Below are 138,058 nucleotides of genomic sequence, written 5' to 3'. Positions count from 1 at the left end.
TATCAGTTATATTTTTTAATTTAATAATAAATACTCCATCCAACATTATTATAGAGTGCATGTTATAAGTTTTGTAATTAGTAGTTATATGTTTAATAAAAAATTATTAGGTGTACAAAATTAACTACCTCAATAAAAATTTAATAAAAGTTATAATATCGCAAAAATAAAATATAATATTACGTGAAAAAACATAATAATAATAATAATATAGTAATATATAAAAAATTATAATAAAAAAATAAAATATCACAAAAAATATATAACATAAGGTAAAAAAACAATTAGTAAATATAAAATTATAAAATAAAAAACTGTTATAAAAGTATTACAAAATATATTACTATAATTTTAAAAATGTATTAAAAATATTATCAATAAGAAAATAAATAAATTTTTGTTTATTTTTATTTTACATTTGGTCCAAACATAAAATGAAAATGCATTTTCATTGGATATACCTACTAAAAGAACAGTGTTTTCATTGTGTATAACCATCACAAATAAATATATATATATATTCATTTTTTTTTTAGCAAAACGAAGGCAAAAAGTGGAAATTATGTTCAATTGCGTTTGAGGGAGGGTTAAGGATATAAAAAAGAAGTTCTTGGTTTTTAAAAGTATAGGCTGCCAAAAAGGAACAAAGGTTGCAAACAACAAAATACAAAGGTTGTTTCTTCCTGCACCCCAACATTCTTCTTCCTACATTCCATTATTTTTTGAAATCCTGAAATTGTTCTTCGGATTTTATTTCAAAACTCGATTTCCATGGCAGTTTGTGAGTTGCATGTGGGATCTTCAAGCTTGTTGCAATAAAGGTTGAGCTTGGTGAAGGTGTGATGGAGGTGTTGGTATGTTGAGAAAGCTTCATTGGTGGTTTGAGGTAAAAAAATTAGGTATGTTATACTATTTTGTGGTGGTTATGGTGGCATGGAGGTTTCTAGAAATTGGGTTATGGAAATAAATTCCAAAATTGGTATTCCAGAAAGGGTAAAATGAATTCCATAATTGGAAATCCATAAGTGAACAAAAGCATTTTGGAATGGGGTGCTTCGTAATGCAATTTTGTTTCCCATAATAGGCATTCCATAAGAGAAAAAAACTTATGGAAAGAGTATGTTTAGAATGTTTTTGTCTCATTTGAAATTCCTAATTCGAGAAAGAAGTTTTTAATATTTTGTTGGAATTTCCTGTTTGGTAACATGTTATTTTGCAGGAGTATGGAGAGTACTGTAGGGTTTTACCTTATGAGGTTGATGTGTTGGAGAGACTAGATGATGTTGATATTTAGCCGTCAATATCTTGTAAAACATTAGACATTGTATGTCAACCACATGAATGTAGTGATGTGTTTAAGAGGGGTTAAATGTGGAGGTTGAAAACTATGTTTAGATTGCGCATTATTCGGTAAATTAAATATGAAGTTGATAACTTTTTGTCGGGATTAGATTTTGAAGGGGGCTAGAAAAGTTGTGTTTGATTTGGCTATGTTATAGTTATATTGAGGTCAGATACTTCAAATAATACGTAATATTGGATTGTGAGAGATGAGGTCAATACAAACAATATAAGAAGGACTTACAAATGACTGAGAGTGGAAGTAAGAAATGTGACTGTCGTTTTAGATTACGAGGGAAACCTGTAAAAGGTGGTGAAGGATGGATGTTGAAATTAGTTTGTGGGTCCTATAATCATGATTTAACATATACGTTGGTTGGTCACCCATATGTTGGTAGATTAACATCTATTGAGAAGTCAATGATTATGGAAATGACAAATAGTGCAGTGAAGCCTAAAAATATTTTGCTAGCAATGAAGTAGCATAATGAGAAAAATGTCACCACCATAAAGCAAGTTTATAATGTCATGCACATGTATAGAAAATAAGAACGAGGTAATAGAATTGAAATACAACAATTGATGATGTTATTTGAGCAAGACATGTCCACTGGTGTAGGTTTGATGAAGGAAAAAATGTAGTGCAAAATTTATTTGAGTGCACCCTGATTCAATGAAGCTATTGAATACCTTTAACATCATGTTGTTGATGGACAATATGTACAAAACTAATAGGTACAGGATGTCATTGCTTAAAGTTGTTGGCATTACCTTAACGTGGTTGACCTTTAGTGTTGCATTTATGTTACCCACATTTGCACGTCAAACATAACTTTATATGGGCCCTTGAGAGACTTAAAGGGTTCATACCTTAAGGTCGTGGTTAGTGATAGAGATATTGTTATAATAAATGCAATAAATGTTATCTTTTTTGAAGCTTCTAATTTGTTATGTCGTTTCCACATGATAAAATTACCAAAACAAAATGTAAAATGATCGTTCATTCAAGAAAGGCATGAGAACAAGTGGTGGAATCTTGGGGAGTTGTTGTCGATTGTGATAATGTACAAGCCTACGAACATCGTGTGCATACATTTCAAGTTGTTCGTTCACTATGACCTATATTTATTGAATATGTGATTAGTACTTGGTTAAATCCACACAAAGAAAAGTTAGTTAAGGCATGGACGAATAGGGTCGTGCACTTATGTAATACCACAAGTAACAGGTATGCATATGTTTTACTTATGATCATATTTGCTTTGCTCTGTAGGGTTTAGGCTGCATATTTAATTTATTGACATAATATTCTTTGAGTCTGCACATTGGAGTCTAAAAAGGATGTTTCAGACGCCAATGAGAGACTTATGCTACTGTTGGGATTCCATGAACAAGATAATCATCTTGCAACATAATGCAATTAAATCTTCGTTTGAAAAGATTTTTCATGTGGTGGGTCATGTCTTTAATTTGACAAGATGCAATAAATTGCTTGACTTTGTATTGAAATATGCTTCACAAAATATTGGAAAAGAGATTGATCGAGTTGAATATGTTGGCTTAGATAAATCTCATTGTAGATGCACCCTTACATTTAGTAATGACATTCCTTGTTCTTGTGAATTGACTTCCTTTTGTGTAGGTAGCATACGATTGCAGTCAATGCATTTCATATGAACATGATTAAGCTTTTCATATATTTCAAGTTTTGATACTTCAACATAATTGTCAATCCAACAAGAGTTTGATGTGATCATGAATCAGTTCAAAGAGGTTGATATTGATGGTAAGGTTAACATCAACTCCAAGTTACATGAAATTGCTTATCTAGATAACACATCTTTGTGTCCACCAGTTGAGAGAGTCAAAACAAAAGGTGCAAAAAAGAGATGTGTCATTAAATTTGCTAGATCTACGAGACGAATATTTTCTTATTTTAAGCATGTCAATGCCCTACATTAAGTACATGGTAGTTCTTCTACTTTGAAAGCTCGCAAGGGATTCATTAAAGACAACCCTCCGACTCACTCAAACCTATTGCCAGAAGGATGACAACCATTATGTGATGGCATTCCTATGAGCTCTTGGATTTTTGTTGATGATGGTGCGGAAGCTTAGTGGATGAGAGTGGAACAAGGTCCTCCTAAGAGGTGTGGTGACCTTGAAGGTGCATGAGAGGTAGTGAGGGTTGGAGTGGTTTGGCCATCTCCATTTGGGGGTGAAGTTTGAAGACTAACCCCTGTTTGCTTCCATGGATGTACTGTTCAAGAGGAAGGATGTGAGTGGATATCCATGGTTTGGATCAAGGGATGTGCAGGGAAGTTAAAGAGAGGATATACCTGTGAACAGTAAATATCCTCTCCCCTCAAAATGAAGAGATGTAGAGGGAAAGCCATGTCAGCATCCCTTATTTCCAAATTTACCCTCATTTGAATGTATCACAATGCTTCATTTGAATGTATTAGTATTTTAAAAAAATTATTGTACAATGTTTAAAATATATATATATATATATAATATTTAAAATGAAGAAACAAATCACAATAAATTTTAAAGAAGTTTTAAGTTTGTTTATTATTTTATAAAATATTATAAATCAGTGTAAAAAAAATTTAGTTAAATAAAATCTTTCATTTATATATTAGTTATTAGAGTAGATCAGGTGATACCTATTTTCAAGTTCTAATCAGATATTTTATTAAATGTGGTTGAATTTAGTTTTTTTTAAAGAAAAGAATATACTATATCTAATTAAAATTTAAAATATTACCTGGGTTGGATCATGGTCATCACCAAAAGATTATACTAAACATTTTTCATTTTATTTTATACTAAATATTTAATTTATTTAATACAAAAAAAATCTGTAAAAATAATCCTATCACTTAAAATAATTTTATTCTAACTTAAATTATTCATTAGAAACTGAAAATATAATTAATATATTTTCACGTATTTTTACATAATTTATTAATAAAAACTACACTTTATTATAAATATTAGTTATTAAATAAATTTAACTAACACAAATATTTAATAAAACAAAATAATAATAATTAATTATTGAACTATATCGGATTATACTACTAATACGTTTTTATCCTTATTTTTTATTATAATTTTTTATGGAATCCTTTTCTATGATTAATTAAGTTATATTTTTGTTACTATTGTATTTTTTAGATTGTTTTATTGTGAGATTTTTTAATATTAAAAAATAGTAATTTTTTATTTATATAAGATGTGATTTATTTTTTAATTTTATAGTATATGTTTAATATTTAAATAAATTATTTGAAATTCTATTTTTTTTATGTTTATATTAATATATTTCTATATATAGTTATTATGTTTATGAGTTATAATTTATTTTATTATAATTTTTTATGAAATTTTTTTATTGTTAATTACGTTATATTTTTGTTGTTGTAGTCTTTTTTATTTTTCATTTCTAGAGGGTTTTTAATATTAAAAAATAATATTTTTTTATTTATATAAGATTTGATTTATTTTTCAATTTTATTACTTGAAGTTCTGTTTTTATTTAATTTGTTGAATACATATTTTTTTTAATTATAGTTTTTATATTATGCATATTTACATTTAACATATATTTTTTAGTTATAATTTTTAAATCTACGAAATGTGTGAAAGTTTTTCATTTTTAAGCAAAAACAACTCATTTTATTATTAATTTTTTTTAATAGGCAATGGTTAATCTGTAAAGTAACATTTCACATTTTTAAAAAAAATTAAAATTTCCTCATAACCATCACATCACTCACAAACTCCCATAAACTTTCCTCACACATCCACCCTAACAAACACCAATCCAAACACCTTCACTTTCTTCACACTTTCCTCACACATCCTCACACATCCACTCCCTCAAATCTTCACACATCCCCTCCCTAATCCAAACAGAGCCTAAAAACCTAATTCTAGAGAGACTTTGGCAAGGGAGTAATTTGAATGGCACTTGGGCAGCATTTCATTACTCAAAATAGTCTTCAAAATACATGAGCCAAGCCCTCTTATTTATAGTGTTTAGAGGGCTGGAAATTCAAAAGAAAGTGGAGGAAAATTCAAATGAGAAGAATTTGAATTTGGAGCCAATTCCTAGTCACAAGAAAAGTGTGACTTGGTTTCTTTTTTTTGGCACCTCCTAAATCTACACCTACACCTTCTTTTTATGTCACATGGAAGGTGTGGCTTAGCTTGATACATTTGCACCTCTTATATTTATATCTACACCTCCCTTTATGTTCTACTAAAAATACTCAAAAGTAATTACAAAAGAAAGACATCCAATGATGCTTAGTTGGCCCATATCTTCTATTTGTTGGGCTTGAGTTGAAGCTTGAACTTGTATTTGGGCTTGGGCTTGGGCTTTTTCTATCATGGGCTTGGGCCTCTTCCATCATCCTCTCCCTCTTGAAAAGGATTTGTCCTCAAATCCAATGCTTCTTCTTCATCATCATTATGTGGATGTATGTGGCTGGATGGTTTCCATCATCCCCTCCTTCTTGAGAGGATCTGTCCTCAGATCTACAAGTTTGATCTCGAACAACAGCCTTATTCTTATTTTGAAAACTAGGCTCGTCCTCCAGGATCAAATGTCCATCTCTATGAGTCATCAAACAAATCAAATGAGTTAGTTGGAGCAGTTGTATAAAAATCATCTTTAGGAAGTTGCCATTCCTTTTGTTTTTCTTTTGTTTTTGGCAACTTCTCATAATATTTCTCTATTTGTTGTTGTACTTGTTCTTGAATCCTCTCATGCATTTTTTTATCAAATTCTGCTTTTGTAACTCCTTCCTTATGCACAAAGGTATGTGTATTAGGAAGGGGCAATAAATCTAAAGGAATAAGAGGATCAAACCCATATACAACTTCAAATGAAGAAATGTTAGGAGTCTTGTGAACTACTTTATAATTATCCCTAGATTTGTGATTGTCTCTCATGATTACTCTAAGCATAGTAGAAAAAATGATATTTTCAACTTCATTTTGGCCATTTGTTTGAGGATGATAAGAAATTGAAAAGTTCAACTTAGTTCCAAGGTTTTCCAAAAGAATCCTCAAAAAATGGTTTTCACATTTTGGTTCTTTATCTAACACTATGCTTGGAGATAAACCATAAAGTCTTATCACTTCTCTAGAGAAGAGTTTATCCATAAAAATGGAATCAATACCTTTTGTGGTCCAAGGAAGCTCTAATATAAAATCTAGCTTTATATCTTCCCATGGATCATTTACAAAAGGTGAAGGAGTATAGAGTTCATGAGACATTGCCTTAGGTGTAGTTTTAAAACAAGAAATGTATCTAGGGTAATGTCTTTGAACCTCCTTTCTCATGGGTGACAAAAGTTTTCCTTTTAAAAGCTCTAGAGTTTTATCAACTCTAATTTGGCCCATGAGTTCTCCTTCATGAAGACTTTTTCTCTTATGTGTAAAGATAATCTCGTTGTTACAACCATTGTTTATGAGAATTTGTACACTTTGCAATGGTTGTCTCAATAAGACATGACAAGTTTCTTTAGGCACTACCTCACATAAAAATTTGTTTTTGTAGATGCTTAAAGATAACTTGACATTCACTTGGTGATATCCTAGCACATATGAGAAATAATCCACTTCATCTTTATCTATGCAAGCTTCTTTTAAAGACTCTTCTTTTTTTATTATGCTTGCAAGTGTTCCTTTACAAGAGGTAAGGCTAGGTTGTTCAACAAGAAACATGTTTTCAAAGGTATTTTTAATTTGATTGTCTTGTTGAATGACCTTGTGGGAAGGAACACTCTTCTCCCACGCCTTTTGTTTCCCAAGGGTTTTCTCTTGCTTTTCTATTTTTACATTTTCATCACTCTCACTAGCTTCTTTTTCTTGGCTACTATTCTCATCTTTGTCCCTTAAGATCATAGATCTTTCATTGAAACATTGAGATGCTAATTGATCATTGCCAAGGTATTCTAAACATGGAATTTCTCTAGCTTGAGTGTGAGAGATATGCTTGGTTAGGTTTTGGGAAAGTTCTAGAGATGTTTCTTGTATATGTTCTTCCCCTTTGTGGAACTCATCCTTGTCATAAGATACATTGTATGAACTTTGTTTTTGACTTGATTGTTTTCTCGAAATTTGTTTTTCAACTTTAATGCTAAGTTGAATCAAGTCATTTAAATCTCTATAAGATAAAAGTTCAACTTTGTTTCTTATCTCAAGTTTGAGACCACTTAGAAACCTAGCTATGGTGCTATGGTTGCCTTCGTTAATCCTTGCCCTCTCAATATATGATATCATCTTTTGCCAATATTCTTCTACACTCATATCTTTTTGATGAAGTCCTTGGAGCTTGTCCATCAACTTCCTATTGTAATGTGAGGGAATATGACGACATCTTAAGGCTCCCCTAAGGTCATTCCAAGATGTAATGGGAGGGTCCTTGTGGAGATGTCTCTCTCTTTTTAGGGCATTCCACCAATACATATCATCACATTGAAAACTTAAGGTAGCTAAGGGTACTTTCTTTTCTTCACTCACATGGTTGTAAGCAAACAATTGCTCTACCCTCATCTCCCAATATAGATATGTTTCTACATCTTCTTTTCCATAGAAATGAGGTAGCTCTACCTTAACCTCCTTTAGGTTTTCTTGTCTCTCTTTTCTAGCTCTCCTAGGGGGTGGTTGATGATATTCATTTATCCTAAGACTTTCTTCCCCAAAAGATTCATAAACTTGAGAGCTATATGCATGAGAAAGTAATTTTTTTGAAATTTGAGACTTCTCATCCTTTGCTTTAGTCAATTCATTAGTTTTGGCCTCATTCTCCAATTGTTTAGATGAAATTGATTGAATATCCTTGGAAAGTTGTTTCAAAAGGGATTTGATGGATTTCACATCACTTTCCATAGACTTTGAAGAATGGGAAGACATGACTAGAACTTTGTGTATGAAAATGTTTTACTTTGAGAAAAATGAGGGAAGTTAATGAAGGTAGTTTTCCAAGTAAGAGAGGTGAGTTACAGTGGACTACTTAAATACCAAGTCTTGCCTTAGCCAAAAACTATTCCTCAAGATCTTCACACAAATCTTTCTCTTGGTAAATCACTTAAAACACAATGTGGATGGAGAAATCAAATTTTTAATGCAAGAAACAATGCAAGATATCTAACAACCCAAGCAAAAAATATCAAAGCTTAAACAAGACAAAAACAAGCAAAATAAGCGTAGCTAACTAAGGCAATTGATGTAATTAAAACAATTAACAAGTGCTAAGCTAGATAGTTTTTAAGCTAATCGGCCCTAGGTGAGGCTTCTTGGACACTTGGAGCCCTTGAAGACACACTCACCGTCTAATTGCGTAATTAACAAGTAATTAACAAGAGTTAAGTTGCAAAGAAATTAGATGGAACTCCCTTTGTTGATTTTCTATTTGCACTTCCTTTGTTGTCTCTTCTTTGTTGGGCCTTCCAATGTATGTGGTGTATTTAGAAAGTGTTTGTTTCTGCCCCTTGCCTTTGTTCCTCTTGGAATTAGGTAATTAATTCTTCAATCCAGCACCTATTAAGCAAACTAGACTCCTCTCATGTCAATTTCCACTCAAACAAGTACCAATTGATAATTAATCCACCACCAAGCTTAGAGGTCAAAGAAATAAAGCAAGAAACAAATTAATTTGAAAAACAGTACCACACAAATGGACTTAAATGTGACAACTAGAAAGAGTTTCAAAGAAATATTAGACAAACAAATAAAAAGGTACTCAAAGAAAGGATGACACACAAAATGGAACCTATGGAATAGCACTAGATTTGATTTCAAAATCAAAAAACAGCACCACTGAAACAAATTGTTGTGGTCCAGAATGCGTGATTTTCACAGATTTATGCTGAGCTGGCCTTTTAATATTTGCTTCTGAAAACTTATATTCCAACATATCAAGATCTCAACAAATTTTTGGCGTTGGTTTCACTCCAATCGCATGCACCATTTTTTTTTAATAAATTTTCTAAAATCAGTGCTCAGATTCGCCAGTTGTAGCGTCAGGATTGCACACTGTTTTTGTAATATTTATCATTTTTTTTCTATTTATTTTTTTGAACTGATTCTTTTTTTGTCCTTTCTCTAACACCTCAATCTAGCAAAATCCAGAGGCTCAGAAATTTCTTATGTGTATTTTAATTTTCATAAGAAAAATCGGCCAAAACAGAATGGTGGAAAACAGAGGATTCTGAAAATCTGGAAATAAAAACAGAATGATATACCAAAGGAAACACAATGGAATTAGTGTAAGGAATTTGTGTGGATCTAACAAAAAAATATGAACTCAAACTAAAAAATAAAAAGCACCAAAGGATCAAAACACAACAGATTTCAGATCAAACATTTATACCAAAAACAAGAAACAAATAAGCCAAAAAAAGTACTACTAGAATTTGATGACAAATATGGAATCACAAGACTTGACAAAACTTATAGATTCAGAAAATAAAATGACTCAAGCATATTAATATGAACCGAATAAAATTTCAATCAAGAATCAAGCAACCTAAAAATAAAAACACGACACAAAATATCAAGAATCCTACACAAAATTGAAATGAAATGTTCAAGCACAAATTGAACAAAAACTACTGATTGAATTGAATAGAAAAGCATTCAAATCATATTAAAAACAGAAAAACAGCAAGACAACTTGGAATCAAGATGAACAACTAGGAAATAAGAAGAACTCAAAAAGAAAATTGCAAAGAGATACTCATCTTTGAAGAACCATAGCTCATGATACCAAATGATGGCATTCCTATGAGCTCTTCTTGGATTTTTGTTGATGATGGTGCGAAAGCTTAGTGGATGAGAGTGGAACAAGGTCCTCCTAAGAGGTGTGGTGACCTTGAAGGTGCATGAGAGGTAGTGAGGGTTGGAGTGGTTCGACCATCTCCATTTGGGGGTGAAGTTTGAAGACTAAAAACCTAATTCTAGAGAGAATTTGGCAAGGGAGTAATTTGAATGGCACTTGGGCAATATTTCATTACTCAAAATAGTCTTCAAAATACATGAGCCAAGCCCTCTTATTTATAGTGTTTAGAGGGATGGAAATTCAAAAGAAAGTGGAGGGAAATTCAAATGAGAAGCATTTGAATTTGGAGCCAATTCCTAGTCACAAGGAAAGTGTGACTTTGTTTCTCTTTTTTGGCACCTCCTAAATCTACACCTACACCTTCTTTTTATGTCACATGGAAGGTGTGGCTTAGCTTTATACATTTGCACCTCTTATATTTATATCTACACCTCCCTTTATGTTCTACTAAAAATACTCAAAAGTAATTACAAAAGAAAGACATCCAATGATGCTTAGTTGACCCATATCTTCGATTTGTTGGGCTTGAGTTGAAGCTTGAACTTGTATTTGGGCTTGGGCTTGGGTTTTTTTCTATCATGGGCTTGGACCTCTTCCATTGGGCTTTTTCTATCATGGGCTTAGGCCTCTTCCATCATTATGGGTATCGTGTTGTTGTTGTAATGTTGGGTATGGGAGAGACTCATGGGTTGTTGTGCGCATGAACTTGCATATAGAACTTAGTCAATGACGATAAGAATATATTTATTTGTTTGGAGGGGATGCATGATACGAATATCTGAAAAAACTCACTTCTTGTTGACCACATGGTAATTATAATGATTTCAACTCACGTTCTTTATTTATTAACACTTTGTCATATGAATTAAGTTAACTAATTTCCTTTGGTTTGCATGTTAGTAAAGATAAGTGGATGACAACTCCATATATGGGATATGTTATTGCTAATCAATGACTATTTTCCTATTATGGTTTCAACCACCAAGTAATTTTAATCATCATTGCATCATCTTAACTGGATACGTTTATGGAAATCATGTTGTACAGGTATAATCCACTTAACTTGTAATCCACTTATATTGCTTAGGAAAAGATGTTTACCTACATTTTTTAATGATTTTATTTAGATGCAGTTTTAAGGTTGTCTGATTCCACCAACAGATAAATTGTGGTCTATCAATTGTTATCCCATTGCCCAAACTTGGTCATCATATTATACTTAGGGATGGCAATGCGGGTTGGCCTGTCCTACAGAGGTTCGCCCCGCGTAGTGAACGCGGACTGACTTCTCTGCCCCACCCCACATAAGAGTGAGCTCGCATATAATTTTTTGTTTTTGTTTTTTTAAAGAAATTAAATAAAAATATTTGCTACTGAAAAATTGAATATAAAATAATTTAATCAAAATATTTGCCAATATTTGCATTGCTACTAAAAAATTGAATAATAAAATTGAATAATTATAAAAAAAAAATTGAATATAAATTGGTTATAATTGAATAAAAATTGAACCTATGTTTGCTACTGATATAAAATATCAAATATTAATATTCTTTTCTTCCATTTCAAACATAGTCAAACATCAATAATTCAATTAAGATAAAACATCAAACATCAAACATCAATATTCTTCAATTTCAAAACATACTCAAACATCAAACAACTACACCACTACATTAAACATAGCCAATTCAAAAACATTAATATTCTTCCATTTCAATAACATTATATGCATGTTAGTACATTCCTCATCCATTCAAATCCAATTTGCAAATTAAGATTCTGTTGAAAAATATAGAATAAAAAGAACAGTGAATTATCAAGTACAATAATCGCTAAATATAACAACAGAACAATAAAAAGAGTTTTGAATTGATTATGTTGACACTGATCAATAAGAAAACAAATAAAGAATTAGTTGCTTCAATTGGAAAAATAGGGATTGAGTTTCATCTCTCTCACCCTTGATTAGCATGTTAATATTAAGTTCTTTGATTGAAATTGATGCCCGTAGAAAATTCATATCCTTCGCATATAAAATTCTTAAGAATGTTTCCTAAATATCGATCTCTCGCATATTTATAAAAACATCTTAGAATCATACTCAGACGTTAATGACAATTAATATTTCAAGTCTATAACACTCAAATATGTTAAGTATTGTTGTTTAGGTTCGAACCCTATAAATACCTTTCGGTCAGATTTAAGATTCTCAATTTGTCACGGAAAGTTAAAAGTAAAACAACAATATCAATAATCTATCAAGAACTTAATATTAATACATAAGAGTTTGAGTAGATTATTCTCAATCCCAAAGGGTAGAATTAGCCACGCATACTTCTAACACTTTCAATTCTCCCAATTGGGTTACAATCCACTTTATGGTGTTTTCCTCTCAATATGGCACACTAGGGTTGAGCCTTTAGCCCCCTATTTAACATAATTTTCTAGGGTTAGATTGCGTTAATGGGCTAAGTGATAAAACATAAAAAAAGGACCAATCTTTTTTATGCATTCTCGCTCGAGCAACCTGTTGCGAATTGGCTTTATGACACTTTTCTTCATTCTGGGACCTTCCAGCTTTCTCTTTTTAGCTCAAATCATTCCTCTTTAATCCAAATCTCCAATCTTTAGAAATATGCAATTAACACCAAATTTGGGAATAAAATGCTCTTATTCAAATAAAGATCATAAAAAATGTAAAAGTAAAAAGGTATAAATTCATAAATTAGGGATTATTTTATATGTAAATTAACAATAAATCATCATAAGTGTCTATATTTTAATATGAAATATTACTAAAATTAAACCCTTATCAGTGAATTACATACGGAACTTACATACGGATTTTGTAAAATTTAAAAAAAATAAAAAATTTGAAATGGTAATGTATGGTTTTGTATGTGCGCCAGAATTCTCTATCAAAATCTTCTGCATCATAAGGGTCTATTCCAATCAGATTTTGTTTTGATAAGTAATGATTGCACAAGGTAAAGCTTTTAGTTGTTCAACTGTGTAAATTAAATTAATGGTTCAACAAATATGGTCAATGTACAAAATATATAGTCACCGTAGAAAATAAAATATCATCCTAGTCCCACAATAAACATGGATAAAGAAATGATGGTTCAACTAGTTCAATCCAATTCGAAAAAACATTATTGGCTTGTTTCTTTTTCTATATTTTGAATGTATTCAAACATAGGTGTTTGACATAAGTATTCCATAATTAATTTATTGTTAATCATTCAATATGTCCTACCAAAATCTTCTGCATCATAAGGGCTTATTCCAATTAAATTTTGTTTTGATAAGTAATGATAGCACAAGGTTATGTTTTCAGTTGTTCAACTGTGTAAATCCAAATTAATGGTTCAACCAATATGATCATTGCACAAAATAAAAGGTCTCCGTACAAAATAAAATATCATCGTATTCCCACAATAAACATGGATAAAGAAATGATGGTTCAACTAATTTAGTCCAATTCGAAAAAAACATTATTGATTTGTTTCTCTTTCTATATTTAGAATGTATTCAAACATAGGTGTTTGACACAAGTACACACTTTTGCCTTTTTTTTTTTTTGTGCGAGTCAGCCCCAATGCCTATATTAGAGGCATCACACTCAATCTCAAATGACTTAGTAAAGTTGAGGACGGTTAAGATGGGTGTCTTGGTTAATATTTCTTTCAAAGCTTGAAAAGCCTTAGCTTGTTCTTGGCTCCATTTTAAAACTATATCTATCTTTACTATTTCATAGAGAGGTGCAACAATAGTAGCTCTTCTTGATGTTGGGGCCTTCACAGGCTTTCAAATTCGTAAGTTGTTCTCTTTTCTTTTTTTCTTGTGGATTCAAGTTCTTCTTCCATGGTTTGTTTTTTGCGATATCTCTTGTTTGCTTCTAGAATTTATGGTTCAATTTCTCCTTTCACCGATTTCTTGTTGTGCACAAAGCTTGAAATCTTGCAAGGACTTGGTTATGGCATGAGGTAGTGAAGGAGAGACAAGGTATAATCACATAACTGGTTAGCATCTTTGCATATTCCTTCTTTTCCAACTACTGTATAATTATGAGAAATAAACTCTTCATAGGCATATGAGCAGAACAAAATGCATCCTGAAATGTTTACCGTGACTGTCTTTTAGTGTGATGCAACTTTCTTGATTATGCAAGAGTTCAGAAGGCTGGTGTTTGAAGGAAGGGATGGAAAGTATACATCTGAGGAATTTCCATATTACTTAAAATGATTTTGAGATTTCATTAGTATATAATAATGGTAAAATATGACTCAAACTTGGTGTTATTGATTTTTGTGTTATAGACTTCTCTGTTTCTTGTCTACTTAACATTCGTGGTTCCACTTTGCTTTAGAACATATAAAATGGTGATCACAATATATCTGCACACCCTAATTCAAATTATTAATACTACTTAACATTAAAAGATCAGTGATTCTTAGATAATACTTTTTGGTTAGGGAGCATAGTATTCAACCTGCACCTTGTTTTCTTTTTATTTTCAAGTTCTCTTATACACTTGCACCTAGTTTTAATTTAGGTTTTGTTTTGCACCTGCATTCTTTGTTTTAATTCATGCGGGTGTTTGATTTTGCTTGGGACTTGGTTGGTACTGCCTATAATTAAGTTTTGGACGAGTATGGGTACATTTTGTGCATGGAGATTATGCGTTTGGATCATCAGCTACGTTTTCTTACTTTGATCCATCATTTTTTATGTTTGTGAGACCACCGAAGATATTTCAATTAAATTTTAATTTGAAGAGGTGGTTGAATAATGAATATGAATTTGAAATGGGTAATAACCTATAGACTGTGGAGGATCTTGTTAATACTTTATGTTATTTTGTTTTATATTATTAGTTTTTGTTAAAGACTTAATAGTCATGTTGCTCCTTCTCCTTATACCCTAAGCTTTTGGGGGACTTAGTCTATAGCATGGTATCAAGGTCTCCATGATCATTTGGTGCTTGCAGCCTTTGAATGTTGATGAATATTTGTCTTTGAATAAATGCTATTGAAAACTGAAATGACTTTCGGTATATGCAGGTGTGAAACTGATTTCCAGTGCTTTCAAATATAAAAAAAAAATCAATTATAATTATATATGAATCCCAAATCCATAGGTGACAGTTACCTACGACAGTTTTATATATAGATTTTTATTAGTATGTAATCCATGTGTGACTATGTTTTACATCAAGATTTATTGTCTTACCTACGCATTTGTGTTGTATGTAATACCAAATTTTCTTGTAGTGGTAAATTAAAATGAATGGTTCAACCAATATGGTCATCGTACAAAATAAAATATGATTGTACTCCCACAATAAACGGGGAGAAAGAAATTATGGTTCAACTAGTTCAGTCCAATTCGAAAAAACATTATTGACCTGTTTCTCTTTCAACTAGTTCAGTCCAATTCGAAAAAACATTATTGACCTGTTTCTCTTTCTATATTTTGAATGTAATCAAACATAGGTGATTGACATAAGTACACAATTTTGCCTCTCTTTTGTGCGGGTCAGCCCCAATGCCTATATTAGAGATCACACTTAATCTCAAATGGCTTAGTAAAGTTGGGGAGTGTTAAGATGGGTGTCTTGTTTAATATTTCTTTCAAACCTTCAAAAGCCTTAGCTTGTTCTTGGCTTTATTTGAACACTACATCTTTATTTGCTATTTCATTGAGAGGAGCAACAATAGTAATGAAGTGTTTCATGAATCTTCTATAAAAACAAGCTAACCCATGAAAGCTTCATACTTCACTGATATTGGTGGGTGTAGGCCAATTCTTAATTGCTGCCACCTTTTGTTCATCTACTTGCATCCCTTGAGAGCTAACTACAAATGCTAAGAACTTAATATGGTATATTCCAGAGACACATTTTTTAGAATTAGCATACAAAACATATTTCCAAAGATGAGGATGAGGATAATAACATTCTAGTACCTTCCTAGAACTTGGTGGTCTTATATGTTCAAGTTGTAGATGAGGATGTCATCAAAGTAAACAACTACAAACTTGCCTATAAAAGGTTTAAGACATGATGCATAAGTCGTATGAAGGTACTCGAAGCATTGGTTAAGCTAAAGGGCATGACTAACCACTCACACAATCCAAACTTCCCCAACTTAAGCTTCAAATTTGTTTCCCTAACCTAAGGTAAGTTAACCTGAGGTGAGTTTGAATCTCCAATTCCGTAACACCGCCAATTTTCACAAACGACCACTTTTAAAGTTTGAATTTGGTAAGATTGTGCTTTGTTTCTATTTCCCTTTCTTAAATTTCGGTAACTCTTCTTTATGTTGGGGCCTTCATATGCTTTCAAATTCGTAAGTTGTTCTTTCTTCTTTTTGCTCATGGGTTCAAGTTCTTCTTCCGTGGTTGGTTTGTTGCTGTATTTTTTTGTTTCCTTCTAGTATTAACGGTTCAATTTCTCATTTCACCGGTTTCTTGTTGTGCACGAAGCTTGAAATCTTGCAAGGACTTGGTAATGGCATGAGGTAGTGAAGGGGAGACAAGGTATAATCACAAAACTGGTTAGCATCTTTGTCTATTCCTTTTTTTGCAACTATTGTATAGTTATGAGAAATAAGCTCCGCATAGGCACATGAGCACAATAAATGCATCCTGAAATGATTATTGTGATTGTCTTTTAGTGTGATGCAGATTGGTTGTACCGTTCGTTTTATTTATTAAGATTTTTGGGATTTTGGGAAAAAAATTAAACGAATCGCGATTTTTTTTGGGATTTTTTCAGATTCTGATTGAATCAGATTGAATAGAAAATATTGAGATAGAATTGTGAATCCCTTGATCAGGCGATTCATACCACGATTCACGCCCAAAATCGAGTCACTTCCTGATTTGAATCGGCAAGGTGAATTTTTGACTCAAATCGCGATTCGAATAGTACGATTCGAGCGATTCTAACTACCATGATCTGTATATAGTTATATATGGATCCGAAATCCATAGGTGACAATTACCAACGACAATTTTATATACGAATTTTTTTCCGTATCTAATCCATGTGTAACTATGTTTTACGTACAAATTTGTGTTGTAATACCAAATTTTCTTGTAGTGGTAAATTAAAAGTAATGATCCAAACAATATAGTCATCATACAAAATAAATTGTCACCGTACAAAATAAAATATGATCGTACACCCTCAGTAAACAGGAAGAAAGAAATGATGGTGTAACTAGTTCAATCCAATTTTAAGAAACATTATTGACGTTTTTGTTTTTTTTTCCTTCTATATTTTGACTGTATTCAAACATAGGTGTTTGACACAAGTATTCCACATTGTTAACCATTCAATATGTACTACCAAAACCTTTCTGCATCATAAGGGCCTATTCTAATTAGATTTTGTTTTGATAAGTAATGATAGCACAAGGTCATATTTTCAGTTGTTAAAGTGTGTAAATTCAAATTAATGGTTCAACCAATATGATTATTGTACAAAATAAATAGTTATTGTACAAAATAAAATATCATCATACTCCTACAATAAACATGGAGAAAGAAATGATGGTTCAACTAGTTCAATCTAATTCGAAAAAACATTATTTACCTGTTTCTCTTTCTATATTTTGAATCTATTCAAACATAGGTGTTTGACATTAGTACACAATTTTGCCTTTCTTTTGTGCGGGTCAGTCCCAATGCCTATATTAGAGGCATCACACTTAATCTCAAATGACTTAGGAAAGTTGGGGAGTGTTAAGATAGGTGTTTTGGTTAATATTTCTTTCAAACCTTCAAAAGCCTTAATGTTCTTGGCTCTATTTCAACACTACATCTTTCTTTGTTATTTCATTGAGAGGAGCAACAATAGTACTGAAGTGTTTCACGAATCTTTTATAAAAACAAGCTAACCCATGAAAGCTTCGTACATCACCGATATTGGTGGGTGTAGCAATGTAGTCAAAATCGTGAGTAAACTCGCAAAAACGTACAATTCAACGATCCTGGAGCCAAAATCGAGTTGACTCGCACGGTAGATCGGTGCCGGAGCGGATCGCACCGCGTCGTCGCAGAGCTCGCTGCCTCAGAGGCTGTCCCCGAGTCGCCTCGCACTGTGGCACGACACACCCTAACCCTAAAAAACCCTAATTTGTTGTAGTCTGGTGCGGCCCAATCCGACCAGTGCGGCCCAATGTGTGTTTTTTAGAGTGAAACCCTAAAAAAAATTAGAAACCCTAAAAAATTAGATACCCTAAACAACATAGAACAGAACCTACCGCACCCCAGAACTTCATTACCGCCGATTGCGCCGCCGCCGCCGCCTCTGCCCCTGCTCGTGACGCCGCCTTCGCGAACGTTCTCCTCATCTCTTCTCTCTCATTTTCCATCATAGCCCCGTGCTATTTTTTTATTCTACAAGACAGTGCCTTCTACTATGGATTCAGGAGGTGGGGACAGTACAAAAAAAGGAAGTGTCAAAAAAGACCCTGGATGGAATCACTGTATTTCTATTGATGGGATGGGAAATCAAGAAACGTGAAGTGTAAATATTGTGAGAAGATTGTAACTGGGGGTATCTATAGGCTAAAGCATCATCTTGCATGCACTTCAAAAGATGATAGAGCATGCTTTGCTATCCCAGAAGAAGTTAAAAATTTAATGTTGGGTACTGTTTCTATGCTGCAGCAAAATTTAATCAAAAAATCTATGTTCGGAGTAGACTTGGAAAACAATGTGAGTGATTGTGAAAATTTTAGAAAAAGACCTTCTCAAGAAGAGAGTGTGGGGGTTGAGTCATCAAGTATTTTCAAGAGAAAGGGAAGTCAAAGTACTATCAATTCCATCTTCAAGAAAAGTGAGAGGGAAGATACATGTCAACAAATTGCTTTATTTTTCTACAACAATGTTATTCCCTTTAATGTAGCAAGGAGTGAAGAGTTCACTAAAATGGTTGAAATGATTGCCAAACATGATCCTGGAATTAAGCCACCATCATACCATGAAATCAGGGTGAAATATTTGAAGCAACAGGTTGAAAAAACCAATCAAATATTGGAAGAACATAGATTATGTTGGAAAAAATATGGTTGCACAATAATGACAGATGGGTGGACTGACAGAAAGAGAAGAACCATACTTAATTTTCTTGTAAATAGTCCAAAGGGGATTGTTTTTTTGAAGTCAATTGATGCTTCTGACATATCTAAGACAGCTGACAAAATTTTCAAGATGATGGATGATGTTGTTGAAGAGGTTGGGGAAGATAATGTGATGCAGATTGTAACTGATAATGCAGCAAATTACAAAGCAGTTGGAGATCTCTTAATGCAAAAGAGAAACAAATTGTATTGGACACCATGCGCAACACATTGCATTGATTTAATGTTGGAAGATTTTGAGAAGAAAATACCACTCCATCAGAAGACTATATCCAATGGTAAGAAAATCACAGCTTACATCTATTCAAGAACTAGTCTTATTTGCTTGTTGCACAAACATACTGAAGGGATAGATTTAATAAGACAGGCTAATACTCGTTTTGCCACTTCTTATTTAACTTTGGGATGTTTAAATGAGAATAAGAAATCACTGATTAGGATGTTTACATCTAAGGAGTGGCAATCTAGTCGGTGTGTAAAGACTAGAGATGGAAGACTTGTTGAAAATTTGGTATTGAATAAGGGATTCTGGTCAAATATTTTGAATTGTTTGAGGGGTGCTCTTCCCCTAATTAAGGTATTGTGCATGGTGGATTCTGATGAAAAACCAGCCATGGGTTTTATTTATGAAGAGATGGACCTTGCTAAAGAGAAGATACAAAGTCTCTTCAATGGAGTTAGTAAAAGGTAAATAACTAATTACCTTTCACTTTTATTTCATTCCTAATCTCTTTTAGAAATATAAACTTTGTTTCTATATTTATTTACTTTTATCTTACTTAGTTACACTCCACTTTGGGAAATCATTGATCAAAGATGGGACAACCAATTGCATAGGCCATTACATGCTGCAGGCCATTATCTAAATCCCATATTGCATTATCATCCGGATTTTAAAGCTGATTATGAGGTGAAACGGGGAATGTATGAATGTTTAGAGAGGATGGGAGGAGACATTGATGAGATAACTAAGATTGATGCCCAAATTGAGGGTTTCAAGAGCAAATCTGGATTTTTGGGTAGTGAAATAGCTCAACGTGCACTCAAAACAAAAACTCCAGCACAGTGGTGGGAACAATATGGTGATGCACTTTCGGAACTACAAAGATTTGCAGTTAGAGTTTTGGGTTTGACTTGTAGTTCATCCGGGTGCGAGCGCAATTGGAGTGCATTTGAAAGGGTAAGTATTTAAATTTATGAGTTCATTTTATAATTAAAATTTATGAAGGGATAAATTTATGATGTTACAATTATTTAGGTCCACAGGAAAAAAAGAAACTGTTTACACCAGAAGACCATGAATGACGTAGTCTTTGTGATGGCTAATTCAAGATTGATGAAGAGGAAGGATGTTAGGAACACAAAAAGCTACAACATTGATGGACCTAACATCTTGCCTCTGATGAAGAATGGACAGTGGAAGATAATGAAGCAAATGATGTTGAACTTATGGATGATTTGGATGAAGTTGGAGAACTTGAACCTATGGATGATTTGGAGGTTCCTCCAATTGTTGCGGATGATGAAGGTCATGGCATAGATAGCATTAATGAAAATGAAGATCTTGTAGAAGAGAATGATGATTATCCTTCAATTAATATGAAGGATTTCCTTGGATAGTTTAATTGTATTAGATGTTTGTGAACTTAGTTGTTTTTTGTATGAACAATTTATGATTTATGAAATTGTTTCCAATTGTGTTATGTATTGAATGTTATTTTTCATATGTTAGTAACTCTTACGAGTCGAGTTACGATCCTCGAGTTACAATCTTTTAGCTCCTTCCCGATCCTCATACGAGTTAAGAGTTTGACTACATTGGGGTGTAGGCCAATTCTTAATTGTTGCCACCTTTTGTTCATCTACTTGCATCCCTTGAGAGATAACTACAAACCCTAAGAACTCAATATGGTATATGCCAAAGACACATTTTTCAGGATTAGCATGTAACACATCTTTCTTAAGGGTTTCTATTACCTTCCTAACGATCTAATACCTTCCTAGCACTTGATGGTCTGATATGTTCAAGTTGTAGATGAGGATGTCATCAAAGTAGCCTACAACAAACTTGCCTATAAAAGGTTTTAAGACATGATGTATAAGTCGTATGAAGGTGCTTGGAGCATTGGTTAAGCCAAAGGGCATGACTAACCAGTCATGCAATCCAAACTTCCCCAACCTAACCTTCAAATTTCATTTCCTTAACTTAGGGTAAGTTAACTTGAGCTGAGTTTGAATCTCCAATTCCACAACACTGCCAATTTTTGCAAACTACCACTTTTAAAAACCCTAAGTTGCTTAAGATGAGGCGAGTTGCAGTTTGAATGGTTTGAATTTGGTAAGATTGTGCTTTGTTTCTATTTCCTTTTCTTAAAATCCAGTAGCTCTTCTTTATGTTGGGGCCTTCACATGCTTTCAAATTTGTAACTTGTTCTTTCTTCATTTTGTTCATGCGTTCAAGTTCTTCTTTCGTGGTTGGTTTGCTGCTGTATTTCTTATTTCTTTCTAGCATTTACAGTTTAGTTTCTCCTTTCACCGATTTCTTGTTGTGCAAAAAGCTTGAAATATTGTAAGGACCTTGTAATGGCATGAGGTAGTGAAGGGGAGACAAGGTATAATCACATAATTGGTTAGCATATTTGTTTATTCCTTTTTTTCAACTACTGTATAATTATGAGAAATAAGCTCTGCATAGGCACATGAGCACAAGAAATGCATCCTAAAATGATTATTGTGACTCTCTTTTAGTGTGATGCATATTTCTTGATTATGCAGGAGCTTAGGAGGTTGGTGTTTAAAGAAAGGAATGGAAAGTATACATTTCAAGAGTTTCCTTATTACTTAAAATGATTTTCAGATTTCATTGGAATATAATAATGGTATATGACTCAAACTTGGTGTATTGATTTTTATGTTATAGACTTCTCTGTTTCTTGTCTACCTAACATTCGTGGTTCCACTCAACTTTAGAACATGTAAATGGTGATCACAATAAATCTGCACACCCTAATTCAAATTATTAATACTAGTTAACATTAAAAGATTAGTGATTCTTAGATAATGCTTTTTGGTTAGGGAGCATAGTATTGCACCTGCACCTAGTTTTTTTTTTTCAAGTTCTATTATACACCAGCACCTAGTTTTTATTTTAGATTTTGTTCTGCACTTGCATTATTTCTTTTAATTCATGTGGGTGTTTGATTTTGCTTGGTACTTGGTTGGTACTGCTTATCATTAAGTTTTGGACGAGTAGGGGTACATTTCTTGCTTGGAGATTATGCGTTTGGACCATTAGCTACGTTTTGTTACTTTGCTCCATCACTTTTTATGTTTGTGGGACCACCGTGTTTTTCTAGTTCATAAGGGTTTAAAGCTATATCAATTAAATTTTAATTAGAAGTGATGTCTGAATAGTGAATATGAATTGGAAGTTGGTTAAAACCTATAGGTTGTGGAGGATCTTATCAATAATTTGTGCTATTTTATATGATTAGCTTTTGTTAAAGACTTAATAGTCATGTTGCTCCTTCTCCTTATACCCTAAACTTTTGGGGGAGTTAGTCTATAGCATGTATCAAGGTCTCTATGATCATTCAGTTCTTGCAGCCTTTTAATGTTGATGAGTATTTGTCTTTGAATAAATTCTATTAAAAAAAGGAATGACTTTCGGTATATGCAAGTGTGGAACTGATTTCCAGTTCTTTCAATTATAAAAAAATGAATTATAATTACATACGAATATATTCGTATGTAAATGTGCACAAAGTTTTCTATGAATATATCTATATGTAAAATATCATCATACTCCCACAATAAACATGGAGAAAGAATTGATGGTTCAACTAGTTTAGTCCAATTCGAAAAGACATTATTGACCGGTTTCTCTTTCTATATTTTTAATGTATTCAAACATAGGTGTTTGACATAAGTACACAATTTTGCCTCTCTTTTGTGCGGGTCAGCCCCAATGCCTATATTAGAGGCATTACACTAAATCTTAAATGACTTAGTAAAGTCAGAGAGTGTTAAGATGGGTGTCTTGGTTAATATTTCTTTAAAAGCTTCAAAAGTCTTAGCTTGTTCGTGGCTTTATTTGAACACTACATCTTTCTTTGCTATTTCATTGAGAGGAGCAACAATAGTACTGAAGTGTTTAACTAATTTTCTATTTAAACAAGCTAACCCATGAAAGCTTCGTACTTCACTGATATTGGTGGGTGTAGGCCAATTCTTAATTGCTGCCACCTTTTGTTCATCTACTTGCATCCCTTGAGTGCTAACTACAAACCCTTAGAACTCAATATGGTAAATGCCAATGACACATTTTTCAGGATTAACATACAACAAATATTTCCTAAGGGTTTCTAGTACCTTCCTAATGTTCTAGTACCTTCCTAACACTTGGTGGTCTTATATGTTCAAGTTGTAGATGAGAATGTCATCAAAGTAGACTACTACAAACTTGCCTATAAAAGGTCTTAAGAAATGATGCATAAGTCGCATGAAGGTGCTTGGAGCATTTGTTAAGCCAAAGGGCATGACTAACTACTCATACAATCCAAACTTGGTCTTTTAAGCGATTTTCCATTCATCTCTCGGTTTATTCCATATTTAATTATACTCGCTTTTAAGATCAATTTTGGTGAAAACTTGAGACTCATGTAACTCATCTAACAAGTCATCTAGTCTAGCGATGTGATGCTTGTATTTGATGGTGATATTATTAATGGTGTGAAAATTTGTACACATACTCAAACTCCCATCCTTTTTAGGGACAAAAATGAAAAACATAGCAAAAGGACTCATGATGTGTTGGACCCAACTCTTATCTAATAAAGCCTCAACTTGATTTGAATTTCCTTGGTCTCGTCTAGATTTGTTATGTATATAGGTCTATTTGGCAAAGAAGCTTTAGGAATGAAATCAATTTGATGTTTAATACCTCTTAAAGGAGGTAATCCTTGGGGAGGCTCTTGGAACACATCCTGAAATTCCTTTAACAAAGGTTCCAAGCATTTATAACTATCTAGAGCTGAATTTATTTTTAAGAATTTCCTAGGATAAGCTATAAAAACTGCCTTGCGAGCTATTATTACCTTTTAGACCTTTTTGGAGGAGATGAGAAGGCTCGTTTTAAAATTTTAATTTTTTCTTTCTTTTCATTTTCTCTCTTCTCTTTCATTTTTAGTTGGTCTTCATTCACCTCTTTTGGAGTGAGAGATTGTAGACCTCATGCCCTTGGAATAAAAAGAGATTTTATTAGTAAGGCTGATGAGCATATATTTATTCACACTCACTAGCCTTATTCATAGATTATTGGACTATAATAATAAATAAATCCATTGTTTTAATTAATATTCTTATAATTGGGTTTATTTGGGCCTTAACTATTATTATTGTTAATTTTGTGTTTTTAGAGTAAATTATCCAGAGGAAGCATCTACCTTTGTGAATGGGCCAAATATGCAAAAGTCCAAGTTGCTTCTTGAACCAAAACAGAAAACAAATTTTGAGGAGAAGAAAGAGAAAATAAAATCTACAATATCTCAGAAACAGAATTGGAAGCAAATCTTCTGCAAAATACAAGAATTCTGGAAAGAAAGAAACTTGGAAATGGTTAACAAAATATAAACTACAATATTCTCTCAAGATCCTTGGAGCAGAAAAGCCTATAAAAGGAGACAAGCATAAAGGAGAAAAGGGAGAGCTTCATAGGGTTTTCTTAGTTTATTTTCTTCTTAGTAATTCTTTTGTTTTGCCTCCGCATGGAAGGCTAAACCTTTTTGGTTGATTCTTTTGTAATTCCCCATTGAGTTCTGAGGTTTTGTTCAATAAAAGTTTCGATTTTTAATTCTTTATAGCAATTGTTTTTATTGTCTAATCTCCTGGAAAACTAGTTTTTGTGAGAGGTTGTACTTGAACGCATGATTGAGAGTCTTCCTTATCTTAAACTTTGGTTTCTTAGTTAGTTCGCATTGTTCTAATTAATTTCTTGAACGCATGATTCAAGGGAGAGGAGGTAAGCATTCCCATGGAGTATACGCATGGAACAAAGTGGGTATTGATTAAACCAGTAGACGCATGTTTTACTTGTGAGTTTCAGTTGAATTAGATTGGCGCATGTTCAATCTGGTTTAGCTCTGTTGCAGGATTGAGAAAAGATTAATCTTTAGAGAACCTGTGAAGAATTCAATGGTGGAAGAACTTGGGATCAACCGCTTTTTATTTGCTATTTTAATCTTTTTTATATTTTCTGCACAACTATCTTAAATCCCATTTTTTTTATCTTTATTGTTATTGCTAACTTTTATTGTTTGCAGATAGATTTTAAACCCTGATCAACTGATTTTACTATTGGATTCGTTGGGAGACGACTTGGGGACATTTGTTCACAATTATACTATCATCTTTTTAGTGTTAGACAAGTCTACGCTAGAATCATATTAATTTGACAGCAAAACGACAGCTATCAAAGGCCATCATGTAAATTTTTTCTTATATATTGTCATGGCCTTCCTAATAGAATATAGGTTGCTTCCATAGGCACAACATCATACAAGACCTCATCCTTATATTTTCCAATGGATAAAGATATGAGGACTTGTTTATTAACAACCAATTCTCCCTCTTCACTAAGCCATTGTAGTTTATAGGGCTTTGTATGAGAGGGTGGGTAATCCAAGTTTCTCCACCATTCTTGTACTTTCCATATTTGCACAACTACCCCCATCTACTATCAAGGAACATAATATGTCTTTAATAAGACACCAGGTATGAAAAATATTTTTCCTTTGACTTTCATCATAAGGTTTTTGGAGTTGCCCCAACATGCGCCTTACTACTAACAAATCACCTTCACATGGTTTCTCATATTCTTCCTTACTTGGGCTTTTTGAAGAGGTAGGGGAGCTAGACCTAGAGGATTGGGAACTATGATCACTTACTACAACCCCCTTTGACCATCATGGTTCTTTTGGTAGGACAATTCATAACTATGTACCCAAAACCTAAACATTTGAAGCACTTTCTACTTGAGATTTTGGTGAGTGACTTAGGAGTAGAGGTGGAAGGGTGATTTTTAGAAACTCTATGTTGGGAAGTGGTTTCCTTTAAGAAATTGGAAGGAAAAGTTTTAGTTAAAATTTTGTTTTTGTCCTTTCAAGAAGAATTATAGAAGCCATCATTATGAGCATTTTTTAAAGAAGTTTTCTTCAAAACTTGTGATTCCACCTTGATGACTAGGTGAACCAATTTTTTAAAGGAGAATACTCATATAATTATACAATATCTTGAATTTCTCTCCTTAAACCACTCACAAACCTAGCCATCTTTAACTTATCATTATCATGCATATTAATTTTGGTCAAAGTAGTTTTTAAGTCTTTGAAATACTCATCTACTGTCCTAGGTCTTTGGTGAAGTCGTTGGAGCTTTAACAAGAGTTCCTTCCTATAATAAAGAGGAGCAAACTGTGCGCGCATACATTCCTTTAACTCACACCAAGAGACCATGATTGACCTCTTGTTCAAACCAATGTCCAGTATAGTTTGATATCACCACTGCATGACATAGTCTTGAAATTCTAGGGAAGCTAAACTTTTGGTCCTCTTCTACGTCATAGACATTAAAAATCTGATCTTCCTTAGTTTCCTATCCTAGATACAAGTTTGGGTCACTTTCCCCATTAAAACTAGGTAATTTAATAAAAAGAATGGCCTTCTTTGGTAGTTGAGGTTGACGTGATGACACCTAGCTTCAAAGTTTTGCACTCTCTAATCTTCTTCTTCTTCTTCTCCTTCTTCTCCTTCTTCTTGACTTCCATAGTGCATGTGGTACCTTGTAGCTCTTCTAGGCTCCCACCTCCTTTCCCTGGCTTGTCTTTCTTGGGTATCTTCTAGTCTTTGCATCCTTTCTACTAGTTGTCTCATGTCTTCTTCCTTTTGAGCCAAACTTCTCTTGGTCTTTTCAAATTCCACTAAAAGGTGTGCCTTTTGAGGCGAAGGTGGTTTGGAAGATTCTCCTAAAGATAAGAGAGCCATAATTTTGCACAAGAAAATTCAAACAATTAGTTTTAATAATAATTATTGCACTCACTCATGTGTATCACTCAACTTTAGAAAAATGATGAAAAAGGTGAAGTGCATTCAAAAAATGATTGTTCAATTTTGCCAAAGGGTCTACACTTGGGAGCAAGACTTCAAGTGAAAGAGATTAAAACTCTTATCACTCACTCAGACAAGGACTCCAACAAAACTTAAAGAAAATTTGAAAGAAAGAAAGCTAAACCAAAATGGAATTAAGATGATGACAAAACTTTAAACAAGACAACCAATAAAAGCACGTTTAAGACTCAAAGACACTTACTTAAACTTTTAACTATGAAGGTTTAATGTTCTTAGAAATTTTAAAAGCAAGAAGGATTAAATTCCAAAATATATGCAAATAATTTGCCACACAAAAATAATCCTCTTTTAACAATTTGAACTTTGAAATGTGAATTGCACTCAATTTGTTTTTGTCTTTGTTTTTGTTTTATGGATTAAAAATTTCTATATTTTTGGCATGCATATTTTTAATTCACTTTCAATTTTCGTAAATGGTTTGGGATTCAATTCATATGATCACTTGAATTCTTTGTTTGAAACTAAATCAACTACTAATCAAACAAATTCTAATTGTTTTTAGTTCTTCACTCTTAAAGTCAAAATAAGTAGAATGGGTGTAAGACTCCTAGAACACTAAGAAAAAAAAGACTCAAGCAAAATAGATAAGGTAAAAAAAATGACACAAATAATTCAAAAATAGAATTTAAATTGCTTAATGAATAAACACTAGAATTGTAAATGACAAGGACTTTAATGACTGAATTGAAAAGCGAAAATGAAATTGTTGGAAGATAAAGGCATAATTGAAATGTGATGGAGTTTTAAAGTAGAAAATCACTTAGAAACAATTAAGCACAAATAAACCATGCTTTAATTACCACATGATGTGAATTGATTTTAGATTTACGAATATTTTAGAAGTTTCACTTTGGATTATGATTTTGATTAGCGGAATATGGTGAAACTCAAAGAAGATTGCCACTGGACACAAACTTAACCAAGTGGTTAGGTAAGTGTGAGTATTTTCTTCTATAGAGCAAAGAGAAAAACACAAGATTAAGGTGAAGATGATGATTGTGAAATTTAAGGAACAAAAAGACAATAACGAATGAGCAATGACCGAAATAAAAAGAAAGGAAATGGAAAGGGTCGTAAGGAATAAAAGGGAAAGGATGAAAAGAAAGAAAGCTTATGAAGGAGATGGCAGTGGAGATAGCATCAAGCCACTTGGAATGGTGGGAGGTTCCAAGATGAGTGGTGAAGAGTCGCCACTTGGAGTATGCTCTCTCAAGATAAGACCCAAAACTTTAAGTTACTCACAAATCACTCAAGCAGAGTTTTCTTACTATAAATGTGTCAATACAAAAGGCAAGACACTCTATTTATAAGAGAGAGTGCCTTGGGAAACAAGAGGGAGAGAGGGGGAAGGGGGCGGCATTTCCAAGGCTTCTAGAAGCTAGGTTAAGCCTTGGAATGCCGCACCATTTATGAGTGCTTCCAAAAGGTAGGTTAACTTTAAAACCTAGGGAGACACATGGAGTGAAAGATGGGCTTGGCACAAGCCCAATTTATATTAAGTACACCCTAATCTACTGACATTAAAAATAATGAAACCAGTTGATGCTCAACTCCAATTATGTAGATTTGCTCCTAGTAATCCTCTAAGGAATAATAGGCTTTGAAGCACTAGCTATGTATTGATCCTGACCTAGCCTTGGGTCTTGTGTCATGCTCTTGGTCATCCTTCTGAAGGTTGGGCTAGCTCAGTGGTTGCTCTATCTCTCAAGGTTCCATCACATACCCAACTAGTTGCCTTGTATTTGCATAACTAGCATCTTCCAACTACTCTTACAAGTAGGTCAAAGTAGCTCCCGCCCATGAGTATCCCTAGTGTGCCTCAAATTTATGAAGAATCCCATGTAAGACACACTAACTGATGTAACACTCTTATCTGCAAAGATGGTGCAACCAAAGAGGTGGAACAAATATGCTCTAGCAACCACTGTCCATTGTCTATTGTTGTATGTATGCATCCTCATAGACCACCCTTGACCAACTTAAATGACGTGACCACCCCGACAATGCGTTGTCTCAACATCTACTGCTCCACGATAAACACTAAGTGGCTTTACCAGCAAATATGTTGCCACAACAACATCTAAGCTCAGGTAGGTGTAGAGTTTCTCGATAATCGGGAAATGCAACAAATTTTACACATCATCCAATGTGATGGTCAACTCCCTCCAGGATAATTCATCCTCCATATTGGGTTGGGCTTCACCTTCCACGTGGGGTTGGGCTTCTTCAGGTCCATGTTCAATATGTTGTCCATCTTCATCACCGCATATTCTTCTTCTAACCAATGTTGTTGATCGTACACGGTTTTCCTATATACCTCCTCCCTTAGTTCTCACCATGTTTATTTGCACATACATCATTCCAACTAACACAAAACACTTTATTACACAAAATCAGGCCCTCATTCAAAACAGTGTTTCTGGAATAGGATTTCCATAAATGCTTTCCAAAATGGCCTTTTCAGAATAGGATTATGGAATTCCAAATATGGAAGCCTATTCCAGAAAGTTCATTCTAAAAAGCAGTTCCATAAAGCCTACTCCAGAAACATGTTACAAAATTCCATTTCCATAATTCAAATTGTATGCACTCTTCCAATGCCTTCCGAATTTACCATTTCTAGAAAAATTCCAGATTAGGGATTCCAAAAGTAAAAAAAAAACAACTAAACCTTACCTTTCTTCTCCGATGAAAAGTGGCTCCAAGCCCTCCCACCAACCATCGAAAAACAATCAAAATCCATAGAAGTTTGTGTATGTCCATTGAAAGTGCACCATAATCACAAAGAATGCTCACTAGAACAATGTGAAGAAAAGATGCAGAAAAGAGGGAGGGAAGCGTTGCATAAGGGTTTATTTAAAATCTCCCAAGGCTATTTTTGTCATTTCATGTTTTTGATGGGTGCAGGAAGAAAAATATTGGGGTGCAGATCCAAGTACAAAATATTTAACTTATGAGCTTTTGGCCCAGAAGATGTTGAGCGGATTTGGCCAACAATATTGTGGTTTCTCTTTGGGGGCTTTCTTCCTATACCTCATGGGGATGGTGCAATTACCATTGTATCCTTAATAAAAAAAAACCTTTGTTCTTTTTCTCTGCTTTGTCCATGATGCACCACAAGTGATTCTTGATGGAGCGGTTAACCCAGTGAGACATGACATGTTTGATAGTGCGTGTGATAAACTTGATAGTGGCGATTTTGCACTGCATGAGCTAGGTGTCGTTGTCGTTGTTGAAGATGCGTGGTCGAGGAGGTCATGAAAGGGGGTGTGCGAAAGACATGCTCGAGGTTCTTGGAATGGCATGTAATGGTGCAGAACCGTTGCCTGGGAGCCAAGAAGAGGATGGGGATGATAAAATTCAAATGTCAGGGCTTAATCCTCCCATAAGTCTTTTCATTGGATTTGAGACTAAGAAGTGAGTCATAGACATCTGCAAAGTTATCAAGCCCCCAAATCCAGAATACATTCCAATTTGAAATATAACATTTACATTTTGGATTGTGTAATCCAGAATACAAATTTTATATTGTATTTTGGATTATACAATATTGAATATAAAATATGTATTATGGATTATGCATTTTGGAATGTAACTTTTCATTTTGAATTTAAAAATACCTTTTAGATTGTACCGTCTAACATGATACATTATGGATTGTACAATTTCGAAGGTAATTTTAGATCCAAAAACACCTTACAGACGGTATAATCTAGAATGCATTACAATATGGAAGTTTTTTTTAGAATTGAGAATTAGTTTTTGGATTGTACAATCCAGAACATATTCAAGGATCTAGAAAAGTATTCCAGATAGTGAAATACGGAATATAAGATTCTATTGTGGATTGTACAATCCAAAATACAATTTGTATTTCATACTGCATAATCAAGAATGCATAAAATCCAATTTTTTATATTTTAGATTCTCTAATTCATAAAGTTTTCAAATTATAGAAATGGTAATGCGGGACGGGCACTATGGGCTAGCGCGCAACCCGTTAAGAAAAAACGCGATGCATACTACCTATTTCAACTTGCTGGCACGTTTAGGTCTACCCTGCATAACCTGTAGTTCGCCCCTCAATTCCTAATTCATAACACTTTCATGAAATTCGATAATAATTTTTTAATATTTAATAGTATTTTTTTTGTCTTTCTACATAGATTGTTTAGATTTTAATACTCATTAAATGCAATAGTCAAATCTTAGTCTTTTCTATAATAAAAGTTAAATATAATATTATATATATATATATATTATTTTATATTATAATAATAATCATATCTCTCCAGGTATTACCTTAAAAAACATTAATAAAATATTTTATTAGTCAATTTATAATCCAAATTTTATTGAAAAAAAAAGTATCATAATAATTTTTAACTCATATCTTATTACGCATGTGTCATAAAAATAATAATGTGAAACCATTTACCTAATTCATCTAAAGAAGAAAATAAACTAATTTAATAAAAAAAAATTACATTTCATTAATTTATAAAAATAATTTTCTATGTAAAGTGATCCATACATCCATAAAATAAAATCAACTCACATTTATCATGCATGACCAATAAGTTCAATGCAAGACCGAAAATATAGATGTGGAACATTGTCATTCCACCTAGATTCCTCAATCCAAAATAAAAATAATAAAAAAACGATTTGGGTATTTTTGGGATTTACATAATTGTGGCTTGCAGTAAGAAATTCCCTTCTATTCGTCACCTTCTATATTCCTTCTTCTAATTTGGGAGGGTGCGATCGAAGAAGCAAAGCAAATAATCAGTGTTCAGAGTTAGATTTCGCGATTCTGCAAACCATGGATGCTAGCGAGTTGCCCAGCATAAAAAAGTGGATTGTGATGTATCCTGTTTACATCAACTCCAAAAAAACGATGGCAGAAGGAAGACGCATCGCGGTCGCCAATGCTTGCGAAAACCCTACTTGTGCTGAAATCGGTGATTGCTGTAGCTATCTCAAGCTTCCTTTTGCAATTGAGGTTCGTTAATTTTGTATTTTTTACTCATCTCTGTTTAACCACTGCGAAATTTATTAATGCATAGAAAATTGCAGATAGACAAGGCGTACCCTCGCGATTTCATGCAAAGAGGGCGCGTGAGGGTGTTGCTGAAGAAGGAGGATGGGACACTCAATAATCCCTCCATTGCGTCAAGTAAGATTTAATATTTCACCCCGTATTAAAAAGCATTCTCAAATATGAAGAAGCATATATCATATAATCATAGTCTCTATTCATTCATCTTTATATGTATTCCATGTCTTTTACATCCTTAAATATGATTACTAGCGTTATGAACTGTTAGCTGTTGCTTATATTAGAACTACAGAAATATACTCACCTCGAAGCATTAAAATTTGATAGTTTTTTTATGAATAGTACAAGAAAAAGCAAAGTTCTTGAACTTGTAATAATTCAGTTTAGTTTTTTAATTAGAATTAGTTCGCTAAACTTATGAACAGTTTAGTTCAATTTAGGATTGAAAATAAATGGTTCAGTTTAGTTTTTTAGAACTAGTTTTTAGTTCACTTTATTCCAGTTAGTTTTTCCTCTTGAACTAAGCTACGAACAGCCCTAATAGTACAACAAATGCATAATGCCATCTAAAATGAAATGGTGTCAGTCCTCCACCTTCTCACAGAATATACCAAATGATAATTAACCAGCACATAAAAGTCGATGGTTGTGAAAAACCCTGCCCTGCTAGCAGCTAGAATCGCATGCCCTGAAAGAAAGAATTTAAATCTAGAGAAAAAATTTCTCCTTTCAAACAAATTTGTAAAATTGTATTGTTGGTTTAGTCTGCAAGCTTATTCACCAAGGCGTTGCCCAATTGTGCACATATTTGTTTCGTGAATTACAAGGCAAACTCACAAGTGATTGATCATTTTGTAACACCCAGCAAGAACTGCTTATGCTTGTTTGTTACCGATCACTGGACTTCTATTTTATATTAATATTAGACCTAAAATCCGGATTAGATAAGGTGGTAAATCATATAAAAGTTGTTAATGATATATGATATTAATGATAAAGTCGAAGTTGGTTAATTATGGGGCAGTTGATGGACCAATAATTAGCTCGACTAAGGTATGGAGGGCCTATTCTAGGAAGAACAAATGAGTCATGAAGGAGTGAGTGAGCAGAATATTGTCAAAATTGCAAGTATACTTGCAAAATCGTATCCTGCAAGTAAATGAGAAAACATCGAGCTTATGTGCACAACAGATCAGAAAAATCACAAATCATTGGGAGATCATGCTTTTGCTTGGGAAATCGGCAGATCATGCACCATGTTAATCCAATTGTGCAGGCTGGGATTTGGGTTTAAAACATTAAAAAAGATGACCCTCTTTTCCCCTAGGTTTCCAATCACAAATAAGAAACAAACAACTCTACTAGACTACACTCATGATTGATGACACCCCATCACCATTGTCATTTTGGCCATCACAACATTCACATTGTTGTCGTTGATGCTTGCATCACCGTCGACAAGGTTCACATTACCATCTCTAACACTCGATAAAAATCATCAACACTACCTTCGTCTTCAACTCTACTTTGTTCTGTAGTTTTTCTTTTGTTCTTTCTGCCATGTAGACTTGGAGAGTGTTTTGTTATGGTTAGAATTTGAAGAAAAAAAATGGCATTAGAGTGGTTAAAGTCATTCATCTAGTAGAGGAAGTGGTATTGGATCAAGGATTGATGCTTCGTGGAGTCATTGCATTTCAATTGATGGGAACGCAAGAAATGTGAAGTGTAAATATTGTGAGAAAGTATTAACATGAGGAATTTATCAATGGAAACATCATTTAGTTGGAACTTCAAATGATATCGGAGCATGTGTAGTAGTTCTTGAAGATGTTAAAAAATTAATGTTGGGTGTTGTTTATCAACCATAGCAAAATTTGATTAAAAAGCCAAAATTCAAAGAATTTGAAGGGGGGAGTAGTATGGGTGATATAAAGGATGGTGGAAAGACTAAGGCAGGAAGAAGAGAGTTATACTTCATCAAGTATTGTCAAGCAAAGGGTAGTGAGCATTCAAGGTACTACAATGACATTTTCAAAAAAAGTATAGCAAAGAGTAAAGAGTTCAAAAGGATGTTTGAGTTCGTTGTCAAACATGGTACTGAAATTAAGCCACCATCACATCAAGAGATTAGGGTGAATTATTTGAAGCAATTGATTGAGGATCAATCAACTTTTGGAAGAACTTAAACACTTTTGGAAGAAAAATGGATGCACAATAATGATAGATGGATGGATCGATAATTTGTGGTAATTAAGGGGACTATCCTTTTGAAGTCTATTTATGTTTTTCCCATTATGTAAGACAACTATTTTTTTTTCAAGATGATAGATGATGTTGTTGAGGAGGTTGGGGGAAGAGAATGTGATCCAAATTGTAACTTATAGTGCAATAAAAATTACAAGGACGCAAAAAGGAGTTATATTGGACATTTTGTGCAACTCATTGTATTGATTTAATGTTGGAAAATTTCGAGAAGAAAGTACACTCCATCAAGAGACAATAACAAGTGGTAAAAAAGTTCACAACCTGCATCTGTTCAAGAACTAGTCTTATTTCTTACTGCACAAATTTGCTAAAGGAATAGATTTGGCATGACCAACCAACACTTGTTTTGCTACTTATTTGACTTTGGGATGGTTGAATGTAAATAAGGGATCACGTATTAGGATGTTCACATCGTAGGAGTGACAATCTAGTCAATGTGTATAAACTAGAGATGGAGCGCTTGTAGAAATTTGATATTGGGTAATGGATTTTGGAAAAATATTTTGAATTGCATGAGGGGTGCTTTTCCCCAGGTGTTGTGCATGGTGGATTCAGATGAGAAGCCAACCATGGGATTTATTTATGAGCAAATGGATAGTGCTATAGAGAAGATACTAAGACTCTTCAATGGAGTTACTAAAAGTTAATAATAGCTAGTTACTTTTCACTTGCTTGATTTTCTAATTTACTAAAGGTTTCCTATTAGAGTATTGAGTTTGACTTGTTGTTGGTCCAGTTGTGAGCGAAATTGGAGTGACTTTTAGAGTGTAGGAATTTGAGTTTATGAAATTGATTTTATAATCATTTATCTATACCACCTAGTAGGCTTGTATGTGTTAATTAATTTTATAATTATTTAGGTCCACAATAAGAAAATAAATTGTTTATTGTTTAGGACAATGAGAAAAAATGACTATAACACTGGTGATCTTGCTTTTGTTGATGAATGAATTGTGGAGGAGAATGAAGCAAATTCAGATTAGCTGAAGTTGGAGAAGAAGTTAATGGTGCTGCACCTATGGATAATTTGGAGGTTCCTCCAATTGCTTATAATGGTGTACGTGGAGGAGTGATGAAGATGAAGATCACGTAGAGGAGAATGACTATCCTGATTTTAATATGAATGATTTCCTTGGATAGTTTGTTTATGTTAAATAATTATGAATTTGTTAGTTATTACGAGTAATCTTATGACATGTGATCCTATCCTTAGTTGTGCTATGTATGAGATCTTAATATTTATGATTTATTTTCATATTCTTGCAACTCGAGTTACAAACTTATGGCCCCCATCGGATCCTCCAGCGATCCTTGAGTTTGACATTATTGAGTGGGCGAGCTGGCAGAAGTTAAGGAGCCCTATGTTCTCGTTTAAGTCTATTTCATATTCTAGTTTCCTTATCCAATCTCTGTTAACTGCTTTTACTGCTTCATTTCTGGTTTTACTGTTTTTGGATGATGTTAATGAATAATGATGATATCTTTTATTTATTACGTGTTTGGAAACTGTTACTTTTTTTTAACCTTAATGTCTCTGACATTACAAAAGCAATTTCGTTGTTTTATCTTTTTGGTTGTGAACATGACTTGTCAAATTGATGAGAAAATGACTACTAGAAATCTTATGTTTTCATTTTTGGCGTGTTTGTTTTGCAGGAAAGCAACTAATGTTACGGGTTGCAGAGATGGTGCCTAGGCATCATGGAAGGACCAAGAAGCAAGAGACTGCATCAACGTCAACTACTGCACCTTCCAACAAATCTGGAAAGGGTGGGAAAAAGAGGAGATAATTTGTGTTTTGAAACGTTGTTGTACATGTTTGAGTGTCTTGTCAGATGTACTTTCTATAATATGAACAAGTTACAAAATTTCCAACCGAACAAGTTACAAACTTTAGCACAATTGCTTATTGGACAATTTTTTCAAGCCTTCTTTTGGGTGGGGTGGGATAGAGGTGACAATGCGGGCTAACCGTCTCGCATTTGGCCTGGCCCGCGCTAGGAATGCGATCCCATTTCACTAGTCTATTCTGCATAAGAAATAACCCGCGGGCCAGCCCGTATAAGAAAACTTTGTTTTTCAAAAATTAAAATTTCATTAATTATAAAAATAATTATTCTTACCACTGAAAAATTAAAATTTTATCCGTGTTTCAAATCATTTAATTTAAATAAAAATATAAATTCAAGTATAGGACTTGTTAGAAGGCTTAATTAAAAATAATTAAAGTTTTCTTTTGCATTTATTTTTTTCTATATATACATAAATGTATAAGAGTATCTTAGTAAAGTTTTGTTACAAAATATTTTAATGAAAATGACTAATTTTTTAACTATCTTATTGAAATCTCTTCTTTATATTATTTTTTTATTAACAAATTTAAATATAAGACTTAACTTAAAATTAAATCCACTGTCACTCTTAATACTAACTTCTTTAGATGATTAAAATAAAACATGAATTTTCTTAGTACATTAAATTCATTTTTTTTAAATAAAACAAAAAAAAGTCACACTGTAATAATGGATGAATGGGATATGATTATTTTTTACAAAAAAAAATAATTATTTTTTTATTTACGCGGGCTAGCAGGTAAACTTGCTCCGCTCCGTTGTTACCTGCATGGGTTGTGGGTTATGCGGGACAGGCCAAAGCGGGTTAACGGGTTAGATTAGTGAATTCGTCCTACACTTTTTAGTAGCAAGCCGTAGGGCGATCCCATGACCTGTCCCGTATTGTCATCCCTAGGTGAGATAACTTTTTGAAGTTGTAAAGGGTTACTTCTACATTCAAAAAATTTCTGTGATTTATTTGAACATTTGTTCCATTTGATATTAAATAGGACAAGATTGGGAGGTTAAATTAAAGATTTAAATATGTTTTTAGATTTTTTATTTTTAGTTGCATTTGTTTATTTTTATTGTTTCAAGTTAGAAATTATTTTTTAGTCGGTGTAATTTGAAATTTATTTTTAATTCTTTTGTTTGCATCAAAAGGTTTTTTTTTACTTGTTAGTAACTTTTATGAACAATGTGTATTCGGATTTTCTGGGTATTTGATCGGATAAATATCACATTGGTGATGAACATGAAATGAGTATTTATCCCTATAATTTAATGAGAAAGGTAAATGTATTGTTGCATTAACCCGTTTTACACATATTGTGTAAATAAATAGTTTTTATAGTTTCAATTTACATGATTAACTTAGGTAAAAATGTTTAACTACTTTGTTATAACTTATTAAAATTACTTAAGATTAAATTTTTAATATTGTGTTTGAATATTTTGATTTATACTTGAGAAAATAGTAAACTTATTTTACAATTTTTCTATAATAATAATAATATAGGTGCAGTTAGCTCTAAAAACGGATTGAGTAAAGTTTGAATTATTTTTTCAATAGATAAAGATAAACTATATAATATTCTGTCTAGTATAATCATCTAGCAAATAATCTAATAAAAAACATACACAAAACAATAAAGTAGGAACAATAACAAGAATAATAAGAGATCAACATACAAGAATTTATCATAGTTCATCTAAACTTAGACTACCTTTAGCCCCTTAAGCAACTATTTAAGAGTTTTCACTAACCAACACACTTGGTTACAACAAGTATTCTCACCACTTCAGGTTACAATGAGTATTTCCTGACCTCTTCAGGTTGTAACAAGTATTCAAACCTCTCAAGATTGTACATTCTTAACCCCCCTGAGATTAAGAACTCTCAATAAAACAAAGAACACTCTCAAATAGAGCACAAACAAAGGTCACAAAGGGTATAACTTTACAATGTGAAGAATTATAATGGTTTAACACTCAATCCAAAAGACTAGACGCTCTAATAGCTTGATTGAATGCTCACCATGGCTTTTGTGGAATTGTCTTTTTTTTTTGTTCTTCACCTTCAATCCCTTCATATAGTTTTTCAAATTTGTCCTTAGATACTTAAATTAGTTAAGTTTGAATTTTGCAATATCTTCATCTTTTTTGTGGAAGATGCTCAAAACAAAATGCTTAAATTTATAATACTTCAAATTGTTTTTGCTTCAAATCTGTTTAAGAAACTATTCAAAAGTATTTGCAATATAGGTTAGTAAAAACAAATTAAAACATAATCAGAAAATCAATTTGTTCCTAATAATATGTGATGCTAAAACTAGAGTACTTGAGATTTTCCATTTTTTAAATTCATTTTTGTTTTAAAAAGATTCAGAGATATTTGCAATATATATCACAAATGATAAAATATGTTTAAGCAAGATAATTTTGAAAGAGATTATAAAGATATTTTTGTTTCCTGTACACTCGTTGTGAATATATTTTTATTCCAAAAAACTTGTAGATAAAATCCTTTTTGTGTTTTTATATAATATCTCTTGGGTTGAATGCGCTACTAGTTACATATATGATTCATAAGATTTGATTTAACTATTATAACAAAAAACATGTTATGTATTCAATACATTCATCATATCGTCTAACATGAACAAAATTGTAGAGGCTTAGAGGATCTACTGTATACTGCAACTTTCATTGACCACTGTTAGACGTTAAATCACTGTGATAAAGTCATTTAGCAAATATGTTCTATGTGTACGCTTTGTGAAAAGCACGATGAATCTATTTAACATTTAGTTTTTGAATGTTCTACTGCTTTGCATATTTGGAGATGAATTCGGTAGATTTTTCTTACTCTTGAGTTCTCTAATAAGGAAGATCTTCTTTCTTTTATTAAGAGGGATGGTAGTTCTTTGGTTAAGTTGCTTAAGTTTGTTGTGATAACCTTTTCTATTTGGATGATATGGCGTATGAGGGATTATGCTAAATTTCAGGATAAAATTGATGTTTTTCGGGCTATTTTGGTAATTAAAGATTTAACTTGTCTCGTGGTAAATTCGTCTAAAGCTTCAATGAAGAATGATATGTTCGATTTCAGTGTCATTAAATTTTTTCGTATTAATACTCGTACTGGTAAAGTTCTTCGTCCTCTTCTTGTTAGATGGGAGTTCCCTTCGCCATAGTGGGTTCAAATTAACATTGATGGGGCTGCTAGGGGATATCCTAGTCTTGCTACTTGTGGAGGTATTTTTCGTGGGAGTATGGGGGAGTTTATTGGGGGTTTCTCTGCATTTCTTGATATTTATACTGCTTTGGTTGCTGAGTTTTATGGAGTTATATATGCTTTAGAGGAAGTTCAAAAGATGGGATTTACTAATGTATTGCTTGAATGCGATTTTTTCCTGGTTTGTGTTGCGTTTACTGCTAGGACTATTGTTCCGTGAATGTTTCGTAATCAATGAAATACTTGTCTTAATTATTGTGGGAATATCAGGTTTATGGTTACTCATATTTTTCGTGAGGGGAATGTGTGCTGATAAGTTGGCTAATTTAGAATTTATTCATAGAGAATAATTTCATTGGTATATTAGGCTTGCATCTAGTCTGTTCTTAGAATTCTTTATGAATAAGTATAGTCTACATATGTACCGTTTTTGTTAACATATGTGTTTTGTCTAGTCTCCACATAGTTTTATTGTATTTTCTTTCTTTTTTCTTTTTTTAATAATATTTTTTTTGTAGCAGATGATTGTTGTTACTTGAGGTATCAGCATAGTTGAGATGTCAAGTTGCAAAGTGATGTCTAACATGAAAGTTTTATAAAAAATAAATTTTTTGTACAAAGTATGCTGGTTAATTACTTAGTTTTTCTTAGACTTTGTTTGGTTGGGTGTGAGAGTAGAAAGGGAAGGAAAGGAGGAGAAAATGGGTAGAAAATTTGGTTGTTTTGTTATAGGAAAAATGAGTTAAAGTTAGTGGAAATGAAGTTTGTAGATGAATTGATTGATATGATTGAAATGTAAAAAAAAAAATTGTCTTATTTAATCATTTACCCTTGTCTAAAATTAGGTAAGTTTTTGTTTTAAAATAAATATAAAAGTGTATATAAAGTATTATTTATATATTTGTGAAGAAAAAAAATTAATTAAAGAAAATATTGGGCAAATTAATTTTTACAAACAATATTATTGCGTAATCAAAAAAATATTAATAATAATAATTTGTGGTGTGTTTATCGAAAAATAAATATTTTTTCATAATTGTGCATGAAACATGAAATTTGGTTGATAAACGCATCTAAATAACAAGTTACAACAATAAAAATAAATGAGTTTGAAAATAAGAACAATGAATAATTGATTAACTGAAAACTCATAATTCATTGCAGCACAATAGATAATTGATTAATTGAAAACTCATAATCAATTACAGCACAATTGATTAACTAAAAATCCATAATCCCACAACAATTAGTGATTTTTTTTATAAAATCACGAGATGTATGGACACTAGTGCAAAAAGTTGTTTAGACTATGACTTTTAAAACCATTCGGTGACAATTTTAAAATCATAATCTATGCTAACGTCTAAAGTAATTCAATATAGACGATGATTATTGTTTGAACCTTCGTCTATTTATGCATAATGGACGACAATTACTTGACTAAATATCACCTAACATGAGGCATGTAAAAAAACGCAGAATATAAACATAGTTCACGATTGTTATCTTGGCAAAATAATCATCCCTCGTTCCAAATTTTTAAAAAAATATAAATACAAATTTAGTTGTAGATTTTACCTTCTTTATAAGTAAAAAATAAAATAAAAAAAATACAATTCTTATATTCTAAGAAAAGACAAATGTTTCGACAATAGATACAAAACACATTACGTACACATGTGGGTCTCAAAAGCTTATGCTTAATATAGATGATAATATTTATGCTTATATAACACTCATAACATATAAATAATTTTCACTTGGTAGAGAATGTTCTCTTGGTTAACCACCAATATGATCTCACAAAGAATGTCAATATTAGAAAATTTCTTGAGAAATGTGTCAAAGTTATCTCACGGGTAAATGAAATTTCAATTCATAGATTCAATATTCATATAATTCTTCTTATAATAGTTATTTAAAGTTTCAAATTCAAGTTTGAATCATTAACCAATTTATTTAATTAATTCAATTTAACAGCATAATTTGAGTTCTAGAATCAGAATCAGAAAATACATACCCAAGATTAGAGAGAAAAAGAACAAACTATAGGATTGTGAAATGAATTCAATCCAATTTGTTTGATTTTGATTTTGTAAGTTGAACAATAATTAGTTCTCCGAACAAAGAACATGAATGATAAGAGAAGATAAAAAAAGTAATTCAAATTTTGAAACAAAATTAGAGAAAAAAAAGACCATTTTTAAAACTAAGAAGTTAAATAAATGATTTAAGACCATATATGCATTGCATGAGTTCTTATACAAAAGTTAACAAATATGTTTCAACTTCTCAAAATCGTAAAAAAATAATGTAATACTTCAAATTTAACAAAATGCGTGTCATTTTTGAAGTCTTCTAAATTTATAAAACAATACAACTAGAATTAGTCCAAAATAATATAAAAAAAAGTTTATAAGCAAAGATTATATTAGTTGAAAATAAAAAAATTTAAAACAATTGTATTCATTATATCCAATCTATTAATTATTAAAAGAAAATGTTTTTAAAACTGAAAATACAACATATTGGAAATGTTTTAATGTAAAATGAAATTATTAATGTCTGTATAAAATATTTGTCATCGGTCATCAATGCAAACTTTAAAGAAAAAATATCTTTAACAATGGGTGTGTTCTTTTAAAATTACATATAACTATTTTAATTAGATAATTAAACTACAATTTTTTTATATATAATTCAACCCTATTTTTATATATTTCACATGTCTTTCACTATGGATTTATTCACTATATAAAAATCAAATTGTATTGTATAAATTAGAATGGTATAATACATAAGATTTAAAAATGTTATTTATAGGATTTCGATCTCGGTTTATCATCAGCAGAAGATATTTTTTTAAGTTCGTTACTTAATATATATACCGTTTAAATAAAAATTAATTAACCCACTAAACCAATCACATACATTCCATTTTGTTTTACTTTTAGTTTGTTTTATTTAAACGCTAAGTCAACGTAATCAATGGTTAAGAATTATTGAATAAAATATTCTTTCTATTGTAGAAGGAGATGATTCAAATTTTTATTTATCTTTATTTATGTATATTCATATTTTTAATAAGATCACAAGTTGGTGAAACTATTATATTTTTTGACAAAATTCTTCCAATATTTAGTGCAACTTTATTTTGTAAAATCAATAAATAAATGAAAAATACATTAAAATCAAGATATATATTATATATCTAACTCTCTCTATATAAAGTGATTTTCCTTTTTTTAAGTATTTTTAAATATATACAATTTTTTATTTATTTTATCTTTATAATAATTTTTTTGATTATTCTGTCATCTTGTAATTAATAGAGTAGTTATCAGTTTTTCTAAATTTAAATAAAATAATTATAAAAAATAATTGATAAATAGTTACATAACAGTTTTTTTACTTAAATAAAATAATTAAAAAACATTTTTAATTTAAATAAAATAATTACAGAGTAGTTGATATAGAGATAAAACATTTTTTTTAATTTCATAAAAAGAATCAGTAAATTATCTATTTTATAACATTTAATTTATTATTTTATTATTAAAATTTTATAATTAATTTTAATAAATATAGATACATATATAATAATTATAAAATGCGAATGCAAGCGCAAGAGCGCTTTCCGCTAGTAAATATAAAATTATATATGATGTAAGTAAAACTAACTTATACCCATAATTAAAAATTAAAAATTAAAAAGTAATAAATAAATAAATAAATAATAATAAAAAATCTCAATTAATCGTAGCCCTAGAAAGAAAACATCACTTAACTACACTAAACGGCGTCGTTTCAGTAGCCGCGTAATTGAACCCCGTTCGCACCGCCAGCAAAATGAAAAAGGACACAAATGGAATACGTAAAATGATAAGGGTATTTTCGTCAACGGAGGAAAAAACTTGTGCCGTTTCCTCACTTCTCTTCACTCTATTGTTCGCCTTACTTGTCTTGCGGCAAGGGTTTCAGAGCAGCTTCTTCTAGGTACGATTTCTTATACCGTTTTATTAGTTTTAATACTTCGATTCATGCGTATCCTATTGGATTCTGTTGCCTGCAGCTTATGCTTTTGTATCTATCGCTTATGTCTTCGATTTATCCATGTTTTGTTGATCATTTTTAATTGTTCCATATGAATTTCATGGTTTTTTCGATTTTTGTTTGAGTTGTTGGTTATATTCGGTAAGATGTTTTCAAAAAAGGATTTTTTCTTCGTTTGCTTTTGTACGTTTGAAATAGCTAGATTTGATTTTATTTTGTGGATTTTTGTGCTTGTTATATTCAAATCCCTGGATCCATATCTTGTTGAAGTTTTGTTTTCGGTTTATGATTTTTCTTATTTCTGATGAATGGATCTATAAACTTCGTTTTAATTGAGTTGCGGATCTTACCAGGCCTTGGTGAATATTTACGACATGACATGTTAAAGGTTGTCTTCTTGAATCTCCATTGAGTGTGGCGTTGTATCTTAATTTTGACGTATCTACATTTTGATCTGCGTGAGAATGTTACCTGTGCTGAGTTTGATTCGCTTTAACGAGCTTTATTGATGAAATACTTAGAGGAGATCCACCTGCAAAACATTTTTGGACGTTCAACTTTGTAAGAACTTAGAGAAATATAGAAGTATTTAAGTAGGTGAACAAGATTAAGTGAGTACCTAAGGACCTAGGTTAACATGAGTTGTTACCATTCGATTATAACCGAATCAATTTCAGAAGAATCTGAGATATCCGGATTTTGCAGGTGATTTTACCCTAATTTGAAAAGCTGTAATATTATCATTATTCTCCGAGTACAATACCTTTTCCAGAACTTGTTCTGAATCTGTGGCTTTTTCAGTTTTGCCGTGGGGTTTGTCTTCAGATTCCAGGACTGACACGTGAGTAGTGTCGGAAGTGTTGATGTTCGTTTTCTCCTCTTTATGAGGGAAACTGCTAGAATTATCGTTGAGGTTCTTTTACATTGTGATTGTCACTATGATTGTTAATTGTTTCCATCAGGGAAAACAAACAACGAAAATTGTTTCAGAACGATAAAAGATGCAAAGACAATATTGGAGAATTATCTGCTTTGTGTTTTTGTTTTTTTAATTTTCTTTTAATTAATTACTTCCTTTTGGATTTTGATAGTTATTGACCTATTATTGGTTCCGCTTTTCTTTTTCCTTTGTGCTGGTTTTCTAAAAAAATATCAGGGGAAGAGGGTAGAAAAGGTTGTGCCAGTTTGTCTGTAAAGGGGAGAGAGAGAGAGGAAAAAATGGACAGAAAAATGGTTGCAAATGTGTGGGGTTGATCGTGGACCCTGTTTTCCTTTTATGCATAACAAAGATTTTTATTATTACTATTGTTGTCCTCTTTTGAGAGATGGAGGAGAAATTCATTTGCATGTTGTTTTATCTGTGTTAGTTTTTTCGATTCTACAAACCATGGATACTAGCGAGTTACCCAACATAAAAAAATGGGTTGTGATGTATCCTGTTTACATCAACTCCAAAAAGACAATGGCCGAAGGAAGGCGCATCGGGGTTGCCAAAGCTTGTGAAAACCCTACTTGTGCCGAAATTGGTGATTGCTGTAGCTATCTCAAGCTTCCTTTTGCCATTGAGGTTCGTTAATTTTGGATTCTTTACTCATCTCTATTTAACCACTGCAAAATTTATTAATGCATGGAATATTGCAGATAGACAAGGCATATCCTCGTGACTTCATGCAAAGAGGGCGCGTGAGGGTGTTGCTGAAGAAGGAGGATGAAACACTCTGTAATCCCTCCATCTCGTCCAGTGAGATTTAATTTTTCAACCCATATGAATTTCAGTCAGTATGTTGCTTTGAATCAGATCTCGCTAAATTAGAGTGCTTTTTAGAGCGAAAGAATTTGAATTTGTGAAATTGATTAACTAATTTTATAATTATTTAGGTCCAATTGATTTTATAATCATTTTCCTTACCAGTAGGCTTCTAGGATGTGTTAATTAATTTTATAATTATTTAGGTCCACATTGAGAAAATAATTTTTTATTGTAAAAGATGATGACTGATGTGGTGTTTGTGATGGCTAATTCAAGATTTAACGAGAAGGATGTTAGAAAAAATGACTTTAACATTGATGATCTTGCTTTTGTTGATGATTGGATTCTGTAGGGGAATGAAGTAAAATTCAGATTTGATGCTTAAAATGAAAACATCTTAGCTGAAGTTGGAGGTTCCTCCAATTTCTTAAAATGGTGTGGGTGGAGGAGATGAGATTAATGAAGATGAAGATCATTTGGAGAAGGATGATTATCCTGATTTTAATATGAATGATTTCCTTGGATAGTTTCTTTGTGTTAAATAATTATGAATTTGTTAGTTATTATGAGTAATTTTATGATATGTGAACCTATTTTAAGTTGCGCTATGTATGGGATCTTAATATTTCTGGTTTACTTTCTTATACTCAACTCTTACTAGTCTGAGTTTTGAACTTTGGTCCCCTATCGGATCCTCCTACTATTCTTGAGTTTGACAATATTGAGTGGGCGAGCTGGCTGAAGTTGAAAGGAATCACAGAATAAATATGTGGGGAGGTAATGAGTGATAGAAAGGCAGGGAAAGAGCTTGCTACGTAGTTACTAGTTGGGCAGAAAATTCTTCTCTAAGTTCAGGAGCCCTATGTTCTCGTTTAAGTCTATTTCATATTCTAAGTTTCCTTATCCAATCTCTGTTAACTGCTATTACTGCTTCATTTCTGGTTTTACTGTTTTTGGATGATGTTAATGAATAATGATGATATTTTTTATTTAGTACGTGTTTGGAAACTGTTACTTTTTTTGAACCTTAATGTCTCTTGACATTACAAAAGCAATTTCGTTGTTTATCTTTTTGGTTGTGAACATGACGTGTCAAATTGATGAGAAAATGACTACTAGAAATCTTATGGTTTCATTTTTGGCGTGTTTGTTTTGCAGGAAAGCAACTAATGTTACGGGTTGCAGAGATGGTGCCTAGGCATCATGGAAGGACCAAGAAGCAAGAGACTGCATCAACGTCAACTACTGCACCTTCCAACAAATCTGGAAAGGGTGGGAAAAAGAGGAGATAATTTGTGTTTAAACATTGTAGTACATGTTTGAGTGCCTTGTCAGATGTGCTATTTTATATCACATGACCAATTACCCCGGCAAGTTACAAATTTTCCAACCAATTTTATCTGTTAAATTTAGCACAATCTAGGCATTCTTACGCGAGGGCCTCTATCTTTAGAATAATTTGTTATGACTTGTATTTAAATTACTTAAGATTTTATTTTTAATATTATGTTTGAATATTTTTATTTATATTTGAGCTAATAGTAAATTTTGACATTTTACTAGTTGATTTATAAATTAAGAAAAAAATTTAATCGCAAAGTAATAGTTATAGCTTAGTAATATATTTCATTGATTTGTATATTTAAATGTTGCTTACGAATATAAACTATTTTGATTAATAGTTTGTGGTACATGGATGGATGTTGTTTTTTACACATAATGACTGCATTGTGTTGTTCTAACTTCTAATCCAGAAGCAACATATTTACAGTGCAGAGCAGAGCATATGGAGATATTGTGTTTGGTGAATCATGGAATCTGATAAATACCTGAAGTTGTCATTAAGTGAGGTTGTACAATCCCACTCAGAATTTCCTACTGGAGTTGTCATTAAGTTAGGTTGTACAGTAGAAACTAACAAAAGGTATACAGAACTAAGAAAGAATGAAAAACTGTTTTTGTCCAAAATGTAAGATATTACAGAAAAGAATAACTCTGGTTCTGAGGTACTAGAATCCTCCCAACAATATATTTCCAGCTTCTCTCCTTTTATATATACAAACCTCTCTCTTACTGCACTACTCTTGACTAATTCTGCTGACATGGTAACTCCCTCAAATAGTTTATTCCCATTTCCCTTATTTCTTCTCTCATAAACCTTTGTGATAGGGGCCACACCATATCATTATTTTAGTCCAGAACAAAGATGGTATCAATAGTGTTTACTCCTGTTGTCACACACTCTTTGAAGTTTAAACAAAAGAAAGTACACAACATGTACATCACAGGATCTGCAAACCTTTCACTTTTCCACTCAATTTCCTCTCTAAATTTTATTTCTCGGAATCAAATTCCCTTCTCCCAATATTCAGTTCCAGCTCAACATTCAACAAGAACATTCCTGTTCCCATTTTTCCCTCTTCACCAAATGTAATGACAATGTACTTCCCATACCCTTCGTTGTAGCATACACCTTACTTACAGAGATCTCTTAAAACCTCATTGCTTGGGATCAATTCATCTTCAGTTAGATTAAAAGGTTTTGACAAAAGCACGGACAATACTGTTGTATAGCAGAATGCTATATATGCTGAAATTTGGCATCTGTAGTTAGAACCAAAACTTGGATACTTAGTGGGAAATCACCATAATTGATTTGGAAACAATTGTATAATTGTATTCGCCATGGCCAGTTTTCAGAAAGGCTCTCTTACAGCTAGGCAGTAATGTGCTTCCAGTGGGCTTGGACTTTATTCGGAAAGCGAATGTTAACTGGAAAATTGATATTCTCATTAATTTTAACCGAAAACTGTAATTAAAAATTCTAAACGAAAATTTTAAACTCGATATTATATATTCAAAATGTTGAATCGAGAAACGTTTAAAGTTTAAAGTTAAGATTTTTGGTTAAAATTACTATGAATATTGATTTCTGATTTACATTATTTTCAGTTTTAACTTTCTAGTTAAAGTTTTTTATTTATTTTTACCATATTAGGATTTTATTAATTTAGTTTGATATATTACATAATTAATTTTATTAAAAATTTAAAATAATTTAAATGTATTAAAAAATATTTAAAATATTTTTATAATATATATACATATACGTAACAAAATTTTCCTACATTCTTTAATATAAAAATATTTTAATTATAGAAAATTATTTTAGAAAAGGCGTGCATCCAATGTACGAATTTTAACATGTATTGACATACCTTGTTGATGGAGAAGGAAAGTTTAGGAAAAGTGAGAGTAACATATTGTAGAGCCCCAACGGTAGAGTGATAAAGAGTATGATCATCTACAAATACCGAATCATCAAAAGTGAGACTCAGAGAAGAAGTCACGGGAGTTGGTTGTGGCTTGAAGGTCAAGAGAAAAATCTTGAATATATTTGGTATGAGAAAGATGAATGGAATTATCGTTAAGCCAAGCGACCTCAACTCCTAAAAAATAATGTAGTGGCCTGAGATCCTTCAAAGCAAAATGAGTGCTTAAGTGTTTGATAAAACCTTGAACTAAGAGTTGTGAGCTACCAGTGACTAAAGTATCATCAACATAAATCAAGATAAAAAGAGTTTTAGTTGTAGTGAATAAACAAAGAGTTATCACTTTTAGAATAAGAAAAACCCATTTGAAAAATAATGTTGGAAAGTTTTTGAAACCATGAGCAAGGAGCCTGCTTAATCCTATAAATAACCTTTTTTAGACGACAAACTAGAGAAGGATCAGAGTTAATAAAACCTGGAGGTTGTTGCATATATATAGGTGAATCCATATCACTATGAAGAAAAGCGTTGTTGATATTGATTTAGTGTATGGACAGAGCAATGATGAACACAATGCAAATGGTAATTGGTTTGATAACAGGGCTGAAAGTTTGTAAAATATTTGTTTTCTTGTTGATGAAATCATTTAGCAACTAAACGTGCCTTGTATCTTTGGAGAGAGCTATCGACATTATATTTCCACTTGAAGACCCACATGCACCCAACGATATTTTCTCTAGAAGGTAGAGAGGTTAAAGCCCAAGTATTGTTATGCATAAGTGTGTCATACTCAACTTGCATTTCATGAAGCCAAAAAGGATGAGCCATAGCTTGTATGTAAGTGGAAGGTTTAAAAGAATCATTAATAATCCTAGTATGGTAAAATTTTGGTTTATGAATACCATCCTTAGCACGGGCTATCATGTGATGAACATTAAGGTCTTGAGTTTCTAAAGTAGTTGAAGTAGGAAATGAAGAAGAAGTGGGTGATGAAGATGACAACAGAGGATTGGATTTAGATGAGGGAATTGTAGAAGGTGAATCGCAAGACAATGAAAAAAAGGTGAAGATGAAAAACCAGAATCAATAGTTGTATTATCATGATACTTAAAAGAATTGTTAGGCAAAGAGTAAGGAAAAAGAAACTCATTAAAAATAAGATGGTGAGAGATTATAGTCTTATCAAAAGAAGTTAAATAAATATAACATCTATGGTATCACAACTAAGAAACAAATATAATGAAGAACAAAAATCAAACTTACGTTAATTATATGAGCGTAGCAAAGGATAACAACCACAACCAAAAACTTTTAGAAAGTTATAATCAAGTGTAAGAGAAAACAACTTTTCATACAAATTGATATGGTTTAAAATTGGAGTAGGCAGGATGTTAATAATATGAACATCAAAAGAAAAAGCTTCACCCAAAAAATTTAAAGGAAGAAAGGAGGCATCAAGAATAGCCAAGTCAGTGTCAACAATGTGCCTATGTTTTCATTCAATGGAGTCATTCCACTCGTGAGTTTGTGAGAAAGTGAGCTGTGAAAAATGCCATACTAATGTAAAACTTTGGTTAAAGATAAAAACTCTTTTGCATTATCACTTTGCAAACATTTTGTATAACATCCAATTTGTTTTTCTACAAGCTTTTTGAATTATAAAAACACAAAAGTCACTTACAATTTGTGTGAGATGAGATATAACCATGTATACCACTGGAAAAAAGCATAAAGAAAAGCAGTATAATACAAAGAACCATTTATGAACACAATATGAGAAGGACCCCAAATATCCACCAACACCAATTGTAGCGGACCAGTGTAAACAGTGTGCAAGTGTGTAAAAGGAAGCTAATGAGCCTTAATCTAACACAATAATCATAAGAAGAAACATTTGTATTATAAGAAATATCATTTAGATGCATAACATGATGAACAATTTTAGACAAAGCATGACCAAGGTGTCTATGCCAAAGTTCATAAGCATTCACAACACTATTGTATAAAGTAGTGTTAACAGTTGGATATAATGGATATAAAGGACGTTCTAAAGTAGGAAAAACATAAAGAACATCATGTATTCTTCCTTGAAGTATGATCTCCTTTGTAACTTGATTTTTGACAAAGCAGTGAGTAGGGAAGAATTAAAAATAAACTCCATTGTCTCAAGAAAATTGAGAAACACTCAAAAGATTCTTGTTAATCGATGGAACATGTAAAAGATTATTAAGAGAGGCAAAACCAACGTTATGAATAGGTATACCCGAGTCATTACCAAGTTGGACAGTATCATACTAGTGTAGTTTTTTTTCTTGGAGAAAACAACAAAGTCATGCGTATGTGATGTGTAGCTCCAGTATTAGGATACCACAGGGGATCGTGGAAGGTGTGCCCAAATTGGATGGTTCAAATTCATTGGTAGTGGACTGAAAAAATGAAGCATTAGCAGAAATATGAAAGACCTGGGTTAAACCTTGTCCAACAGTGTAACGCAGTGTGTCCAAATTTGAAGCATAATTGACACTGAACACGTGACTGTTGAGACAGAGAGGAAACAAAGTCGAACCAAGAACTGTTGTTAGAGTTGCAAGAGAAATTTTTGTCTTTTGTTGTTGGAATATGTTATTGAAGAACCACAACCACCACGAAAAGAGTTTCCACAAAATAAATGTTTTGAAGAAGATGTGTGACCCCAGTTGTTAGAGGTAAGATTAACTTGTGCAAGAGAAGGATTAAGAAACTTGTGTTTTTCGAAAAGATCTTCTTGAGCCAAAAGTAGAGTCTCAATGTATTCTACGGTATACGAATTAAGACAAAAGGTGATGGAAGTGATGAAGTTGTCATACTCCTCCATTAAATCGTCTAAAATGGTGTCGATATGATCCTCGGAAGAGATCACAAAACCAATAGCAACAAGAGAGTAAACCACTCTTTTGATGTTAAGAAGGTATGTCAAGATTGAACAATCACGTTTTTATATTTGAGTTTAAGCTTGAGTTTACGAATCTTTGCACGAATATGTGAGGCGTAGTAAAAATTCAACTTCTTCCATATGATATGAGCGGAACACAGGCTAACCATCTAAGTGAACATAGAATTAGACATGAAAGTCAGAAACCAAGCAACAAAAGGATTGTCTTGTTGCTTGTGCAAGACAAAGGAGGGATCCACAGTGGACGTATTAGTGAAAAACTTCTATAGAGGGTAGCAAAGGATTCCAAGAACCAAAGAAAATCAAGACCTTCAACCTGGGCAAGAATTTGTTGACTCAATCAAGGAAGTTTTCATCATTTAGTTTTAGAGTCAGAGTACAGAAAATATGGAGTTGAGTGGAAGGGTTTGAAGAAGAATTGGTTTAGGCACAGACAGAAGAAGACCGAAGAAGATGTGAACTTGTGATACCTTATAAAGAAGAGAGAAGGGAGAGAGAAAAAAGACATCATAGAACTAAAACAAAAAAAAAGGAATATTATTCATTGAGTCATTAGTCATGTATTTTAATTATATAGTGTGATGTATTTAGTGAAATGTTTAATAGACTGAATTTTAAATGCTATTTATTTCATACATTTCAGTTTTCCAAAAACAAACTTATTTGATTAAAATATTGGGCTTCATTTATTGTTTTTAAATTAAGAAATATAACAAATTGAAATGGAGGCGAGTAATAAAATACGGAAAGCGTGATTAGGCTAAGGAATACATATAAGAAACGTTTTTGAAGTTAATAACTAGAGAATTTGTGAGACTTTTGTGAACACGAAATAAACTAATCCATACAACTGAAATTTGGGTCCATAGCTTTATATTGTAAGGATTGAGAAGTAAAACATTGCTAAACCTGCCTACAATTTCAAAATTACAACTCGACAGATCATCTTGAATTTGACTTGATTAATTCCAATAAAAAACAAGTTTAAAATGAATAAACAAACTGCAACTATACATATTAATATCTAATGGGTCGGTAAAATAAGAACAGACTTCCCTTTAGAATACGTTTCACTTGAATCTGAGAACATTTATATGAACCCGCTCCTCCTGGCAAAGTCCACACTTTCGAAGATGACAACAAAAAGCAACGAATTCATACAGAGCATTGAAATCAATCTATCGTTTAAAAAAAATGCCTTCTTATCACTACAGCTCTATCTTCAGTAGTCTTTGTTCCCCTCCCCGCTTTTACAAAGTTCTCTATCAATCAAACTTTTTACTTGTATCTTGTTGCTTTGCTGGTTCAGCTGGGAAATATTTTATGCCAACCAGATCACCCACTCTGCTAATGACCTATGAAAGAACAATCACAGCAATTTACCACACAACATATCAAGGAAGTAGCAATTTTAAACAAATTCCTAAGCATATCTAAACAAACAAAATAACAGTACATGCATATAAACAAACCCTTGACATCTGACACAAGCAGAGGAGATGAAAAAGGGAATTTACTTTGAATAGAAAATACATTTTCTTAGAATGGAAGAGAATAATGTTGCATAAAACCTTATTACTTATTGAAATGTTAAATAGAAGATGACCCAGTGCATTGTGGGGTTTAGGAATGATAGACGTATGCAGTCTTGCTCCCCACAAGCAGCAGCTATTTTAGGGTTTAACCCTTAACCCTCCAGGTCACAAGGCAGCTTGCACTAAGTTTCATTCTAATCATTCGTGTATTTTTCAAAATGATAACAATTGAATGAAAATTCAAATGCACACCTGCAAGGCTTTGATAAGGTCTTCCCTTGAATGGGAAGCAGATATGCATATACGTGCTCTTGCGAGTAGCAGTGGGGTTGCAGGAAATGCCACTGTCACAACAGCAACCTGATTTCAAGAATTGCTAACATTAATTAACAAATCCATGATATATAAAACAAGGAGCGTAAATAGTTAGATATTTATGTTCTCACATTCTGCTTGAGGCACTCCCTTGAGAATGCGGGGATTTTGGCTGGGTTGTAAAGCATGATTGGCATTACTGGAGAATCATTATCCCCAAGAACCTCAAATCCCATCTTCTGCAGTTCTGACCTGAAAAAGTTGCTATTCTCTCGAATTTGTGCTAGTTTCTGGGCACCTGTATGGAAACAGCTTACTTTCAATGCATGGTAAACAAGGCAGATGAATATTATTTGGATTGATGCTTGTAAAAAACCATTGAACAATACAAATGCAAAGCAAAAAATAACAAGTGCAAGCCATAACCTCTATTCGAACCATCCTCTCCAAGAATAACTCTAATCGAAGATATTATTTGTTGTGCAGCTGGCGGTGAAATTGAAGTTGCATAAAGATGAGCAGGGCAAGCGTGCTTCAAATAATGGACAAGTTCCTGATAGTACATACAGAAGTTCAGCATGAGAAAGAGTTTGAAACATCCTATAATGAAATACAGAATATCCATGATGCAAACTTTTAGAGACCATGAAATACAAAATCAGAAAAGATCAATTTTCACATGTAGAGAAAAAAAATCCATCAGTACTCAAACTGCACCAGTACAGAAATATTAAATAAATTCAGTTGTACTCGTATGAAACCAATCCAATTAAGGTAAGGAAAGCCAATTCTGTAGATTTAAGAAAGACAGCATAGAAAGGGAATTTCAACAAAGAAAGACAAAGTCAGTAGTTTGTAAAGAGGAAGGTTTGTATAACAAGCAGGACATCATGCAATCCAGGAGAGGGGGCAAGGATCTGGTTCTCAAATCCCAATTCATGGCATAAAAAAATATATCCCCTTCTCAACCTTTCCCTAAATTTTGTCTCATGTCCCAAGTTTGGAGGATTGTACCAACTATGATTGTCGATTGCATGTATCACCCAAGCCTCCCCATATCTTGATCATCAACTCCTCAGTTACCCCTAGCCAAGAAAAATTATGCCTTTTGGTTCCTACCAAGGTTATCAGACTCGAGAGTCTACTCAGATTCGTGGGAGGTATGAAAACCCGATTCATAGACTCATAAATACAAAAAATTTAATTAAAAAAATTTCATGATACCAATTCCATAATATTGAAATAAACAAGTTCATACACCAACAAAATATTAATTGTCAAACTGATAAGATAATTAAATAACTAAAACAACACATGTTATCAAGTTTAAAAATCTAAAAAAAACCCAGTATGCCCAAAAATCTCCATTCTTCTGTTGTTCTACCGTTGAACATGGTCCTCACTATGTTTCACTTGTTTTTCCTATTGTTTTAGCTCCAATAGTTACCTTTGCTCCACGTATTTTACGTCCAAAACATGCACCAACAGTCACATGTACTACTCTTATAGTGTCATCTCCTGTTCTAACTATCCCTTTGCCAATGTCACTTATACATGACAATCCAATTGCCTTTCAAAAAAGTATTTGACCTTCTCAGCCCTAACCCTCAATATTTATTTCCCTTAATTATGACTAACTATCTCCCTCTTATTTCTCCCTCATCTCTTCCTTGGATTTGGTGTCCATTCCTATAAATGAAGTCATGGTTAATCCCAATTGGCAACATGCAGTGTTAAAGGAAATGGTTCCTCTACATGCCAGCAACACTTGGAAACTTGTCCCTTTACCTTTTTGCAAGACCACTATGATCTCACTATATATATAATGAAGATTGGCTTAGATGGCAATGTTAATTACTTTAAGGTACTCTTGGTGGCTAAAGAATACATTTAGAATTTTGGTATCAACTATGGGGACACCATTTACCCATGGCCAAAATCACCTATGTTCATCCTTTTCTTTCTATGGCTGTCATTTGTAGTTATTATCAACATTTGGAGATACTTGAGAAAAGTACAAAGGAATTAGAAAGAATGAGAGTGAATTTCCCTCTCTTAGGATCTCATATTTATAATTACTTTGGATACATCAGACACTGTATGAGAGGGAAGAGAAGAGATTATGAAAAGAAATATCTAGGAACTAGGTAGAACGCAAAACACACAACACCTTTACAATAATTCTATTTAAGACTAATTATTCTAACACTCCTCCTCAAGTTAGAGCATACAAATTATATGTGCCAAGCTTGGAACAAATAAATTCAATCCAAGGTTGCCCTCTCAATGATTTTGTTAATACATCTACAAGTTGATCATTTGATCCGACAAACTCAATGAGGACTTCCTTGAACAACAACTTTTCTTAAATAAAATGACTGTCAATTTTAATGTGTTTAGTCCTCTCATGGAACATTGGATTGTAAGCAATGAAGAGAGCAGCTTGGTTATCATAGTACATCTTCATCGGCCTAATCTCACAAAAATCCAACTTGGAGGAATTGTTCGACCCATATAAGCTCACAGGTGAGGGATGCAATCACTCTATACTCAGCTTCAGCACATGATCGGACAGTAACATTTTGTTTCTTGCTTTTCAAAGAGATAATGTCTTCCAAGCAAAACACAATATCGTGTAGTAGAGTGTGTCATCCATAACACAACCATCCCAATCAGCATCACAATATCCAAAGCTTTGGGTATTCCCTTTATCTTCATAGAGGGGCCCTTGTTCTGGAGCCTTTTTGAGATATCTCAGAATATGGATGACAACATTCCAATGATCAATACAAGGATTCTGCATGAATTGACTCACAACACCAACTACAAAAGACAGATCATAGCAAGATAAATAAGTTTTCCAACCAGTCTTCTACATCTTCCTAGATTAGAGAAAACTTCTCCCTATTCTGCCATTAACTTTTATTTGGATCTATGTGATGCATTGGTTTGGGATGTCAAGAGCACATTTCTTTTGAGAGATACTCCTTCCTTTGATTGGGCTACTTGAGATTTCCAATATTCTTGATCCGAAAATGATTGCATAGGTGTTCCTTTAACTCGAGAGATTTTAGCAACATCATTTCTTACAACTATATTTTTAACATACACTATTAAGTACACACATTCTCCAGGGGAGGCGTGAATAGAAAACAGAGTGGTCCGTCTTAGTGCATTTTAGCCCAAAGAATTAAACATTGTACCTAAACTTTCCAAACCAAGCATGTGGAGATTGCTTGAGGCCATAGAGAAACGACACAACTTAAAAACCAAACTAAACTCCCTTTGAGCAAAAACCCAAGACGTTGCTCCATGTAGACCTCCTCTTCCAAACTACCATGTAGAAAAACATTTTTAATATCTAATTGATAATGGGCTAATGACGTATGGTTGTCATGGCAAGGAAGAGTCTGACAGTAGTCATTTTGGCCACCATACAAAAAGTATCACTAAAGTCAAACTCAGATCTGAATATATCCTTTAGCCACCAAACGAGCTTTAAGGCTATCCATTTCACCATTAGGTCCAACCCTAATGGCACAGACTCAACGACAGTCTATTGTCTTCTTCCATGAGAGAGGAGGAACTAACTCCCATGTTTTGTTATGTTCGAGAGCCCATTTTAGTAATCATAGCTTGTTGCCACCTAGGATGATCAAGTGCTTCTATCACATTGTTAGGAATAGTAATAGAATAGATGGAAGAAATATAGGAAAAATAGGAAGGAGTCAACCTATGGTAGTTGTTGGAGATTACACATTGACTAGAGATAAGGACATTTCATAGTATATAAGTGGGTGCAAATCTCATCTTATAAACCGGTTTATGAGGTTGAGTTAGGCTTAAAGTTCACTTCTTAATATGGTCTCAGCCATTTAGAGTCTATCATAGCGAGTGTTTGTTGGGCTTATCAGGCCACCCATAATATTTAGTCTCATGCACGAGTTGGTAGTCTAGACGTGAGGGGGGTGTGTTGGAACTAGGTAAGAGAATATGAGAGGGAAGAGAATATGACAAGATACATCTAGGAACTAGGTACAACACATAGCACACAACACCTTTACAATAAATTCTATTTAAGACTACTTATTCTAGGAGAGATAACAATCTTGTTGCATAATTAGGAGATAATTATTCCATAATTACTACAGATTCTGTTTTTTCTATTTATTTGGACAGATTTGATATCATTTGGAGATTTGAATTTATTTGTATAGCTTTAACTACCTATTATTTCTTGCTTTAATTACCTATTATTTCTTTTCTTAATTAGGTTGTAAATAGTCTATAAATTTATACTGTAATCACATTTATAAATACATTCAGAAATACATTCAACCTTTTGCTTTCAACTAATCCTTCTTGCATGGTGAGTTGATGCTTATATGGATTGGCTACCAGGTTTACCATTTCAAGTGATTGTTACCTTGTCTAATCGTCTTAGTCATGTTATCTATATGGTTGAAGTGGTCACTTTGTGCCTAGTTTGGTTGTTTTAGTTCTACTAGGACTGGCATGACTCACTTCCAAGGCTAATCGCTTAGTGTTATCCCTCCTCCTACCTCCTAGTGGACTATGCATTTACCTAGTCATTTATGCTAATGACATTGCCATTACTGAAGATGACTTTGACAATATCCACCTACTAAAATCTCATCTCCAAAGTCACAGTCAAACATAGGAGCCAAGTGCACTCAAATATATTTTGAGAATTGAAGTTGCCTAATCCTCATCTAGCATTATTCCCTACGAAAAATTGAGTAAGCCTAGTATGCTTGATTGTAGCCCTAGTGATACCCCTTGTGGATCCCAAAGTGAAGCTTCTATCGGGTTTGCAAGAGCCATTGAAAGACCTAGGAAGATATCATTGTCTTATGGGTAGACTTAATCATCTAACTGTGACAAGATCAAATATCACATTTGCAATTAGTGTGGTAAATCAATTCTTGAATGCTTCCTTCATAATCATTGGGATGTTGTAGTACACATTCTTTAATACATTAAGAACCCACCAAATTGGAAATTACTATATGAAGACAAGCAATGCCAAAACTGTTTATTACTTCAATGTTGATAGGCATCACCATTAAATAAGAAATCCACTTCTAGGTATTATGCTCTTATTGGAGGAATCTCAACAAGTAGGAAGCAAAACATAGTTGCTAGATCCAATGCCAAAGCTCAATATTTTGCTATGGCAGTAGTTGCATGTGTGATTACATGACTTACAACTTAAAATTTGGAGATAGTAAAGAGACTAGATATGGACAATCAAGCAACTCATTGCATCAAATCCAACCTTCCATGAGCAAACTAAATTCTGAGATTGACTATCACAAAACTCGAGACTCTCATGCTGCCAACTTGATGTTAGTCAAATTCATATCACAAATTATGTAACAGGCTTGATTCATACAACATCTATGCTCCAGCTTGAAGGTGAGTATTAAAGATCTGATTCTATCTTTACATAAATGGGGGAATGTCATATTTCATATCTGAAAGTTAGGGATTTCATCCATTGTTTGTTTCCTTGATTGTAGTATTATTGATTAAATTAAAAATAAAGCACTGTATGAGTGGTGTAAACCCACATTTTCAGCAAACCTAATAAACAAGATAGAAGAAAATGATATAGTTGTTTCTCAAATGTTTGATAGAAAAGAAAATATGAAAACCTCTGTCTGATTTTATCAACTTACTACCTCAATTAAAAAGCACTAAATTTGGAGTCTAACATTTAACGAAAGTACCTTAGATCCTGCAATATATCCTCCACATGATCCAAAAGATTTGGTGAATGTTCCCATCATAATGTCAACATCAGCAGTATCCACACCCAGTAGCTCACAAACACCTCTTCCTGTCTTGCCCACAGCTCCTATGCTGTGTGCTTCATCCAAATATGTATATACCTATAAAGCAATTTAAAAAGGAAGCGACAAATGAACCAAAGTAAAATGGAAAATTAAAGGTTGCCAATGAAAGTTTTTTGCAAAATCCCTCTAAATGTCTGCTAAGAGAAAAGGAGTGCTAAACGATGGAAAACCTAGAATACTGTGGGCTCTTCTTCCCCTTCTCTGAACTAGACTTTTACATTGTGTTTGGATGACAGATTTCAACAGTCCCTAGAAATTGAAATGCATGATATTTAAATCCTTGCAATTGAATTCTCTTCATTCTCTAAATATTTTGTTTGGATAGAGGAATTAAAATATCTTACATTTCAAATTTCTTATTTGGATAAAGTAATTGGATTTCTCTTTTAAGATAAAATTCCCTTTCAAAAACATTTATTTTAAAATATAAAATTTTAAAATTAAACATTACAAAAAAAATATTAGTCAAATTTAAATATTCAAATAATATTTAACAATTTAATTTTTTTCAATATATGTGTGCATAAAGAGAAAGTGACTAGTGGTGGAATTTCCCAATTTTCTGCTTTTTTTAGTGAATTTCAAATTCCATTGTTTTAGTTATTTGAAATACCTTCTAAAAATTCCTAAATTTCAATTTCCTTTTAATTTCCTCATCCAAACAACTCCTTTTACTCCAAAGAACTTTAAACTCACCAAATAAATGAATTACTCTATTAAATTACTTCATCCAAACACACTATTAAGGAAAAAAGTAGCAGCATGAGGGTTGTAATGAGACTATACAAAACTATTCCAGCAAAAAAAAAAACTACAGGAAAGTAGTATCTTGTTTCTTTTACATGGCATGCCCATTTGAGTCAATAGATTAAATTATGTTAAATCGAATACAGTGTTCCTAAGCATAAACCATGTAGAACATTCCATTCAGAAATTTTGCAAGTAGCCTTGTCTGTGTAGACTTCCGCAAAGCGGATCTTAATTTTAAGATTAAATACTGGCCCCATATAAAATAGAAAATGAAAAATGCACACCAAAAACAGGTATAAATTAAAGAAATACAACTTGTATATTACATTAGAGCTACCATAATAGCCAACCTTATATTTTTTACATATAGCTATGATCTCTGGAAGTTCGCAAAGCTCTCCTTCCATGCTGTATATCCCCTCCACAATAACCATTATTTTCTTCCAAGGCCTATGTGTCCTTGGCTGTCCCTCGGCAATTTGTTCTCTTAACACTTCTTCTAGATGAGATGGAACTGTGGATAAAAATACACAGAAGAAAGTGAATAAATATTGATGTGATCTCAGCGAGCAACATCATATTAACACAAATACAGAGAAATTTAAAAAATAACTCAGCAGGTAACCAAGTGCTCAAACTACATATAAACATAACTAATCATAAGCCAGTTCAGTTACCCTTTCTGTTCCATTCTGTTAGCATAAATGAGGTCACTGAAATTTAACCATCCTATCCTATACACATATTTAGGATGAATCCCAACCCACGAATTAAAATAAAGATCTTTCCTTTCGTAACAGTATGTGAAATTGAAAAGCTGGGGACTCCAGGACTAGCCCAAAACTTACTTTAGTATACAGCAAAGAACAATACTCACCGTTGTGTTGAAAAACACGAATAGTTGCTCCTGATCCTCGTGCACCGTTAACAATTGAGTTGTGGTTCAACGAATCACTAATAATCAGACTTCCCTGTGAAAAATTGTTATAACAATGAATAACCATGCAAACATTAGTATCTCAAAATGGTAAAATTACTATATTTCACAAACCTTCCCCATCAAGACTGGAAGAATAGCAGAGTTTGTCACGTAGCCCATACCAAAAACTATAGCAGCTGGCTTCCTAACAAAGCTTGCAACACACTCCTCGAGTTCATTGTGAAGTTCAGTCGTCCCTATTGGAGAAGTCACATTCAATGTAACATAATAAGACACATGTAAAAATAAAAAACCAAAACCACACTTTAACAGCTAAAATACAAACAAAGATAATACCTACCTCCATCCACACGAGAACTGCAAGTGCTTGGAGAGTACTTCTTCAACGTTTCAACTACTCGAGGCGTGCAGTATTCGTCAGCAGCCGCAAAACCAAGATAGTTGTATGATCCCAAGTTAAGGCATCTACTTAGTTTATCAGTCCGTCTGCATTAGGATAAATAGTTACAAAAAAATTCTAGGGGAAGGATTCTGATAGTTTGCAAGAGATCATACATTAAACTTAGTTGCCGCCATTGTGTAAAATAAATCATATTCTCAAACATAAAAATATATTTATAGGCCTGAAAACTAAATAGAAGGTTTTACGTCAGTGTCTTGTTGCTATCATTGGAGAAGCGTTCCACTACATCAAACCACGCATCAGGAGCACTTGCAATTGGTCTCCCAAAACAGTCCTGGGAGAAACCAAAAATCAAAACAAATAAACTAAAAGAAAAAAATGAAGAAAATTACACAAAAAATCACAAAAACGCACCCAAACGAAAATCAATAAACATTCAATGTTGGAATAGACACACGCATTTCACTTGCTATTAAGGAAGCGAAAAGCGAAACGAAATAAAAACCTGAATGCGAAGATACAAACGGCGAATGTAAAAATCTTCGAGCCCTAAGCAGATCGGTGCGTAACCCTGAGAACCAACGCATTGGTATAATTACAAGTATTATAGTATAAATGTATGGAATGAAAAGAAAATGGCGATAAGAAGGACCTGAAGATTGTTGGAGCTGCACCAGTCGAAGATTTTGCGGAAGAAATCCCTGAACTGGCCGAAGGCGAAGAGCAAGCCGTAGCTGAAGTAGGTGGTCAACGCGGTGAGATACGGAATGGCGATCATGGTGTGGGGAATGGGAGGGATCTGGATTCTGAGTTTGGAAACTCGTTTCGCGGTGCGGCGGCGATCGGAGATCCGAACCCGAGTCTGGCGGAGCCGTGAGGGAGAGAAAGAGGGAGAGAGAAAGGGTGGTGTTGGAAGATGGAAAGTGGTGTTGGGGAAAGAGAATGTGTTGAGCTGTGTTGTGTTGTAATGGGTAGTAGATGAAAACAGACCATACAATGAAGGAAAGAAACAGAGAAAGGTCCACCTGGCGGCTAGACCAAGCTTCCCTCCCAGCGGTTATGAATGTAATTTTGTTTGTTTGATTGGATCTTTTGGTGGAAAGAAAATAAGGTTTCATTACAAGCTTTTGAAAGCAAAATTATTCCGACTGCTGACTCTCGTGGATGTGTGAGATTTTTTACTAATTTGATCAAATCAACTTCTAATTATTAAAATAAATAAAATATAAAAAAAATATTAAAATAAATAATTCGTGCTACATGATTTTATTGTAAAAAATCGGATTTTAATATATTTGAAACGAAATTGTATTAAGATGTATAATTTTGATATAATCAAATTTTAACTAAAATTATATCAAATTTACATAATTTACTTATTTTGATAATTTTTATTTATTTTGATAAAATTGTATTAAATTAATAAAAACTTTAAATGTGTAACAATGAGAATATATTAATATTACATACCAATACAAATATATACTACAAGCAAAATCTATTTTAGTTGTCAATAAAAAGTGGGGCTATAAAAAAAAAGTCACTAGTACGGATAAAGTCTACTCTAGTTGGACACAAAAATAAATGTTAAATATTATGTCGACAATAGAGACCTTTAATTCACACTAAAAATTATTAAAATAATAATAGTAAGTTAGTGTCTAGAGTGAGTGGAGACACAAAGTAAATGCAATAAAAAAAATTAAGTGATAGGATAATATTGAGTCTAGAATGGGGACACAAAGTAGATGTAATCAACAAATAAGTTGCAGAATGATATTGTGTCAAGAATGGAAACACAAAGTGAATGTAAGTTAATATTTTATTACATTTAGTGTAGGTCTAAGCTACACTAAGGTGACGTAGACGTTTATTGTCCCATTTGGCACTAAAACTCACTCCAATTCTCACCAAATCCTCCTCCATTTGGTGCAATCACTCCTTAAAATTATGTCACTCACCCTCAATCCAAGCAAGCTTCTACAGTTTGCATCATGTGGTACTCATGGCAACATAAGATCCACTGCATTGCTCACGATTTCAGCTAAGTTCTTTGGTTAAAAAAAATCACTCAGTTTTTGTGTTGTTTCATCATTGTTCTTGATGTTTCATTGTTTGATTATGAGTTATACCAAATTTTTTTCAAGTTTCATCTTTTATAATTCAATTCCACCATTTAAAACTTAAGTTACACCGTTTGCTTTGTGTTCCTCACTGTTCTTCACAGTTCTTGTTGTTTGCACTGTTTAATTTTGTTTTTTCTGTGTTTAATATTTTTTTCCACTGTTTAATTCAAGTTCTTAACAATTTAAACAGTTCAAACTATGTTTTAATCAGTCCAAACCATGTCAACTTGTTCTACATGTGTTCTGTTGCATAACCTATAGTTGTTCATGTTCTTACGTGTTCTTGTTGTTCTTAATTGTGTCATTGCTTTTGATATATTTTCCCATTTTAATCAGTGTAATGTGTTCTATGTGGTATTAATTTTCGTTTTTAATCCTTGCATGTATTGTATAATGTCATGTTCTTTGATTAGTTGTCCATCAATTCGAGTTTTTAGCTATTTTCATAAGTGTTTGTGTAAATGCCTCTTAAAATGAACATAATGTGTTTGATGAAATGCTGTGAGTTTAAAACTTTCATAAAAGCTTTGTGCATTATCTTTTTCTAATCTTTGAGTCTCTAGCTTGATATTTGTTCATTAGTAAACCTCTATTACAAATTTATGTGCATGTCTTGTTGTATTGTTCTCCAATTCTTTGGTTTCCATAGGTTTCTTCCAATTTCCAGATTTGTGTGTTTCTGACCTAGTTTACAATTTTATTCTAAATTTGTTTTCCTTTTTTGTATGAAAGATTTGATGTGCTCTTAATATCCAGTTAAAAAGGCACGTCCAAAAATAAAATACAAAAAAGGAATAAATCATAAAATCCTCGACATCCAGTGATCATAAAAGACTGACTCAATGTGTTGTATAGCTCTCAATTTGGAATTTTTATGTGTATGTCTTGTTGTATTGTTCTCCAATTCTTTGTTTTCCATAAATTTCTTCAAATTTCCAGATTTGTGTGTTTCTGACCTAGTTTTACAATTTTATTCTAAATCTATTTTACTTTTTTGTATGAAAGATTTGATATGTTCTTAATATCCAGTTAAAAAGACACATCCAAAAATACAATACAAAAAATAAATAAATCATAAAAGCCTCGACATCCAGTGATCATAAAAGACTGACTCAATGTGTTGTATAACTCTTAGTTTGGAATTTAGTGCACCTTATTCCGTAGTTGTTTTGCACTAATTTTTTTTACTAGACCTTGCCTATAGTGTTACCTTGTGTTTAAGGATTCATTATACACAATTTGCAATAAATTTTTGACACACTTATGCCAATGTTGAATTTGAGACTTATAATCTAGTGACCTGGGCTATGTTTTTCATTGCCTTATCTAATTTTTTTCTCACAAAATACACATAAGTTTTACCTCAAATTTAATGCGTTTGAGCACATTTTGAGTTGTCATATTACCATAAAAATTTCACACCACAATACGTTCTGAAAAAATTGCAACACATTGGAAAAGTAAGTGTCATAATCACTCTAGATTTTTGTTTTCTTTATCTATTCTAGAGCTAATTTTTTAGGTTCAATTTGTTGTTTTAGCCTTTTATTTTTCCTTTAATTTTTGTTTGTCCTTTTAGGCTTTCCCTTGATGTTTGTCTCATAAATTCTTTTTGTGTTTAATTTTTTTTTTAAAAATAGCTTTTATTGCTTTCCTTTTGTTGGCTTCCAATAGTACTAAAGTGCTTGGTGTTGAATTTGGTGTTTACGGAATAAGGGATTCAACAACTTTTTTGTGGTGCTAAGACATTAGCATCGAGAAGTTTTATCAAAGAAGAGATAAGGACCAAAGAGAAATTAGAAATCAAATTATTCTTTGACCTTAAAAAGCTAGTCTCTCTACACGCCTCTCTAAGGGACTTTCCTCAAAATACTGATAACTTTTCTACGGCAAGTGCACCGCGTTGTCAAATGTAATAATTTGTCCCTAAGGATAGATATCGAATCCACAAGGAACTATAGAATAATAAAGTAAAGATTCACTAAATATAAAACAGAATAATACAAGTTTGTTGAGATTTGTTATGATGACAATGATTAATAAGAAAACAAGTCAAAGAATTTGTTGCTTCAATTGGAAAAATAGGGATTGGGGTTCATCTTTCTCACTCTTTTGTATTTTGATTAGCATGACAAAATTGTGTCCTTTGATTGAGATTGATTCCCGTATAAAAATCATTTATATCGATTCTTCGCATATAAAATTATTAAAATGCTTACTAAATATCGATTCCTCGCATATTTATAAAAACTTCTTATCATTATGATCATACGTTAATAGCAATTAACATTTCAAATTTATTCCTAACATTCAAATATGTTAAGCATTATCATTTGGGTAAAAAACTTAGAAGTACTTTCTAGTCAAATCTAAATTTCGAGATCAAGGTAAACAAGCATTACAAACAAAACAATAATACCAATCATCAATCAAGAAAAAAATATTATGTTTAGATATCACCTCAATAGATAAGCGTTTGAACAGATTACTCACAATCCCAAAAGGTAGAATTAACCACACATTATGGTTGTTACAAGCAGGGAGAGCAAGAAAAGAAGATTTCGGATGTTTCTCCTTAACGACTACCTCCTCTAAGGTTTTCTAACACCTTTTATTCTCCCAATTGGATTACAATTCACTCAATGGTGTTTTCCTTTGGATGACTTATTCCTAGGGTTGTGCCTCAAGCCCCCTATCTAACTTAATTTCCTTGGGCTTAAGTGATTTCTCGCTTGGGCGCTAATGGGCTCGCTTGGGCAAGTTTCACGTAAAAAGACCCAATGTGGAGCAATCTCGCTCAAGCGAGCTCACTTGAGCGAGATCCACTGGTGACGTCTTGGCTTTTTGCGAGTTTGGGGCAGCTTTGGTGATGTTGGTGCATTCCAACTTTCCCTTTTTAGCTTTGTATATTCTCATTTTGCCCAGTTATCTCCATTATTCCCTAGAATCCTGAAATTAACACAAATTTGGAATAAATCGTTCTTATTTAAATTAAAATAAAAAATATGTAAAAAGGTAAAATTTCATAAAGTAGGGGTTATATTAATACTCACAAGTGCCTATTTTTATATGAAATGTTACTGAAATTCCACACTTACCAACTCCCTCCAACTTAGAATCTTGCTTGACCTCAAGCAAAGTAAATTAATATATTTGAATTTAAAATCAAAACAGCTTAATTCACTAAACAACAAATTAAATTAGAAACTTATGATGTTTCCAAATTCAAATACAGACAAAATAGATACAATTAACTTTCAGGATAAAATCAAAACCATAAAATGACAATTCTTCAAGGATTTTATTTTCATATGCCCACATGTAAGTGTTTCTCTCTATTTTTACTGAATCATAACAAATCAGAATTACTTTTCATTTCATCTTCCTATCACAAACATATTAGAAACATAAATCTTGAGGTCTTTTCCAGGGTTGTAATGAGGCTAAGCTTCCAAAAAGTATTGGTTTTTCAGATAACAAAATGCACATCTTAAAGAATAAAAACATATCTACAATCCAATTATAGCACATATGTGTTATTTAATCACCAATGTCTTTTGACTTCACACTTTCCTCATTTGCTTTCTACCTTTTCATGATTTTCAGCATGAATTTTTCTATTTCTCTTTTTTTTCATCAATAGGAATAAATTCTTCATATTTTCAACGTTTTGAGCTTTCAACAATTAGAACTAACCATTCACTTTTCTATGTATATTGTATATATGTTCTCCTTCCTTAAGCGTGCCAAAGGGTAGGAAAATATATCATTAAAGGTTTAAGGTGCAATAATAACAAAAAATTATTGGCTCAAAAGGGATATATAAAAAAATGAATTTTAATAAGAAAAAGGTTGGCTAATTGGTCGTGGTTTCCTAATTAACACAAATGTCTCAATCATCTTCATGCTCTTTTTTGATGTAACACAAAATAAAAATTAAGCAACCACAACTGTCAACTCTCAAAACTGTTTGAGGTTCACACACTCACTTGGTTTAATTGGTCTCTTTCCTTTTTGTTTTCATGTATCACAATTCAAACTACATTTGAATACAAATTCAATCATATTTTCTATTCTAACATGTGTCTAATTCATTTCACTATTTAATATTTAAACATAAATTCCTTTTTTCCCCAATTTTAATATTGTAGTTTTTTTTATTTAAGAAAATAAAACTACTTAACTATTAAAACTGAAATTTATTCAAGAAAAATAATTTAAGACATAAAACTAACCAAATAACCAAATATCATAAATTTATTCAAGAATACCAATAAAAAAACAAATAAAATAAACTAAGCAAATAAAAAGAAAACAAAATAGCAGAAAAATAAAATAAAATAAAATAAACAGAAAAAACAAACAAAATTCAAATAACTAAAAAGAAAAGAAAATTACAAAGATAAAAAACCATATTTTTACTCAATCCTTTCTTCTTAAGAAGTTACTCGGCTCTGTGTTAAAATCTTCATCTATAGGTGTAAATGATCTTGCTTCGTTTGCTGGATCTGCCCCCCTGAAAAATTGAACTTGTCCCCAAGCCCAAAATACACAAGCTTCAAATTGATCGAGAGGCATATAGGGATTGGATTGCCTTTGAGGATTTTTTTTTTAAAATTTTTTCTTTTGTAAATTTCACCCGAGCGAGATTCCCTACAAGAAATCTTAAATTTTTGTCATCAAACTCGCTCAGGCGAGATTCCTTGCAAGAAAACTCACTTTTACGTCGTCAAACTCGCCGAAGCGAGATGACTCCAAGAGCACCTCTTGCTTGTCCTCCTAACTCGCCTAGGAGAGATTGGACTCGCCTAGGCAAGAATCCCTACAAGAAATACTGAGTTTTCATCGTTAACCTCGTCTGGGCGAAACATATCACACATGGGTGAGTTCTTATGCATAAAAACATGGTTTTTGAAAGGGTAAAATAAAATAAAAAAGATAACAAATTAACATAAGACTTAAATGTGCATTGAGTTGCCTCCCAGTAAGCGCTTGTTTAACGTCATATAGCTTGACGCCTATTTCCTTCAAGGTGGACGACCTTTAGTTGCAACAACTTCCTGGTTACAACTTTAGTTCTTCTTGAGTAAGGACTTTCAAGTTCAATAGTTCCATTAGTTATGACTTCTTTGATAACCCATAATCTTGACCCTTTTTTCTTCAACCAGCTAGGGTGAAATTTTAACTTAACACTTCTAAGCATAATTGGTTGACCAGGTTTAAAGTCATCTTTCATTATAATTGCATCCTGATAAACCTTGTCTTCCTCTGTTATGCATGGTGCAGATAACTTATTCACAATGAGTTTCTTTTCCCCAAATTCAGGTACAAGCTTTTTCTTCTCTTCATTTGCTTGTGGAGTACAACATTGTAGAAATTTCTTTAACATATTTGAAGGGTGCAATTGCTTTTTGGTTTCAGGAAAGACTTTCTTTAATGCATCTATTTTTAGACAATCTCTCCCCTTACCAGAATGTTGCCAATTCTAAAAAATATTGAAAGTTACCTCATCATTTTGAGCTCTCACTTTCTGCTTTCCCTCATCAGCATCAATGATAATTCTAGCAACCTTCATGAATGGTCGTTGAAGAATGAGAGGTACTTCAACATCTTCCTTTATGTCCAAGATTACAAAGTCAAGAACATAATATTATGTTTAGATATCACCTCATAAGAGTTTGAACAAATTACTCACAATCCCAAAGGGTAGAATTAGCCCCACATGATGGTTATTACAAGCAGGGAGAGCAAGAAAATAAGATTTCGGATGTTTCTCCTTAACAGCCAGCTCCTCTATGGTATTCTAACACCTTATATTCTCCCAATTGGATTACAATTCACTCAGTGGTGTTTTCCTCTCAATCACTGATTCTCAGGGTTGTGCCCAAGCCCTCTATTTAGCCTAATTTGATTAGGCTTAAGTGATTTCTTGCTTGGGCGCTAATGGGCTCGCTTGGGCGAGTTTCACGTAATAAGGCCCAATGTTACTGGAGTAATTTTGCTTGAGCGAGATCCACTAGTGGTGTCTCTGATTTTTGCGAGTTTAGGGCAACTTTGGTGATGTTGGTGCATTCCAACTTTCTCTTTCTAGCTTTGTATATTCTCCTTTTGCCTAGTTATCTCCATTATTCCCTAGAATTATGAAATTAACACAAATTTGGGAATAAATCGTTCTTATTTAAATTAAAATCACAAAATATGTAAAAAAGTATAATTTTATAAATTAGAGGTTATATTTATGTTTATTGTATCAATTAATACTCATAAGTACCTATTTTTAATATGAAATATTATTGGAATTTGACACTTATCAAACACATTGCATGCAACTTTTACTTGTAGTATCACAAAACTTTGTGTAATTTTTTTTAAAAATTTCTTTTGCTTCCCGTTGTTTGGGAAAATTCTTCAGAAGGAAGTCCCAATAAACTTTGTGATTGTACTACGTGCATTAGTGTGAAAGTGTTCAATGGTCTCTCAGTGTTAACTACATTTTCAATATAGGACTTGTTTAGTTTCTCTCTTTCCATTTGCATTCATTATGTTTTTTTGTATTTGTATTACTTTCTTCTTATATTTTCTTGTTTTATACGTCTTTGTGGTACTTAGGACATTCTTCATTTTTAGGAAACCTTTCTTTGGTCTTAAGGTTCATTATTATCTACAAACTCTAGGGCTTCAACTTGTTTTGAAGTTCTTTAAGGAAAAGTTTGTAAGCCCTACTTGAGGTAAGCTTTGGCTAGGAAAGTCTTGGTACATAAGTAGTTCTTGTGACTCACCTTGCTTTTTTGGGAGTGAACTTGGAAAAATCTCACTTAGAATCCTTGATTAACTTCTCCAAAACCAACAAATAATTTTTTTTAAGAAAAATATCACCCCAGTAGAATTTACATCTTTTGTGAAAACTCTTTCTATTTTAATTCAACCATGAGTGATCCATCTCATCATTCTAGTGTTCATGGTACTCTTAATGCTCAAGATCTTATTGATGTCCATGAAACACTCACAAAACAAACCAAAGAAATTTGAGTTAAGGGATATGCTAACAAAACTTTTACAAACTTATAAGAGTAAAATCCATAAGTCTAAAAGTAGAAATGGGGAAAGGTCTCTTAAACATAGAAGTGTTCATCATCATAGTGCTTCCCAAAATAATGAGCATTTTATAGTGACCATAACACAAACTACTACCAACAACCTCCTAAACAATATAAACATAAATCTAATTATATGCCCAGAGAACCTAAGGTTGACATTCCTCTTTTTTATGGCTCAACAAATATAAACGATTACTTAAACTGAGAGGTTAAGGTTGAAATATTTTTTGAGTGTCACCAAATTGATCATGAAAGGAGGGTTACCCTAGCCACCTTAAGTTTTCAAGAGTAATCCATGACTTGGTGGACAACCTACACAAAATACCTTAGGTTACAAAACAACCTTCAAATAAGATATTGGAATGAGCTAAGGTCAACCCTTAGGAAAAGATATGTCCCTTCATAATATGATAGGGAATTAATGCAACAACTACATAGACTCACCTAGAAGGACCTATCTGTAGAACACTATAGGCAAAAAAATGGAGTTTCTCATATTAGAGGTGGGTATTCAAGAAGAACCTAGGTTAATTATTTCTCGTTTCCAAAGTCGTCTTAATTTTGACACAAGGGATAAAATTGAACTCCTACCTTATAATGATTTTAATGACCTTGTTCAACTTTGTGTTAGAGTAGAGGAACAATTGAAACGCAAATCCTCTTTTAAAAAATCATACTCTAGCACTTCCTATGTCACCAAAGAGTATAGAAAATATAATTATTCTCCCAAAGAAAAAGACAAACCATGAGGCAAAGAGAGGGATAAGGCAACATCTAAGAAAAAGATAAACATAATTATTCTAGATCTTCTAAAGAAGTAAAAATTAAACTAGTCACATGTTTTAAGTGTCTTGAAAAAGAAAACTACTCTTCTAAGTGTTACAAAAACGAAACATGGTTTTAAAAGAACAAGACCCTAGAAATCATGAGTTTTCAGTTAATTCTTCTGGAGAGTAAAAAGTTGAGATGTTTGAGGAAGAAATCCAACCATATATAGGTGAATTAGTAGTTGTTTAATGACTTTTACAAAGTCGTTCACTAGAACTAGATCAGTCACAATGCAAGAACCTAATCCACACACGTTGTAAAATTTTGGAAAACATTTTCTCAATCATTATGGATAGTGGTCTTGTTGCAACTTTTGTAGTTTTAGATTAATTGATAAATTGGCCTTGAAAACACTACCTCACCCTCAAGCTTATAAATTAGATTAGATTAGTCAAGATGGTAATGTTGTAGTTAAAGACCAATTCAATGTTCTAATTACCGTAGGAAACTATAAAGAAAACATTTTATGTGACATTGTCCCTATAGAAATCAGACACATCATTTTTGGTAGACCTTGTCAGTATGATCATAACACATCTCATGAAGGTCACTCTAATAAAATCACATTTTTCTTCCAAGGCCATAAATTTATTTTTTGTCCACCTCACTAGGTTAAGGAGGATGAAATAAAATTGAAAACATAAATTGAGAATGAAGAACTAACTATTAACAAACATGACAAACCAACTGAAAAATCTCAAGTAACCTATTCAAAATAACTTTGCATGCTTATATCATCAATTCATAGAGGTACTTCTTCTTTCTATTTTCACTAACATGTTACACAATCCAATTAAACCATTTTTAGTCTTCATTACTATTTTTCAATTTTTACCCGTGTCTTTTGCTTTCTTATTATGTTTGTTGTTCTTTTACAAATGGATCTATGAACCTGGCGGATCTTGATCATTTCCTTTTCATTAATAAGGTGGTATCCCTAACAGGATCTCAGGACAAATCCCTTTGAAGGGAGAACATGATGGAGGATCATCCTCACTACCTAAGCCATTATATATGTAACTAAGAAAAGAGACCATTCTCAAGACTTACAAAATAAATTTTTGTCTTAGTTTCTATAAAATGTAAAAAGTAAAATAGGTATTTCTTGAGACCTTGTATTTTTGGGCCATTTCTAGCATAGAATAAGAATAACCTGGAAAGATCTCAAACCCTCACCTGAAACTCAAAGCAAGGGTTCATATAAAGTCTTCTAAAATTTAGGGTTTGGTAGCTTACTTCATATGCTACCTTAGGCTATAGATAGGCTTTTATCTCCATTTGTAATCAAATTTGGAATATATGTGAATGAGTTTTATGAATTCAAAACATTCTATCACAATCTCTCCTTTGTTTGAGCATGTTAAACCCTAGTGAAGAACTCCAACGAATTTGGCTAAATCTCTTCCTTGACTTGGAACCAAAACTCACTCCAATTCTCACCAAATCTTCTTCCATTTGGTGCAATCACTCCTTAAACTTCCGCTACTCATGCTCAATCCAAGAAAGCTTATACAATTTATATCAATCCCACAAACTGTTATTTTCCATGTAGTCATAAAATAGAAGGTGGCCATAAGAGGACGAAGAGTAGCCTTTGAGACTAACCAGATTCCGGTGCTTAATGTTGCCAATAGTCTCAAGTTTAATTTCAAATTATGTAATGCATTGGGGATAGTCAGAATAAACCCTCTTGATAACCATTGGCATGCAATTCTTAGGAACACATTTATAAACTATGTTTGATGCCCCATATCCAATTATATACTTCTCACTCAAGTTTTCTATCATCCTCATTATATATTCATACACATGAAGTGCCATATTCATATGAAGAATCACTAGTTTCTTAGGTGAGTAATTAACTGTCAATTCCATAGTTGGGTGCAAATGGAAGGTATGCGCAGGAGCCAATGAAAGGATGCATGCAGGATGTGAATGAAGGTAATGGAGGACGTTGGAGGTGTTGTAAGAACAGACGGGTCATGGCATGAAGCAAACTGTTTTGTAGATGGACGTGTAGTAGCTGGAGCTAAAGGCATAAGGCCACTAATGGGTCATGTGATGAAAAACCTGAATTATGCAACTGCAGTTGCTTGTACTTGCTGCTTTTGGTCCCTCTGGTTTCTCTGGTTTTTGGCTCAGTTACTGCAGGAATAGCTTACTGCAAGCTCAAGGCAACACTAGTTTTTCTCAAACAAGATATGTTAGATGATGTTAAAAGGCCAAATCAAGGTTGTTGCTCTACAAGGCTGATATTGCTGGTGGTGGGGTCTTTGCTCTAAAAGAAGTACTTGCTTAAATCATCAAGAATATGGTTGTTGTTTTTAGGTGTTAGTTGTTTTATGTTCCATGGACGGTAGTTTTTTTGTTAGGAAGGGAAGAGGTGTCATATAGATAGATATCATCCTATGTATCTGTATACTTTATCTGTAAACGGGTTGGGATACCCCTAAAGTATCCCATTTTAATTTATTTAATTCTTTGCTGATAAAAAAAAAATTTGTCAATTCCATAGTTGATGGAATGTGTAACATGTCAAATTATGTTTCAATATATAGAGTGGAATATAATACTTTCAGAGTATAAACCTTACAAAATCCTATACAATTAAAGGTTGGCATGTAAACTTTGTTGAAGATGGATGAAGTTCATCTCTATCTAGCCTTAGTGTGTTTGATGTAGATGTTAGCTAGTTTTGCTTTGTAGGTTGCAATGTGTCTTAGATGATCTTGTACTCTAGGGTTGTGTGTATTCAAGGTTGCCTTTTGCTACATGACCTGTCCTAGATGCCTAACCAAGCATAGATCAAGCACTTGAAGTGGTTAAAGGTTTTTCCAAAAGCTTTTTAGAGTTTTCTCCAAAAATCAGGGTACTGCACAAAAAATAAATTTGTTTCTCTGTAAAAGAATAGGTTTATTTTTGGTGTGCTGAAAGGATTTTCAAAAGTTGGTTAGGGCACCAAAGGTACAACTCAGTCAGTTATTTCAGTTAACTGAGTTGGCAGTTTTCCTAAAAATAAATCTGTTTAGTTTAAAACTGAATCTGTTGTTTTCATAACAACTTTTCAACTGTTTTTTGAAAAGAAGTTAGCAACTGTTTTCTATATAAAGAAAAGCTTCTCTCACATGAAAGGATGCAGAGCAATTACGTTTTTGACAGAGATTAAACACTTTCTATATGAGAAGAAGGATTGAAAAGAGTTTTTGAAAGGTTTTCCAAAGGGATTTTCAAGTGAGCTTGTTCTAGGAAAACTTTGATCTTGGTGAAGGTGCTGGTGCAGTTTTGCAGCAAATTGAACTACTGGTTTTGAGTTCTTGCATCTTCTTTTCAGGTGTTATCTTTCCTTTATTCTGGTTTGTAAAAGTGTAAGTGTTAGTCACTCCTTGATAGGGTTTCTTGGAGTGCAAGGTGTGCTGAAATAGGGTTTTTCAGCATTGGTTGTATCGTTCTTGTAGTGTTCAAGAACTGTTGTGTTTGTAAGTGATTGATATTGTTTTTAGTGGATTCCTCCTTGGAGTAAGGTGAAACTGGATGTAGCTCTGTATGAGTGAACCAGTATAAAAACCTGCTTGTCTTTTTTCTCTCATCCCTACACTCGTTTCTGGTTTTGCTTAATTTTGTCAAGAACTAAATCTGTTCTTTTGAAATCAAATCTGTTAATTCTGGGTTTAATAAAAACTGTTCTACCTGATTTGTTAAAGTTCTCTAATCACTAACAAAGTGTTTGTATATGAGGTTTTAATTGGTTTAAGAACAAATAGTCCTATTCATTAAATCCTGACAAAGATTCATTCTCTTTTGAAACCTTGTGTTGAATGAACTTGATTGATTTCTTGGCATAATTTGTACTATTCAAACTGGTAAAATTTAACCAATCTGATTCTGTTATACCTCTCTGTTGATTGCAATTTTAATCTGAACAAGTTCAAATTGTGTTAGACTGTTCTGAAGAATCAATCTGTTTCTTTTAAAAACAATCTGTTCTTTTTCCTCTGATATACTGAAAACTATTTGTATTTGCGAAAATTTTATATGTTCAATTCACCCCTCCCCTCTTGAACTTAGACACTAAAAGACCCAACAAACTTTAATGCATATAATTACACAATCCAATCAATTTGTGATTTTATAACACTGCTAGCTTAAGGCCAGGTACACTAAAGTGACTAAAGACAATTAAAATCTACAAAAAAAAACTCAGCTTGCTCTTGGAACTTGTGCTGATTGAAGGGTACAAATTACAATGTAAGGAAGAAAGAAAGATAAGTACCTGGCTTGTCAAGTGATCTATCAGGAAAAGGAGGATTGTGTGGTCCGCAAGCTACCAGCAATACCATTAGAAGAATCATAAGGGCACCAAGAATAATTCCAAGAATGGCAGCCTTAGATAATGTAAGTAGATAATTAATAAAATACATTAGCTTATTTTGTGTAATTTAAACGCATAACTCTTTTATCTCTTGAATAAAAGAATATCACAAAAATAACACAACAACTCTGTTTGACCATCTTTCAATAAGTTTTTTTATGATAAAAGCAATAAGAAATTCCAGCAAAGTGTAACTCACCTTGCTCTACAGGTTGAGAACCATGACATGGAAAATTCAACCAATTACAACAAAGACAAGGGTTTATGATGAAACTGCAAAATAAAAGGTTGTACTCATGAATCCATAACATGTTTATGAACTTAAAAGATGATAAAGACAATGTCAATAATGAATGACCGTCACATGTCCAAGAATAACCTAGTAATTCAAAAGTGTTGCCACATCACATTACCAGTTAATTTTTTGTCTCACTACAATAAATAATAATATTGGCCTCCCCAAAAAACCCACACAAAAAGTAAAAGGGAGACACTATATGATACTTAGAGTGAGTTTAGTGTCCCATTAAGTTGACACTAATCCAAAGGTTGCTCAACAATCTTTGGGTTCTACTTTGGTATTCAAGACTCTCTATCAATGGGAGAAAAAGGGATTGAAAGAGAAGCAATTTTATACTACTTCACTTTAAAGAGCAAGTCAAACACTTATTTTAGTGCTTTCACCAAATAACTCATGCTCAAACTTTGTAAATTTTGTTTAGTATCACAAAATTTTGTGTACTTTAATTCTTTCTAGTGTAATTTCTTTTAATTTTCTAGTTGTTTGGAAAAATGTTCCAACGACAATCGCAATAAACATTTGTAATAGTTTTACGTGCATTAGAGTGATAGTGTGTCAGTGAGGTACATCAGAGTGATAGTGTGTCGGTGAGGTACATTAGAGTGATAGTGTGTTAGTGAGCTCTCAGTGTTCATTGCATTATCACAATATGACTCGTCTAGCATTACATTTGCATTTATTCTTTTGTTGTTTTTTTTTATACTTTTCTTCCTTTTTTATTTTCCTTGCTTTTACGTCTTTGTGATACTTTAGGGTTTTCCCTTTTCTAGCGTTTAGATAACCTTTCTTTGGTTTTCAGATCATTCACATACATACATAATTTTATTTTTTTCAAAAACTGTTTTGAAGTTTTATTCTGAAAACTTTAATGAGATATTTTTGAAGTAAGCTCTAACTAGGAAAGACTTGGTACTTAAGAAGTCCTTATGACTCACCTCGCTTTCTTGGGATTGAATTTAACCATTTCTCACTCTAGATTCCTTTAATTTACTTCACCCACAAAATATAAAAAATCTTCTCATTAGAAAATTTTTGGGCCTCACTCTAGTTGAATTTTTTTAAATACCTGTGAAATTTTTTACATCCAACAATGAGTGGACCATCTCACCAGTCTCTAGTGTGCATGGTAATTTAAATGATCAACCTCCAATGGATATTAATGTACACCTCCAAAACAATGATCTATAGTTTGTTGAGATAAGGAATCTTTTACATCAATTTGTTATAGACAGAGATGAAAAAACTCATAGGTCTCAGAGTAGAAATAGGGAGGGTTCTCACAGTACTACTAGTGTTCATCATCCTAGTCCTTCTCCTAGTCATGTTGATTATAGTAGTCACTATAATACTGATTATTACTAAGAACCTCCAAAATATCTTAAACATAAAACCCATTCTACTTTTAGGGAACCTAAAATAACCCTTCCTTCTTTCTGTGGAACAACCAGTGTAAACAATTACTTAAGTTGGGAGATGAAGGTTAAACAATTGTTTGACTACCATCAAGTTGAACATGAACGACGGGTAATCTTAGCCACTCTTAGTTTCTAAGAGACTAATATAACTTGATGGACTGCCTATTTTAGAGACCTTAATTTACATCATAACCCTCCAATTAAATACTGGAACGAACTACGCTTTGCCCTAAGAAAAATATATAGTCCTTCTTATTATGATAAGGATCTTATTCACTAACTCCATCGGCTAACCTAAAAAGACCTATTTGTAGACCAATATAAGCAAAAAAAATGGAGTTACTTATGTTATGGGCATACATCCATGAAGAGCCCACATTAACCATAACTCATTTCTAAAGTGGTCTAAATTTTGACATTAAGGATAAAATTGAACTATTATCTTATAATGATTTTAATGAACTATTATCTTATAATGATTTTAATGTGTTAGGGTAGAAGATCAACTCAATCGCAAAATTTCTTTTAGAAAATCTTCTTATTTTACCCATCCCAATAAAGAATTTCGAAAGGATAATTATGACAAAAATAAGTCAAACGAAAAAGAAAGGAATAATTCACAAATTAAGTATAAGGATAAAAATAATTATGTATCATCTCCTAAAGAAGTTAAGACTAAAACAATTTAATGCTTTAAATATCTAGAAAAGGAACATTACTCTTCTGAATGTCCATACAAAAAACTTTACTTTTAAAAGACTAAGACATTCAAAGGATTGATACTTCATCCTTTGCCTCTGAGGTAAAAAAAGTCCAAACTTATGAAGACGAATTCCATCCATACAAAGGAGATTTATTACTAGTACAACGACTACTTTAAAGTCGTCCCTTAGAAATAAGCACTTCACAACGAGAAAACCTCTTCCATACTAGATGTAAAGTTGTAGGTCATATATGTTCTTTAATTGTTGATAGTGGTTCTTGTTGTAATTGTTATAGTTCAAGGTAAGTAAATAAACTTTCTCTAAAAATTCAACTACATCCTCCACCATATTGCTTAGATTATATTAATTAACTTGACGATGTAGCTATTCAAAACCAAGTAAGTATTCCCATACAAATAGAAAAATATCAAGAAAATATTTTATGTGATATTATTCCTATGGATATTGGACACATACTTGGAAGACCTTAGCAATTTGACTAACATACTTTGCACAAGGGTCATACAAAATAAAATAACTTTTCAAAATAATGGTCATAAATATACCTTGTGTTCTCTTACACCCAAGGAGGTACGAGAGGATGCTATAAAACTAAAAACAAAAATAAAAATAAAATAAAATCATAAAGACACCTCCATCCATAATAGAAGAGTCTAATTCTAAACCTTCCAAAAAGTTATTTCTTCTTACTCCGTCTTCATTGGAAGGTACATCTCATTTACACCCTTTTTCTCTTCTTTCAAAAAATACCTATACACAAAAACAACTAATTAGGAATATTTACTATCCTATTTAAATAAAAATATCAAATATATAAAATTATTAAAATGTTAAATAAATACAAATCCTAATATTTAAAGTCCTATTTAAATAAAAATATCAAATATATAAAATTCTTAAAATATTTAAAATCTTAAATAAATACAAATCTTGAAAGTTTAATGTTCTATTTAAATAAAAATATGAATATATAAAATTTCTAAACTATTAAAAATCTTAAATAAATACAAATTCTAAATATTTAATGTCCTATTTAAATAAAAATATGAAATATATAAAATTTCTAAAATATTCAATATTAATTAAAAACATTTCAAACTTCATAAAAAAAATAACAAAAGAAATTCATTCCAGCACAAACAAAAAAAGAAGATAATCGATTCTTGTATTCAATCAACTTGAAAATCGATTTTCACCCCACAAACAAGAGAATCAATTATTGCTTGTGTGTAACTACATGAAAATCGATTTTGGACCACCAATAAAGACACAAAATCGATTATGTGGAGAATACAACAACATTGAAAATCGATTCTCCCTTTCTGCACAACCCAGGTCAAAATCGATTCTCAATCTAGTACAATGTAACAGAGAATCGATATTCACAACATGCAAAAACAAAGTGCAAAATCGATTTTCACTTCATTACAACGTGAGTGAAAAACCGATTTTGGTTAAGAACATAATAGTGAAAATCGATTTTTCTTCTTAAAACACTGCATGCAAAATCGATTTGAGTCACATTGGTTCAATGTCTTAGAGGAGGTAACTATGCCATTAGTGCAAGAAGGGTATCTGAGTAAATTCATTGAAGCTTACATGACACCCTCTACAATCTCTCTACATCACATTCGACCAAAAAATGAAACTCACTCGCTCCCCCATCCATACCAGTCCCATCAAATCATTAGAACCTAACATTCTTCTCACCCGCTCGGGAGTCTTCCCTCACATGTGATCAGTAGAACCAAACACAACATTAAACTCTTAAATTACATATTATAATTTTTTGATTAATGAAAAGAAGAGAGAAAAAACGTAAAACTTAAACTTGCAAAATAATTGTTTATACTTAGTTTACTATGAGTATCATCTGAAATCACTTACACATACCATGCAAGCGAAAGTGTGAATTTTATAAAACACTGTTCAACCCAATCTTTTTATGTTATTTTTCTCTTTTTCACAATATTATATTTAATCTAAATTTCTCCCGTTTCCATTTAAAATATTTTCTCTCTTTTATTTTCTTGTGGAGAGTGAAACACACCAAAGGGCTATTTTTGACAAGAGAACTTACGTGTCCAACATATGCTGAGACACTTCAGCTGGGCTCCATGAGGTTACACCTACGGATTGCACGTACTGAAGCATACGCCACTGGCATCACCGTGTTTTCTCGTAGAAGCCACCAACAAAGAAAGTAAACGTCGCAAAATGGCGCCAAAGAAGAAACCAGAGTCCGATCCTCACGGAATGTTCTCTGGCATGATCGTGTTTTTGGTTCCCAAAGGAGTCCAAGCCCGTCGATTCCAGGTACAATACAAGTTTCAAGTTTCACCGGCTAACAATGAATATCGTTGTACATTTTTCATTTTTCAAAACCCACTTTTTTATTCCCATTTGAAGTTTCAAAGTTTGCATCTTTTCCAATTTTCTCCACTATTTCCCGTATGTCAGATTTGGAAGGAGAGGTTGGTGCGAATGGGGGCTGTGATAGAGGAGCGCCTATGCAAACGGGTCACTCATGTTTTTGCTATGAACTCAGATACCCTTCTTCAACAACTGGATAGGGACCGTTTGTCACGTTTTAAAGGGGTTGGTTTTTTCTTCATTATGCCATTTATGAGTGCTTAGTCTGATTATGTCTCCTTGGAGATGTAAGGATAACAATAGTATCCATAAACATCCATTTTGGCCTTCCATTCATCAGAAATATTGATTGGTATTTCACTAGCGGTTTAATAAGAAACTTGTGTACCTTTAGAGGGCTAATGAGATGTCTTTATTGATGATATAGGGGCAATGTTGTTTCGGTTTGAGTGTATCTTTCAAGGATTAAAGTGGATATCTACTACTGTTGTTTGAAGGGTCTTGATCATGTTTGGAGCTCCTTTTTTGTTTTTTAAGAATTGTTATGTTGTAGTATTGTACTTTGACTTATGTGGACTGTAATTGGTACTGGATTAGTGTGATGATATAGCAATTGCCTTTGAAATGTATAATGTGGGTTTCTGTTCTTGTGTTAGCAATGTGCTTTTACTTGCCTTTTGTTTAGTTAGTTATTTAATTTTTTCCGGTTAATGATGTAATGGTGATTTCTGCAGAGAGTTCTCCTTTATCAATGGTTGGAGGACTGCTTGAAATCAGGGGAGAAAGTATCCGAAGATATGTATGTGCTGAACTTGGATGCTCAAGGAAAACCTGAAATGTCTTGGAACCCTCAACCAGGTCAAAGCACTTCTAGCGATCCTCAGCAATTGCATAATAATAAGAAGACCAAGTATACGGAAATGGTGAATCATGAAAGTAACGATCAGGGAGGAAAAAATGCGCCATTTTTATCAACAAGCAGCCATGGGGGAGGTGATAGTTTAAGTTCTGGAAATACAAGACCTCAACACCTTGATGCTGAAAGTGTCGTAAGTGCCAAGATCTATAAGCCACAGCTGAACATTATTTCGTGACGATATTTTACTCCAAAACAAGCATTTTCCTCAGGCACTTCTATTAATAATTGGATTCTGACGAATAAAATTAATATTTTTTTCTATCTTCTGGTGCATGTAACTGTGTATAGTGTTCGTAGCACGCACACACTCAAGTTTTTTCTGTTTTGTTTAAAGCTGAAACTCCAATAACATGGGTTGCACTTTGCAGTCATCTTTATCATACAGTCCACCTGATCAAAACAAAAACATAACAGAGATATTTGGGAAACTTGTAAACATATATAGAGGTAAGGCTTTTATAACCCCTAGTCTCCTACATATTGCAATCCTTTTATGTTTCTTGTTACTCTAGTGCTCTTATTTATTGCGGTAATGCTGTTTTAAAGCATTGGGGGATGATCGAAGGTCCTTTAGCTATTACAAGGCTATTGCTGTTATTGAGAAGTTGCCATTTAAAATTGAAAGTGCTGACCAGATAAACAACCTGCCATCTATTGGAAAATCAATGAAAGATCATGTAAGTGAACTATGTCACTAGACAATTTGTCTTGAAATTTGTTACTTTGAATAACAATGTATATCTTTATTTTCTGAATCAGTTCCTAATAGATTTATTGCTCTTCTGCCCTATTTCATCTTCTGAAATTTCTGTTGTCTTCTATGATATCCTCCTAATTTTTTATTTCTAGGAATAAATGTGAATAGCATTGTCTGGTTGTACTCGAAATCCATTTAGCGTGTTAATACCTACGAGATATGATTTTTTTTAAAAGTTTTTTATTATTGGGCTATCAAATTATGATTATTATTGTTATTATAACATAGTTGTTTGGTTCAAATATTTAGTTTTGCAGCTTATTTACCTTTTCCTTTGTCTTCTGAAATTTTGTTTTCTTCATTTATAATGACAGTGAATCTACATTAATAGCAGAGTGATAGTAATTTGGACCTCGAACAAAAATTTCTACCTCTTTTGTAATGATTTAGTGTTTTCTTTTACATTTGTTTAGATAACTAGACTAGCAACTGTTCTTACTATGTACAGATTCAGGAGATTATAACTAGTGGGAAGTTATCCAAATTGGAACACTTCGAAACAGATGAGAAGGTATTATAACCATTAACCCTCATTACTCAAAGATTTATAAAGAATAATTTGTATTAATAATGTATTTTTTTTGCTTTAATGGTTCAAATTTTATCTTTATCCATGATCCTCGTACAACCACATCTTTTTAGTTCTTTTCCATTATATTAGATTATATGCACATTGACAACAATACTTATGTATCACAGTCCTTGATAGCTCTTAGAAAATGAATTTAAGTCTAACTGAACTCTAAAAAACCCGTTTGTCAAGTGAAGTTTGCATCCACCTATATATTATAATTTGACCATATCTCTAACCGTTGTAAGATCTTGAACACACTCCCTCACACCAAGTACTGAACATCTTGAACATGAGACTAGATATTTGTGGATGGTCCAATAGCACGTGACATAATAGGGCTAGTGACAAAACAGGTAACAAAAGATGGTACCACTCTGGTACCATCTTAGAAAGTGATTTTAAGTTGAGCTGCTGGTCCACCAACTAAAACGCTTCATTTCCTTATTTTAGTATCATAAGGTTTCAAAAAGCCCACATGGCTGAGTAGTTTTCGGATCACTAGTTTTCCTTCAAATCAAAGTCCTGTTAAGGTAATTGTTGTTTCTGTAACACCAGTTTTGGGGGCACCCCCAACTTCTGTACCATCAGTTGATGGATCTATTGCTTATTGCAAACTGGCAACCAATTCATGCTTGGAATGTGGCTCCTCCTACTACTGTAAGATGCAGCCAATCCCTATAACCTCCATGGTATTTGGATATGCTTTTCCTCATAATTCATCTATATAACCTCCACTAGTACTAGACAAAGAGTCCCAAGCTTGCAAACATTTTCAGTTTCTCTAAATATTATAACATATAATGAAAATGCACTGGATACAAAGCCTACAGTGTTAATGTTGCAACCCTATCGTCCAGTCAATCCCACTCAAGCAAATGTGAACCTTTTGAGCAATCTCTCTCAAGCCTAGCAGGTGATGAACTCTGCTGGCTTAAGTGGTGGAACCTCTGTGGGACTTCTGTCAATGGGTTGGACTCTTGTTGCCATGCACATGCCAAAGATGAAATCTAGTGGGATGCATTTCTGTACCTGCGACTCAAAATGTTTGTTCATCTGGACAGTCAGTAATAACATCACTAACACTAGGTCCCTTTCCGTTCCTGCGCAGGTTGGACAAAACCCTTGGCTTGGTTCATTATCTTCCAACACTTATAATTTGTCTTCAAGGTCAAACATTGGGATTTCACAACCATTGGGTTGTTAGTATGGGATCACAGGTGTCTTGTATGAGCAGAGGAAACCTTTCAGGCCCGAAATGGTGCATGGTGGAGTTCCCATGAACAAAAAGGAAATCAATGGTCTTGGTTCATCAATTGTCACTTCTGGGAATGGCATCAATTGCAGTTGGTATGCCTTTGTCACAATGAACATCCGGTGGTATGCAATCTGCTCAATGCAAATGTGAAGGCCTGGGAGGGAAGCTTGTTTGGGCAAAGAAAAGGACAGTCAGTCTTTATCACCAAGCTAGAAGGTTACAAGAATTCTTCTGCCTCCGAAAAACTTGCAGCGAGCTGGCCCTCTGTAATGCAAATAGTTCGGCTTATATCTCAGGACCACATGGATAACAAACAATGTATATGATAGGCAAATTTCCTTGTTTTTGGGGCAATGAACCCACATGTTTTTCTTGTTCAGCTGCTGGAAAAGAAGTTGTGTGCAGTTATTCAATTACCATCATTGACATTGCAACTATTTGTTTCTGACAAAGACTCCCACTTGATTGGGATGCTTTTACCTAGGGATATGGTTGTATTTAAGCCACAATTGTCCAGTCAACAGCAACAACAAATGCTGAAACAACACCAACAGTTGCAATCACAACAACATCTTCACAGTTGCAACACAGTCACAACTGCCTAGCATGCAGCAACAACAACTACCTCAGGTCCAACAACACCAACTTTCTCAATTGCAACAAGAGCTTCCACAATTCTAGCAACAACAACAACTTCCTCTACTTCAATAACAGATTTCACAGCTACAACAACAACATCAACTACCTTTACTTCAATAATAGATTCCACAACTACAACAACAATAGCAACTTCCACACTTACAACAACTGCAACCTTAGCAACAATAGATGGTTGAAGCAGGAATGGGTCAAGCAGATGTTGGAGGCCCTGGGCAGTCTTCATCAATTAGCTTAATTTTTAATAGGTTTCCCCATGGCTAACTCACGTATGATATTTATTGGAAATCCCACATCGACTAAAGATAAATACATTTCATAGAATATAGGTGAATGCAAACCTCATCTTATGTGAGCCGATTTTATAAGGTTGAATTAGACTGAAAGTTTATTTCTTAATATGGTATGAAAACAATTTAGAGTCTACCTAGCAAGAGTTTGTTGGGCTGATTAGGCTACCTCCTATCGGGCCGCTATCGAACCATCCATTATATAGTCCCACGCACGAGTTGGTAGTTCGGCGTGAGGGAGGTGTGTTGGAGATCCCACATCGACTAGGAATAATGACATTTTATAGTATATAGCTAGGTGCAAACCTCACCTTTAAGCCGATTTTATAAGGTTGAGTTACGCCTAAAGTCCACTTCTTAATAATATTTATATGAAATGAAACATCTGTGCTATAATATTCTAGCACTAGTCATAAGTATTTTAGCTCATAATTTGTCACTCTTAGATATTTCCTTATCACAGACATGTCTGCAATTTAGCCATTAAAACTTGACTAATTAGTTAATATTGAAATCATGTTAGAAAGTTCAAAAAATAAATTTACCGCTAGAGATATGATCAAATTATAATATATCATCACTTAACAATCTGGTTTTGTGAGGTTGAATTAGGTTTAAAGTCTACTTTCTAAAAATAACTTATCGTCTTGGGGTTGGAGCCTGTAATTATTATTTTTTTAATTCCTTGAGATTGATGTCTGAACTTGATTTTTATAGTGAAGGTTGTGCCCTCTATTATTTGCATGAATAGTGAGTCGTTGGTCTACTACTTTATGATTTGTAGAAGTTGTGTTGTAAAAGTTACCTTTGATTGCATAATGTTTATCCTTTATTGCTTTGTTGATCAATGTGTAAGGGAACTACCAAGTATTTTGTAAGATATCAACTTGTATATTATTACATTATATTGCAATCTTACTTCCTTCTCTTCCCCCCCTTATTGAACTATAGGTGCAGACAATATCATTATTTGGAGAAGTATGGGGCATAGGTCCATCCACAGCAATGAAATTGTACGAAAAGGGACATCGTTCATTAGATGATCTTAAGAATGATGGCTCACTTACAAATGCACAAAAGTTAGGGTTGAAATACTTTGATGATATCAGACAACGAATTCCACGCCATGAGGTCTGTAACACTAGTATTAAAGAGATAATATTCCTCCTCACCCCTCTTTCCCCCACCCAAAATTTATTTTGTTTAAACCTTGATAACCTTTTTTATTTGATAGGTTCAGGAGATGGATCACATTTTACGTAAAGCTGGGGAGGATGTTTTGCCTGGGGTGAGTGAGCTCTACAAATTTTTGTTGGACTGAGACTAATGTGTTTTCTATCTTGTCATAAATGGTCGTCCACCCTGGCACTTCTAAGGGATTCTAAGACATTCTTGATCCTTTTAGAATATTTTGGAATCTCCTAAATATTATAAATTATTTTGCATCTTGTTGAAGATCCTACATAGACTAGAGATTAGGACATCTAGGATAGACTCTAAATGACTATGATAATATAATATATAGTCCTACACACGAGTTGGTAACCTCGACATGAGAGATGTGTGTTGAAGATCTCACATTGACTAGAGATTAGGACATTTCATAGTATATAAGTGGGTGCAAACCTCATCTTATAAGTCAGTTAAATAAGGTTGAGTTAGACTTAAAGTCCACTTCTTAATACATCTTAATTTCTTTTAATCATTTTGAGTCTTTCTTTTGCTCTTTTCTTACCATGTTTCTTGTTAGGACTCCTTGATCATCTTGTAAATTTTATCCTCCTCCTTCTTGATTTGATTCTTCTTCATCCATAATCACATCAAGAAGTGGCATAATCCAAGGGATCAAAGTTTCAAACTTAAGTTTGACCACGGAGAACCATGTTCTTATCTTTGGAGACACAAAATGTTTGGTGAACTAAATTATCTTACTGTTACTCGTCCTCACATCACCTTTGCAGTGAGCACAGTAAGCCAATTATTAAACTCTCCTTGTCAAGACCATTAGGAGGCATTCATACGGATCTTAAAGTATATTAAGAAGGCTGCTAGAAAAGGAAACTTTTATGAAGTTAAGGGAAATATTCTAATTGTTGGGTATTCTAATGTTGATTGGGTAGGGTCACTAAGCGATAGATGCTCCACTTCAGGGTACTATGTTTTTGTTGGAAGTAATTTAATATTATGGAAAAGTAAGAAACAAAATGTTGTGGCAAGATCAATTGTAGAATCTCAATTAAGGGCAATGACATTAGTCACTTGTGAACTATATGGCTAAAACCACTCAAAGAATTCAAACTTGATGAAAAGTTCCCAAAAGTATGTGACAACCAACAATATTATACATTGTCTCTAATGTTGTCTTTCATGAGAAGATCATGCATATTGAGGTAGATTGTCATTTCATAAGAACAAAAGTAGAGTTTAGGGACATGACCACTAGATTTGTCAACTCTAGGGAACACTTTGTTGACATATCTACTAAAAGGACCAAAGGTCGATTATATTTGCAGCAAGCTAGACACATGACTTATATGCTTCAACTTGATGGGTAGTGTTGTAATTATAGAACTAAGGAACTTATTCTATATAATCAAGAATATCTTGATTATATATTTATTATGAAGAATGTGTATATTTATTTTCATATCATATATTTGTTATTTAGAGGATACCAAATATCCTTTACTATTGTATTAGTTCCTTTTACTCAATATAAATAAAACATTTGTGTTGTCTCTGGAACACGGTTTCAGCTTAATGTTTCTATTTTTCCTAAAGTTTAACTACTCACATAATCAGAGCAAGAATATTATTTTGTTGCTGCCGCAATTTGAATTGAAGAATCGTGTTGAAAACTTGGTCATTGTGCTCTTATGTCATTTAGGTTGCTATCGTTTGTGGGGGATCATATCGACGTGGGAAAGCTACCTGTGGAGACATTGATATCATTATAACACATCCTGATGGACAAAGGTATGGCTTGATTTCTTATAACCTTTATTTTTGAAGAAAAATTGTGTTTAAATATATAATAATTTTTTAATTGTTAGATATTATTAGATATTGTTAGATATTTCTATGTAATGGACTTAGCCCATATTTTTTTGTATGATTTTTCTCTATATAAACATTTATCCTATTTTTCTTTTTTCTTTATTTTAATATTAGTCATAGTAATAACATATTCTAGTGGAGTGGAAAAGCCTTTGGTTGCAAGAAGATTCAGATAATGGAGTGCATTAGTTGCCATCACTGCTACTATTGCCTTTTTGTCCACCATGGTGGTCCTACCATGGTATAGGTCCTACTAAATCCTAAATCATAAACCATAAAATCTAAACCCTAAACCTAGTTTTGCCTCCAATTTTCTAATGCATTTTTTTGCCTTAGAAGCATAATAGGATTTGAATCCTTAAACCTTGACCATTTGAAAGTTACCGCTGTTTGACCCTGTTCCTGCACACATTACACTTTCTAGAATCCCATGGATTATGACCTTCCATAAATTGAAAAATGCATGCAGTTGGCACACTTGGCATTGAAGAGGATTGACCTTGATTGATTGATTACTGGTTCCTCAAAAATTTTGGTACTCTTCATAATTTTTCAGATTTAGACACATGAGCAGCTTTGTTTGGAAAGCCATGCTATGAATAGCAATTTTCTTAGGTATGACCTATTTTTTGCAATATGAGCATTGAGGATGTCCATTCCTACCAAGATGTCCTCGTCGTATGTTCCGACCTCCTCTTCCTCTTTCCTGAGGGACTGCCATTGCGGAAGTTTCAATAACTTCAGTTTGATTGTCATCTTTCATCAATTTAGGCACACAAATTTTATTTTATTTTTATCAACAAAGAAAGAATATGTATAATTGGGACATTTAAGGGATGTCTCAACCTGTATGCAAGAGAATGATTAAAGGAAGTGTACCTTAAACCCGATATGTACAAAATACAAAAGAGCAAAACCTCCTTAGAATATTGTAGTAGAACCTAGAACAAACACCTACTACAGCAACAGTACATCAAACTGCTAACAACAATCATAGTGAGTCTAGTAATTAAACCATCCATATAAAGGATTTGACCACAAACTAGAATTTGACCACGAAAATTATCAAAATCTGAATGTAGGTTTTTTAGAATCAATACCATATAATATTTGTCAAGTTTTTTGTTGAGTTTCTCTAATGAGTTTGCCATTAGAAATTGTTTAACTTCTAGTGCAGCCTTAGCCTATGCCATATGTGAGATCCTATCATGGTTGGTCTGTTTGAGAGAAGTTACTCTTTGGAGTTGTTTCAAAGAGACACTCAATATAATTAGCAAAGATGTCTTGCGCATTCTTCCAAAAAGTGAAACATGTTTTGCGGGATCTGAGCATCTCTAAAACATTAGGCTCAACACCATAAAACAATACATAGTTGGAAGTCAATCTTTTGCTAATGAAATCTATTTGCATCAAGAATAGAGTTGACTTCAATTTCTAAATGGTCATGATATCCTTGACCAAGGAACCATAACTCCATGGAGGTAGACTAAGACGAATATTTCTTTTAGTTGAGTCTTGCACTTGTAATGGTAGGAATAGCAGAAAAGAAAGGGGCAACACTAAACTTGAAAGAGAGAAGAGGAACCCTAAGACCATGAGAGGGAGAATGTGTTCTAACACCAAAGTATGTTGGAACAATGACTTCTTCCAATGAAACAGTGATGGTGATATTGTGATGTCAATAGTAATGCCTGTGATGACAATAGACTTTGTCGAAGACAATGAAGGAGAAGATAAAGTGGGATCATACCCACTTTGATACCAACTTGAATAAATAAGATGGAGGAACAAACAATGTAGTAAACCTAGACTGTTGTGCGTTTTATTGTTGTGTATATAGGAGTTACAAACTAAGGCAAGATACTTCCCTTAAACCCTTACCCTAAAGCTAGGTACATACAAAAGAAATAATAACAAATAACATTACATTTAACAAAAATAATCACCACCCTATATAAGATCACAGGAAAATCAAACCACAAAAGCTACTTCTTATTGTTAGAGACCAAGACCTTACACATTAGAATCTAAGGGTGACAAAGCAATCCATTTATTTGTCATCTATGCAGAGCCCATCTACAAGTACATTCATCCTTTCCTTTCATTATTAGAAAGTCGACTTTAAGTCTAACTTGACCTCACATAATTGGCTTGTAAGGTAAGGTTTGCACCCGCTTATTGTAATTTGGCCTTATCTCTAGCCGATATGAGATCTCCAACACACTTTCTCACGCAAGAACTAAACATCTTGAGCATGGGACTAGAGGAGAGAACCTAATAGTAGGTGACATGAGTCCTAACAAACTTGACTAGGATAGGTTCTGAATAATTTTGACACCATAAATTGGACTTTGAGCCTAACTCGATCTCTTAAACTCAACTTGTATGGTGAAGTTTGTAACCATCTCATATATTGTGATTTAGTTGTATCTCTATTCAATGTGGGATCTCCAACAATTAGAAGTATAAAATTATTGCATAAGATGAAATCCATCCATTTAATTTATGGATAGTTAATGCTTCATTATTTCTTGAAATCTAATGGATCCTCCTATAATACTTAACGGATCAAAATCAATCCAACCAATTTTTGTCACAGTTAAATCTTTCTTAAATTTACCTTTTTAAAAGGTTTTCATAAATATTAAATTTGTTTTACAATTTTTTTAAATATTTTTATGAATGGATTCATCGATGAAAAAATTGTTCATGGATAGATTGTGGGACTCAAGTCTCATACCTTGCAATTGAATGGTACATCCAACCATGTTTCGCAGCACACATGGGTTGGCTGTGCTCTGCATCAGGCTACTAGCTCTTTTGACTAGTTTTGTGAACCACGGCTATGCTAGTGTCACCACCTAAGCCATGCTGTTTTTTTGCAAATGAGAGACATGGTGAAAATCTCTAATTTCAATTGACACGTACCTTGGAGGAGCCATAAAGATAGCTGTTGTAGCTTAAAGCCATGTAGAGCCACACTAGAATTTCATACTCCAATGACAAAGTCATTCTCATGCCTTGTAGTTGGATCAAAGTATCCTACTATATCATGTTTAGAGTTGGCCGCAATGTGGTGCTACCAGGATTTGATAACTGGATTCTAATTTATAACTAAAAGTATGTTTTTAAAATAACAAATTTATGCCATATGTACTGCTTTCCAAATTAAATTTTCTTTTGTACATGGCATATGTCTAATTTATTAAATTTTAATAGAATAGTACATAATAATTTTCTATTGTACCATGTATCAAAATTTTATCTTGGTAAAACAAAATTCTTAAAAGAGTCTTTTAGAAGCATGGTTTAACTTTGCATACTGTTTACTTTGATTGATTGAATGATTATGGTTGTTCTAAATTGTTAAAGCGATTTATGTCATGAAGATTCATTATTTCTTTCGTGCTTATTTTCATCTCCATTATTGGAAAAATATGTAACATTCATAATCATTTACTCTTGCTATTAAGGAGAGAATGCTATTGACTATGCACTTATTTATCATTGTTTGCTTTGTGGATACTTCTTTTTTCATGTTCAGAGGTTAAACAAATATATTCATTGCTTGCAGTCACAAAGGATTTTTGCCAAAGTTTGTAAAACATTTAAAGCATATGAATTTCCTAAGAGAGGATTTAATTTTCAGTAATCATAGTGAAGAGGTAATTTTAGCATTTTCTTGTTACCTATAATTTATGGTTTGTTTGGTTTATTGATTAAGCTTTCCTGGAAAACATTGATAAAAAATTTCCACATATTATTCTATCATTCGTATGTTGATATCATCAAAGATAAGTGTAATTAGGTGTAGCTGGGTAGTTAGTTATGCGGTTTGGGAGTAAGTACGTAATAGGTCCTTAGTTGTAAATGGGTTTTTTTAGCTTTTGTTTTTTATCTGGTAGAATAAAGTCTTATATAGAATTTATTGTAAAGTTGTTGTGTGCTTTGTGTTGTATCTAGTTTCTAGATATATCTTTTCATATTCTCTTCTTTTCCCTCTCATGTATTGTATTTGATGTATCCAAAGTTATTATAAATATGAGATCCTGAGAGAGGGAAATTCACTCTCTCAAATTCATTCTTTACACTTTTGTATTTTTCTCAAATTGGTACAAAGTGGGTCGATCCCACCCTGTCCGTCTCTATCCGAAAAAGAAATTGGCATTGGATCACTATTTGTAGCCTTTTGCCACCGTAGTTTCATCAGCCGACACTTGGATCCAGTGTGCCTCGAGGAGTGCGACCCTACCCTGACAACTCCTCATCCAAACTCGACCAACGCGTCGTTAATGTCGTGGCTGGGCCACTTTCCAATGGTCGCAATCTTCTGGACAACCACAATTTGACTTGTCGGAGTCTTTTGAGCTCATTTCTGCCCTTTGTGCTTGATTTCGGTATCATTTGGTGGGTTGTTTAGAGTTGTTCACTATTTCTCTCTTTTGATTCCTAGGATTCTCCTTTCTTCTCGTTGCATTACGGGATTGTGTCCCTCCCTCTACCTTGTTTCAACATGTCTTCAGGGAGTATCTCCTTTTTTTATGGGACTTCTTCTATAACTAATGAGAAATTAAATGGTAAAACCTACCTATGAAGTGGAACAGAAGCAGTGGAACTAGAGTTTTGACAATCCTCATACCATTTAAGAAATTCATTGAAAATTGCAGGTTGGTCTGAGATATAAGATGAAATAGGGTCCATAGTAGAAAGTTACAAAGGAATAGTTTGGGCAATCGTAACAAATCTAGGAGGACAAACATGTAAGGCATAATACTAGTCAATTTTTTGGCCAAGTTTGCCACAATGGTCTCACTTGTGATGCCCTTTTCTTGGTTTGGAAGGGCGAGTGCAATCATAACGTTGAGAGATTAAAGCAGAAGAGTCATCAACTTGAAGAAATATATCAGTGATGTGTTTACCTGGCACACGCAGAAGGGTAGAACAAGTGGAAGTAAAATTGGGAACAACAAGAGATCCCAAAATCTGATCATGGACATGAGAATAATCACCAAGAAGGCCAAGTAAGCCCAATAGCATGAAGAACCTGAGTGGGTTCACCCAAAAAAATTGAATTTTAACCCTAGGCTCTAGATATCATATTAAGAAGTGAACTTTAAGTCTAACTCAACCTTATAAAACTGACTTATAGGGTGAGGTTTGCACTCACTTATATAATATGAACTGTTCTTATTTCTAGTCTCCAATACAAAATTTTCACATGAAGTTAAAAATCAATTTGGAATTATTGTTTGAATTTTGCGCAATGATAATGGACATGAGTATCTTTCTCATTATTTTAAAAGTTTTATGACTTGTAATGGTATTCTTCATGAAACTTTATGTGTTTATACACCTCAACGAAATGGAGTGGCTAAGCACAAAAATAGACATCTTGTTGAAACAATTCGCACTATTTTAATCCATTGTGAGGTTTCTCAACGTTTTTGGGATGATACTGTTATTAGTGAATGTTATCTTATTAATCACATGTCATCTTCAGCTTTAGATAACAAAATATCTCATTCTATTTTACTCCCTTATGACCCCTCTCCACCTCTTAACTCCCAATGTTTTTGGGTCCACATGCTTTGTTAATTCAAATGATCAGTTATCAGATATTTTAACTAAATCCTTACGATTGCCTAGGAGGATTGATTGTATTTGTAACAAGCTGGTACATACGATTTATATACACTAGTCTAAGGGGGAATATATATTTATATATGCAATGGGCTCAACCCATATTTTTTCGATGTTTTGTTTTTCTATATAAACATAACCATGTGTTCATTAAACACAAGGAAAATTAATCTTATACCTAGTTTTCTCCTAATTACACATTATCAACCATCCATATTTCGCAGAAGTGGTTGCTGAGAATTTTGTTAGAGAAGTGATACGACTACATGGGATGCCCATCTTCATTGTTAGTGATAGAAATCCTACTTTTATGAGTTTGTTTTAGAAAGAGATATTCAGGCTGCAAAACATCTTTAAACAGGAGTACAAGAAGTCGGCTGGAATTAGATGGCCAAACAAAAGTCTTGAACAGAATGGTGGAAATATATCTAAGCACTGCTTGTTAGGTAGTTTATGGCACACTCTTTGTACTAGGACCTATGGTGGAAGTTGAGGCTCAAGATTTAATGGAACGTGATGAAGCTCTGCAGAGACCACAGAATCACATGACACTTTGTACTAATAGCCACAGAAAGATAACATTGATTCAGCCAGGGGATTGGGTATATTAGAATATTAGGCCGATTAGGCCTCATAGGCACACTACCATGGTTACTAGACTCCATCCTAAACTAACAGCCAGATATTGTGGACCCTATTTGGTTCTACAACAAATTGGACCTGATGCATTCAACTTACAACAACCAAAACAGTATCGTGTGCATCTTTAAGAAAGTTGTGGGGGACCATCCACTGGAGCAAAACAAAACTAACAGCAGAGTTACTGGAGGTGATCACAGTTTTCAGCTTCTTCAGGCATTAGATAATCGAACAGTGAATAAGAATGGAGAGTTAATTCATCAAGTGCTGGTGCAATGGCATAACAAATCTCCAAAAGAAGCTACTTGGGAAGATCATTCAGATTTCACGATTCGATTTCCAGATTTCATCCTTTAGGACAAGGTTGTTTCATAAGGGTGGTGTATTATTAGGAATGGGGACAAGACTGACAAGAAAGGGGAATGACCTTTAGAAGTCTATTATAGAAAGAAAAAAAGGGCTAACTTGTAATTAGCTGTAACTGGATAGTTAGTTGTCGGATTTGGAGTAAGGACTTAATAAATAGATTCTCAATTATAATGGGGGACTTTTAGCTTTTATTTTCTAACATCGGTGAATCTGATTTTTCCAGAATGAAAGGAGAGTGCTTCTTTTGGGGTAATTTTGTTCACCTTGTTGTTTTGATTGTTTGTGTTGTATAGAAATACTATTCCTTTCAGTCACACTGTTTTTGTATCTGAGAAGGTGATATCGTGTTAGGATTTCTTGGTTCCTAACACTGTGTGCTTTCTCTCAAACTTTAATAGGAGTTCATAACCTGTTCTCTACTTCATATATATATTTATCTTTCCATAATTTTGATTTAATTCTATCTAGATATACCTTTTTGATGAATCAATCCCTACTTGATATTTTGTTGTACCAATCTATCTGGAAGATGTTTTTGCAATATTTCTTTGTTAATTTTTATTTCATTAGACAGGGTTCTGATTCTGGTGTGGACACTTACTTTGGCTTTTGCACCTATCCTGGACGGGAGTTGCGTCATCGTATTGATATAAAGGTGACAATTGTAACTTTAAAATATTTTAAGGTGTTCGTTTTATCTTTCTTTTGACATGTAGCATGGCATATATTAGTTTTATTGCCATGTTTGTTTTCTGTTTAATAGTGTTTGATACTGCTGGGACTATTAATTATTTACCTACTTAACCAACCATAGGATATTGCAGTAAAAATGTAAACGTAGTTGCCCCATCTTGTCGTTTGAACTTTGTTGCATAGCCAACTTTTTTTAAATGGTTGATTTTAATGTTTTTGCAGGTGTACCCAAGAGACATATATGCATTTGGGCTAATAGCTTGGACAGGAAACGATGTGTTGAATAGGAGGTATAGTTACTTCTCTATGCACTAAACTTTCTGTTCTAGACTTTGTCTTTTGGCCATTGATCTGTAGTAGAGCAGTTCAAATAGTACCTCTGGGATTGTTCTTTTGATTTATGGGAATATCATATGAATTTACTTTTTGAGACATATGCAGATAACATTAGTGAAAGGTTTAGAAGTGAAATGAATATTTGATCATTTTAATAATAGAGAAAGATGTTTCCCTTTTTTTTTTAATGATGTAACCATTATATCTAAGAAATTGGTTATTAGTGGTGAGCTAGGTGGCATCTTAATTTATGTCTGTGTTGTGTCAACATACTGTTAGATGTATATGAGCCTAGGTCTATCTCTATGTGATGCAATGCAATGTTGCGAAACTCGAGAATCATAAGAGGTTCGGAAAGGGAGCGACTCGTAAGAGTTACAAGTATATAAAAAAATATATTCAATATATAACACAATTAAAAATATGTTCATAATTCATAAAATGTTCATGTACAAAACAACCAATTTCTAATGTCATCTCTGCCATGACCTTCATCATCATGGGCAATTAGAGGAACCTCCAAATCATTCATATATGCAGCAACACCAACTCTACTAGCTTCTTCATTTTCTCCAACTTCAAGTAAGATGTCATTATCTAAAGTATAACTTGAATTTGCTTCATTTTCCTCTAGAGTCCATTCATCATCAAAAGCAATATCATCAATGTTATAGTCTTTTGTTTTCCTAACACCCTTCTTCTTCATCAATCTTGAATTAGCCATCACAAACACCACATCATTCATGGTCTTTTGGTGTAAACGATTTCTTTTCTTAGTGTGGACCTAAATAATTATAAAATTAATTAACACATTATCATCTAAAAAATAATTATAAAATCAATTTCATAAATTTAAATTCTTATCCTTTCAAAAACACTTCAATTACGCTCATAATTGAATGAACTACAAGCAACCTCAATACTCTAATTGCACATCTTTGTAATTCCTCGAATGTTCATCATCGTATGATTTCCACCATTGTAATGAAGTTTTGGTCTTGAGTGCCTGTGGAGCTACCTGACTACCAAAAAATTCAAACTTGCTCTTGAAACTCTCAATTTGAGCATCAATCTTACTCATCTCATCAATGTGTCTGGCCAACCTCTCCAAACAATCATACATTCTAGGTTTCACCTCATAGTCAACTTTAAACTCGGGATGATAGTGTAACATGGGATTAAGGTAGCCTGCAGCATGCAATGACGTATGTTGTCCCATCTTTGATCAATGATTTCCCAAAGGGGAGTGTAGCTAAATAAGATAAACATAAATAAATTAATCTCCAAAAGAAGTCTATATTTCTAAGAAAACAAAATTAGAAATCAAATATAAATGAAAGGTAATTAGTTATTATTATTATTATTATTATTATTATTATCTTTTACTAACTCCACTGGAAAAACTTTGTATTTTTCTTTAGCAATATCTATCTCTTCAAAAATAAATCTCATGGCTGGTTTCTTTTCTGAATTCACCATGTGCAACACCTTAATTAGGGGAAGAGCACCCCTCATGCAATTCAAATTATTTTTCCTAAATCCTGTTCCAATAGCAAATTTCCACAAACCTTTTGTCTCTAATCTTTACAAAATCTTCTAAAAATCTTCCTACATTAAATGAATGCAATGGGCTACACAAGATGTCCAATACAACTTTTTTTCTCCTGTGCATTAACAATTCTTGAGCTGCCTTATAATTTGTTGCATTATCGATTACAATTTGGATGACATTCTCTTCGCTAACCTCTTCAACAACATCAACCATCATCTTTAATTTTTTTTCAAGTGTCTTGCCTATGTTTGAAGTATCAATAGACTTCAAAGAGACACTCTCTTAAACTATTTACCAGAAAATTAAGTATAGACCTTTTCTTACTATCATTCCATATGTTATTATTGTAAACCCATTCTTCTTTTTTTAAAATATTTTATGTTCTTCCAATATCAAATTAGTCTTTTCAACCGGTTGCTTCAAATATTTCACTCTAATTTCATGATATGATACTGGCTTAAATTCGTCACCATGTTTAGCAACTAACTCAAACATTCTCTTAAATTCTTAACCGTTTGCTACATTAAATGGAATAACATTATTGTAGAGAAAGAGAGTCATTTCTTGACATGCCTCCTCCCTCTCACTTTTCTTGAAAATAAAATTAAGAGTAGTTTGAGCGCCCCTTCTTTTGAAAATATTTTATGAGTCCCCACTGTCTTCTTGACTTGTTCTTTTCTAGCATTTTTTGAATCACCCACACTATTGTCATCTCTAGATATTGATTTCTTCATCAAATTTTGCTGCAGCATAGTAATAGTATCCAACATTAATGTTTTAACCTCTTCAGGAACTGCTATACATGCTCCAACATCCTTTGAAGTCCCTATTGTATGTTGCTTCAATCTATAAACCCCTCCTGTTGATGAAGTCCCTATTGTATGGTGCTTCAATCTAGAAACCCCTCCTGTTAATACTTTCTCACAATATTCACATTTTATGTTCCTTGCTTTGTTATCAATAGAAAGAGAATGTTTCCACACAGGATCAGTCCTTCCACTTCCATTTGCCATTATAAATATCAGCTAGTACATTCCAAAAAATTAAATCAGGAGAGGAACATAACCGCGACAACAATGAAAAACTTAAAACAGAAGAGAAAGGAAGTAATTGTGATAGAAGAAGAACAAAGAGGGATAATGGTAGCAGGTGACGAGCACGATGGCATCTGCAAGCGATGAGCACGATCTCGAACGAAGGTGACCAATGAGCGGTGCCAAACATGAGCGAAACCACGGTGGCGAACAGGAATGGCGCGGCTACATGAAGGGCGAAGACGTGAGCTATGGAGATGCGAGCGACAAAGACTTGAGGTTTGTGTGCAATGTTCTTCTTAAACTTGAGGACCAAAAAGAAGATAAAAAGAACATAACTCAAGGATTTTGACTTGTAGGAATTAGTGGTATATGAAAAATAATATTCAATACATAACACAAGTAAAAATAAGTTTATAATTCATAAAATTAATCCATAAAACAATTAATAAATATTAAATACAAATAAACCTTCCGCAAAATCCTTTATGTTAGTAAACAATTTTTTCCTGATACCATTTTAAAATAAGGGAGTAAGGAGCAGAACAGATCAGAGAAAATAAATAAGGCAGAGGAGCAGAACAGATCAAAGAAAATAAACAGAGAGAAACAGGGGCGGTGAAAGGGAGTGGCAAGCAGCACAAATACGAGCTATGGCGAGCACCACAGCAATTGAGAGCAAGCGGTGGCAAGCGAGATGAGTAGGAGAATCTTGACGGTCCAACGATCCTCCGATTTACCGAGCAGCACGCCTACTTGGTCCAACCCAATCCGCTGTTCGAGTCACCTTGCCTTCTCCTCCAAACTCGTTGAATTGTACGAGTTTGTGTGTATACCCAGGATTTTAACAACATTGCTTGTGTGTCAACACTGGCTGGTTGGATGGAAATGGTTGTGGTGGATGACTTGATTTATTTTTTTCAAGACATATTCTTCTTTTCTTTACAATACTTTTTAATAAAAATCCATTAAAGTTATAGCAAAATAACTCATAAAACCCCGGAAACATGGTTTATCATTTTACTTCTATCTCCCTTTGTTTTAAGTTTTCTTCTCCTACCAGTGATTATTGAGAAGCTTTTAGACTCTAGCTTTTTGTTGTTTTCCTGCGTACGATGTTTTCATAACCTTACCCTTTATTTGATGGGGCTTGTCCGTCTTGTTTGTCTTGGGTTGTAATTTCTGGATCATGCATAGTTAATAAGTTGTGATGGTTTTTCTCATTCTGGGTGTATGAGTGCAGGTTGAGGCTGCTAGCAGAATCTAAAGGATTCCGGCTTGATGATACTGGGTTGTTTCCAGCCACTCATGGTTCTGGCAGCAAACGGGTATGGCATAAAAGAATCGTTTACATTTGCGTTATGATTTGCCTGAATTCTCATATATGGTTTTGTTCCATTTCAGGGTGCAAAAGGTAGTGCGAGTTTGAAATTTAATACTGAAAAGGAGGTATTTGATTTCCTGGACTTTCCTTGGCTTGAACCACATGAAAGAAATCTATAAATATACGCATGGTTTGTAAATTTTTTGCTTGCTCTCTGCAATCAACCTTTTTAGAATATTTTAGAATATGGTGATGTATTTAGCAAATGCCTTTTTTTATTATTCTCAGGGTGCTGCTTTGTAATAGATACACTTGTAAGATACAATCATGTCTGACTTCAGTATTTTTTGTACAAAAAGTGGTACCATAATGAGAGCAGTTTTGCTGTAGGGATTTATTTAAAATATATTGTAAGTTAATTGTCATGGCTGCAGATTAATCATTAATCTTACAAATTGTTCTACAATTAAACATAATTTTGGGGTTTGTAGATGCGGTGAATTCTCAATTTAATATGTACATATAAAATTTATTAAATTGGTTTCTCTGTTAAATGTTATTATCTCTGCGATCGTTATCTCCTTATACATTAATAATTTAATCCTTGGTGTAGTGAATTTTTATTTGGTCTTTACCTTGAGATCAAATTAAAAACGTGCTACATGAATAGAGAAACAAATTATGAAGAAGTTAGGGACCAAATGAATAACATTTTATTCATATATAGATCAATTAAGAACTAAATTAAGAATTCACTACGAATCTATATTATGTCTGACTTTGTTTTAATTTACCCATTTGTCCAATTTATTCATTCCCATGAAAATATTTTTAAAGAAATAGATATCTTCAAACTCAGATTATATATTTTATATATTTATAAGTAGTAGCGGGTGATATGAAAGATACAATAAAATGAGAAATTTGTATATATACAAAATTTGTTTGTAAGATGAGATTGATATTTGTTTACATACTATGAAATTGACTAGAATATCTAGTCAATGTAGAGTTTTCAAGATAAATATTAAGTGATTTTAAGTTTAATTGAATATAACAAAATTTTCTTATTACAAGCCGACCTTAGCTCAGTTGGTAGAGCGGAGGACTGTAGTTGGTAATCCAAGCTGATATCCTTAGGTCGCTGGTTCGAATCCGGCAGGTCGGATTTTTTTTGTGTCTTAATATAATCTTTAACACATTAGTCAATGTAAATGTAGGCTCACCGAGATAAATGTTTAGTCAATGGATCTCCAAGATATGTTGGAGACAATGATGCTATTCTAACTCCCAATGCTTCGGGCATCTCCATGAGAATATAGGATGTAAGCTGCATCTTCTCGGCATCTTTAAGTGTATGAGAAATATTATTACCTGAATGCAAGTCTTGGTTGCTTCCTATATATATAAATTCCTTTAAAAGAAATTAAATCCATACATATAATTCCATTCAGATTTAGCCTTGCTATGTTCAAAATCTCCCGTCTAAATTGACCTTACCATATTCCACTATTCTTAGTTACTATTGTTATAAAGATTTCACAAAATGAAAAACAACATTTTAAAGATAATATTTGTTTATTAATAACATACACCAATAGAATAAATTTTAAATTGTGTAATCATAATCTCAATTTTTAGTTTGTAATTGTAATCAATAGTTCTATCAATATTTTCCTCTAAAGTGTATCTACTTTAAAAGTGATACACTTGACCGAAAAGTTTTGACCATCCTCAGATAAACCTAGATCGGCCCGAATCCAAAAATATAAAAAAATGGGTATATATAAATCTCAAGATATAATCAAAGTATTATATAGTATTTAGTTGATATTCTACCAAGAAAATACAAAGATTGTAGCTTCTCAAATTACATGATCACGGACGAGAAAACATAATGAAATAACTCAACATACAAGATAATGATCAAAACTTGGTACCATAAGAATTGAATGCGCTGAAATTATATTATATATAAAAATAAATAAAAAAGAATGGAACATGACCCTAATGTACAAAGGAATCCTTCCTGACCCTGAAACAAGACCGGGCTTGTTTCTGGGTGCGCTCAAACAAGATTGATAGTGAAGGAGACATAAGGGTGAGCATCAGCATCACCTGCTACTAGGCCAGCCATCCCAACTCCTTCATCCTCGGTCTTCCAGTAACCACTGCACGGAAAATATCAAAGGAACAAAAACATTATGAGCATGTGACATTAAAAAAAATAAAAAAACTATATGATACTAAAATAATAGAACTATAACTACAGCCCTGTGGATCAAATATATGGATGGTGGATGCAAGTTCTGACAAAATATGTCGTATCGTAGGAATTACTGATTGAATTTCTGGGCATTGGTTCCATAACGCTAGTATATTGCCCTTATATTGCAGGGTTAAAATTAAAGTAGAATTAAAAGATAGTACTAATAATAATAATAATAATAGTAAAAGCAAGACAGCGAGAAAATTGAGTTTCGGGTTTCCCTGATAATAATGGGTTGGCGATGCCTACAATAATTGAGGCAATTAAAGATAGAATATGTGGTAGTATGGTGTAACGAAGTGGACAGTGTAATTGACGCTTCCTTGAAAAAGGAGCATTGGATATTTTGGAGAGAAAATCACAGGACTTTGACAAGCATGCACAACAATGTTAGATTGAACTACAGATTACGCGAAGCAGCAACAAATTCCGTTTTGCTTTCTATCTCTTTTTCATCTGGTTCTGAAGAGTTCTGAAGAGTGCCAAATGTCAACATCTCAAATAGTTTGAGATTAGTCAAGGGTTGTGATAATTGATAAAGAAATCACCAAATATGGTTGTACTCTCTTTAATGTACACAGGTATGAAACCTGTTAAGTTTCTAAGCATTTACCAAATTTACGTAAAAGATGCACAACACACATTTAGTGACAAACTCACCAAAATTATAAAAGCAATTTTTCTCAAGCATCTTATTTTCTTTAAATCTATAGGAGGTAAGGAGAGAGAGAGAGAGAGAGAGAGAGAGAGAGAGAGAGAGAGAGAGAGAGAGAGAGAAGGATTTTGACCCCAAACATGTCATTGCCTTCCCATAAATCAATCTTGGTAGGTACATATTAAGTATATCCATTTTAAGCCTTACACGCATGAAATAAGTTTCTTACCTGTTTGTGCTATCGCTCAACCCTTCAAGGATAGAGCGTACTTTCTTCTCAGCTTTGACTGATGGAGCTAAAACGCTTGCCTGGATGACCACAAGAACCAATGGTCAGTGATCAAATATTTGGAGGGAAAAAAATGAAACTGAAAGCTGTTGTACAGAGTATATCTAACCAAGAAAGATGGTGGAAGACCATATCTCAGAATGCTCTCAGTAAATACACGTACTGCACAAAAGTGCATCCAGGAGCTGAAAACCTTCAGTAAATAAAACAAGTAAAAACATCAAAAAATCAGAAATCACAATATTTATGATAACAGGACAAGCACAAGAGAGATCATAGAACTTATTAATATTTTATGATACTGAGAACTGAGAACAGCAGAATTTTCAAAAGTAAACAAAAAGTAGAAATTTAAACTGAAAAATTAAGGGCCGCTAAAAGTGCCAACAGTGGTTAGCCAGGGAAAAGGCATCATCAACATAAGAAATCAAGGATGCAGATTGCAGATAATCAAGTAATTGATCATAATTGATTTCATCATCTGCTCAGTTTCTTCTTGCTACCTGAATATTGTGCGTTATATTGTACAAATTAAATGATGTGATAAATAATGAACAATACCTCTCCATAACTAGTATAACACCACTGCAATAGAGAGGCCCTCAAACTTTCCTGGTCCTCTATCAATTTGTCTAACTCTTGCTTGCGACTTTCATGTGATTCGGGACTATATTCAAAATCACGAATCTGGAGCATGATATAAATTTCCATTAAATACTTTTCCAAAACTCACGAATTGATATTGCACACTTGGCATTGCATAACATGCCTCATGCTTTCTCATATATTTCCATAAACAAGTTACTTTACGTAAATCTAAAAGGGATATAAATTTTACCAATCCTATAAATCTGAGACAGTATACTAAACTTCAGAAAAGTACTTACTTGGAACCCTTTTTCTCGCGCACTAGTTCTAAAATTGTCTGCAACACGACTGAATAGTGTTACCGTATAAAGAGCATATTCGTTGTCTTCATACAACTTGTTGGCAGACCTCGGAACCTAAAATACTTATTTTAATCAGAATTAAAAATAAACCAAGGCAAAAAGGTTGTGTTCAGGAATATTCCTAGATAAAAACAAGGTTGGACTATTTATTTAAATTACAGCGATTGTTTATATTAAACAAGAGAAAAATATAGTGAATCATTATTTATAATGATCTTGGGTAAGTAGCAGCAGAGATTTGAGTATGTGAACAAATATGGCAACTCTTACCACATAGTTGGTCAATGTTTCATAGCTTGAAAGCCAATCCTTCTGTGAATACTTGGGAACAATAGCAAGAAGGGTTGTTAAATTTTCTGATGTTATAATATCCTCAGGTTTTACCAAGTTCGAAAGATCACGGACAGCTAAGCTAAAACAAGAAAAAGGGCATTAAAGTCAGATAAGAAATATAACAGTCTTATATCAAAAAGTTATGATAGGCCAATAAACAACATTCACACCTTCCAGTTTGCTTTCTATTGATGGTATTAAGCTGACTGCGGATATTGTTATACTCAGAAACACGAACCTGACAAAAAAATCATAGATTTAAGGGCAAAACAGAAAATTTAATCTACATTGTGTAACATGGAGATTCTTTATTTTACATTGTTCATCACCAATGAACAATGCCATTCTTCCTTTTTCATTTTCTTTTTTGGAATGAAACAACTTTAGCAAGGGCGACTGAAATTGTCTGGTCAAAACAATTTCATATGGTAGATAGAAAAACCTTAAGTTTTATTTTATTTTATGGGCTGAAAGAAAGGAATTCTAAATTCAATTCAATCTATATTGTGCAAAATGGGGATCTAAGTCCTTAAAACATGAAAGATTAACTCTACATTGCTAAGGGTTTCACTCAAATGGATGTTACTAGGAGAGTTTTGCTCCAGTTGCAAACATGAATACAGTTAGATTAATATTACCTCTTGCTACAAAGCAGTGTGATGTGAAGCATGCTTTCATGCATGGGGATCTTGAGGAGGAAATCTATATGAAGGTTCCTCTGGTATATAGAGTTTCTGCCAATTCTGTTTGCAAGTTAAAAAAAAGGCTTTATATGGCTTTGGAAAAAACTTCCGAATGTGGTTTGAGAGATTCACAAAAGTCATGAAAACCTAAGGGTCCATCCAGACAAAGTTAAGGAGACCACACTTTAAATATCAAATACTCGAGCTCAAGGGGAGTGACTATGTTGTTAGTGTATCTAGATGATATAATTGTCACTAGTGATGATCGGAAGAATCACCTCGAGTTAACATTTAGCAAAGCAGTTTGAGATAAAAACTCTTGGGAGGCTGAAACATTATTTGGGGATTGAAAAATCTCACTCCAAGAAAGGTAACAAAAATGTCACAGATTTGCTTAAGGAGACACATGGAAACCTACAAGTACTCCCACGGATTCGAACCTTAAATTTAGTAATGCAAATGATAGTGTATCATAGGATAAGAAATAGAAATTGGTTTACTTGCCTCACACAAGAGATATTGCATTTGTTGTTAATTTGATTAGCCAAGTTGCAAGTCACCTATAGAATTTTGTAAACCGCAAAGAGACACCATGAAGAAGAATTTTATTTAAAAGTAATGGGAATACAATACTTGAAGCTCACTTGACATTGACTATGCCATTGGAGAAAACATCGTAACTTACAGAAACATGAGAAAAGGAACTTGAGAGATCTTAACTTGGATATATATATATATGTGTGTGTGTGTGTGTATGTGTGTGTTTGTGTGTGTAGCCTGCAACAGAAGTACAAGGAGAGAGAAAAAGATACAAATTAATGTTCACCCCTAGGACTCTAGACTACATATAGGCACAACACAAAACAAAGAAATTAAATAAACAATCCTAAGACTCCCCCCTCAAGCTGAATCATATAGATTCTATGTACCAAGCTTGAAACATGTAATTTGAATTTGAGGTCCTATCAAGGATTTTATCAAAATATCTACCAGTTGAAAATTAGAGCCAACAAACTGAGCACATATTTCCATCGACAATAACTTTTCTCGAACAAAATGACAGTGTCAATTTGTATGTATTTGGTCCTCTCATGGGGGTCAGAACCAACGTGAAAAATTGCTTGATTATCACAATACATTCTCATTTGCTGAATTTCACAAAACTTCAACTTTGGAAGAAATTGTTTTAACCACACAAGTGATGTCATTGCTCTATATTCAAACTCGGACCATGCTCACGGGTTTACTAAACAATTTCAAACTCTTCTGTCCACTGGATTATTCTAGTTACAGAACTCTTAAAACTCCAAAACTATTTCTTTTTTCCTCTAAGTTTCCTATAAAAGGGTCCTACGCTAACAAACTCTTGGCTGTATAAACTAACTTCCAATTGTATTCTCAGTTTCTGTTTTTAAACTTCCTCCTATAATAAACCTGTAATCCTGTCCTATTGTCAACAAGTTGTATTTGCTTCCGTATAACACACCCAGCAACCAATCAAGGCACAAAACCAAACAACAAACACCAATCTCTAAATAAAATACTACTGAAAATTACACCAGAGAGTACAATAATGCCAAACATGCCATTAAACTATGGAAGAAAATGTTTTAACCACACAAGTGATGTCATTGCTCTATATTCAAGCTTGTACCATGCTCACGGGTTTACTAAACAATTTCAAACTCTTCTTTCCACTGGATTATTCTAGTTACAGAACTCTTTAAACTCCAAAACTGTCTCTTTTTCCCTCTAAGCTTCCTATAAAAGGGTCCTATTGCTAACAAGCTCTTAGCTGTAAAAACCAACTTCCAATTGTATTCTTAGTCTCTGTTTTTAAACTTCCTCCTATAATAAACCTGATATCCTGTCTTATTGTCAACATGTTGTATTTGCTTCTGCCTAGCACACCCAGCAACCAAACAAGGCACAAAACCAAACAACAAACACTAATCTCTAAATAAAACACTACTGAAAATTACACCAGAGTACAATAATGCCAAACATGCCATTAAAAGGATGGAACAGAAGGAGTAGATAGACAAAAAGGATCAGCTTAGCCAATCTTACTGAAATCATCTTCCAGCCTGAAAATCCCTTTGTTACACTCACCTAACCTCTTTGAAATCACCATATACCATCATCAAATTGTCACCGGCCATAGGAACATCTGGCATTACTTAAATAACAAAGCTGTTCCAATTACTAGAAGAAACATTGCATAAAAAATATGAAGAATGCGAAAGACGTAAGAAAAATAACCTATCAAAGCATCACCCTCACCTGTTCTTTTTCAACCAAATTAATGTGTTAATAATCCTTTACCTTGAGGTACTAATCAAGAAGGAAAAGCACATAGAACTTCCACAATAGTAAGCAAGACCACTATATATATATATATATATATATATACACACACACATCACTGTAAAGAAATAGTCTGCGCAATCGGCTCTCACACAACAAAATCAAATTATGCCTAAATCTGCGTCAGAAATATAAATACCTTGAGATCATCCTCAATCTTTGCCACCTGACCATGAATCCCATCCACAGTCTCCTTCAACGACGACATAGTCGGATACTTGGCTTCATCCCAAACAAACCTGCATCCATCACAGCACCACCAAATCTTCATCACACAACAACAAATCATCAGAAACAGATCACAGTCTTCAAAGATTCCAATCGAACAAACCTCGTCAAGTACGAATCAACAGGGACTCCATCCACCGTCAAACTACTGCTCAGCACGCCCGATACTCTCTCCAGATCCTCAATCTGTCGCCTGATCTTGAGCGACACTCCCTCCACGAAGCTGTTCGACTGCAGACACACAAACCAGATCAAGCACAGCGAACAAACAAACAATCTACAATGTATAAGAAATCCGCAACCGCGCCACAACGTAACAACATTCCTCCGTAATTTTCCGCAATATCAAGAATCGCAACGGAAGCATGAACCGGCGAAAGCAGCGAATAATGGATTAGTGTGATGGAGAATTTTACGAACCTTGACGAGATCGTCGCTGAGAGAGAGGAGAGAGTCTAGGGTTCCGACGCGGAGATTAGGGATGTTGAACTGCGAATTTGAAGAGAAGAGGAGAAGAAAATAAGAGACGATTGTTGATTATATAATGTGAAGCGTTGAGAGAAAAGAAAGAGAATGTACTCTGTAAAGAGGAGTGTCGAAGGAGTGTTTGGAGATTTGTTCCTGCAATTTGTTCCACAGAGTGGATGCGGAATTCGGAACGGGGAGAGACACTACCCAGTACCTCGTCGCCATTCGACCCTTCTTTCTCTGATCACACGGAGAAATGAAATATACAGAGAGAAAGACCGCGTTTCTTCCTTTGTTTGTCTGTGTGGGATGAAATTGGAAATAGATCGCGCTTCTTCACACACAGGTACTCTTAACGTCCAATTACTTCTTGTTTTGTTTTCTAGTTGGGTGTGATTGCACGAATGATTGTTTTGGAGAAGAAAAAGATAGAAAATGGAAACAACTAGAAAATTTAAACACATGAAAGTATGAAGAATTTTTAATTATTTTATTTAATAGAAATAAAAATTAAGTAAAGGGAACATTTTTTTTTTCACTTGTTTGTTTTAGAATTCGGATATATTGACGGTACCACGTGAGAAACTCTCTCTTGAGAAATAACTTTTTTACTAAGTTGTGGGATCTCAATAATTTTTTAAAAAATGAAAATTTGAAATTGGATTTATTCCATTAGTGATGTTTTTAGTTTCATTATACAAGGCTTCTGCATCTGCATCTCTCCTCTAGTTTTCTAATTTCATCACGACAATGTTGAAACAGTGGTAGTTGGTTTTGAACTGTTCATTGATGGTTATAATCTTCAGAACTAGATAACCATGATGATAAGTGAAATCAGCTAGTGAAGAACAATAGAAATTAGTATCAAACAAAAAACTCGAATTCACATATATCAACCTAGGTAACCACATTTTTAGCACTGCAACCATTAAGTACATGTGAAATATTCCTTTTCCTGTTACAGTCATATTTGATGTTAGGTTGTTTGTTGGGAGAGTGGTTATGATCATCAAAATTAGATAACCATGATGATAGGATAAGATCATGACAACATAAATTAATATTATGTAAAAAAAAGACTTAAATTATCACATATATACTTAGATAACCATATCTTTACTTCACCAGTTAAAAAATCATGTAAAATAAAGAGTTTATATATTCCAATACCATATCTTTAAATGATGTCACTTTATAGTTGTTATCTAGATGTAAAATTTATGTTTGTGTTAATAAAACATTTTTCTATGTTACATACAAAATAGTACATAAAAAATATAAAAAATATAGTTATGCATATAATGTCTATTGTATTTATAAAAAAAATGAAAACTATTATGATTTTATACAAAGATTGAAAAAATATTTAATTTTATTGTGCTTTGAAAATCAAATTAACTATTGAACTAGTTAAAGTTCTAGATTAATTAAGGAATCAATCCTTAAATTGGTGAATTAATAATTTAAATGTATAAATTGGCTAAAGTTAGAAAATTGAGCAATTTAAAATCATTATTACTGATTTGGGAAAAAAATATCAATTTGGGTTAATTTGTGGGAGATGAAACCGATTTTAAAAGAGAACTCTTGGTCACAACAAATGAGTTTGTTGACGAAGACAAACTTGTGAACATGATACACAATTTTTTTGTATAAGTGTTGAAATTGTGGACATATGTACAACTTTGTTTAATAATGTTAATTAAGTAAAGTTGTGTCACTTGTGCACAACTTCAGTTGTATTATTTTACACTGAAGTTGAAGTTGTGTCACTCATGCACAACTTTACTTTTGGTTAATATTTTATGTTTTTTAGAAAAAGAAAAAATTAGATTAAGTTTTAAGTTATTGATTTATAAAAAATTTAGTTGAATAATTTGATGACACGAAACAGTTAGGATTTCTTAAATATATATTATTTGTGTAACTATGTTGTTTCTTATTTGAATTGGAAAATTTGTATAATTAAATTTAGCGACACAAGAATAATGAAATAACATAAAATAACGAACATTCATACAAATAGTGAAATTGTTTTGATTACATAAATGAAAAGGGAATATCTATGGGAAGAAGTGTCACATGGTGGTCTCCTTCTCTGCCTTTGTGGTCGTCGTAGAGGCACAAGTTTAGTTGGTTTTGGTTAGATGGTGGATTATGAAACCCTTGTGAAGGCACGAGGATTGATAACAATGCGATGGTGAAAGTGGACGTGGACGTAGCAAAAAAAATGTTTTTGTGTGATGCAAATGTATGAAAACTAGGCAAAATTATTGGTGCAAAGGGTGGGGAAACATGCTTTGTTGATAGTCCGTGTACCGGAACATATGGGTTGGTTGAGCAAAAGGATGGTGAGCACTAGAAGAAGGTCCAACATGATATTTGTGTTGGAGAAATGAATATGGTTATTGAGCACTAGAAAAAGGCCCAACATGTTAAATGTGTGGGGGCTCTAAATATGGTTGTGGTTTGTCGTACGGTTAAACAAAATGTGTTAGTTTTGTTTAAAAAAGTATAATAATGTAGAAAAGTTTGTAAAAAACATACATTATCATTGTATTCTTCTTTTGGTGAAGAAATGTATCAATTAGTGTGTCTGATATACCATTGCATGTATGGGGTAGTATCACATAAGTGACTGTTTTCACTTATGTTGTGTTTGTTTCTAGGCGAAGAAATGCAAGCTTTTACTATGCATGACTAAAACACGAAAATCAAGGCACTGAATGCTATAAAAATGCTAAAAACGAAGACATTTATAGCTTCGAAACTTTCTTCGCAGTTTAGAGAAGATTAGCGAAGAAAGTTACATATATAATTAATTATTTGTAAATTACTTTGTTATCCTTTTTATTTTAAATTCAAAATATTTTTATTTTCATTTAAAATAGAATTACAAATATAAATAAAATAATTAATCATATTATATATACAATAAATTATAAATATAAATAAATAACAATAAATATATTTTTTAATAATAAAGAAATAAATTTATATAATAATTATACTAATTATAAAAAAATAAAGTTAAAAATAATAATGTTATTTAACATAAAAATAATTTTTTATTAAATATTTAAATATTTTTTTTATCAAATTTACATTATTTTGTATTTTTTTCTAAATTAGTTCTAATATATTACCAAAAATTAATTTAAATTTATAAAAAGAATATCTTATATTTTATTATTTAAATATTTCTAAAGATATGGGTAAATTTGTAAATCTACACTTTACACATTTAAAAAAAATTAAAAATACTTTTATAACTGTCATATCATTCACCAACTTCAATAAACTTTCCTCACAAATCCACTCTAACATATCTTAATCCAAACAACATCTCTTTCTTCACACTTTCCTCACAAATCCACTCTAACATACCTTAATCCAAACAACATCTCTTTCTTCACACTTTCCTCTCAAATCACTACAAATCCACTCCCTCAAATCCTCTCCCCAATCCAAACACACCCTTAACTTAATTCCTTGAATAACACAATTATGACGATCGTTCCATATTGTTATCCAAGATGCATGATATTGTGACCAATATCTATCAAATTTTCCCCTCATGTCCTCCTTGTGCAGTTGATCGAGGTTTAGAGGCTTGGTTGGAATACTCTTTCAGAAACCAAATTGGCGCATAACTCGATCAACTTGATGTATTTAACTGTCGCAAAACAAATTAGAGGAGCAATGTGCAACTCACTAGAGATATTTTAATGGTTATCAGATGACTCAGTTCATTGCAACGATAAGGAGTCCACAAGAACTGTTAACAATTTTGTGGTTAGCACATGTGCAAAAGTGGTATATTATGAAAAATTGAAAAGAATAATAAGTAGTTAAAGTTTCGAACCTATCTTGACTTTACGTCGTCCATTTTTTTTTGCGTACTTAGGCAACTAAAGTTGTGAAATTGTTCATTCGTTGTTACACTAACTGAGACCACCTATGAAAAGTAATTATGTTATTGATTAACACATTACATGATATGAAATTATAAAATGCGTTAAGGAAAAAAATTAAGTAACCTTTTAACAAGGGGAATGTTTGCATCACTAAGGGGCTCAATATATGGAGAAAGGCATGTGATGCAGTCTCATGCCTAACATATCAATAATAACATGCATCTGTTGATGTTGTCTTGGTTGAAATTCACTCTGTGGTTGAGAGCACGATATAGGCAGGCTAAGACAACTAAGCCTCGACTATAATTTGAGACGTTGTTAAGGTTTGTTGCCAGTGTCAATAAACATTAGTTTAAGGGCTTCAAGACTTTTGTTTTCATTTTCCTACATTAGTGATTGATAAAGTCCTTCAACACCAAACCACATAGGTTTGTTTCTATTTTCATAATATGAGGTTAAATACACTCATCTCACACATATTTGGATATATTACATATTTTTTATGGGGCAGATGGACAATTTCCATGGAGCTGGAAGTTTAAGAAACACCAACAAAGATCCACTTATAAGGGAAATGTTAAATGATTTCGGTTCCACCAACGAAGATACATATGTTTGTTGATTTTTCTCTCGGCAAGTGTACCGAATCAACTGTAATATAGTACTCTTTAAAGTACGAATGTCGAACCCACAGGGAACAATCCTAATTAAGATGTTCTGTTATAATACTCATTAAGTATAGAAAATAATGTTGAGAACTTGTTCATAACCAAATTAAAGATTTCACAAGATGTAACTCAAAGGTTTAGGGTTTGATTCAACCAAAAACAAAACCAACTTATCGAATATAGAGAAAGATACTTGGGATTGAATTGCTTTTATCTTAATCATCTGTATTTTGAATAATACAATATATAATACTCAAAACTACTTATTCTTGATGCTCAATTTAAAGTCATCCATCTTGATTCCTCACAGATGAAATTCATAAGATAATTTCTCAAACACTGATTCCTCAGATATTTAACAAATCATCCAGCTTTAGGAATAGAACTATAATGCAATCAATAACCTGGAATCTATTCCTAGCATTAGAAGTTATCAAGTATTTTCGTCTATTTCAAATCCTTAAAGGTACTTTCCAGTTAAATTTAAGGATCAAAATCAATACTTTATTGATCATACAGAATCAAGCAATAAGCATAAAACGAAAATACCAAGAACAAGTAGAAAAGAGAATTTTATATATATATCACCAAGAATACATTTGATCAAGGTAAATTACATTCAATCCCAAGTTAGAAAGAACTTAGCCACTCATGACAGCTCCTCCAATCTTCATTCTTGATCTGGATTGTATAAGAAAGGTTGATCTGAGCAAGTTCTTCTCCAAGAGTAGAGTTCTCCTTCTTCTTCTCTCACTAACTTCTCTCTAAAGATCTCACCTTTTTTCCACCTCTGGTTTTGAGTTGTGTTTCAAAATTTATATAATCAACTTTAGCTCAAGCTAGCCAATTTAGCTTAAGCTAGATCTTTCGGTGCATTTTTAGCTTGAGCTAGTGATTCTAGCCTGAGTTAGATCAGTACTGCACCTTTAATCAACTCTGGACAATTTTAGCTTGAGCTAGCAATTCTAGCCTGAGCTAGATTAGTACTGCACCTTTAATCAACTCTGAACAGTTTTAGTTTGAGCTAAATCCTCTAGCTTGAGCTAAATCTTCTTGTGATCCAATTAAGTTTTTACTTTCTTTCTTTCAATGCCAGCTTGAATAATTCTTTCAATGCTTCATATTCATATGCAATTTACACAAAAAAATGAGATTAAATTTTTTCATTTGTTTCTTGGTTCAAAATATATAATCAGATTCAATAATTCTCAGATTAGGGTAATTTTATTACATTAAGCTACAATTAAGTTCCAAAGTGTTCAATTTTCTCAATCATAAAAACTACACATTGGCTCTTATCAAATTCCCCTCAACCTAGAATCTTGCTTGTCCTCAAGCAAAGTAATTGAATCCCAAAAAAATATGAGTTCATTCTTCCCCAAAATCCTTAGAAATCAAATCTATAGTTTAATATTAGAACAACTTCATGGAAAGAGCATAAGATAATTCAACAAAAAATTATGGTGTTTCTTATCAATTCAAACCAAGACAGGATAAGAATGTATTCAATTTCCAAGGTAAACAATTGTTACTCTTCACTGAGAATCAAACTAAGGAATTTCTCTCTTCATTCCTCACTAGTGAGTGTTTTCCCTCTCTTTTCACTGATTTCCAAGCTAATTTAAGGTTGCCCTTCATTTCTAGTTGATTACAAACACTTTCACAAACATAGATCTTGAGGTATTTTTCAGGTTGTAATGAGGCTGGGTTACAAAGAAAATTTGGTTTTTCCAGGATAACAAAATGCACGGTTAAGAAAAGATTATAGCATATTTGCAATTCAATTTCTAATTGTGTTATTCATTATCCCTTCCATAAGATTCAACCACATTACTTTTTTTTATATTCTTGTAATCCCCTTTGCTTTTCTTTTTCTTTCTTTTTCTTTTTTATTATTATTATTTTTATTTAGAAAAGAGAATGAGAATTTGGATAATTTTGTCATTCCCCTTTTTTTTCTTTTTCTCTTTTTTTTCTTTTTTTTTCATTCTCAAAATCCCAGCAGCCACACCAAACCCAATTCTTTTAATTATAGAAATTTGAATTGCACCTATGTTTTCCTTTTGTTATCATACCTCAAGGTATGACAATATATGTATATCAAAAGCTAGGGTGCAATAAAACAAATTTGGCTCAAAAAGGGTTATTTTTCTGCACATTTCATCATATATTACAAAGGTTAGCTATTTGGCTCTGAGTTTTCTCACCTCCAACTTTATTAAACATGCCTCAATCATCTCCATATTTGATTTTGTGATGCAAATTGACTAGAAAATTAGACAACCTCAATTAACTCTTTACTAGTGAAAGTCTCTCAAACTGTTTAAAGGTTTCACACTCTCACTTGGTTGGCTAATTGCAATTCCTCATTTGTTCTCGGTCATTGTTTTCAACTATTTACCATGTTCCCACTTTTACACATTACCATCCTTTCTCAATTTGAGTGATAGTTCCATCCACAAATTCTTTTTCAAATTAAGTCTCTGATCAATCCATTTGGTTGTTCTAATTTAGAACTATGGTTTGATTTCTTTTTTCCAAAAAATTATACCATCATCTATCTATATACAAGATTTAACTTCACAAAATATGCAAACATCAACCATTATACTAACTTTAGCTTGTCATCAACAAAATCTAAAGTAAGAAATATTAAACCAAACTGCTAAAGTCAACTTACTAAACTGAACTACTTAAACTAAATTAATACTGAAATTAAAGTTAAACAAAAAAAAAAGATAAAACCAGTTTTCTAATCATTGTGCATGAGAAGTATCAATCTCCTCTTATGACTTTGTTCCGCTCTGTGCCAACATCATCATTCTGAACTTGGTTTGGATCTTCATCTTTTGTTGCTCCAGATGGTCCAACTCTCATTTCAGATTCACCTCCAAATCTATTCCCAACTCTAGACGCTCATGCTTCCCCTGAAAAATTGTGTTTGTCCCCATGCTAAGATAGATAATCATCAAATTCAGTGGGTGCCAACGACAGATTATTTAATACCAGCTGTGGATTTGGTGCGACTCATTTTTCTGCACAAGTAAGAATAAACATTTCTCAAACCAAAGTGTTTTATTTGATTGGCATTTCAACAAACACTTGATATGCAATGTATAAAATGAAATTGAATGAGTACCTTTTGTTTTGGTATTTTATCCATGGAAACCGTACTTAACTTTGATTATCCTATTCCACAATCCTATTCAACATCAAGACATTGAAATTTCAAAAAGATTGAATCTTTCAATTTAAAAACGAAACTGTGAAATGGAAGTAGAAACATGCATGACTGGACTTGGTTGAATGGAAATGGCAATGAAAATGATTATGGAGATGAGTAATTACTTACCTTGATAATGGCAATGTAGATGAAATGTTTGTTTGAGAATGGTTATGTAGATGGAAGCTTTGGTATTTTTATTTTTTTTAGAACAGAGGGCGCTTCTGAAACTGAGTTAGGGTGTAGGGTTTTCAAAATGTGATTTTTTAAAATGCTGCAGTTTTTTTTTTTTTTTTTTAGAAAACCCACTAGCTTAGGCTGGATCTTCTTAGCTCAGGCTAAAATTTGGCAGAGAGCAACAAATTTGTTTAGCTCAAGCTAGATGAGTTTAGCTCAGGCTAAAGTTTGGCCGAGAGCAACAGAGTTTTCTAGCTCAAGCTAGCTCATTTTAGCTTATGCTAAATTTTGGCAGAGATCAACAGATTTGCTCTAGCTCAAGCTAGCTCATTTTAGCTCAGGCGAAAGTTGCAGAACAAAATTTCTTTATTTTTTTGCATATCTAGCTTAAGCTAAAATTAGCCTGCAATGAAATTTTCTTGAAAATTTTCATTTTGTCTTTGCCAAAAGTTTCAAAGCTTTCTAAGCTTTCTTCCATCCATTCATTTCACCAAACATTTCAAACCTACATGACCATTTCACATATCAAACTAGTTTTAAAAACCTCAAATATTAAAACATACTACTAAATCAAAACAAAAATTAAAGACACATTTCAAAACAAAACACCGGGTTGCCTCCCAGCAAGCGCTCGTTTAACGTCATATAGCTTGACGCTTGATTAACATCATTGAAGGTTCAACAACATTCATATCCACTCTGAAACACTCTTTATGATCATTTGAATACTTCTTTGCTTCAAAAACATTAAAGCTTACTTCTTCATCTAGAACACAAACCTTCAATTTTCCTTTGTCTACATCAATTATAACTTTGACAGTTTTCATGAATAGTCTTCCCAATATCAAAGGTACTTCAACATCTTCTTCAATATCCATTACAACAAAATCTACTGGGAATAGAAATTTATCTACCTTTACCAACAGATCTTCAACTATTCCATGTGGATATTTGATTGATCTATCAACCAACTGTAAAGTCATTCTTGTTGGTTTCACTTCTACATCTCCAATTTTCTTCAGCATTGATAAAGGCATCAAATTAATACTAGCTCCAAGATCCAATATTGCCTTTTCAACAGTAAGATTTCCTATGGTAACTGGCAAAGTGAAACTCCTAGGATCTCTGGATTTTTGTGGTAATGATTTTTGAATTATAGCACTGCATCCAGCTTCCAATTCAACTATCTCCTGGTCATTGAATTTTCTTTTCTTTGTCAATAATTCCTTCATGAATTGAGCATATGTAGGCATCTGCTTTAAAGCTTCAATAAAAGGAATGTTAATTTGCAATCTTTTGAGAATATCCATAAATCTTGCAAATTGCCTTTCTTTGCATGTCTTTGTAGGAGCATGTGGATAAGGTACATCTTTTATAGGAACACTCCTCTCTTGTTTTTCATTTTTTCTATTTTCTCACCAATATCTACAACATCTTCCTTATTCCTTCTTTCTCCTCCTTCACACTCAATTTGTTCTTTTTCACTCTCTTTATCTTTTAAAACCTCCTCCTCAACAACTAAGTTTTTTCCAATTCCTTTTCCTATAACTTTCTCATTTCTGGTAGTGATAAACATGCAATGTTCCTTGGGATTGGTTTGTGTATTGGCTGAAAATTGACTTCATTGATTATCAGCTAATTGTTTAGGCAACTGCCCCACCTGTGTCTCTAAATTCCTTATTAATGCTTCAGTATTTTTCTGATTGGATATAGAGGCTTGCATGAACTTCTCAAAAGTATCCTCTAATTTAGATGTTCTCTCATGAATGGAAGGATAATGTGGTTGTTGCTGATAAAGAGCTTGCCTGTTAGATGATCCAACCTCTTGCTTCCACCCAAATCCTTGATTTGGATTATTCCTCCATCCTTGAGACATGTTATTTGGATAATTAAATGCAAAGCCACCTTGTCTTCCTTGATTATTCATATACTGAACTTCTTCCTCTGATGGATTTTGGTAAAAGCATTGGCCATTAAGATGATCTCCCCCACAAAAATCACACTTCAAAGTTTGATTCTACATTAAAGGAGAATTTACTGCATGTAATTGTTGAGGCAATTTTGACATTTGCTTGGTTAATGCCTCAATTTGCTGAGTCAAAATTTTATTTTGTGCTAAAATTGCATCTGAAGTACTAAGATCCTGCACCCCTTGCTTTTGCACTGTATATCTATCGTGTTGAGCTTGGTAATCTGTTGAGGCTAAGGCATCAATGATTCTTGTAGCTTGCTCTGCATCAACACTCATCATTGTACCTTCTGCTGCAGCATCCAAGATCATTTTAGTATCAGGCCTCAAACCATTATGGAATATGTTCAACTGAGCAATATCATCAAAGCCATGATTAGGACATCTTCTTAACATCACTTTAAAGCATTCCCAAGCTTCATAAAAAGGTTCATCTGGCCCTTGCCTGAATGTGGAGATATCAGACTTAGCCTTGATATATCGAGAGAGTGGGAAGAATCTGTGTAGAAATTTCTCTTCTACATCATTCCAGCTACTTAAACTCTGGTTTGGATGCGACTTTAACCATTCTTTTGCTTTGCCTGCAAGTGAGAAAGGAAATAGACGCAAATAAACAGATTCAATATCATTTTCCTCGAAGCCCATGGTCCCAACCAACTCATAGAATGTGGATAGATGAGTATAAGGGTCTTCATGATCCATTCCAGTGAATTGATGAGTGCTGATTAAGCTAAGAAAAACTGGCTTCATTTCTAATGATTTGGTGGCAGGAGGTATGGCTATGTTGGAGAAATGTCTCGGTCCTTGTTGCATAGCTTAGTCTCCCAATGTTCTTCTAGGTTGATTTTGTCTATTTTCAGCCATTTGTGACTCTATTTGATTGTGTGAGTTGAGAGTGTTGGAAGATTCTCCTTTTGCTTGTCCTTACTTCTTCTTTTCTTCTCTCTTCTTGCTTTGATTTTTTCAAGCTGTTTTCTCAATTTCTAGATCAAATTCCAATTGATCTTCAGGAACCTGTCCTCTTAATAGCATGTGTCTAAAACAACTCAAGCAAGGATTAACACAGGATAAAAGAATAAGATATAAACAAGTGTATATTCACAAAGAAAACAGAATATTCACAATATTTAATGAGTTATACTTCAGAAATTCTTAAAAGAAATTGTTCCCCGGCAACGACACCAAAAACTTGTTGATTTTTCTATCGGCAAGTGTACCAAATCAACTGTAATATAGTACTCTTTAAAGTACGAATGTCGAATCCACAGGGAACAATCCTAATTAAGATGTTCTGTTATAATACTCATTAAGTATAGAAAATAATGTTGAGAACTTGTTCATAACCAAATTAAAGATTTCACAAGATGTAACTCAAAGGTTTAGGGTTTGATTCAACCAAAAACAAAACCAACTTATCGAATATAGAGAAAGATACTTGGGATTGTGTGTTTATCTCAATCATCTGTATTTTGAATAATACAATATATAATACTCAAAACTACTTATTCTTGATGCTTAATTTAAAGTCATTAATCTTGATTCCTCACAGATGAAATTCATAAGATAATTTCTCAAACACTGATTCCTCAGATATTTAACAAATCATCCAGCATTAGGAACAGAATTATAATGCAATCAATAACCTGGAATCTATTCCTAGCATTACAAGTTATCAAGTATTTTCATCTATTTCAAATCCTTAAAGGTACTTTCCAGTTAAATTTAAGCATCAAAATCAATACTCTATTGATCAGACAGAATCAAGCAATAAGCATAAAACGAAAATACCAAGAACAAGTAGAAAAGAGAATTTTATATATATATATATATATATATATATATATATCACCAAGAATACATTTGATCAAGGTAAATTACATTCAATCCCAAGTTAGAAAGAACTTAGCCACGCATGACAACTCCTCCAATCTTCATTCTTGATCTGGATTGCATAAGAAGGGCTGATCTGAGCAAGTTCATCTCCAAGAATAGAGTTCTCCTTCTTCTTCTCTCACTAACTTCTCTCTAAAGATCTCACCTTTTTTTCACCGTTGGTTTTGAGTTGTGTTTCAAAATTTATATAATCAACTTTAGCTCAAGCTAGCCAATTTAGCTTAAGCTAGATCTTTCGGTGCATTTTTAGCTTGAGCTAGCGATTCTAGCCTAAGCTAGATCAGTACTGCACCTTTAATCAACTCTGGACAGTTTTAGCTTGAGCTAGCAATTCTAACCTGAGCTAGATTAGTACTGCACCTTTAATCAACTCAGGACAGTTTTAGCTTGAGCTAAATCCTCTAGCTTGAGCTAAATCTTCTTGTGATCCAATTAAGTTTTTACTTTCTTTCTTTCAATGCCAGTTTGAATAATTCTTTCAATGATTCATATTCATCTGCAATTTACACAAAAATTGAGATTAAATTTCTTCATTTGTTTCTTGGTTCAAAATATTTAATCAGATTCAATAATTCTTAGATTAGGGTAATTTTCTTACATTAAGCAACAATTAAGTTCCAAAGTGTTCAATTTTCTCAATCATAAAAACTACACATTGGCACTTATCGATGTTACAGATCTGGAGGATGATAACCCAACGTATTCAATTGATGTGAGTTGATTTTAAGATTGCACATTTTATTGTGACACTTTGTTTATGAGTTTTTGTTTTTAAGCAGAATATGGTGAGAAACCCAAAGAAGATTCTCATTGAACACGAACTTAACCAAGTGGTTAAGTATGTGTGAAGGTTCACTTTTAGAGGGAAAAGAGAAAAACATAATATAAGATACAAAAATTATAGAGCATAAATGGAAAGACAAATAATATAGAAACCAAAAAGGCGAAAAGAAGAACACATGATCATAAAAAGGAAGGGAAATGACGCATAGGGAAGAAAAGAAAAGATGAAGTGATAAGAGAAAGCTTATGGATGGTGAGAGTGTAGTCTGCCACTTGGGGGGAAAGGAGACTCCAAGATGAGTGGTGAAGAGCCGCCACTTGAGGTGTTGTGCACTCAAGATAAGACCCATAGATAATAAGAGACTCAGCTCACTAAACACTCTGACAAAGTTTCTTTTCTATTCAAAATTCAATGTGTGAAATACATAAGGCAAGACACTCTATTTACAAGAGAGAATGTCTTGGGGAACAGGATAGAGGGGTATGGGTGTCATTTGTGAGAAACCTTTTAAAAGGTAGGTCAAAGAAACCCTAAACCTATGTGCACTTGTCATGAAAGGTGAGCTTGGCACAAACCCAATTTATGTTCAGTACATCCCAATTTATGCTAAGTGAATCCTACTCTAGCTTAATTTTCTATTTGGACCCCCAAAGTGAGCCCAATTTATTTACACAAACTTGTCTTTTAAAAAGATCATAAGAAATAACATCTAATGCTTTGGCCTATGTCCAATTCTTCCTCTCTTGAGGTCCTTCTAAAGTTTGGTGGGGCCTTGATGACAACCTAGAAAAGGGTGCGCCCACTGACCAAGCCTGGCCTTCCAGGAGGATGACTCGGAGCATGACTCGAGACATAGGACTAGGTCAGGATTTACCTCTAGCCAATGCTTCAGCGCCTAGCCTTCCCTAGAGGATCACGAGGAGTAGAGCACAGGCCTTGGGAGCTGAGCATCAGCTAGTGTCTTTATTTTTAATCTCAATAAAATAGGTTTTCTTTAGCATAATAAGGGGTGTGCTTATAACTTTAGCTTGAGCATAGCCTTTTAGGGTAGGAATTTGACCTATCTTCTAGAAAAATAGGACTTAGGGTGCAACGTTGACTTAGTGATGAAGATCAAGTAGAGGTGCCTAAGGCCCAAGCCCAAGTAGCCCAAACCCAACCCATGAGCTCAACATCCTTCATGCCTCAAAGGATTACTAGGAGCAAGGCCAAAGATTTGGAAGATGAGCATCAATGGATGTCTCTTTTTGTAATTTCTTTTGAGTAGTTTTTATTAAAACATAAAAGGAAGGTGTAGATATAGATATAAGGGGTGCCAATGTACAAAGATAAGGCACACCTTCCATGTGACATAAAAAGAAGGTGTAGGTGTAGATTAGGAGGTGCCAAAGAAAGAAACTAAGTCACACTTCCCTTGTGACTAGGAATAGGCGCCAAATTCAAACACTTAGCATTTGAATTTTCCCTCTTCAAATTCAGCCCTCTCACACTATAAATAGAGGTGCTATGCTCATGTAAAATTACATTGAATTTTAAGTAAAGTTACTATACACATATTGTGTGTGAGTTGTGAGAATTGTTTCTCCTAATCTTGTCTCATCTTGTGAGTGTTTGGGAAGCTCTCAAGTGGCGGCATTCTTGAACTTATCTTGGATCAATCACCTCCAAGTGGCATGTTCTTCCCTCCCATGGCTTCAACCACATAAGTCCTTCTTGCTTCATCTTCCATTTCCATTTCCGCACCATAGTTTCAATTTCTATTCGGTTGTTTTGCTTTGTTCTTCAATTCTATTCAGTTGATTGTGTTCTTTGTCCATTCTAATCAGTTCAATTGAGTTGTACTATGTTCTATTCGGTTTAATGTTTTGATCTTGTTCTCCTTTTAATTTCCACATTGTTTTGTTGTTCATTTACTTGTTCTTGTTTCCTTTCCATTCAATTGTTGTGTAAGGAGATGACACTCATGTTCATGAGTTTGGTTCATCATTTGGAAGACATTGAACTCCATTGATGTTTCCTTAAGCCTCCTTATTTTGTTCTGCATATATTTGTCATCATCCATCACCTATAATTGTGTTTTTACCTTTGGTCTTTGGAAAAGAACCTTCACATTTACTTAACACTTGTTAAGTTAATGTCCAGTGAGAATTTTCCTTAAACTCTTCACCTAAATTGCTAAAGAATTTGATCCTAATCCTAAGAAACTGTCACCAAATTAATGAATCTAAAATTAACTCACATCACTTAGTCAATGCCTAAGGTCGCCCATTTTTAGTGTTTCCCATCCTATCTTTGTTTCTTGTTTACCATGTAAGAAATTATGTAAATTAATTTCTATAAAGTGACTCACATGACTTAGAGTTTGGGCTTTGAGCCAAATATGATTTAATAATAATAATAGAATAAAGGCTCATTGGTTAATGTGAGAAATATATATATCTGATGATATACCTAATGAAAACCTACATCTGATGGAGATTGGGTACTAAAAGCTATAGGGTTCTGTCTCTGCAAATAATAGTTGTCTCACTGTTAACCATCACGAAAGTGTGTGATAAGAACGGGATTGCAAGAGATAGATTGGGATAAAGGAGATAAAGTAACGGCTCAATTAGGATCACTCATGGATCAAGGTAAGTGCCTATTCCTTCTTGATTGTATGATTGTGTGAGAATCATGATATGATAAGATCTATTTGTAAACATAAATTGTATGTGTTCAATTTACGTTTATTCATGTTTTGACTTACATGTGGTATCAGAGCCTTGTTGCTCATTTTTGTGATCCTCCATTAATGTTTTTTTTTTTAAATTTGAAGAACCCTAATTTTAAAAATTATTCCCAATTTAAGAACCCTAATTTAAAATTAGGGTTTATAAATTAAGGTTTTCATTCCTCTATAATAGTTCCCTAATTGTCCTAAACCATCAAAATTAAAGAACTCTAATTTTAATTAATCCCAATTAAAGAACCCTAATTTTAAAATTAGGGTTTATGGATTAAGGTTTCCATTAACACGATCCTAATCTTCTTGCACCCAACGGCACCATTAACGGTTTTGAGAAAAGAAACCCTATAAGTTTTTTTTTTCTTTTCATTACGTAATTTGGCTGCCTTTTGATCATGTATAATGTGGGTAGCTTTTGGTCCAGTTTAGGATCGAAGACCAGACTCCTGGCTTTGGAGTGGGCAGGCCAAACAAACACAGTGTCTTGTTCCATCACCCTTTTGTTCCAAACAAACACAGTCCCAATTTTCTTTTTTTTAAAACTTTACGTCATTAATTTTACTTTATTTTGATTAATGTTTAATTAAAGTTTTTAATTCAAATTTACGATATGTTATAATGTAATGCAATTTATATTTAAATTAAAGTTTAATTAATTAATTAAAAGTGAGTAACGGAAAATTAATTTTTCTGTTTATGTATTATTATTATTATTAATTTTCCTGTTTATGTATTATTATTATTATTTTTAAATGTAATTTAATTTGCATTAAATTAAAGTTTTAATGATTATGTTCATTAAATTAAAGTTTAATTAAAATTTTAATGAAATTTTATTATGTTTTAATGTAATTTTATTATGTTTTAATGTAATTTTATTTGCATTAAATTAAAGTTTAATTAAATATTTAATGAAATTTTATTATGTTTTAATGTAATTTTATTTGCATTAAATTAAAGTTTAATTAAAGTTTTAATGAAATTTTATTATGTTCATTGAATTAAAGTTTAATTAATTGACTGAAAGTGAGGAATGGAAAGTTATTTTTTCCGCCTTATGTATTTAATTTTAAATTGAAATTTTGGAATTACTTGTATGATAGATTTGTAATCACTAAAGTGATCAAATCTTTAAGTTTTATCCAAATTATGGATGAAATTTTATTTCATATAATGATATTATTTATGGAATTATTTGTATGGTAGATTTGTAATCACCAAAGTGATCAAATCTTTAAGTTTTATTTAATTCCAAATTATGGATGAAATTTTATTTCAATTAATGATATTATTTATGGAATTATTTGTATGATAGATTTGTAATCACCAAAGTGATCAAATCTTTAAGTTTTATTTAATTCCAGATTACTGATAAATTTTATTCCAATTACCTATAGAATGGATGCTAAATTATTTATATATATGGGTAAATGGAAATTCATTATTATAGGGCATTATGGATCACCCAAAGGTTGATTAGTTGTCCTTATAATTAATGGATATGATTGTTGGTAGTGAGTATGTGTTATTAGTTTTGCTTGTATATCCAAAGATAACAAGTGTTTCTAGTTAATGCATACATCTTGCCAAATAAAGTTAATACTATTAGCATCATTATGTTTTGTGTATTAATGGATCTCCCAAAGGAGAACATTAGTATACATATAATGTTTTCTGAATCTGTATAGTATGTTTAGTTTATGACTCAAAGTATTAATGTTAAGCATGTGTGATTGCAGTATCTGTTCCTGTAGCCTTACGTTCACAAGTTACGTCTGTTCCAGTCTTTAATGCTTATTATGTATGTTTTGAATCAAACTTAACTGAAGTTCCACATAATTCTTGGTGGATTGATTCTGGATGCACAACTCATGTTTCTAACATGATGCAAGGATTCCTTTCAACCCGAACCATAAAGCCAAATGAAAAGTTTGTCTTCATGGGAAATAGAGAGAAGGTTCCAGTGGAAGCAGTCGGGACTTATCGTTTAATCCTCGACACAGGATTTTATTTAGACCTGATGGATACTTTTTACGTACCTAGTATATCTAGGAATTTAGTATCATTGTCTAAACTTGATGTTGCCGGATACTCTTTTAAATTTGAGAATGGATGTTTCAGTTTATATCAGCGTACCTATTTGATTGGATCTGGTACTCTTTATGATGGATTATATAGATTGAATCTCGATAATCTATATGCTGAAACTCTTATGACCTCGCATCATGATGTTGGCATTAAACAAAGTTTGGTGAATGAATGTTCTGCTTTCTTATGGCACAAACGTTTGGGACATATTTCCAAGGAAAGAATGGAGAGATTGGTAAAGTATGAAATACTTCCAAGTTTGGATTTTACTGATCTGAATGTATGTGTGGATTGTATTAAAGGCAAACAAACAAAACACACAAAGAAGGGAGCCACAAGAAGTACTCAGCTTCTTGAAATTATACACACTGATATATGTGGACCTTTTGATGCAAGTTCTTTCAATAAAGAAAGGTATTTTATCACCTTCATTGATGATTTTTCACGTTATGGTTATGTCTATTTACTGCATGAAAAATCGCAAGCGGTGAATGCCTTGGAAGTTTATATAAATGAAGTGGAAAGACAATTAGACAGAAAGGTGAAAATTGTCAGGTCAGATAGAGGTGGTGAATATTATGGAAAGTATGATGAAAGTGGACAACACCCTGGTCCGTTTGCTAAGTTCCTTGAGAGACGTGGTATTTGTGCTCAATACACAATGCCAGGTACACCACAACAAAATGGTATTTCAGAAAGGCGCAATCGAACCTTAATGGATATGGTTAGGAGTATGTTAAGTAAGTTAACTGTACCTGTTTCATTGTGGATGTATGCTTTAAAAACTGCCATGTATCTATTGAACAGGGTTCCTAGTAAGGCAGTTCAAAAGACACCTTTTGAATTATAGACAGGAAGGAAACCCAGTTTGAGACACCTGCATGTTTGGGGATGTCAGGCAGAAGTCAGAATATACAATCCGCAAGAGAAGAAATTGGATGCAAGAACAATCAGTGGATATTTCATTGGTTATCCAGCAAAGTCAAAAGGGTATATGTTTTACTGTCCTACCCATAACACAAGAATTGTTGAATCTGGAAATGCACGGTTCATGGTGAAACTAGTGGGAGTAATACTTCACAAAATGTGGAGATTAAGGAAGTTAGAGTACAAGTTCCTTTAACTAGTACCTTTACTTCAAGTATTGTTGTTCCTAATGTAGTTGAGTCACTCAACAATGAAGAAGAACAACAAATTAATGATCATGAAGTTAACAATGAACCTGTAGTAGAACAACCACAAGAAATAGTATTAAGAAGATCTCAAAGAGAAAGAAAGTCTGTTGTTTCGAATGATTATGTGGTTTATCTACAAGAGTCAGAAAATGACTTAAGTATTGATAATGATCCAGTTTCATTTTCAGACGCCGTCAATGATGATAATTCTGATAAGTGGTTAGATGCCATGAAAGATGAGCTTAAATCAATGGCACAGAATGATGTATGGGACCTTATAGAATTGCCAGAAGGATGCAAGAGAGTCGGGTGTAAATGGGTCTTTAAGACTAAACGTGACTCTCATGGCAATATCGAACGTTACAAGGCCCGACTTGTTGCCAAAGGTTTTACTCAAAAGGATGGCATTGATTATAAGGAAACATTTTCACCTGTTTCTAAGAAAGATTCCTTTAGAATTATCATGGCATTAGTAGCTCATTATGATCTTGAGTTGCATCAGATGGATGTCAAAACTGCTTTTCTGAATGAGGATTTAGAAGAGGATGTTTATATGGACCAACCAGTGGGGTTCATTGAAGAAGGAAAGGAACACATGGTGTGTAAACTTAAGAAATCAATATACGGGCTTAAATAAGCTTTTAGGCAATGGTATCTTAAGTTCAATGATACTATTGTGTCCTTTGGGTTTAAGGAAAACGTCGTTGATCGGTGTATATACCTGAAGGTCAGTGGGAGCAAGTTTATATTCTTGATTCTGTATGTTGATGATATCTTGCTTGCAACTAATGATCTTGGTCTATTAAGTGAGACTAAGAAGTTTCTCTCTAATAACTTTGAGATGAAAGATATGGGTGAGGCATACTATGTGATAGGAATTGAAATATTCCGTGACAGATCACAAGGACTGTTAGGTTTGCCTCAGAAAGCATATATTAATAAAGTTTTAGAGAGATTCAGAATGGATAAATGTTCGACATCTCCTGTTCCAATACAGAAAGGAGACAAATTTAGTCTCATGCAATGTCCAAAGAATGACTTGGAACGGAAACAGATGAAGAATATACCTTATGCATCTATTGTTGGGAGTTTAATGTATGCTTAAACTAGTACACGACCAGATATTAGTTTTGCAGTTGGTATGCTTGGTAGATACCAGAGTAATCCAGGATTGGATCATTGGAAAGCTGCAAAGAAAGTTTTAAGATACTTGTAAGGAACGAAGGATCACATGCTTACTTATAAAAGATCTGATCACCTTGAGGTGATTGGATATACAGATTCAGATTTTGCTGGCTGTGTGGATACACGAAAGTCTACATTTGGTTATGTGTATCTTTTAGCCGGAGGTGCAATTTCATGGAAAAGTGCGAAGCAGTCAGTCATCGCTGCGTCCACTATGGAGCCTGAATTTGTGGCATGCTTTGAGGCCACAGTTCAGGCTAATTGGTTGCGAAATTTTATTTCAGGACTTGGAATTGTTGACAGTATTGCCAAGCCGCTGAAAATTTATTGTGATAACTCCGCAACAGTCTTCTTTTCTAAAAACGACGAGTATTCCAAAGGTGCTAAACATATGGAATTGAAATACTTTGCCGTTAAAGAAAAAGTTCAGAAACATAAAGTGTCAATAGAACATATTAGCACTGATCTTATGATTGCTGACCCTTTAACAAAAGGGTTACCGCCCAAAACATTTACTGGTCATGTTGTAAATATGAGCATTATGTCTACTAGTAAATTATGAATGTTGTTAATGCTTATTTGACACTCTGAGCTCATTGATAAATAAAGTTTCTGAAATTTATGTTGTTTCCTACCTTATGTATATGCATGCAAATTATGTTATTGTGTTGTGGAAAACAAATTATGTTGTCATTGATGACAATGACATTATGTTTGAACCTATTATGAATTTCTCACTATAAAGTCATATTAAGGAGAAAGAATGATATAGTAGTACATGGAAGGAAATGTGTTGATTCAAATGACATGTAACCGCCATGACTCTTATTATTTCTGTATTCTTGATTATGAATAATGATAGAACCAATTTATGTAAGGCCTTTTAAATGCGCATTTATATAATTATTAAATCATGAAAGTATTATAACTCATATGAGTCAAGTGGGAGAATGTAAGAAATTATGTAAATTAATTTCTATAAAGTGACTCACATGACTTAGAGTTTGGGCTTTGGGCCCAAATATGATTTAATAATAATAATAGAATAAAGGCCCATTGGTTAATGTGAGAAATATATATATCTGATGATATACCTAATGAAAACCTACATCTGATGGAGATTGGGTACTAAAAGCTATAGGGTTCTGTCTCTGCAAATAATAGTTGTCTCACTGTTAACCATCACGAAAGTGTGTGACAAGAACGGAATTGCAAGAGATAGATTGGGATAAAGGAGATAAAGTAACGGCTCAATTAGGATCACTCATGGATCAAGGTAAGTGCCTATTCCTTCTTGATTGTATGATTGTGTGAGAATCATGATATGATAAGATCTATTTGTGAACATAAATTGTATGTGTTCAATTTACGTTTATTCATGTTTTGACTTACATACCAAGACACCATCTCTTATAAATAGGGTGCCTTACTCCATGTATTGGCATGTTGATTTTAAATATAAAAGGAAAACTCTACACAAATTGTGTGAGGCTTGTTTCTTTAGCTTTAGGTCTTATCTTGAGTGAGTTGAGAGCTCTCAAATGGCGGCCCTCCTACACTCATCTTGGAGAAACCATACTCCAAGTGACGTGTCCATTCTCCATTCCCATCATAAGCATTCTTTTCTTTCATCCTTTCTACCATTTCTATACGCCACTTTCATTTGTGCTTCCCATATTTGTTTTGCTTCATTTTTCAATTCGGTTTCCATCATGTTATTGTGTTTCCTTTCATGTATTTTAATTTCCACATTATGCATCATTGTCACCTTGTTACACCCACAAACACCAATGAATTGAAACCTTTAAAGAACAACTCTTCCACTTAAACAAAACCCTAAGATACACTGCCAAGGGTACATTTGACATTTAAAAGTTTTATGGAGGTGTAGGGGGAATTTTTCTACAATAAATTCCATAAGACCAAATGATACAACCCAAATAGCCAAATAGATGATGAAGGACACAAGAGACACTTCACACTTTGATCAGTCATCTCAGCGTCCAAGATAAGGCCTCACCAAATGTCGGAAGGACCTCAGGAGAAGAAGGACTAGGCATAGACCAGAGCATTAAATGTTCTTTCTTCTGGTCTTCTTACAAGACAGAAATGTTTGTAAATAAACTTAGCTCACTTTGGAGGTCCAAATAGAAAATAAGCTAGAGTAGGTTTACATAGCATAAATAAAAGTGTACTTAGCAAATTGGGTTTGTGCCAAACCCATTTTTTATGACACATGCACCTAGAATTATGGTTTTTAACCTAGCTTCTAGAAACTAGGCTTAAGGGGCAGTTTTGACCTTAGTCAAATCCCTAGGCTGCCCCTCTTCCCTTCCCATTCTACCATTCACTCACCTTGCCCTCCGGGTTACTCCTTCCTATATAAAGGGTGTCTTCCTCCATGTATTGACACGTTGAATTTGAATATAGTAAAGAAACTCTGTAGGAGTGTTTAGTGAGACTTGAGAGTTCTCTTAGTGGGTCTTATCTTGAGTGTGTGAGCACTTAAAAATGCGGTTCTTGCACCACTCATATTGGAGTATCCCATCCTCCAAGTGGCATGATTCTTGTCCATTACTCCATAAGTTTTCTCATCATTTCATCTTTTCTCTTTTGTTCTTTTCTTTTGCATCACCTTCCATGTCTTCTTTATTTTGTTATGTTCTTTTATTTCGATATTCATTTTGTCATCATCATCATTGTGTTCTCTTAATTTTAGCAACCATCTCATCACAATCACCATATTGTATTTTTTTTCTCTTTGCCCTCTAGAAGTGAACTTTTACGCTTACTTAACCACTTGGTTAAGTTCGTGTCCAGTGAGGATCATCTTTGAGTTTTCACCTTAATTTGTTATTCTAAAAAATCTTAAACAAAAGAGTAACATCTAAAATATGTCAATCTAAAATCAACTCACATCACAAAATCTCTTAAACTGGATTACCCGAGACCAAAACACTACCTGTTTCTTCTTGCACCCCATAAATTTCAAAATTTCAATTGCCCTTCTGTAAAAAGTAAAAAACATGAGCCATTGGTCGTGGTTTAACTGTGTTCTGGATTGGGTAATCCTATGCATTGGATTATCTAATCAATAAACTTAAAAAATTAACAATTTTATTTAAGGTTGAGTAATCCAGAACTCACTCCTGAATTCGAATTAACATTTCATTTTATCTAATCCAGAATACATAGTTGTGTTACAGATTATGTAAGTCAGAATGTTAATCCAAATTCGAGAGTGAGTTCTGGATTACTCAATCCATAATAGAATTACTATTTTTTCATGCTTACAAATTCCATAATCTAGAAAGTTGCAAGATTCATAATGAAGTGAAAATATTGATGGATTGCTTCCGGACTACGTAATCCATAATGTTGTCTCTAGTATGGAATCACTTCCAGATTACCCAATCTTGTTTTTGAGTTATTAAATGGCTTACATATCACTTCAAAGACTTTGGTTGGAGTGTTGTAAGCTTGTGCTAGTGGAGGATGCTTACCTACATTTTGAGTCCCTGAAAAACAAGTATGGAATAGAGCTTGGGTGGAAGAAGTATACTTAGCATGCTTGATGGAAGAAACAAAATTATTGAGTATAAGAATCCTACTCTTATACAAGAATGAAGAAAAGTTGAAGGCCTTGAATGAGATGAAAGATACGGGATATGTTCATGATATAAGAACAAAATCTATAAAAATCTAAACGAGAACCACCACAGATGAGATTTTGGGAGTGTTTGGAATGAAGACAGGTTCAGGTGCCACGAGATGAGAGAAGAGAGCAGAGAGAAAAAGGTGAAAACTGATTAGTTTTTATTTTTAAAAAACACATCACCTAGTACTCACCCGAGACAAAACATGCCATGTAGAATGTAGTAGCCACCCCAATAGATTTAAATTTTTACTTAAGAACATATCTGAAAATAATGCATAAATAACATCATTTAAAGATATATATATATATATATATATATATACATTTTTTATAAATAAAATAGATACGAACCTCCATAAAAAGAATCAAAAGTCTCAATCTGTCAATTATATATTGATGTGATGTGATTTTATTTTTGAAAGAATGAATAACCAATTAAAAAGGCATTTACCTTAATATTATATATAGTAACGACGATCCACGATAATTTTGCTGATCTGTGGACTATCGTTAGAATCCGTCCATGCATTACATTAATTCTAGTTTGGCCCTAGATTCAAAATTGGAATTATAAATTATTAACCATATATAATGGTTCCTCTAGATCAGCAAGCAAAGGTTTAATGTTGAAAATTATTATTTGTTACATTAAGAATATTTTATATTTAAAATACACTTTTGTTCTCCTTTACCAAATATAAAACGGTATTTTTATATTATGTAATTTGTCCAATGTTAAAATATTGCATGTATCAACCTAAAATAGTATATTTTCTGTACCATTATAATTTGTTCGATGATCCATAGTCAAAGTTTAGAAAATAGGTTAGCTATTTCCAGTATGAATACAAAAATGATGGATGTTGTTCTCAAATCGGGTTAAAATAAAAAGAACGTTTTGAATCACTCATTAGTCGGTCAGTCTGTGTCTCACTTATTCCTCTCAGTTAAACTCTCATCTCTTCTTCTTCCATTACTTCTCGTTAGTTTGAGACTCGGATGATACCTGCAAAAGATACATTGACACTTAAGTCAGACTTCAACATTCGGTACTCGGACTCATTATCGTTAATGAGTCTAAGAAGATTAACATGTTATTAATAAACATTATTAATCAATTTCGCTGTTGGTTTAGTTTTGACCGAGTGCAGATGAATTAATTAAATTTAAACTTTGAATTATGTATATAATAAATTGGTGGAAGAGTTAGTTGGCGACGCATAGAAGAAAAGTGTGGTGAGATTTGAATGTGTAGGAGTGATGAAGAAGAAATGTGAAAAAAGAATTATAGAAAGTGGATTAAGAATTGAAAATAAGTAAAAAAAAAGAAAAGAAAAGATTAAAAAAAGAAAAGAAAAAGGTAATGGGGTGACTTGAAAAATTGAATACAACTCAGTCACGAACCCTAAAGACTAACAAAATTAATCCTGCATGTATACAAAAGAAAAGAAAGGTCATAATAATAATAATACTATGAATTTGATTGATAATACATTGAAGTGTGATGTGATGTGTGGTGCGGAGTGGTGTTGTTGGTCTGTAGCTAGCGACGGGTGTGTGGGTTGCCATCGAACAAATCGTCAATGTAAGTCTCAATATCCTCAGCTTGGTACTTGATATACTTCTCGGTTTGTCTGCCAGGATCCAAAATCTGTGAGAACCTCCCCAAGAAGGATCTGTAGGCAGGAATCACGAGGGCAGAGATGGAAACCCTAAGTTCCGATTGAAGCTGTTCATCGCTAACTACCCACATGCTCTGCGTCTTGTGGATCTCCTCAAACGCTGCGTTGAACCCCTTGAACCTCTCCTTCAGCACCGGCTTCTGCACCTTCCCGTGATCGCTCAATCCTTTCGGGCTCAGGCAACTCAGAATCTTGCTCCACGTCTCCACCTGGTAGTTCTTGTGGTAAGTCCTCAGCTCCGTCGATCTCTTACGACACCACGTTTCTCCCATCACCTGGTATATCTCTGCTGAACCTTTTATCTTCTGCACTATGTACCTTCCATTGTTCATCATGAAAATGCAGCTTAACGCAACCTCCTTGTACAACTTCGCCTTCCCCTCCAGATTCGAGTCCAGAAGCTCCATCACCCGCATTAACTGTGCGGCAAACGGCGACACGTCCTCTTTCTGTTTGCTCTCGCTCTTCGCTTTGCTCTCCTCGCTTTCGTGGCGAGGCCTGCTGGTTGAATCCGCGCGCTCGATTTTCGAATGCTCTTTGAACACTTCCTCCAATGTGTCTTTATACTCGCACGCTAGCCTTAGGTAGTTCATGATGTAACGTGTCAGGGGATGCACCGCGCCCCCCGCCACCGGAGTTCTTCCGGTCTCCGATTTAATCGAGTTCTCCAGGTCGCAGAATATCAACACCGCCGCCTCGCCGAGGCGGCATTTTGCGGATGTCGTTTCTGCCTTGATTTCCCCCATTATGTCGTCCGGGAACAAGTTCTCCATTATTGGAATCGCGTCTCGTAGAGTCTCGTACATGTCCAAGAGTTTGAACAGTTTTTCCCCTGCGCGCTTTGTCATGGCTATGCTCTCCCCGAAATTAAGCAGCTGAATCACAATTGTGCGGGAGATGTTGCCCATGAGGCTCAGCACCGTCTCGGCTTCGTCGCCGAACACCATTTCCACTAGCTTTCTCTCGGCGGGGAACCATACGGAGGTGCACTCCTTCCAGGTGTTGATCCATGTGGGGATTTCGCGCTCCAGTGCCTCCCACTGCATTCTCTGAACCTCGTCTATGCTGAACTTCTCGTACCCTAGAAGTTTGTACATGCCATCCTCGAACGCGTGCCTCCGCGAAACTGCGTACACTTGGCAACACTCGTTTTCGTAACCGCTGGCTATCATTTGCTTGGCGATTTTGTTCAGATTCGCAATGGTTTCCTCCGCGAAACCTGGGAATTCGGGAATGGTTTCTTCTGGTGTCTCTGACTCTGAGGAGTCTGCCACCTGTTGTTTCCCCTTTGAATCTGGTTTGTTTGGGTTTCTAAATTCTTCCATCAGTGTACGGAACTCGTCCTCCAAAAACGATATCACGCGCTGCTGAATCACGCTGATGCCGTTGATAACGAAGTCTAATCCGCCCATCTCCTTCTCCTTCTCCTTCTCCTCGTCCTCTTGTTGTTCCTGTGTGTGAGACCGCGAGTACTCTATGAAATGGTTCATCAGCCTCGAAATGCGATTCGCGCATTCCAAAAGCGACGAATCGTCTTCAATTGTTTGTCCCCATTTCGTTTCACCTGTGTCGTATTTCTCTATCTTGTGTTCCACCAGATGCAAGAAAGCGTGGATGAAATTAGGGATTTCCAATGAGGTAGATTCTTTGGCATCGACATGTTTTTGTAATCTCAAGATAAATTGGTCAATCTCTTCTGTAACCTTCTCGAGACTCGGAGCCGGAGATTCCGGTTGAGTCTCCACGGTTTCTTCTTCTACTTTTTCCTGTTCTTGTTCTTGTTCTTTTTCTTCTTCTTTCTTTTCATTTTCCTCCTCCGCTTTGGATTCTTCCTTTTCCAGAACTTGTTCTGAATCTGTGGCTTTTTCAGTTTCGCCGTCGGGTTTGTCTTCAGATTCCACGACCGGCGAGTGAGTAGTGTGGTCTGTGTTGATGTTCTCCTCTTTAGGAGGGAGACTGCTAGAATTATCGTTGAGGTTCTGTTCCATTGTGATTGTGACGATGATTGTTGATTGGTTTTCGTCAGAGAAAACAGACAATGAAAATTGTTTCAGAACGATAAAAGATGCAAAGACAACATTGGAGAATTATCCGCTTTGTGTTTTTGTTTTTTTAATTTTTCTTTTCCTTAATTACTTCATTTTGGATTTTGATAGGCTTATTTTTTCCTTATGCTGGTTTTCTAAAAAAATATCAGGGGAAGAAGAGGGTTGAAAAGGTCGTCCAGTTTGTGTGTGAAGGGGAGAGAGAGAGAAGAAAACCAATGGACAGAAAAATGGTGGCAAATGTGTGGGGTTGACCGTTGACCCTGTTTTCCCATAACAAAGATTTTATTATTACTATTGTTGTCCTCTTTTGAGGGATGGAGGAGAAATTCATTCGCATATTGTTTTTTTAGGTTATGTGGATTTTTACAAACTTCAAATTTTACTTTAAAATAATCACTATATAAAATAGCAGTAATGTAATTTTAAATAATCTAAAGGATTTAACTCGATCAATTTCTTGTTCTCTTTCTGTATATTTACATTTGAAAAAAAAATTATTCATATTTGTTATCCTGACGGAGTGATAGCATATTTACAATATTCCATTTTAATTAAATTATAAGTGATTCAAAAACTAAATTGGGTTCATATCTTCGAGAATTAAAATTGAACCATTTTTTGCTCGAAATGAACCTGATGATAAAACTACAAGGCGAAAATTTTGTTCATAATCTGTATAATGTACTGTACAAAAATTCTAAAAGAGAGATAAATGGAGAAGAAGAAAGAGTAATATAGAGAACGGTGTGTTATGTTTTTCTTTTTATCATTAAAACTTGATTGAAGATAGACAATTAAGCAAAACATAAACTTTATAATATTTATTGCATTTGGTGAATTTAATTATATTTCACCAACAATCTAATTTTTCACATATGTTTATTACTTAGATATTAATGTAACACTTAATGCTATTAAAGAATGTTTTATAAATATTTTTTAAAATATATCTCATTAGTGAAAATAACACATTTTATAATGATATATTAGGTCGGTTAAATGAGAACCGGTGTAAACAAAATCACAGTGACATTTTTGTAAATATTTGACACATAGTACATCGGTTATGCTATCCAACTGGTGTAATATGTCTTACTAAAAGCAAAAGTTTTTTTTTAAAAATTTTATCTATGAGATTACATATAACACCAGTTGGATAGAGAAACCGATGTTATATGTCATTCTCAGATTAAAAAAAATTTAGAAGTTTTTAAAAATGACACGTAACACCGATTCTTCTATACAATCGATGTTATATGTCATTCCTAGAGTTTAAAAAAAAATTCAAAAATTTAATTATGGACACTACATATAACACCGGTTAGATAGAGGAATCGTTGTTATATGTAATTTTCATATTTTTTTTTTTAAGTTTTAAAAGTTACATATAACACCAGTTGGACTACACAACCAGTTTATATGTCCTTTTAGAGTAAACAAAAATTAAGTTAATAAAAAGATATATTACACTGATTATTACTCATAACTAGTGTAATATATGTTTTTATCCTATTTTCTTGTCTTGCGCCCTCACTCATTATTCATGCTATTCTAAGTTTCTTGCTCAAGAGTTCATTTTGTTTCTGTCAACGTTGTTGCCACCGTCGCTGCCAGTCATTGCCTCCATCGCTCCCCCGTTGCTTCTCTCTTATTTCGTTCTCTTCGTCGTGAGAGCATCCACACCGAACGAGATTCTTCTGTTCACACTTCTCTGCTATTTCGTTGTCACTCTTGTCATCGTTCTTGTCGCCTTTGTTTTCGCCTCTGTCGTCGCCACATTACCTCCATTGATGCCACAGTTTCATTCATGTTCACGTTCCAAGTTAATTTTTTTTTAATCATTTTAATTTTAATTTTAAATATTATTTAGTTTATAATTATTTATATAGATAATTAGTTTTATTATATTGTATTTGGAATATAATGTATTATGTTTTAAATTGGGTCTAGGGGTGATCTAACCTCGACAATGTTAAACGCTTTGGTATTGGGTTTAAGATTTAGTGTTTAGTATTTAACTTTGGAGTACATATTTTTGAATATTTTATTTAAATTTTGGGACATATTACATCGGTTTTTACAACCGATGTTATATATAATTGACATTTTACATCGTTGAGATCTACATCGATGATAGAAACGGTTTTATATGTTTCTTATAATCAGTGTTATATGCATTTTCAGCACTAGTGTTTATTCAATTTATATAAATATAACTATACTAAATGCACAACTTCCCATTAATCCTTACACAATTAAATTTGATAGTATTTTTTTCTGATTTAATAAGTATGCACTTAAATTTGAATTGATAGATAACATTTTATTTATTTTAATTTTGATGCATACTACATTAGTATTTATGAAATCTAATTAAATTTAACTGACCTAATTATATTTATCAAATTTCATTACATTAACAAATACATAGTCCATTAAAAATAAATGCATAATGTTTTGATCTCAAGTATGTTGAGATGGCATCACTGGGTCAATTACCGAATCTTAGATATTGTTTGTTTT

The 138,058-nt window shown here is 33.2% G+C and overlaps 8 protein-coding genes, 1 non-coding gene and 3 pseudogenes across 14 annotated transcripts; 8 read left to right on the top strand and 4 right to left on the bottom strand.

Annotated features, from left to right (window-relative positions):
- Positions 1-18,907: 18,907 nt before the first annotated feature.
- LOC137838289 (uncharacterized) lies at positions 18,908-20,979 on the top strand. Its single transcript, XM_068647539.1, has 5 exons — positions 18,908-20,046; positions 20,143-20,441; positions 20,481-20,539; positions 20,618-20,726; positions 20,768-20,979. Exons 1-5 carry the CDS (start codon positions 18,908-18,910, stop codon positions 20,977-20,979), a joined length of 1,818 nt encoding a protein of 605 aa, XP_068503640.1.
- Positions 20,980-32,144: 11,165 nt separating this feature from the next.
- LOC137837269 (signal recognition particle 19 kDa protein-like) lies at positions 32,145-36,771 on the top strand. Its single transcript, XM_068646229.1, has 3 exons — positions 32,145-32,547; positions 32,622-32,721; positions 36,526-36,771. The coding sequence occupies exons 1-3, from the start codon at positions 32,368-32,370 to the stop codon at positions 36,657-36,659; spliced, it is 414 nt and encodes a 137-aa protein (XP_068502330.1). The 5' UTR covers positions 32,145-32,367; the 3' UTR covers positions 36,660-36,771.
- Positions 36,772-43,790: 7,019 nt separating this feature from the next.
- Positions 43,791-47,269, top strand: LOC137837268 (signal recognition particle 19 kDa protein-like). 2 transcript variants are annotated; one of them, XM_068646228.1, is made up of 5 exons: positions 43,826-43,935; positions 44,346-44,380; positions 45,360-45,559; positions 45,634-45,733; positions 46,901-47,269. In XM_068646228.1, the coding sequence occupies exons 3-5, from the start codon at positions 45,380-45,382 to the stop codon at positions 47,032-47,034; spliced, it is 414 nt and encodes a 137-aa protein (XP_068502329.1). In that variant the 5' UTR covers positions 43,826-43,935; positions 44,346-44,380; positions 45,360-45,379; the 3' UTR covers positions 47,035-47,269. The 2 variants fall into 2 exon arrangements, with proteins under 2 accessions (XP_068502328.1, XP_068502329.1); XM_068646227.1 differs by lacking the exon at positions 44,346-44,380 and having other exon boundaries at positions 43,791-43,935.
- Positions 47,270-52,763: 5,494 nt separating this feature from the next.
- Positions 52,764-62,934, bottom strand: LOC137837267 (long chain base biosynthesis protein 2a). Its single transcript, XM_068646226.1, has 12 exons — positions 62,421-62,934; positions 62,274-62,339; positions 62,014-62,102; positions 61,706-61,851; positions 61,477-61,601; positions 61,303-61,396; positions 60,776-60,939; positions 59,550-59,711; positions 54,223-54,349; positions 53,928-54,094; positions 53,734-53,841; positions 52,764-53,301 (listed from the first exon to the last, which is right to left on the bottom strand). Exons 1-12 carry the CDS (start codon positions 62,544-62,546, stop codon positions 53,212-53,214), a joined length of 1,464 nt encoding a protein of 487 aa, XP_068502327.1. The 5' UTR covers positions 62,547-62,934; the 3' UTR covers positions 52,764-53,211.
- A 17,727-nt stretch (positions 62,935-80,661) lies between these two features.
- LOC137837265 (DNA polymerase lambda) lies at positions 80,662-100,523 on the top strand. 4 transcript variants are annotated; one of them, XM_068646221.1, is made up of 14 exons: positions 80,662-80,945; positions 81,090-81,227; positions 81,737-82,051; positions 82,290-82,368; positions 82,468-82,598; positions 83,127-83,189; positions 86,406-86,585; positions 86,689-86,742; positions 88,342-88,430; positions 92,086-92,176; positions 95,734-95,814; positions 96,075-96,142; positions 100,018-100,102; positions 100,179-100,523. In XM_068646221.1, the coding sequence occupies exons 1-14, from the start codon at positions 80,847-80,849 to the stop codon at positions 100,275-100,277; spliced, it is 1,572 nt and encodes a 523-aa protein (XP_068502322.1). In that variant the 5' UTR covers positions 80,662-80,846; the 3' UTR covers positions 100,278-100,523. The 4 variants fall into 4 exon arrangements, with proteins under 4 accessions (XP_068502322.1, XP_068502324.1, XP_068502325.1 ...); XM_068646223.1 differs by lacking the exon at positions 92,086-92,176 and having other exon boundaries at positions 80,705-80,945; positions 95,730-95,814; XM_068646224.1 differs by lacking the exons at positions 100,018-100,102; positions 100,179-100,523 and adding an exon at positions 98,531-98,679 and having other exon boundaries at positions 80,705-80,945.
- LOC137836552 (mediator of RNA polymerase II transcription subunit 25-like) lies at positions 83,345-84,532 on the top strand (annotated as a pseudogene).
- Positions 84,548-85,409, top strand: LOC137837266 (mediator of RNA polymerase II transcription subunit 25-like; annotated as a pseudogene).
- A 652-nt stretch (positions 100,524-101,175) lies between the features above and the next one.
- TRNAY-GUA (transfer RNA tyrosine (anticodon GUA)) lies at positions 101,176-101,266 on the top strand. The gene is given in 2 exon segments: positions 101,176-101,212; positions 101,231-101,266. It is a non-coding gene; the product is annotated as a tRNA-Tyr (tRNA).
- A 633-nt stretch (positions 101,267-101,899) lies between these two features.
- LOC137837264 (V-type proton ATPase subunit C-like) lies at positions 101,900-108,804 on the bottom strand. 2 transcript variants are annotated; one of them, XR_011085405.1, is made up of 11 exons: positions 108,452-108,783; positions 108,293-108,361; positions 107,976-108,103; positions 107,784-107,883; positions 104,765-104,832; positions 104,532-104,673; positions 104,199-104,315; positions 103,873-103,998; positions 103,421-103,504; positions 102,413-103,331; positions 101,900-102,334 (listed from the first exon to the last, which is right to left on the bottom strand). XR_011085405.1 is itself a non-coding variant. In XM_068646220.1 (11 exons), exons 1-11 carry the CDS (start codon positions 108,563-108,565, stop codon positions 102,167-102,169), a joined length of 1,131 nt encoding a protein of 376 aa, XP_068502321.1. In that variant the 5' UTR covers positions 108,566-108,804; the 3' UTR covers positions 101,900-102,166. The 2 variants fall into 2 exon arrangements, 1 of the variants encoding a protein (XP_068502321.1); XM_068646220.1 differs by having other exon boundaries at positions 101,900-102,269; positions 103,252-103,331; positions 108,452-108,804.
- Positions 108,805-116,966: 8,162 nt separating this feature from the next.
- LOC137838288 (uncharacterized) lies at positions 116,967-117,635 on the bottom strand. The gene has a single exon (XM_068647538.1). It carries the CDS (start codon positions 117,633-117,635, stop codon positions 116,967-116,969), a length of 669 nt encoding a protein of 222 aa, XP_068503639.1.
- A 1,026-nt stretch (positions 117,636-118,661) lies between these two features.
- Positions 118,662-118,767, top strand: LOC137838947 (small nucleolar RNA R71; annotated as a pseudogene).
- Positions 118,768-133,222: 14,455 nt separating this feature from the next.
- On the bottom strand, positions 133,223-135,665 carry LOC137837263 (exocyst complex component EXO70C2-like). Its single transcript, XM_068646219.1, has one exon. The coding sequence runs from the start codon at positions 135,473-135,475 to the stop codon at positions 133,349-133,351; it is 2,127 nt and encodes a 708-aa protein (XP_068502320.1). The 5' UTR covers positions 135,476-135,665; the 3' UTR covers positions 133,223-133,348.
- Between the last annotated feature and the right edge of the window lie 2,393 nt (positions 135,666-138,058).

Source organism: Phaseolus vulgaris, chromosome 4 (assembly GCF_000499845.2).
Source record: "Phaseolus vulgaris cultivar G19833 chromosome 4, P. vulgaris v2.0, whole genome shotgun sequence".
NCBI classification, from domain to species: domain Eukaryota; kingdom Viridiplantae; phylum Streptophyta; class Magnoliopsida; order Fabales; family Fabaceae; genus Phaseolus; species Phaseolus vulgaris.
This window is presented reverse-complemented; position numbering and strand designations above follow the sequence as displayed.

Coding starts and splice junctions, on each gene's coding strand:
- LOC137838289 (XM_068647539.1), top strand. CDS start 18,908: ATGTTCGGAGTAGACTTGGAAAACAATGTGAGTGATTGTGAAAATTTT. Junction 20,442..20,480: donor ACAGTGGTGGGAACAATATG/GTGATGCACTTT, acceptor TTGCAGTTAGAG/TTTTGGGTTTGACTTGTAGT. Junction 20,540..20,617: donor ATTGGAGTGCATTTGAAAGG/GTAAGTATTTAA, acceptor ACAATTATTTAG/GTCCACAGGAAAAAAAGAAA.
- LOC137837269 (XM_068646229.1), top strand. CDS start 32,368: ATGGATGCTAGCGAGTTGCCCAGCATAAAAAAGTGGATTGTGATGTAT. Junction 32,548..32,621: donor AGCTTCCTTTTGCAATTGAG/GTTCGTTAATTT, acceptor AGAAAATTGCAG/ATAGACAAGGCGTACCCTCG. Junction 32,722..36,525: donor TAATCCCTCCATTGCGTCAA/GTAAGATTTAAT, acceptor TTTGTTTTGCAG/GAAAGCAACTAATGTTACGG.
- LOC137837268 (XM_068646227.1), top strand. CDS start 45,380: ATGGATACTAGCGAGTTACCCAACATAAAAAAATGGGTTGTGATGTAT. Junction 45,560..45,633: donor AGCTTCCTTTTGCCATTGAG/GTTCGTTAATTT, acceptor GGAATATTGCAG/ATAGACAAGGCATATCCTCG. Junction 45,734..46,900: donor TAATCCCTCCATCTCGTCCA/GTGAGATTTAAT, acceptor TTTGTTTTGCAG/GAAAGCAACTAATGTTACGG.
- LOC137837267 (XM_068646226.1), bottom strand. CDS start 62,546: ATGATCGCCATTCCGTATCTCACCGCGTTGACCACCTACTTCAGCTAC. Junction 59,712..60,775: donor CTATATGTAAAAAATATAAG/GTTGGCTATTAT, acceptor ATTGCTTTATAG/GTATATACATATTTGGATGA. Junction 53,842..53,927: donor GGGAGTGCCTCAAGCAGAAT/GTGAGAACATAA, acceptor TCTTGAAATCAG/GTTGCTGTTGTGACAGTGGC.
- LOC137837265 (XM_068646221.1), top strand. CDS start 80,847: ATGGCGCCAAAGAAGAAACCAGAGTCCGATCCTCACGGAATGTTCTCT. Junction 82,052..82,289: donor ACCTTGATGCTGAAAGTGTC/GTAAGTGCCAAG, acceptor TGCACTTTGCAG/TCATCTTTATCATACAGTCC. Junction 86,586..86,688: donor AACGAATTCCACGCCATGAG/GTCTGTAACACT, acceptor TTTATTTGATAG/GTTCAGGAGATGGATCACAT.
- LOC137837264 (XM_068646220.1), bottom strand. CDS start 108,565: ATGGCGACGAGGTACTGGGTAGTGTCTCTCCCCGTTCCGAATTCCGCA. Junction 108,362..108,451: donor TCGACACTCCTCTTTACAGA/GTACATTCTCTT, acceptor TCAAATTCGCAG/TTCAACATCCCTAATCTCCG. Junction 103,999..104,198: donor CGCGAGAAAAAGGGTTCCAA/GTAAGTACTTTT, acceptor ATCATGCTCCAG/ATTCGTGATTTTGAATATAG.
- LOC137838288 (XM_068647538.1), bottom strand. CDS start 117,635: ATGGATATTCTCAAAAGATTGCAAATTAACATTCCTTTTATTGAAGCT.
- LOC137837263 (XM_068646219.1), bottom strand. CDS start 135,475: ATGGAACAGAACCTCAACGATAATTCTAGCAGTCTCCCTCCTAAAGAG.